Genomic DNA, 144,179 nt, shown 5'->3' on the forward strand with positions numbered 1-144,179 from the left:
AGTTGGGAATCAACAACTAACAAATGTAGTGTCCTGATTCAATCGGGAATGGAAAATGTACCAAGAAGCTGCATACACAAGAGTTTTAGTGCAGCAAGTATTAAGATTCCTGGTTAAAGGATTCGGTAACCAACAACTTTCACTAAAGAAGAATTTCAGTCACCAAAGGCTGCTGAAACTCTGAGTGCTTCCAGATCCCAAACTGAGTCTCTCTGAGAATGAAATTGTGAAAAAGCCTTAGAGAATCTTCTATGGATTCATCATAACATTACACAGAAATTGAAGGAGAGAAGCTCACAGCATACATATCGTACTTCATGCTGCTACAGTGTGGAATCTCTGCACCAAAAGCATAAAAAACCAACAAACAATCAAGCTCTAAAGTAACCTGAAAGATTTTCCTTTCTTAAAAACTCTTCATGTCAAAAGTTGTACACGTGGATTCTAGCTTCTGATTTCTGGTTTGTGAAGGGGAAATAAAAACAAAACCTTGTATAGCGGCAATAAACATGCATGGGCGGGAAATCAATTCTCGTGTTTTTCTTTATGCTTCTTCTATAAACAAAACAAAAGGTTGAGGGAAAAACCAAGGAGAGCATGAGCTGTAGTGTACTTTTAACTTCCGGTATGGGAAATACTTTAATAAGAAGCAAGTAAACACTTATTGATTCAAGCATTCCAGCTGCGTATGAATGGCCTGTTCCATTCATCATCTGCGGAAATCAAGCAAAAAAATTATAGAATCCTAAGACCTCTGCTCTAATACCATGTTAAATCTTAGTATTCCATTATTACGGAATTTAGGGTGCCTTTACATTAGGTAAGTTTGAGGGAAGAAGAGAAAGAAGAGTTGTGAAGGAGAGGAAAGAGGAGCTCAAGGTTGAAAGGAGAAAGCTTTAGAAAGGATTAGGGTCTGTGTTATGGACTCAATATAGCAAATCAAGTCATTCGGAGGCACCATGGCTAAGTCATTGAGTTATTTAGTTAATTGATTTTCTTTCAATGTGCTTTTCCTTCATTTTATTTCAATTGTTGAGTTAGTATAACGTAGGGGCATTATTGTAATTATTCCTTTTAACTCTGGTTGGCGCCAACCCTACTTAAAGGGGAAAGTGGAATAGGAAAGGAAGTCTTGATTTTTGGTTAAACAAGGGCTTTGGAGTTCTCCGCAACGAGCTCTAGGGTGTGTGTTCTCCTCAACGAACCTAAGGGCGTGTGTTCTTCTCAATGAACCTAAGGATGTGCGTTCTCCTCGATGAACCTAGGGTTTCAAGTTCCCCTTCGAGCTTGGTTATCTCCACCTCTTCCTCCTTCTTCCCTAAGATTTGGGACCGTAACAACTTGGTATCAGAGCAGGAACACAATGAGCAATTCTTCAATCGTAGATGAAATACGTGCCATAATTCAGGATCATTTTGCAGTATTATGTGTAGAGTTTACAACAATGCGCAAAGAATTATTTTCAGCAATGTGAGAGGATATACGTCAGTCTTCCATTGAAATTTCTCAGAGATTATTGGAAATCACAAAGCGTCATGATAAGATTTCATAGAGGAAGGTCGTCGTTCTGGAAGATGAATAGTTGTTGTTTTTCGTCATTCAACCTCAAATCTCATTGTAACAGCTTGATTTGGGTTCGACCTCAAATCTCCTCTTTTCACGGCAACCTAAACTTGTCCCAGAATTGGAGACAGAAAATTTCAGAGTGGAGAAGCCCCATGTTGCTATTGTTCGCCATCGGAAACAGGTCAGATTCTACTTCACTATGAAGCATAAATTTTTTCTACCCAACAACTTCACTTTTCCGTTGTCAGCCGTTTATGTGAACAGGAAGGCAAAAAAATCTAGATACTTCAATTTTGAAGTAGAAATTGTTGCCCTGGCAGAAGATGAGAAGTCGGGACCAGTGGGTTTCGATATGAAATTGTTGCAACATGATGAGGCTCCTGATATTGGTGTTGTTGAAATTGCCTTGCATGTAAAATTTTTTGAAGTGCATACTCTGGTTTGGAATGTGATTATTTGGAATACCATCAAAATGTATCGCCAACATGGCGAATTGGGTTATGCTCCTCAAGTGTTTGAGAGGAGTTGTTCAAGGGATCCTATTTCTTTCACAGCTCTAGCCACTAGTTTTGAGACCTGGGGTCATTTGCAGGAAGCCCGACAACTCTTTGATGAAGTACTAGTGAAAGATGTTGTTGAAAGGAATGCAATGAATTCAGGTTATGCTCAATCTAGTTTATTTGTGGACTCCTTAAAGTTTTTCGCTGTAATGCTGAGGGAAATGTAAAACCTAATGAGAACACTATGTGCGGAGTTTTGGCGACTGCTCGTTCCCTATTTAATGGTATCTCTCTTAAAGATCAAATATCCTAGAATGTGATGATTGTTGTAAATATAGTTAAACACAGTGGGATGCTTAGACGCATTGCTCTTCTTTCCTTCTTCTATGAGATAAGGATGTTAGGCATCACTAGCGTCTTGCTGTATTATCTGAAGTCAACATTTGGTTTCAATAAGAATCAATTGTCAGAGCTCCCAAGGAGGGTTGGGATAAAGTCAATTTTCTCACAAATTTCTGTCCTTCCAAGTATCAATCCATTATTGGGTGAGAGGCTGGTACTCTATTTTGCCCTAATTGCTTCCATTGCTTATGGGGCATTCTATGGCTTAGCATGGGCACCCTGGGTTCCATACCTTAGTGCATCACTTGGTGTCATCTATGTCCTTGTAAAACCATCTCAGGAGAATTCCAGCGACATTCCTGCTGCCAAATCAGACCTCAACTATATTGGTCTGCGGATGGAGAACATCTTGGTTCAACAACTTGGAATTGCCAAAAGGGGTACCCTATCTGTTATAATGTGGGACCCACCATGGTGCACAAGTTGGTGGGACCCACCATGAGAACGTGGGATTCCAAGAAAAGTCCTCACCCAAGCTAGCACCAGAAAAATAATTTAGAAGACTTGAAGATCAAGTGGGACCCACAAAGATACCACGAGCTGGTAATCTTATCAATATGAGATGGAAGATCATGTGGGACCCACAAGGATAAGGCCACAAACTGGAAAAGATCATCTTCCCTTTTTTTTTTTTCCCTTCTCTTGCTCCCAATATTGGAAAAGGGATCCTAAATTCAACATGGAATCAGAGCATTAAATTTAGGATCCCTTGTCAAAAGAAATGCTCTAAAGAAGATATGATCAACAGCGCTCAAAGAAGGCTTTTTTTGTGAAGAAAGATCACAAACCGTGAGATAAGTTCATCATTTTTTTATTACTTCATGTTACTGGTTTCGAATTTAGAAGATGATTTAAAGATGAGTATGTGAATGCTTTTCATCTTATGATATTGTGGATATGCATGTCTCTCCATCTAAAAGAAGCTATCAAAACAGTTTTTTCGGTTTGGAAATTCTATTAACCAAGACCAATCCATGATCAGATTCTTGAAAGAAAAAAAAATCATGGGAACAAGACTCCCCTGATATAGAAGATTGTTAATGAGTCTCTCATGAGTGGTATTAATGGAAAAAAATCAGAATAATGATTTAGCATCAATGCTAAAGTTCTCTATACATCGAGTTGTTTGAAGAATACTACTTGGTGTTATTGTTAGAAATTTTTTGAAGAAGGGCCTATCATGGCCAAAGAGAATATGAATATCAAAAGTGATATACTGAGAATTACCACTATACCCTTACGCAGGGTATCAAATTTTATGAGTTGGTTCACATCGGTTCAGAGGTTTCTTATAACAAAGGACCTACTTGGTCACTTATCCACCAAAAGACCACCTATTGATGAAGAAGATATTTTTTATTACAAATGGTTTAAAAATGATACCTTGGTGATTAGTTGGCTAATCAACAACATGGAAGAACATGTCTCCAACAATGTCATTCATGTTGACACTGATAAACAAATTTGGGAGACATGTGCTAAGTTGTATTCTTGCCTGGATACTCTACAAAGACCATATGATATTCTCCAAAGGATGTTGAATACTAAACAAGGAGAAAATATCCATGAGTACTTGGTCCGCTTTAGAGGCTTTCTTCAAGAGTGGAATTTAGCTCAGCCTTCAACCACAGATATTTCTATCCAAGACAAACAGAAGGAAGCCTTAATTACTGCTATTTTCCATGCAAATATTAAATCATATCTTGAGATTGCCAAGAGTCAACTTCTAAGTGCTTCTACAGTCCCCATGTTTGATGATGTTTGTGCAACTCTACTCTGTATTCCAGACACTTCTTCCTCTACTACTGAAGTATCATCCGCTATGTATTCAGATCATAGAGGAACATCATATGACCACGGCCGAGGCCGAGGTAGAGGTTATAGAGGAGGCCGAGGAAGAGGTGGAAGGATTGGCATCGGCAAAGCAGATAGGAAAGAATGTACTCATTGTAAGAAATTTGGTCACATTGTAGATCAATGCTATTACCAAGATTACAAGGCATGTAGTTAATGTGGACAATATGGTTATTATAAAGAAATATGCTATAAAGCCAATGGACAATTGGAATTGACAAAGCCTTTGTAAGTGATACAAAAGAACAATAACCCACAAAATCAGCAGCACAAAAAATTTTTGCTGATGAAGAGTATGAGCTATTTTAGAAAATGAAGACAATGTTGGGTTCTTCTCCTAGTTCCTCCGCAAGTACTACTGCTTTAGTTATGCTATCTACCTCATCTTCATCCTGGATAATTGACTCAAGAGCCTCCGAGCATCTTACAGGTAAATTTTTTTTATTATATTCTCAATCTTCGTGTCTTTCACACAAGTTTGTTCCCATAGCTGACGGTTCTCAAACCAACGTCCAAGTGAAAGGATTCACTTCTGTCACACCATCACTTTCGCTCGTTGATATTCTATTCATTCCTACTTTCCCTTTGAATCTATTATCTTATAGTCAGCTGACAAAATATTTTAATTGCTCTATTACCTTCTCACCCACTTCATGTGTATTTCAGGATCTTATAACGAAGCAGGTGATTAGTAGAGGCCATGACCAAGGGGGGGTTTTATTAACTGGACAAGCCAAAAATGAATATAGTTTCCACCATTGAAAATGAGACAAGGCTATGGCAGAATCGATTGGGACATCCATCTGCACAATCTCTTTATTATATGTTTCCTACTCTTACAATAAGGTCAGAATTTTATTGCGAGGTTTGTCGAATGAGTAAACATCAAAGGAGTACATACTCTCCTCGTCCAGAAGTCAAAAGTGTTATTCCATTTTCTTTAATTCATACTGATGTTTGGGGGCCCTTGAATGTCTCGAACATTTCTCAAGCAAAATATTTTATTACCTTTATTGATGATTTCACTCGCACAACTCGGTTGTTTGTATTTAAGGAGAATTCTGAAATACCATTGATTTTTAACTCATTTCATGCTATGGTACTCACACAGTATGGTCAAAAAATACAAATACTTCGGTCTGATAAGGCCAAAGAATGCGTTTCCAAAGACCTTGACTCTTTTTGTCCAGAAAATGGCATTATCGATCAAACATCATGTGTCTATACCTCACCAAAATGGTGTAGCCAAATGGAAAATCATCATATTCTTGAGGTAGCTCGAGGTTTATTATATGCCATGAAAGTTTCCTACTTTTATTGGCCTCATGCAGTCCTTACGGCTTGCTTTCTTATAAATCGTTTACCATCTTCCATTCTTGGTAATAAATCTCCTTACTCTAGATTATTACCAAATGATGATCCATTTTCACTACCTTTGAGAGTCTTCAGATGTCAAAGCTTTGTTCATAATTCATTTCCTAGACACAGCAAACTTGATCCTAAATCTATCAAGTGTATCTTCTTGGGATACTCTGACACACAAAAGGGTTATGTTTGTTATAGTCCCACTCTTCAATGTTTATTTATGTCCACGGATGTAACATTTTTTGAAGACTCCTCATTTTATTTTGATAGTGCTCCTTCTGGTCTGTCCTCAGTACTAGCTTCCCCTCGATTGGTTGTGCGCCATGATACAGAGATTATTCAACCCCCAAAGCAAGTGACTGACACCACACCTGCCGAGTTAACATATCCCACAGAGGTAAGTCCTTCATACCCAATTTTTTTTGGCCCTCAATATGATACTCATCCTATTGCTATACAAAAAGAACCGAGATCATGTACTAGACCTTCTACTTCTCATCCCATTTCAAATTTTGTGTCTCATCATCGCCTCTCACTTCTATGTTGTCAGTTTCTTTCTTCTATTTCCTCCATATCTATTCCAGAATCCTATTAGGAGGCTCTACAACATCCAAGGTGGAAGGCAACAATGGATGAAGAAATGAAGGCACTTAATGACAATTAGACATCACTGGTCCCTCTTCCAACAGATAAAAAACCCATCGGTTGCAATTGGGTTTATACTATCAAACATAATCCGAAGGGGTGAATAGCACGACTGAAGGCTTGACTGGTTGCTAAAGGTTATACTCAGCATTATGGTATTGATTATGAAGAAACCTTCTCTCCAATGGAAAAATTGTACTCGGTACGTATATTATTATCTTTGGCGGCCAATTCATCATGGCTGATATATCAACTTGATGTGAAAAATGCATTTCTGAAAGGGGATATTAAAGAAGAAATTTATATGCAACAACCACCTGGGTATGTGGTTGAGGGGGAGTTAGTATGTTGACTAAAAAAATTTTTGTATGGTCTCAACCAGTCCCCTTGGGCATGGTTTGAGAAATTTAGTCAAGCCCTCATACGGGCCGGATTTTACAAAGGCTCTGGAGATCACTCCGTAGTTATTGAAAACACACCGAGTGGTAAGGTAATTCTAGCAATATATGTTGATGATATCATTTTAACTGGTAGTGATTCCGAGGACATCCAGAAAACAAAGGAAAAAATATGTGCTGAATTCAAGACAAAGGATCTTGGACAACTCAAATATTTTTTGGGAATAGAAGTATTATAATCCAGACATGGGATTGTGCTATCCCAAAGGAAGTATGACCTTGATCTACTAGAGGAGATAGGAATGATGGGATGCAAACCAGCAGAAACTTCAATGGACTCAAATACAAAGTTATGTGGAGGCATTGGAGAAGATGTAGATATTGGGAAATATCAAAGACTATTGGGAAGACTTATTTACCTGTGTGTAACAAGGCTGGATATATCATATGGAGTAAGTGTGGTGAGTCAATACATGCACTAGCCACAACTTAGTCATTGGCAAGCACTTGAAATGATACTATGATATGTGAAAGGAGTTCCAGAAAGAGGGCTTCTCTATAAAAACCATGGTCACTTCAACAGCGAAGGATTCTCAGATGCAGACTGGGTTGGATCCCTGGATGACGAAAAATCTACTTCGGGATTTTGTACGATGGTTGGAGGGAATTTGGTTACATGGAAAAGCAAGAAGCAAAATGTAGTAGCACGGTGTAGTGCAGAAGAAGAATACAGAGTCATGGCACACACTGTTAGTGAACTCCTATGGATAAGATTTCTTCTCACTAAATTGAGATTCTACAAAGAAGCACCAATGGATCTATATTGTGATAACCAAGCAGCAATACACATTACATCAAATCCAATCTTCCATGAAAGAACAAAGCATAATGAAGTGGACTGCCATTTTATACGAGAAAAGTTCCAAGCAGGCTTTTTATCTCTAAGGCATATAACATGACAAAGTCAAATTGCAGATATTCTCACCAAGCCGATCCCTTACAAGATTATGTCTACCATCTACAACAAGCTGAGCATCTATTATGTTTTCTCGTCCCCAGCTTGAGGGGGAGTGTTATATATATGGGACCCACCATGGTGCTGTTATGGACTCCATAACATCACGAGTTATCCACAGGCATAGGAATTAAATTATGTCAATTTACTTTTAATGTAATTTCATTTGGTTTGGTTTGGTTTAGTTTGGTTTGGCTTGGTTTAGATGTAATGTAGCGTGAACCACTTGACCCATGGGTGTATTTTGTATTTCTGTCCTCAACCCTATTTATGGGGACGTCAAGGTGAAGGAAAAGTAAGTATTGAGAAATTAGAATTAAACAGGTCAGATTCTCCCTTAGAGGTCTAGGTCGGATTCTCCCTCTGTGGTCCAAGTCGACCTTCCTTCAAAGCTCAATCATTCCACCCTATTTCCATCATTCCACGTTCAAGGAACAAGATTTCTCTTCCAGTGTCACGAACTAATATGGAGGGAAGAGAAGAAAGAAGGGTGACTCAATCCATGGCTGGGGAAGTACCTAACATCTTGGTATCAGACAGGTCCACCCTTGGGGATTCCTCTTTCCCTGAGGATTTGAGGCAATTACTTGAAGATAATCGCCAGAGGACAGACCTTCAGGTTCAATCCCCGGAAGAGGTGCGTCAGACAACATCTGACCTGCATGAGGCCATAAAATCCATGGATGCCGCCATCCAAGATCTCCTCCGGTGACAAGATGACAGTGGTACACGAGCTCAACCGCCGACAGCCTACTCTCCACCTGCTGACCACCATCAATACGACCCACCACCACCAATGTGTCATCACAATCCTCATCTGGGGCCTACCGCTCAGGGACCAAATACAGTTCCCAGGTATTTAAAACTAGACTTTCCTACATATGATGGATCTAAGGACCCCTTGATTTGTTTAACCAAGTGTGATCAATTCTTTTATCATCAAAAAACACGTGCGGATGAGAAAGTATATTTGGTCGCCTACGACATGCTCGATGAAGCGCTCTTATGGTACCACCAATTCCGAAATGACCAATTGATTCAGGATTGGGCAACCTTTAGACAATCATGCATGATGAGGTTTGGTCCTCCAGCTAGTAGCAATCCATTAGGTGAATTAATCAATTATAAGCAAACTGGATCACTAGAGGTCTATCAAAAGACCTTCCAGGAACGGTTGGCCCGCGCTAATGAATTTGTCAGTCACACCCAGTATGTTCATATTTTTACTGTTGGTTTGACAGAAGCTCTGCGGCTGGAAGTTGAATTACATGGTCCTACAAATTTGGACCACGCTATGAATTTAGCCAGGTCAATTGAGCATAAGCAGCGTATTCTAAAGGATTCAATTGTCAGAAAACCAGCTTGGACAGGAAGGCACAATGCTACTGTGCCAACCCCTTATTATGGACCTCCACATTCTGGAGCCAGTGCAGCACCACACCCAGACAGCTCTAACTCGACTCCACCTGCTCCTTACTTCAAAAAACTGAACAGACAGAAAATGGATCAGAGAAAGGCCAAGGGCCTTTGTTTTAACTGTGATGAACAGTATGTACAAGGTCACCTATGCAAAAGATTATTCAGTATATGTCTGTGGGAGGATGGTGAAGACATACTACTAGAGGAGGAGATTGTGGAGATAGACCAAGAGGGTCCAGAGATTTTCCTTCATGCCATGACTGGTCTGCACAGTTCTAATACCATGCAGGTTAAAGCCCAGTTACATCATCTATAGTTACTTGCTTTACTTGACTCTGGCAGTACACATAATTTCATCAGTCAGCCAGCGGCAAAACAACTTGGGTTAGTAGTCCAGCAACAGACGGGCCTTTCTGTATCAGTAGCCAATGTGGCTAAAATAACCTATGTGGGCATCTCTCCAGCCACACACTTTGATACTGAAAGACATGCATTTATTGCAGATTTCCTGGTGATTCCACTGTCCAGATTTGATTTGGTACTGGGAATTAAATGGTTACAACTATTGGGGCCAATATTATGGGATTTTCAGGCTCTGTCTATCTCCTTTACAGAGGGCCACATTCAGATTACATTGCACGACACCCCAGGCACCAGTGCCCTGCTCACTTCAGGTTGTTCAGGTCCAGAACACACACAACTGTAAGTTATCTCAATTACTGATAAACTTTGAGGATATCTTTCAAGAACCTATTGCTCTACCGCCAATTAGGCATTGTGATCACCGTATCCGTTTGAAATCGGGCACTGAACCGGTAGTGGTGCATCCTTATCATTACCCCCACTTACAAAAGGATGAGATTGAAAGGCAGTGCCAACAGATGCTAGCCCAGGGGATTATTCAGTCGAGCAGGTCTCCTTTTTCCTCACCGGTATTACTGGTCCGGAAGCATGATAAGTCGTGGAGGTTTTGTGTGGCTTATAGGCCACTCAATGCGCATACCATTAAAGACAAATTTCCCATCCCAGTGGTGGACGAGTTTCCAGATGAGTTACATGGTGCTACTATTTTCACCAAGATCGATTTGAAATCCGGCTATCATCAAATCCAAGTTCATCCATTAGATGTGGAGAAAACAACGTTTCGCACTCACCATGTACATTACAAGTTCGTCGTAATGCCATTTGGTCTCTCAAATGCACCTTCCACATTCCAGGTCCTCGTGAATGAGGTATTTTCCTCTCTTGAGGAAATATATTTTGGTATTTTTTTATGATATTTTGGTATATAGCAACAATTGGGAAGAGCATCTTTAGCACCTTCACGAGCAGTTGAGGTGAAGGTCGACCAGAGTAAGATACAGGCCGTCACAGATTGGCCTCCTCCCACATCCATTACAGAATTAAGGGGATTTTTGGGCCTAGCTGGGTATTACAGGAAATTTATTCGCAACTATGGCCAGATTACAGCACCGCTCAACAACCTACTCAAGAAAAATGGCTTTACCTGGTCCGAGACAACGGCTCATTCCTTTCAACAGTTGAAAGAGGCTTTATCATCCGCCCCAGTTTTGCAGCTATTGGACTTTGATGAGTCATTTGTGGTGGAATGTGATGCTTCGGGGGGCGGTATTGGTGCAGTGTTACACCAACAGGGACACCCGATTTCTTATTTTAGCCGCCAACTTGGCCAGCACCACCACACGAGTTAGCAGCTTATGAGAGGGAACTAATCGGATTAGCGAAAGCCATACAGCATTGGCGGCCTTATCTCTAGGGGCGCCCATTTCTGATTCGTACCGATCATTGCAGCCTCAAGTATCTGCTTGAGCAGTGCCTCACTACCTCACCGCAGCAGCATTGGTTAAGTAAACATATGGGGTTTGACTTTACTGTGGAGTATAAACATGGGAGTTTGAATGTGGGGGCTGATACTTTATCTCGCCAGGACATTCCAGAGCCGCAACTACATGCCATAAGTCAGCCCAGAGCTCTCTTGTTGGATTCTATACGGGAAGAGACACAATAGTACTCGAAAATTATTGCTTTATAGCATGAGATCTAGTAGGGAACAGCGGCAAACCAATGGACGGTTCAGGATAATCTGGTCCTCTTCAAAAACCGGATCTTTCTACACCACACGTCACCACTGATTCACAACATTTTAGCCTCCTTCCATGACAGTACACATGAGGGCCGACAAAAAACATATTTCCGGATAAGTCAGGAATTTTATTGGAGGGGTATGAAGCGCAGTATAGCCGATTATGTGGCGACTTGTCAGATTTGTCAACGGAATAAAGCTGAATCATTAAGTCCAGCTGGGTTGCTCCAACCACTTCAGCTACCGTCACAAGTTTGGTCTGATATTTCCATGGACTTCATAGATGGACTTCCCTCATCTTCTGACAAATTCATTATCTTTGTAGTTGGGTATCGTTTCTCAAAGTATGGCCATTTCATACCTCTGGCTCATCCTTACACTGCAACTCACGTTGCTCAGCTCTTTATGGATAATATTGTCCGCTTACATGGGATGCTTAATTCCATTACAAGTGACAGGGATGCCATCTTTACCAGTACATTCTGGAAAGAACTATTCAAGCTGTAGGGCACAACGTTAGCATTCTCTTCAGCCTACCATCCGCAAACAGATGGTTAGATAGAGGTCATCAACAGGACAATTGAGATGTATCTTTGTTGTTTCGTGGGGGACTCACCTAAATGATGGGTTAAGTGGCTCACCTGGGCTGAATTTTGTTACAACACCTCCTACCATAGCGCACATGGAACAACCCCATTCAAGGTAGTATATGGTAGAGACCCGCCCAACCTTTTATCATATGAACCGGGTGCCTCCAAGGTCACCACTTTGGACCAAGCATTAGTAGAAAGAGACACCTTGCTCATTGAGGTGCGCACTCATCTCCAGGAGGCACAACATACTATGAAGTTGTATTATGACAAGAAGCACCGGGAAGTCTTCTTTTCTCCAAGAGATTATGTTTGGCTGCATCTCCAACACAACAGGCAGTTGTCACTGATAGCCTCCAAATGCCACAAGCTCTCTCCGAAGTATTATGGTCCCTTTTAGGTTATGGACCGTATTGGTACAGCTGCCTACCACTTGCAGCTTCCTCCAGAGGCCAGGATTCACAATGTGTTTCACGTCTCCCAACTAAAGGCCTTCCAAGGTGACTCTCTGTTAGGTTCTTCCCCCTATCACTAGTAATGGAATTAGGCATCCCATGTAAGTGGACAATATTATCCATAAAGTGTTGAGCTACCTGAGCTGCAGTGTAAGGATGCGCCAGAGGGATGAAGTGCCCATACTTTGAGAAACGATCCACCACTACAAAGATAACGGATTTGCCTGACGAAGAGGGAAGTCCATCTATGAAGTCCATAGAAATATTAGACCAGACCTGTAATGGCAGCTAAAGTGGTTTGAGCAACCCAGCTGGACTCAAAGATTCAGCCATATTCCATTGACAAATCTGACAAGCCGCCACATAATCGGCTATACTGCGCTTCATGCCCCTCCAATAAAATTCCCGATTGATCCGAAAATATGTTTTTTGTCGGCCCTCATGTGTACTATCATGGAAGGAGGCTAAAATGTTGTGAATCGGTGGGGATGTGTGGTGTAGAAAGATTCTATTTTTGTAGAGGACCAGATTGTCCTTAACCGTCCAATAGTTTGTCGTTGTCCCCTGCTGGATCTCATGACATAAAGCTATAATTTCTGGGTACTGTTGTGCCTCTTCCCATATAGAATCCAACAAGAGAGCTCTGGGCTGACTTATGGCATGTAATTACGGCTCCAGAATGTCCCGGTGAGATAGAGCAATAGCCCCTACATTCAAACTCCCAAGTTTGTACTCTACAGTAAAGTCAAACCCCATAAGTTTACTTAACCAATGCTATTGTGGTGAGGTAGTGAGGCGCTACTCAAGTAGATACTTGAGGCTGCAATGATCAGTGCGAATCAAAAATGGACATCCCCAGAGATAAGGGCGCCAATGTTGTATAGCTTTTGCTAATCTGATCAATTCCCTCTCATAAGCTGCTAACTTGTGGTGGTGCTGGCCAAGTTGGCGGCTAAAATAATCAATCGGGTGTCCCTGTTGGTGTAACACTGCACCAATACCACCCCCTGAAGCATCACATTCCACAACAAAGGACTCATCAAAGTCGGGTAGCTGCAAAACTGGGGCCCTCTTTCAACTGCTGACAGGAATGAGCCGCTGTCTCTGACTAGGTAAAGGTATTTTTCTTGAGTAGGTTGTTGAGCGGAGCTGCAATCTGGCCATAGCTACGAATAAATTTTCTATAATACCCAACTAAGCCCAAAAACCCCCTTAAGGTTGTAATGGATGTAGGAGGAGGCCAATCCGTTACTGCCTGTATCTTACTCTGGTCTACTTTCACCCCAACTGCTGAAATTACGTGGCCCAAGTATGCCACTTTTGACGTTCCCATAGAACATTTGGACTGATTTAAAACCAAATGATGTGAGCGAATATGAGAAAATACCTGGTGAAGATGTTGAAGATTCTCTTCCCAACTGTTGCTATAGACCAAAATATCGTCAAAAATTACCGATATGTATTTCCTCACGAGAGAGGAAAATACCTCATTCATGAGGGCCTGGAAGGTGGAAGGAGCATTTGAGAGACCAAATGGCATTACGAGGAACTCGAAATGGCAGTGATGCGTGCGGAACGTTGTTTTCTCCACATCTGATGGGTGAACTCGGATTTGATGATAGCCAGATTTCAAATCGAGTTTGGTAAAAATAGTAGCTCCAAGTAGCTCATCTAACAACTCGTCCACCACTGGGATGGGAAATTTATCTTTAATTGTGTGTGCATTGAGCTGTAATCCACAAAACACCTCCATGACTTATCATGCTTGTGGACCAGTACTACCGGTGAGGAAAAAGGAGACCTGTTGGGTTGAATAATACCCTAAGCTAACATCTTCTGGCACAACCTTTCAATCTCATCCTTCTGTAAGTGGGGGTAACGATAAGGACGCACCACTACAAGCTCAGTGCCCGTTTTCAAATGGATATGGTGATCACAATGCCTAATTGGCGGTAAAGCAGTATGGTCTTGAAAGATATCCTCAAATTTTGTAAGTAATTTAGATAACTTATAGTTTACCGCGGTCTGGACCTAAACAACCTGTAGTGCGCAGGGCACTGGTGCTTGGGTGCCATGCAATATTATCTGATGGACGTCCTTTGTAAATGACATGGTCAGAGATTGAAAATCCCATAGTATTGGCCCCAACAGATGTAGCCATTTAATTCCCAGTAATAAATCGAATCCCGAAAGTGGAATCACCAGGAAATCTGTAATAAATGCATGTCCCTCAATATCAAAGTGTGTGGCTAGAGATATGCCCACACTAGTAATTTTAGCCCCATTGGCAATAGATATAGAAAGGCCAGTCTATTGCTGGACTACTAACCCAAGTTGTTCTGCCGCTGGCTAACTGATGAAATTATGTGGACTTCCCGAGTCAACTAAAGCCAGTAACTGTAGATGATGTAACTGGGCTTTAACCTGCATGGTACTAGAACTGTGTCGACCAATCATGGCATGAAGGGAAATCTCTAGACCCTCTTGGTTTGTCTCCACAATCGCCTTCTTAGATAGTATGTCGTCTCCATCCTCTCATAGACATATACTGAATAATTTTTTGCATTGGTGTGTTGTGGACTCAATAGCACACCGAGTCACACAACGAAGAAGACAACAACAACTCACTCAATAGGATTTAATTCTTATATTTCTTTGAGTAGGATTTATTTCTTATATTTTTTTAAGTAGGATTTATTTCTTATATTGTTTTAAGTAGGAGTTATTTCTAATTACTTTATATGTAAGGGCATTATGGGGAATTATTGTAACCCTAACCCTAAAACTCCCTATTTAAGGGATAGGTATGAATGAAATAGGTAAGCTTTGAGATTTTAGAATAACCTAGTCTAAATAGGTTGAGATCACCTCTTGATCTCGAGTTTAGGGTTTACTCCAAAAATCCAACCTATCCTTCACCCTCCATTGCCATCCATCTTCACCCAAATTCATCCACCATCATCCCTACTAAGAAAAGGAGCTTCCTGCCCCTTTTCCAAGCCCAAAGAGGAGGTCTATCCTCCCTCTCGGCAGTAGCAGCAAGAGAGGCCGAATTCCTCCCTTACTAAGCAGCAAAGTGAGGATTTTTATCCTCAAATCTTGAGCAAATCCTTGTGCAACGTGGGAGCTGATCATAGCATCAAAGAAGAGGAATTAATCTATCCCAAACTCGTGTTTCAAGTTATTTAAGAAAGAAGGATTGCATTCTTAGCTAGAGCAGCAACAAAGAGGGCCAAACCCTCTTTGCCGTGACCAAGAAAAGAGAGCACCTTGCTCTAGCAAGGTCAGCATTGCTGTGGGGTCTTCTACCTAGAACAACAACTCGGTAGGACCCACAAAAGAGGATCTTTCCTTCTGGTCAAGCACTGGTTAAGGAGAAATACTCATACACAGACCCTTGACGTGAAGTGAGTAAATTCTGCGTGTTGGATTCACAAATCCCACGCCGTGTTACTCGATCCATGACCCGGGACCGTAACATGGTGACCAATGACATATTGTTCATCACAATTGAAACAAAGGCCCTTGGCCTTTCTCTGATCCATTTCCTATCTGTTGAGTTTTTTGAAGTAAGGAACAGGTGGAGCCGAATTAGAGTTGTCTGGGCGTGGGCTGTACTGGCTCTAGAACGTGGAGGTCCACAATAAGGGGTTGGCACAGTGGCATTGTGCCTTCCTGGCCAAGCTGGTTTTTTGACAAGTGACTCCTTTAGAATGCGCTGCTTCTACTCAATTGACCTGGCTAAATTCATAGAGTGGTCCAAATCTGTAGGACCATGTAATTCAACTTCTAGTCTCAAAGCATCTGGGTGTGACTGACAAACTGGTTTGCTTGGGCTAACCTTTCCTGGAAGGTCTTTTGGTACATCTCTAGTGATCCAGTTTGCTTGTAATTGATTAATTTGCCCAATGGATTGCTACTAGCTGGAGGACCAAATCTCATTATGCAAGACTGCCTAAAGGTTGCCCAATCCTGAACCAATTGGTCATTTCGGAATTGGTGGTACCATAGAAGCGCTTCATCGAGCATGTGGTAGGCGGCCAAATAAACTTTCTCATCCGCAGGTGTTTTTTTATGATAAAAGAACTGATCACACTTGGCTAACCAAATCAAATGGTCCTTAGACCCATCATACATAGGAAAGTCAAGTTTTAAATACCTGGGAACCGTATTTGCTCCCTGAACGGCAGGCCCCAGATGGGGATTGTGTTGACTGATTGGTGGTTGTGGGGGAGGGGGTGGGTGGAATTGATTATGGTCAGGCGGTGGAGAGTAGGCTGCCGGTGGTTGTGCTCGTGTACCATGGTCCTCTTGGCACCGGAGGAGAGCTTGGATGGCAGCATCCATGGATTTTATGGCCTCACGCAAGTCAGAGGTTGTCTGACGCACCTCTTCCAGGGATTGAGCCTGAAGGTCTGTCCTCTGCCAATTATCTTCAACTAATTGCCTCAAGTCCTCAAGGGAAGAGGAATTTCCAAGGGTGGACCTGTCTAATACCAAGATGTTAGGTTCTTCCCGAGCCATGGGTTGAGTCACCCTTCTTTCCTCTCTTCCCTCCATGGATGATCTTGACGCTGGAAGAGAATTCTTGTTTCTAGAACGTGGAATGATGGAAATCAAATAGAACGAAGGAGCTTTTAAGGAAGCTCAACCTTGACTTCAGAGGGAGAATCCGACCTAGACCTCTGAGGGAGAATCTGACCTGTTTACTCTAATTTTCTCAATACTTGCTTTCTCCTTCCCTTGGCATCCCCCTAAATAGGGTTGAGGATGGAATTATAAAAGTGACCCATAGATCAAGTGGTTCACGCCACATTACCTCTAAACCAACCCAAAGTAAACCAAACCAATTGAAATTACATTAAAAGTAAATTGACATAATTTAATTCCTATGCCTGTGGATAACTCGTGATGCTATGAAGTCCATAACACTCTCCCTTGCTGCACACACCTCTGCCCCCACTACATGAGGGACATGTACTTTCTACTCCACCATAGGTATTACAGGCTCGCCACATTCAGGGTGATTGGGAGATCCTAGTGCAATGGGCTGATGTTGATCCTAGTGACACGACATGGGAGCCATTAGCTGTGGGCTGATGTTGATCCAAGTGACACGACATGGGAGCCATTAGTTGTGTTCCGCACCCTCTACCCCTACTTTGAGCTTGAGGACAAGCTCTTTCTCCAGGAGGGGGTGATGTTATGGACTACATAGCATCACGAGTTATCCACAGGCATAGGAATTAAATTATGTCAATTTACTTTTAATGTAATTTCATTTGGTTTGGTTTGGTTTAGATGTAATGTGGCGTGAACCACTTGACCCATGGGTCTATTTTGTATTTCCTTCCTCAACCCTATTTATGGGGAAGTCAAGGTGAAGGAAAAGTAAGTATTGAGAAATTAGAATTAAATAGGTTGGATTCTCCCTCAGAGGTCTAGGTCGGATTCTCCCTCGGAGGTTCAGGTCGAGCTTCCTTCAAAGCTCAATCATTCCATTCTTATTTCCATCATTCCACATTCAAGGAGCAAGAATCCTCTTCCAACGTCAAGAACCAATATGGAGGGAAGAGAGGAAAGAAGGGTGACTCGATCCATGGCTCAGGAAGAACCTCATAGGTGCACGAGCTGGTGGGACCCAGAATGAGGATGTGGGATGCCAAGAAGAGTCCTCACCCAAGCTAGCACAAGTTATGAAGATAAGAAGCACAAGTTAAGAAGATAAGAAGCCCAAGTTGAAATGAGTTAGAAGACTTTAAGATCAAGTGGGACCCACAAAGATATCACGAGCTGGTAATCTTATCAGTATGAGCTGGAAGACCATGTGGGACCCACAAGGATAAGGCCACAAGCTAGCCTCCTCCCTTATGTCCACATTATTGAAAAAGAGTTCTATTTCAACTTATATTAGACCTCTAGTAGATTGTGTTATCTTTTCATGATTGACTTATCTTAGAGAGTTAGAGTTGGAATATAATTAGGAGATTGAAAGGTTAATTGTATAAGGACTCTATCACTTCCTCTATTATAAATAGAGGTGTTTTAATTTGGAATTAATCAAGTTACATAATCCATTCTTGATTAAATCATTCTCTCTTTGTTTGGCTCACATCTCTCTTGTCCTCATCTCTTCTCTCGACCCGAGAGATCTTCTTCTCTTTTCTTCTTTTTATTTCTCCTTTCTCTTGGTCGAAATATTGGAAAAGATATCCTAAATTCAATACTATCCCCATGGAGTCCACAACCATTACTGTTGAGGCTGCTTGTGGATTTCACAAGGATCTACAAATGGGTGCTACTAAGGCCATTGTTCAATATGAAAGCAAATCTGATCCTAAGGTGGAGATCTCAATTGGTACACTAGCTCCTCAACCACAGACTGAGAAGGGAATTTTTGTTGAGTCAATGCCGGTGGATGAGACTTCCCTGCTGAAAAAAGGGGCAGATTGTGATATTAAGGAGTCTTCCATGGTCACACGCCAAACTGTATTTTCAGAAGTTAAGGCCAATGCTTGCAATGAATCAGTTGTTGTAACTTCTCACACTAATGACGTGCCCAGTGATTCTTGTAATGTGCTTCCAAGCCATAACCAAGAACCTTCAATAAACGGTATTGACAGAATTGAAGTGTCACAGGAAAATGAATCTTCGATCCAAGTAGAAGGACCTTCAAATGTCAAGCATGCTGCATTGAACACACAACTGGAATTATCTTCTGTACCATCTGCTGTCAAAATACATAATCTAGGTGTTGCCAGTGGAATATTAGATGTTGTCAACCAGGATAATGAGGCAATGTCGATGGATCTATCAGCCAATTGTGTGAGTGTTATACCATAGGTTGAGCCTTTGGAAGCTTCCGCTGAGATTCAAAAACTAGATGAAGCTCCCCATGTTACTAAAGGACCAAAATCTGATGCTGCTTGTGAGAACATACTCAGGACCCTCTCTTTTGTTGGGTTGGCACAACACAATCCAGAACTTTGTCTGAAGAAGCCTTACGCACTACAGTATCCAATGGACAATATTGATAAGGAAGAGCTTCATGTGGTAACTAAAGGAAGGGGGTCCACTTTTACATTTTTAGAATCTAGTCTGCATCATAGTGGCTTTCGAATGGGACTTTCCATTTCTCCCCACTTAATTGTTGTTCAAGAAAGATTTCGATTAGATGGAGTGGAAATTTCTGAAGAGAAGCTCCTTCCATACTTTTGGTGGTGCTGGATAGACTACAGAAAAACACAAATGAGAATGTGCCCATATCAAACTACTTCGAATTCTTTACATTATTTGATTTCAAGATATTTGCAGCAAAGCAGTTGGATGTTTCCATTTTAGAAGTTGGTTTAGGAGGAAAATTTGATGCAACTAATGTGGGGAAGAGACCAGTTGTCGGTGGACTATCTTACCTAGGATATTACCATATGGAAATCCTAGGACATACACTGGAGGAAATTGCTGGAGAGCAAGCTGGAATATTAAGGGACGGAGTGGATGCATTTACCGTTTCCCAACCAGCAGAAGCAATGACAGTAATTGAGAACAAGACCGCTCAGTTAGGTGTGCCTTTGGACATGGGCTTATTTAATGATCGGCAACTTGGACTTCAAGGGGACCACCAATGTCTAACTGTAGGACTTGCAATTGCCCTTTGTCATACTTGGATTCAAAAACAAGACACATTAAAGACACAGACCTACACCAGAGCTATCTAGCTGATGAGTTTGTCGAAGGACTTGTAATGGCCAAATTACTAGGCATAGGTGATCATTGACCCACATGTTGCTACACAAAGTGAGGGTAGTTGTAAATTTGGAGGTCTCATTTTCTGTTTGGATGGTGCACTTAGTCCAGAAAGCATGGAAGCTGTACAAAATGGTTTTCCCAAGATATGCAAGACAACATCCACCAACTTTCTGCAGCCAAACAACATTATAGTATTCACACCATCAAACAAGATGAGGAACAAAATCTCCCAAATGAATTGATTAAAGAGGCATGCAATGTCAAAACAAAGTTCGACAAGATATTGTTGTCCAATTGTCTATCATTTCAGGCTCCTCACTTGCTTCTTCCCAGGCTACTAGCTGCTTGTGCTAGTCGTGGAATCTATTTCCAGAAAGTTTTTTTAATGGGTGGTCCTCGTCCAGTGGGCTGACACCGATAGCACGGCTGGCACCTAGGAAGATATGCAGACATTTCGGCTAGCCTATCCTGCCTTCGACCTTGAGGACAAGCTCTGTCTCCAGGGAGGAGTGATGTTATGGACCCAATATAGCAGACCGAGTCATTCAAAAGTGTCATGGCTGAGTCATTGAGTTATTAAGTTAATTGATTTTCTTTCAATTGTTGAGTTAGTATGTTATAGGGGCATTATTGTAATTATTCCTTTTGAATTTAGGTTGTCGCCAACCCTATTTAAGGGGGAAAGTGGAATAGGAAAGGAAGTCTTGATTTTAGGTTAAACAAGGAATTTAGAGTTCTCCACAATGAGCTCTAGGGCTTGCGTTCTGCTCAATGAACCTAGGGTTTCAAGTTCCCCATCAAGCTTGGTTATCTCCTCCTCTTCCTCCTTCTCCCCTATGAATTGCTATGTGAGATCTGGGACCGTAACAGTTCAATATGACTCCCTAATCCTCCCCATGAGTCTTTACAAAACATTTAAACCTAAAAAATTATATAAATTCCCTTCAACAAGAGCTGGAAAATAAGACTAAAATATAGCAAAAATTACATATATGCAGTTGAATTTACGAAAAAAATAAATACTTCATTAACTTCATTAACTTATTATAACTAGAGTACATGAACCTCTATTTATAATAGAGGAAGGTAGTAAAGTCCAATTACAATAAAACTACCTTTGTCCCAATCACACCCAAACTCTAACACTTAAAGATAAGTCCTAGCATAATTAAATAACTCAATATAGATAAAAGACAAACATAACTCAAACTAGAACTCTTCTAGGACATGACCATAAGATAAAGATGCCTTTGTGAGTCCTTTTTTATCTTCCAATTTATGTGATAAGGATGCTAACTTGTAGAAATCATGGTGGGTCCTACTTCTTATGTGTTTGGGCCCATCTTGTGGGCCTTCCTTGGTCGTGTGGCCTACCTTATAATACTCTGAGATATGTGGGTCTTCATTGGTCGTGTGGGCTTGGGCCTATCTTCTAACACTCCCCCTCAAGTTGGGGGTGAGAGAACAACATGAACTCCCAGCTTGCTGAAAATGATGTATAGAATATTTTTTTATAAATTGGAAAATTTTCCAACACTCCCCCTCATGATGTTGCCTCCTTTCATGAGGCCTTGTTGGCATATTATAAGTGAGAGTAAAAATCACTCCTAGCCAGTAAGACATTGCTCCACACTCCAGTCCTAATGCAAGATGTAAGGCACACTCCATCTTCTGTAGGTAGTGTGTCTATCGGCATTGTTTTGAAGTGTCCACCACTGTATCCCTCCACAAGACAATGACTCTCAAGTGGTAGGAGTAATAAAAGCCATTACAGGGGTAGTGGGTTTATTTATAATGTTGTCCCAATCCGGGCACCGACTTTCATGGTGTCCCAACCGTGATATTTTTTAGAGTCAAATAAATTATGGTATGATAAAAGGTACTGAGGCCACCTCTTCTTCAATAATAATGACTCACCCAAAGAAATATAATAGCAATAGCTTTAATGTAACACGGCCATCTTCCAACACATATAACAAAAACCAAAATAATAAACCTTGTAGAAGGACCCATGAAATAATCATAATCAGACATAAATATTTTTTTCTTAGATGCATAAGGTTCATCTTTTGTGCTCCCCCTTTCTTGAATATTTTGGTCACATAAAATTTTCCACAGCATATGGAATAAAATACCTCTTTCTTGTACTTGTACTTGTACTTCTTCTACTTCTCCCCCTCAAGCTGGGAGGTAATAGCGGTGATCCCAACTTGAACCAAATATCATATATGTAGAAATAATCCCAAATAATATAGATGTAGTAATAAGCCCTTAAACCAGGGAGAAGTGAGATATTTTCTTGATATAGCAACTCAGACAGTGATGCAAAAGAAAGGGCATAAATTCGGATTTTTCAACACAACTGAATACTAGCATGACCTTTGATTCTTCCAATGCCAATATATCTATAAACATCGATTGAGATTGACATGAAATTTTATCCTTCTGAAAGTAGACTTAAATACCTTTCATCCAAGTATAAATTCGCTTCATAAAATATAATTATCATAAGATAAATAATCTAATAGATTTTGCTCTCTGTCATATGCCCTAACTAAGCATTGTTTCTCCTTTTTTTCAAGAATGATCATTGACTCTTCCAAGATCAATATCTCCTTATACAAAAATTATGAGGAGAATTGGTTTCATAGGTAAGAAAATGGACTTACATATCTTTCTTTTGATATATAATTCTCCATATAAAGTCTCTTTCTTAATAGCATAAAATACCTCAAAAGTTGAATTTTTCTACTACCGCTCCAACCTCTTTTGCAATCTGACCATCACTGCTTCAAATATCGATATCTCTTTGTAGATAACTCAAATAAAAAAATTAGTTGAATAGTTAAAAGAATAGACTTACAGATATTCCTTTTGATATATGTTACTCCATATAAAGTCTAGTTCTTGATAGAATAAAATACTTCGGAATCTGAACCTTTCTGCTACTGTTTGAACCTTTTTACAATCTGATCTTCTCTCATTCAAATATTGATATCTCCCTGTAGATGACTCCGATTTGGAGAAAATATTTTTTCCTTGGAAAGTAGACTCAAATATCTTTCCGCCAATATATAATTTACAATACAAAAATTTCATTATAGAGGTAAAAAATGCAAAATAATCTACGGGTATAAGGACTAAAAAAAATAACTACGAACCTAGACTTAGGGTTTAGTGTTTAGAGAAACATATCTCATTACCTCTGTGACTTGACCAAGTCAACTCATAAAATCTGCTTTGATATCATGTTGAATTTATGAAAAAAAAAATACTTCATTGACTTCATTAACTTATTATAATTAGAGTACATGAACCTCTATTTATAATAGAGGAAGGTAGTAGAGTCCAACTACAATAAAACTACCTTTGTCCCAATTTCACCCAAACTCTAACACTTAAAGATAAGTCCTGGCATAATTAAATCATTCAAAATAGATAAAAGACAAACATAACTCAAACTAAAACTCTTCTAGGACGTGACCATAAGATAAAGATGCCTTTGTGAGTCTTTCTTGATCTTCCAACTTATGTGATAAGGATGCCAACTCGTGGTAATCATGGTGGGTCCTACTTCTTATGTGTTTGGGCCCATCTTATTATACTCTTAGATATGTGGGTCTTCCTTGGTCGTGTGGGTTGGGGCCTATCTTCTAACATATGTCATTCTTCTTCTATCTTCCAATAATATTGTTTCCACTTATGTGCCAAAACAAATTATTTTGAAGTAGCAAAAGCATAAGAAAAACAACATTTTGTTTGCAACAGGGGAGTAAACTTAATAACTTTCTAGAGGTCCAGATCCAAAACCGGATATGTATCTAGGTCTAGTTCAAATTTATATGACTTAGACCAACATAACAAGTTCAGTCCATTTGTTGTCTTGCAAAACTTATCTTAATAAAATTATTACTTTGGTTTTGAAAGGATATTGCACGAGGCAATAGATCGTGTATCTTTTGCGTCATCATCTGTGAAAATTTTAGCCCACACCCGAAAATTCCCAATCGGTCACCCTTGTTTCAACTTGTTTGTTAAGTTTTATGAGTGTTACATTCTCACCTCATTATTTCTAAAGTGTAGTTTCTACTATCTTTACGTTCCTCTAGTATTGTTTTTAATTTATCATCTTTTATTTGTTTCAGAGCAATACTTATAGACCCACAGAACTTGCAAAGTACAAGAGTGTGCCTAACATCCAACGCGAGTCAAATCTTTCTATTCACCTAAGTGGTGATTTTTTCTAAGTATCCTTAGGAAGAGTAGTCTCTTTTCATGTCTAAAATTAGGCCTTTTTTCTGCTTTTGAAATTCAGCGGAATTATTTTTTAGACTTTAACCATTTTGGCTGTGTATGGAGTTTTGTGAGTCGACTAGGAATGATTTTCTTCTCCTATGTATTTTTTCCCAAGTTGAGTCCTTATGTCCCTTTTATCCCTAGCTTAAAGGGGAGAAGTACAAAGAAAGAGATATTTTATTCCACATGTTGTGATAAAGTTTTATGTGACTAGAATGTTCAAGTAAGGGGGAGAAAAAAAGATGAATATCGTGCATCTATGAAGAATTTTTTTAATCAAAGAAGATTGAAGACTAAGATTAAAAATCAAGAATCTTTTTCTTTGTAAGTTGAACCTATAAACTCCAACTTGAGGGGGAGTACTGAAAAACAATTATGGAAGAGTCTTACATGACTTTCATAGGAAAAAGTCTCAAAGAAGGAGAATAAATATGGTGGAGTCTAATAGGAATCTCATGGGAGGAAGTCTCACAAGAGTGTCTCAATTCAAAGGTATTTTAGTTTTCTTTCTTTTTAATATAATTAGGAGTACTATTCTGGGTATAACTGAGACTTGGGTAGTTTAATTTCATTATGATTATATATATTTCCTCTATTATATATAGAGGCCCAGTATACTCAAATTAATGAATTATTTTATTCTTAAAAAATTTTATAGCATACAATAAGCGCCATCCATTAGTTGAAAAATTGCAATTCTATTTGCCTAAAAAACAACACACTGCATTCTTCGATAATGATGACCTTTACAATGTACTATCAAGACCAAAAGGACTATGTTTGTAGAGTGTTTTACAATAAACCACCAAGAAGAATTTGCTAAAACATTAACATATTAAGAATTTCTTATTCATTATATGTGGAGGGAGAAAGGAGCAATACTGTTGGGAAACTATATTATGCACATTCAAATTAAGGAAAGTGATTATATTTGTGCACGCTTTTGAATATGAAACATGGAGTAATAAGCTATGAGGATATTCATGAATGATTATGTTTATCTCTCATTCAAGGAAGTTTACATTGCATTGAGATTATTAGTATATGATAATGAATGGTATGATTGTATTTTAGAAGCATCTATTTAGGCAAGTGCTTATCGTTGAATGTATGAAAAAGAGAAATACTTCATTGAATTGATGTAATCATAGTACATGAACCCCTATTTATAATAGAGGAAAGTAGTAGAGTCCAATTACAATTAAACTACCCTTGTCCCAAATACACCCAAACTCTAATACTTAAAGATAAGTCCAAGCATAATTAAATAACTCAATATAAATAGAAGACTAACATAACTAAAATACTTTTAAATTGAGACTCTACTATGAGACCTCCTTCTATAATAATTATGGCTCTATAAGACTTCTTATTGTGAGAACCATGTAAGACTCTTCCATATTTTCTCTTCAACACTTCCCCTCAAGGTGGAGTTTATAACTTCAACTTGCAAAGAAAAGGATTCTTGGTCTTTAGTTTTCTTTTGCTGAAAAAAATTCTTCACAAATACAATTCTTCATAGATGCAAAAATTGTCTTTTGTTCTCCCCTTTTCTTGAATGTTTTGGTCACATAAAACTTACCTCAACATATGGAATAAAATACTTATTTCTGGTACTTCTTCTACTTATCCCCTTCAAACTAGGAGGTAATGGTTGTGATCCCAGTTTGAACCAAATAACATAGATGTAGTAATAAGTTCTGCCATCATGGTGTCTCAACCCGGGAACCGACTCTCAAAGCTAGAAATGGGTGATAAGTGGATAATGTCTATCATTCACAAGACGACGATAAAAGACTCATGGATACATGTAAAAAGTCTCAATGGACTTAAAACACCCATACATACATATACATATATTATATATATATATAGGTAAACCAACCGTAGCAACACACAAGAGGTTGGCCCAAAGGGGTATGTGAGAGTCAAATAAAGTATGGAAGGAGAAAGGCTTCCAAATAACCAATGGGTAATGGGTAAAGAGGAAGATAAGATGTTGAGGCCACCATGTGTTTATTTTTCTAAAAAAATAAAATTCTGCATCTAACAAACCAATGCTGATAACAGTCAGCAAATAATGAACCCAAGACAAGCAACCGAGGATTTCTTCTTCAGTACCAGCAGCAGAAATGGGTCAATGCCCAAATAACATGTACCAAATTTATAGTAGTATATAGTAGATAACTAGTAAATAATGAAAGTCCACAGCGAGTCCATCAATAAATAAGGAAGTTGCACAAAATAGTATGTTGGAACCGAGTAATAATCCAAGATAATAATCCAGCTGGAGATAGAGAACCGAGTCGAACCGAGTAAGATATCAAACGAATATAGTCGAGTCGTAGTAAAAATAGGTATAAACCTTATGACCCGGATCCATATAATCGAAGCAGAAAAATATGTGGGCCAAGTCGAGTTGACTCGATTCGAGTCGACTCAGTTGAAATAGAACCTAGTGATCCTCAGGTCGGCAGGGTCGCTAGGTTAACTCGGGTGAGTTTGGTCTGAGTTGGGCTCAGTGTTGGATTAAATAAGTTTCCTAACTTAGGAAACATGTAATTTGGCAAAGTCTTCTTCCCACGGTGCCGAACAGAGCAGGATAGAACCAGAGATGGCAAACAAGTTGTTGTCAAAGTTGGCAAAGGAAAGGCCATCATCTTCGTCCTCCCAAAATGGCAACCCATCTAGCATTACCATCACGAAACAAAAACTCAAACGATAGATAATTCAGCGAGCAAAGACTTCAACTTCCAGAAACAAAAACCTCTCGGAAATAGTAGACCATAGAGAGTTTTAGAGAACTTTCTTAATGAAAAAATCAATCCAGTAAAGTTTTCGAAATAAAGTTTCTAACTGGTTTCCGAATGAAGTTGCAAAATTACACAGGAGTAGTGAAGGAAACTTTCCTCTGTTAATGGAGCAACAAAAATGGTAGGAAGACTAGGCATATAGAAGTTTTTTTTTTTTGAAGATAGTTGCATCGTACCAATTCGATCTAGCAAGTTTTGTCAGCGCATAATGGGTTGGAGGACATCCCAACGAAGAGACAAGCAAGATTCAATAATATGCACTGACTCGGAAGCAACTTAGTACAACGAGCTCTTTGGATCTGAGAGTAAATTCCCTTTGGCAAGAAAAAATAGTAGTAATCTTAAGTTTGAGCTTGTGCTCGCACACCGGGTGCGGGAGGTCGGAGACACGGAGAACCAAAAACCTCCTTTGTAGTAGAATAGCGAGCCAACAATAAACAAAATAAAGAAGAAGATGATTCTCAGAATAGAACTCCGTCAATATATAATATGCAATATTAAAAGCTCAGTATAGACGTGAAAAAGTAAAGCAAACAATGGGTATAGGGACTAAAAAGAGGCAAAAAATAGATACGAACCTAAACTACTAGAGATAATAGATCAGAAAAGAATCGCATTATCTCTATGGCTTGATCGAGTCAAATCACAAAACCTGCTCCGATACCATGTTGAATTTATGAAAAAGAGAAATACTTAATTGACTTGATGTAATCAGAGTACATGAACCCCTATTTATAATAGAGGAAAGTAGTAGAGTCCAATTAGAATTAAACTACACTTGTCCCAATTACACTTAAAGATAAGTCCTAGCATAATTAAATAACTCGATATAAATAGAAGACTAACATAACTAAAACACCTTTAAACTAAAAATCTTCTGTGAGACCTCCTTCCATAATAATTGTGGCTATGTAAGATTTTTTATTGTGAGAGTCATGTAAGACTTTTCCATATTTTCTCTTCAACTTTTATCAAATTTGGCATATTTAAAAAATCCCTAAAACTATGAAACATCTTTTGACATGATATGTCAAATGATATACCATGTCATACAGAACAACAACTTTGGGATCTTTCATTTGACATTCTTGATGAGTAGTAGAAGAATGAAGCTAGAAATAGAAAGTGTTTTGAATAGTAATGGTCAATCATTGAAAAACAATTTCTATAATGCCAATGCCAAGTAATAAAGAGTTGTTGACATCAAATATTCTATTATTAGAAGAGTTGAGATCTGATATTCAAGAACTATACAATCAATTTATGCAATTACATGATGGTCTTAACAATCAACAAAAATAATAAATAATTCTATAATTGCAACAGTTGATTGTAGTCGAGGAAGATTTTTCTTTTTATATAAGGAACTAGAAAAACTTATTTGTAGAAGACTCTTATTTCAAAGTGCTTAAAATATGGGATTATAAATCTTATTTATAAATGCAGGTATTAATTATATATTTTATTAGTTACCTTTTATTTGTATATTATATGGTTATACAAATATATAAATACTAACTTGTATCTTTTCTCATAGGTATCATATATACACCAATCACCAATTTGGAACAAAAGATCGATTAAAGTTTGAGAGATAAAGCAGCAAATTTTCTTTTTAGATACACAACAACTAATTTGCATAAGTGTATATAATTAACTAAGTTTAAATTTTTAATTATTATAAATACCATATACAATTATTCGAATGTTATGATTGTGTATATATTTCTTTCCAAAAACATAACCACTATCTTTGAAGATATATTGAGTGTTTGGTACATGTTTAACATGTAAGCAAATATATCTGATGTTGTGGATAATCAAAGTGAAGTTCATGAAGTTGTAAATATCATAAAGTTCAACATAGATAGTTCATTTAATTATGCTAAAAATGTAAAAATAATTTTGAAACTATTCCCAATGAAGATATTAATATCATTGTTAATACGAAAAAAGATATTAGCACAAGTCATGAATTTTTAATTTGTTATTCACATAATGTACGTTTCATTTTTAATTAAATCATTAGGTAAGTTTTTTAAAGTATTATTTTGTTATCATTAGTAATTTAATTTAAATTATATATATATATATATATTAATTATAATTTGATGTATTAGATTTTACTTAAAATGTATATGGTTATTTTACCTATTTACTTCAGTTTTCATATTTATTTTGATTATTTTTTCTACTTTCTTGAAATTATATTTTAGTTTAATTTCGTTTCCTCGACTTCACTCTTCACCTCAAATTGTTTTAAGTTTAAAAATATTGCTTTAAATAAAATGTTATTATTATAAATGTTATTACAATTCCAAAGTTTATGCAGATGAAAAAAATAGCTTCAGTAATACCAACCAAGCGTAAGTATTTATTACTCAATTTTTCTTACTATTTTATTTTTATAATATTTTAATTTAGAAATAGTAATTGTAAATTATTTGAAATATGTTGTTCACATATTTTTACTACATCAGTGTAATAGAACTTGATAATTTACTTGATCTACTCAAGAAAAAAGAAGACGTACAAGCACATATCTCACAATAAGTAAATACAATACAAATTAAATATTTACATAATTAATCTCATATATGTTTTTATACATTTTTAGGGAAATATCATACATCTACAAAAATTCAGGAAAATTAACAAGAAGTCACAAATATCAATGACAATATGATGAAGACCATACGAAAAAAAAAACAACCCAAACAAGTTTAGATGAGTGTGAAAAAGAGATTTTGATAGACATATCTAAGACTTGTGTAAATGTATTGTGTTATAATCCAAGGCCATGAAATTCATTTTTTTATTTTATTTTTTTGTTCCATTTTTTTTAATTATTCTTTCTCTTATATGCTTAAGAGCTTTTTACTTATAATTTTAAATTTTATTATTTAATTTTCTTTTTCTCCTTGTGCATAACACATTTTGTTCACTTGTTTCATTAATTGCAACAAAGCCATTGAACTGACCATTATAAAATATAATAAAAAATTAAATATAAATATCCATGTGAAAATAATAATGGTATTTTAAAATTTTAATAAATTTTTTTAAAATATAAATAAAATACATAACACATTCTTAGAAAATTAAGAAAGCATGAAAGAATTGATAAGGAACTTCAATGCACAAGAACAAGCCTTCAACCACCAAGAGAGGAACAAAAGGAATTGCTTGAATGAATTCGATGTAGAGGTAAGAGTACAAGGGTTTATGTAGATTTTCAAAACCCCAAAAAAAGGAAACAAAAAGATCTAGAATTCCACATGTTGAAGTGTCTTAATGTGACCTAGGTGTCTTTACAAATTTGTAGAAATCAATGGGTTGTTCTTGTTGGCCCAAGTGGCTTCTCAAGAGGGTTGAATTGAGAATTACAAGTTTAAAAACCTTAAGGAAATAATAAATCAAATAAACATGCAAAATAAAAGCATGTAAATTCACGCACCACAATATTGACACCAAGGTTTTGTTATCGATGTTCCCCTATTAGTATTCATTGCCCAAGAATACAAAAGAAAGGTAAAAACTTACACCCTTATCAATTTGAGAGAAATCCTTCTCCATTGAGACATCCAAGATTCCAGCCTTTGTTGCACAAAGTAGAATGTTGGAGCATGACTATGATATATGCAAGGAGATGGTATAAGAAGGAAGAATGGAATTTTGCAAGGTTTCGACTCACTCTTTCTAAAAAAATGCACTTTAGGAACAATTTCAAGAGATTGAGAGTAAATGCTGGTGGATATGCCAATAAAAGCTCAATAACTTCTCAATGGGAGGTTTAGTGGGGTATTTATAAGTTTCCCAAGCCTAACTAGCCTTTTTTACCCATTTACAAAAATTTGAGTTTACATTGATCGATTAGTGTATAGTGGATGATCGATCAAACGTGTGTAACGACTATTTTTTGTTAGAATGTGACTTATTGATCGATGGTATGATCAATTAATATCTTCCCCTTGGGTCTAACATTTTAAGTTGATCGATCAATGTACATGGTATGATTGAACAATTAGAATTCCCACTAGCAACGCATTGAAAGTATGATCCATCAATGACTTTGTTCTGAATGATCATGTTTTATTTCATTTACTGGCAAAATTTTAAATGATTGTTTAGTCTTTGAGGTTGATCAATCAATCAACATGAATTTTCTTTGCCTAGATAGTACTGATCGATCGGTCCAAATGGGTTGATCAATCATACTTTATAGCACAGATTGTTCATGTTCTGGATGATTGATCAAATGACCTTGGTTGGTCGATCATGTTTTATACTTTTGGCTGGTGCACTTCTGGTTGATAGATCATTACCATATGTTGATCAATCATTCCAATGCTAGTTCACTATGCAGACTTTTAAAGTATAGGAATTAAAGACCCAAAGTGGTTCTAACATGTATAAAATGTATGCATGCACTTATAACACCATTTTTTTAATGCAAAATATATCTTAAAGCTCCAAATTTTACATTCTACCTAAAGTTTTGGAAGAAGTAGGTTGCTCTCTTACATAGACTGAGTTTTTGACTTTTCTCAGTGATTCCAAAAACTTGGCCTTCATTGTTTCTACATCTTCTGAGGTTTCAAGAGTTCATTAACATTCCATGAGCTGTCTTTTAAAAGCTTGTATCTATTAAGTTGTGGAACCTAATTAACACCCTTATGCCTCAACCAGATCGTTGTGTCGCGGATCCTTTGGGGATTTCACTCTTGTATTGAGGTTTCCCTAGTTTTCTCTTTATATTTTGGGTGCCGCTATTAGGGTTTATTATCATTGGAGGAGCATCATCAATTGCCGTTGAAAGAGGTTAGAGAAACGATTTCTCTTGGAAACTATTTCATATTCATAGTAATTACTACAACGATAGAAATAAATCTTGTGTCTTTATTCGTGCTTTTTTTTTCTTCTTTTGTGTTTATAATTATTGATCTCCCTAGTTTGGAATTAGGGCATTTAATTCCTAACAAGTGGTACCAAAGATTTGGCTCGTGATTGAGAGCAATGGCTGGTGGAGAAGGATCGGCACTTAGAATCAACAAGTTTGATGGTATGGATTTTGCATTCTGGATGATACAGATGGATGATTATCGATATAGTAAAAAGCTATACTCACCACTTCTGGATATAAAACTAGAAGGCATCAAAAGATGATGAGTGGAATCTCCTTGATAGACAGGTGTTGGGAATAGTCCGGTTACCACTATTGAAGAACGTCGCTCACAACGTGGCATCAGAGAAAACCACAGCGGGATGATGAAGATTTTATTGCTGAATGAGTTTAGCACGATTATCAATCAATTGACTTCCATTCAGATTAAATTTGACAATGAGGTTCATGCCTTAATTCTTTTGGCGTCTCTACCAAATTATGGGAGCCTATGAGGGCTACGGTCTGCAACTCTGTAGGCAACAAGAAGTTGATCTTCAATGATGTTCACGATACTATTCTTGTTGGGGAAGTTCGTTGAAAGGACTCCGGAGAATCGTCGACATCAAATTTTTCCATAAATATCGATACTAGGGACAAGAACATCGAGAGGAATTCCAACAAGGACAACAATAGATGGAAGTCAAGGAATGGAAGAAGCAAGTTTAAATTCGGTAGGAATGTGGAATACTGGAATTGTGGCAAGTCTAGTCATATAAAGAAGAACTGCAAAGCATCGAAGAAGGATGAAAAGAAAAATGATGCTACAAATGCAGTGACTAAAGAAGTACAAGATGTTTAATCTTTTCGGTTGATAGCCCTATTGACTCTTGGGTGTTAGATTTAGGAACTTCTTTTCACACCACTGTGCACCGCGAGATCATGGAGAATTATGTTGTTGGATATCACGGGAAGGTATATCTTGTTGATGGAGACTATTTGGATATTGTCGATATTGGTGATGTTAGTTTTAGTATGTCCGACTGGACAATGTGGGAAATTCTCAAGACATGTGCCAAAACTGATGCGTAATCTGATCTCAATAGGGCAACTTGATAATGAAGGTCATAATATGACTTTTAATGGCGCTACCTCGTAAGACACTAAGGGAGCCATGGTTGGTGCATGAAGAGTTAAAACTAGAACTCTTTACATCACTTCCAATTACAGATACACGGTTGTGAGTTCTGATGCAATTGTTGATTCTAATTTGTGGCACTACAGGCTTGGTCACATGAATGAGAAGGGAATGAAAGTGTTTCAATCCAAAGGAAAGCTATCATGGTTGAAAACTGTAAACAACAATTTGTGTGAAGGCTATATTTTTGGCAAGCAGAAAAGGGTTGGGTTCTCTAATGTTGGAAAGGAGAATAAGGCAACAAAATTGGAGTTGGGCTTTCAATTGTTACTTCCCTTGGTGGTTTTAACTACTTTGTGATATTTATTGATGATGCAATCAGAAAGGTATGAGTTTATTTCTTGAAAAAGAAATCTAATGGTTTTCATACATTCAAGAGATGGAGACCAATGGTTGAGAATGATACAAATTTGAAGGTGAAGTACCTGTAGTAAGATAATGGGAGAGAATACATAGACGATGATTTTAAGAAGTACTGTGCGAATAATGGAATCAAGATGAAGAAGCGCATTCCTAGAAAACCTCAACAGAATGGTATGGTTGAGAGGATGAAAATAACTTTGAACGAGTGTACTAGGAGAATGAGATTACATGCAGGATTGCCAAAAATGTTATGGTCTGAGGTTATTAGCACTATTGCCTATTTGATCAACAGAGGTCCCTCAACACCATTGGATTACAAAATACCAGAAGAGGTTTGGAGCGGTAAAGAGGTAAACCTTTCTTTCTTGAAAGTGTTTGGTTGTGTTTCTTATATTCACATTGATTATGCTGTTAGAAGTAAACTTGATGTTAAATCTAAGATAAGTTTCTTTAATGGCTATGGTGTTACCGAGTTTGGTTATCGTTTCTGGGATGATCAAAGTTGTAAGGTCATCAGAAGCAAGGATGTGATCTTCAATGAAGGTGCTCTGTATAAAGACGGGTTGAGAACGATTTTGAGAGTTCAAGTAATGAAGTTAAGAAGTCTGGAGTAATTCAATTGAGAGATCTTCCAGTTACTGAGATGGAGAATATTTCTCAGGAAGACCAGGAAAATATTTCCCCAAAAGTAAATCAGAACATTCCTATAATTGAACTCAAAAGATTTACCAAAACTAGCATACCACCACAAAGATACTCCCTTGCTTTGAATTATATTCTATTGACTGATAAAGGTGAACAAGAGAGTTATGAGGAAGCCCTACAAGCTGATAAATCAATCAAGTGGGGTTGGCCATGCGGGATGTGAAGGATTCACTATTATCCAATCAGACTTGACAGTTGACTAAGTTACCAAAATGGAAGAAGGCCTTGCAGAATAAATGGGTGTATCGAATAAAAGACAAACATGATGGTAGCAAACGGTACAAGGCAAGACTGTTTGTAAAAGGCTTTCAACAAAAAGAAGGCATTGACTACACTGAGATTTTCTCTCCAGTAGTGAAAATAACTACTATTAGGACAGTGCTTGGACTAGTGGCAAATGAAGACTTGTACTTAGAGAAATTGGATGTAAAGACAACCTTTCTTCATGGTGAATTGGGGGAAGAAATTTACATGATGTAACCACGTGGTTTCAAAGCACAAGGAAAGGTGAAAATGGTGTGCAAACATTAAAAGAGCTTGTATGGTCTAAAATAGGCTCCAAGACAATGATATAAAAAGTTTGACACCTTTATTAGTAGTAATGGTTTCTTAAGGAGCGAGATGGATCATTGTTGTTATGTGAAGAAATTTGATGACTCCTACATCATTTTGTTGCTATATGTTGATGACATGTTGACAACAGGTGCTTGCAAATAGGAAATAGATAAGTTGAAAAGGAAATTGTACAAGAAGTTTACAATGAAGAATTTGAGTGTTGCAAAACAAATCCTTGGGATGAGGATTACTAGGGATATTGATGTCTTGAAACTATCACAAGAAGAATATGTGAAGAAGGTGTTGAGAAGATGAATGATGCAAAACAAGTGAGTACTCCTTTCAGTAGTCACTTTAGGTCATCTAAGGAGCAGTCACCTTCTACAGAGCATGAGTGAGCCTACATGGCCAATGTGCCTTATGCTTTTGTTATTGGCAATCTCATGTATGTTATGGTGTGCACTAGCTCATGTAGTGGGAGTTGTAAGCAGATCTATGAGTAATCTAGGTAAACAACATTGGGAAGCAGTGAAGTGGATTCTCAGGTACTTGAGAGGCACTGTAAACTCAGCCTCATGTTTCAGAAAGTCAGACTTGGGATTACAAGTTTATGTAGATACTAACATGAATGTAGACATTGATGGCAAGAAGAGTACCACATGATATGTATACACATTGGGTGGTATAACATTTAGTTGGGTCTCTAACTTGCGGAAGATAGTTTCTCTTGCCACTACTGAGGTAGAATATGTCATCGTGACCGAAGCCAACAAAGAGATGGTATGGTTGCAATCTTTATTGGAAGAATTAGGTCTCAAGCATGGGAAGAATGTGTTGTATTGTGATAGTCAGAGTGTTATTCATTTAGCAAAGAACCCTGATTATCATGCCAGAACAAAGCTCATACAAGTGTGTTACCACTTCATTAGATTGGATCTTGAAGATGGAGTATTAGCACTTGAGAAGATTCAAGGGATTCAGAATCCGGTTGATATGTTGACAAAGACTGTTACTATTGAGAAAGTGAAGTTGTGTGCAACTTCATTAGGACTTCTCTCTCGGGATTGGGAAGTTGTTGCCGCTACAGAGAAGATATTGATGATGGATTAGTCTCCAAGTGGGAGACTGTTAAGTTGTGGAGCCTAATTAACACCATTACACCTCATTCAGATCGCCGTGTCGCAAATCATTTGGGGATTTCACTCTTGTATTATGGTTGCCCTTGTTTTCTCTTTATATTTGGGGCACTGCTATTAGGCTTTATTATCATCGAAGGAGCCTCATCAGTTGCGATTGAGAGAGGTTAGAGAAGTGATTTCTAATGTAAACTATTTCATCTTCATTGTGATTGTTGCAACGATAGAAGACAGGACATAGTCTCACCTTGAGGTGAACCTGTATAAATCTTGTTTCTTTCTTCGTGCTTGTTTTTTCTTCTTCTGCGTTTATTATTATTGCTCTTGCTAGTTTGGAATTAGGGCGTTTAATTCCTAACAGTATCAACTCAATGCCTAAGACCTTGAAATTGATGTGTCTTGAATGAAAAATATCAGAAATACTACATTTATAATTATCGACTCAATTAAGTTTTTTTATCATCAAAATCAATAAAGGAATCAGCACTTGTTCAACAGTTCATTTCATCCTTCCTCTATGATTCTTAGATCTTGATCCTCTTCTCTTTAGCCATTGATTTTTCCTTGCTTATCTCCCTTTGATTGGGTGATTTGTAAGGATAATCGTCATTGATTGATTTGGATTGATTGAGTATGATTTGTAAGAGAATCTTGAATAGCTAAGGAAGTGTGTGGTGGATCCCTCATGTGAGTGATTGTAGGAGAACTAGTTCTAAAAGATCTTAAGGTGGCTGAGATTCATCCATGCATGGGGGAGATCCCCTTGCATGGGTTAGACGTGTCCTTTACATGACTTTGCATGGGTGTGGATGTCTCTTCTTGATTTTTTTCCTTGGGCATGACTTCTATGCTTCTTTGGGTAGGTTTAGGTTGTGTAACACATTCACTATATGCTCCAACAACTTTTCTTTTCATCATCGATAAAAATCTTGGCAAAAAGAGATGACTCTATATATACAAGTAGAACACGTCAATAGAGAATTAAGATGAAGACTTGAAGCATAAAGACTAAAAGAAGTTGAACACATACAAAAGAGTTGACACCTTCAGTTGAAAAAAAAAAAAATTAAAGTAAAAAAGAGTTGACCACTATAAACATTGAGTTCTGAATTTAAAAAGAGTCAATCCCTTTAATAGGAGAATTGAAGAATTCAAGCACAAAATTCTAGAGTCTAACTCCATGAAAAAATTGACTAGTAGAAATAGTGACAAAAGGAATCAACCTCTGAAAAAAGTAACTCAAAAAATATAAGATATAGCTACATACCCACATATTGATCTATATTAAGTGTAGATTAATACTTTTGACCCAAATATAATTTAATCTGTTTATTTACAAATTGCATCGGATGGGATTAGAGGCAGTTTGGATTGCAGATAAGTTCATTTCCAGCCCCTAAAATAAGTTCATTCGCATGGCTTTGCTCAAGTCACTTGCAACAATTAAAAACAAAAACGGAGGGTAATAAATTAGAATGACCGTAACTGATTAGATGCCAAAGATTGATTTGCAAAAGTAAGAAATAGAATAAAATGAAATAAGATCTTCTCTACGACATAGACTCACTCGGACGTGGGTGAAATCTCGCGGTGAAATTTTAGAGTGAAATGATGTTGCGTATCCGGCCATGAGTACAGATCGGCATCTTCAAAACTGGCCTAATTCTCGCAGCAGATCTCGTCCTCTCCGACCCCTTCTTCTTCCTCTTCCACGCTCCTCTTTATCACCCTCCGTCGCAGCCGACTGCTGCTTCTTCAGCTTTAGAAGCTCTTTCCACAATACCGTGCACTTGAGAGGCCTAGGGGACGGATCCTCGTCCACGAACAACCTTACTCACCCTTCGGCTTCTCTTCTTCTTCCTCTTGAGCCGTCCGCTTCAGAGTAATATTAATATTACTAAGCTTATTGGTACAATTTGCCCGCCAAAACGGGACAAGCCTTCCTTCGAAGAATAAATTTACCTGTGTTGACCACAAGTACACTTTGGAATCATTTCCTTGTTGACCCAATTTCTTCCTTGCAAGTTTGAGCTGGTTTACATGGTCCATGCAATTGTTCAATAAGATAAAACTCATGCAGCAATTTACCTGAAAGAAAACGGAAGCAAGCCCTTTTTACATTTATGAAATTGTTATAGACAACAGAAAAACAGATAAAAGAGGTTTTTACTCTCATAAATAGAAAAGAAATTTTCAGCTAGTAAAAACAAACCATTAGATTTGGTTTGCCAAGAGTTAGACTGTGAACTTCTACTTCGATCGACCGCTCGTCCAGCCGGATGGGTGCTACTGGTATAGTAGGTCATACTCTGAGAAAAAAGGACAATTTGGGATCTTCAGAATGTCCCAGAATTGGTACAATCTCTATTCTTGATCACATTAAAACAAGTAAACTTCATGAAAATTGAGCGAGAGAGAGAGAGAGACTTTACATCTCAAAGAAATTGCTAGGGGAATCAAATTTGCCAGAATAAATTACTTTACATCTCAAAGAATGCTAGGTGCATCAAATTTTACTCCCTCAACAATCTTTTGATACGATTACTGTCTAGATGGATCCATTTAGCTTTATAAGACAACTGATTCAAGCACCACAACTATACTGCAGCTATCATACTTTGACATTCCATAGAATTACAATCAACTTTCCTAACTAGATCATATTCCAATATTCACTGCACCCAGAGATAGTTATTATACTGAGGGTAGTGCCACATAGCTTTAAGAATTACTAGAGGCTCAAAACTTGAAACTTTATGGATCACGGGGACCATCAAAAGACTGGGTCTTTCTCAAGTTCCAATGTAGGCCTTCATGAATGCTGCGTAAGAAGTCACTGGTTGAATCCACTTGGCAAGCCATCGGCACTGGCCAAGGTGCCATACTACAGATCAGCGCATCCCCAGCTGCCAACTGTTTCCTATCCTTACCATCAAATGATGCCCATGCATGTCCCCTGCTATTGAAAGGTACTTGTACCCGGAGTGTTACATATTCTGGCAGGATCAGAGGCCGGAATGATAAGGAATGAGGGCAGATTGGCGTGAAAAGAATACCAGGAACCTGCATATACAAAATGGAGGGTAAAGGATTAGGGTTCAGGAAGGGACTTTATAGCTAGTTAGAGGTTTTTATTTTTATTTTTATTTATTATTTTTTATCCAGTCACTTTAACTGCTTAGTCATGAAACCAATGTTAGATAGCCAAAATAGAACCTAACATGCATTCATCAAATGCAGATGATATTCCGTGCCTAAAATTCCAGTTATGCCTATATACTTGCTTGCATTTGTTTTCTTATCTTGGAAACTAGCAACTAATGGATCCACAGACAATTGATGCTGTTAGCAGCTTTTCATTGAAAGAAGGTAAAAGTATTTTCTATTTCAACAAAACTACATAACAAGCATATGAACGTGCCTGTGGGTGGACCATCGATCCTCCAGCTGCAAGAGAATAAGCAGTACTTCCAGATGTTGTAGATAAGATCAATCCATCCCCTTGTACACAAGTGACAAAAGAACTGTCACAGTAGCACTCAAGGAATGTGAGGTAGGATGAAATCCCACGATCTATTGTAACCTCATTCAGAACTAGAATAGGCTCTTCAATCTCCAACTCATCTTTTGCAGTATCTCGAATAAGATGACATTGAAGCCTATGACGCAATGTGATACTGATGGGGCCCCTAAGTATTGCACTGAGGTAGTCTCTGTACTGTTCACTTTCTAAAGGCTGTTAAATATGACACTGCTGAATAGAGTATGGTCCAAGTATCAAAAAAGTTAAAGCAAACATAATATAAAAGCGACCATAGGCAAATTAAAAATTCATGACATAGCCTGCATAAGGAACATGTATAGTCATATTGTAATACCAAGGCAAGGTTGCAATTTCAAGCAGCTAAACTACTGGCCTTTCGTCAAATCATTAGAAGAAACTCTCAAGCACTCAGAGCAGTTTCCAGAAAAAGGTAAAATCCAAGATAAACCAAGTACAAAAGTTTAAAAACATATAGCACACCTCCATGATAAAACTCAAAATGTTTGCCATAATATTTGCACTACTTAATCAATAGAAAAGGTTATGAATTATTTCATAGTAGTCAATCTTTTGCAATCCAACATAATAAACATGAGAACAAGCATAAAGGATACGAAATGGAGTCATGAAGCCAAGTGAGCCTAAGGAAAATGGGACAACAGGAGGAACAGGTCCCTTGAACATTGACGCAGCCTGTATGAGGAAATTGGTCAGTCGTGTCTCATGTTTTGAATATAATTGCAGTTTGACATTAACACGTCTCTCCTTCATAATCTTAAAAGTAAACTTTTAGAAACTTCTACACGTCATGCACTAAACTAGTGAGAAACAAAATCCACGTACCCAAAGAACTGTTCCATCACCACCAAGGGTGACAACAAGATCAACTTTTGTGTGCAAAAGAGGTATTTCCTCATCTATACAAGCATGAACGCTGTCAGTATCAATGTGAGGATAGAAGCAATACTCAAGCACCAAAAGTTTAGATACCAAATAGTAATCAGTGAGTAGTTTAGTTAAACACTAGTCAAAAGGATTCAACTGCACAAGATTGTACTACAAAAAACAGAACTTTCAATTTGAACTGGCACAAATACACTGAATCGAAGTTGGAAGTCAAGGGTATTTCAGTAATTTCATATGTGAGTAGTTTTAGTAATATTGCAGTTTAGGTTGTCCAGATATTGGTCTATAGTTGGTGTGGTTATCAATTCAAAAAATCCTCCTAATTTTCAAAGATGCAACTTCCTTTCAAACAGGCAATGGAAGGACCCCTCCTTTGGTCAGATAAATGGTGCAGTCCTCGCCCCTCTCCGAGGATTTCCCAGGGGCTCTCTAGGGTTGCGAGGGACTCTCTTGCTTAGTGGCCGATTCTTGGAGAGATCAATCAAAAAGTCTCACGTTTCGCCGGGGATTAAATGATGAGGAAACTTCTGTTTTTTGCTCTCTCCTCTCCGGACTCAGTAGCATTACTATTCGTGAGCATTCAATTGATAAACTGACATGGAAGCCCAACATTAATGGCCGATTCACAATTGCGTCTGCCTACTCATTCTAGAAAGCAAAATTACAGTATACATGAGCACAAGGCAAACTTGGCATGGAGGCTCTCAACGCCTAGTAAAATCAAATTCTTCGTGTGGAGGGCCATCAGGGAACAAACCCTCACCTCTGACAACCTCCATAAAAGAGGCTACACGGAACCTGATCTTACTTGTCCCCTTTGTGGTGTGTGCGACGAAACAGTCCAGCATGTTCTCTTACATTGATTTTTTTTGGCAAGTCTGGATGAATATATTTCAGAAGATTAAACTCCAAATGGAGCTTCATCGGGACCTTTTTGACACCTATGAGATGGTTATGGGGATCCTCCTGCCTAGGTTGGGGCAAGATAATTCTCTTGGCATGCCTTGCGCATGTTCCATGGTGCCTATGGCTCGAGCGAAATAACCGGAGATTCAACTCCAAGGCTAGCACCCCGGATAATACAGCTTCTCAGGCAGTAGGCCTTATCTTGAGTTGGTTACATACTAGGAAGGAGTTTGCCTCTCTATCGGGTGTTTCCCTTTGGGAAAACTGGGGTTTGATAGCGCAAATGGCGGACCCCTACAGGAATCCAATTATGGTCACCTAGGATCCTCCCCCTTGCGACTGCATCAAACTCAATTTTGATGGCAGTGCTTTGGGCTGGGCTGGCCTGGTTAGAGCTAGTGGTGTTTTCAAAGACAGTAGTGGAGACCCTATTCTATCCCATGCTAGGCCGGTGGGTATTGCTGCCTCAAATACTGCTAAAGTGAGTGCTCTTCTATTCGGCCTCCAAATCTTCAAAGAGCGTCTCCATGGCAAGCTACTTATCGAAGGAGACTCAAAGACTGTCATTAGCTGGTGTTCAACAAATAGCTCCCTCCCCCCCCCCCTCTCTCTTGGCGCTACTAGCCAACCACTGATTGTATTGCTGACGTTGTGTCATCCATTCATTGTAATTGGAACCTCGTTCCTAGATCAGCCAATTCTTTGGCTGATAAATTGGCAAAATTTGAAACCTCCCAGCAATCTCTCATTGTTTGGGAAGGCTTCTCCCATTGTAATATGCTCGTTTGAGCTCTCTTTTAATAAAATTCAGCATCATTTCAAAACAAAAAAAAATAGTTGGTGTGGTTTAAATTATAATTATCTATTTGCTTCAACCCTTTTTATTCAATGGTGAATAAGTCCACTTATGAGGGGCATTTCTGATCCAGTTGTAATTTATTACTTAACTGAGATTAGTAAAGAGATTCGGGGGTCATCTTCCGACCCCAATCGAGTAGGTTGCACATTGCAGACCTCTTCTTCAATCTTCCAATTATTTCTTCAATCTACCTACAGTACATGGTATCAAAGCAATCCAGTCCATACTATCAAATGAACGATCCGACGATGGTTGAACGAGTGATCTAACGGAACTCAATGGCTGGCGGCACAGCGAGCTCACGGTGGTGGATAAAACCACCACTACCTCACGGGACTGACGGAACAGTCCAAATCACCAACAAGAGAGAGCGTTGAGCTCTCTGGTTTCTCGGCGAACACGAACACAAACACGAAAGACGAAGATGAAAATAAATCCGTTTCGAGTTTCCCCCTTTCATTATGTATTTAAGCTTAGGTTTTCCTATTAAAAATTGGCCCATGGGCCCAATACAATACCACTCATCCCATTAAGCCTAATCTAATAACCCAAATTATATATCAATTATGAACATAAATTATATCTAATATATATTTTAACATATCGCAACATCCCCCCTCAAATTGATGCTGGTGAGTCAACCAACAACAATTTGCTAACCAAAAAATTATGTCAGGATTGAGACAAAATTTTGGTGAAGACATCGGCCACTTGAAGATTCGAAGAAATGTACGCAAGAGATATTACCTGGCGCTCCAAGGTGTCGCGGATGGAGTGACAGTCAACCTCAATATGCTTGGTGCGCTCATGAAAAACCGGATTGGCCGCAATCTGGATAGCACTTGTATTACATAGCGGTGTAGATGAGTGCTGAGGAAACTGGAGCTCAGCAAGAAGACCACGGAGCCAAATAACTTCAGAACACGCAGTAGACATAGCGCGATACTCGGCCTCGGTAGATGACTTGGACACCCGGTCTTGTTTCTTACATTTCCAAGAAATTAGGGCATCGCCAAAAAACATACTAGCCTGTACTAGAACGGCGGGTATCAGGGCACCCTGCCCAATCAGCATCACTATAGGCAACCAAACGTAGCACGGAGCCGATAGAAAAGAATAAGCCACGAGTAAGGGAGCCATGCAGATAGCGGATGATGCGCCGAACTGCCACAAGATGAAGGTGTCAAGGAGATGACATAAACTGACTAACCTTATGAACAGCATAAGAGATGTCCAGGGGAGTAGTAGTCAAGTATATGAGACTCCCGACCAGTCGTCGATAGATAGTCAAATCATCAAGGAGAGTCCCTTCATCTTTCCTATATTTGACATTGACTTCCATAGGGGTAACCACCGAAGATGTGTCCTCCAACCCAACAAGAGTAATAAGATCTTGAATATACTTATGCTGGTTTAAGAAAATACTTTTGGGTGTGTGATGTACCTCTAGCCCTAAGAAGTATGTGAGGCGTCCAAGATCCTTCATATGAAAAGTGGCATGCAACACCTTCTGAAGCTTGGTAATTAGTCCAGAGTCAGTGCCAGTAATGATGATGTCATCCACATAAACCAAGAGAATGACCATGCTCGCGACAAACTTATGATAAAAGAGAGATGAATCATACTGACTCTGGGTAAACCGATGGAGGATAAGTGTTGGAAGATGGGCTCAAGCCTACGAGCGCAAGACAAGAAGCCCACACATCAAAGGAGTGGCATATGTGTAAAATATGGTACTTTCCATAAAGATGGCATAGAAGTGTAAATATGTGTTCCTTTTATGTCTTTTGTTTTATCAAGTTGTAGCCCTAAGGGCATTGTAAAACTATAAATAAAGGCATTGGCTAAGAGGTAGGGCATTGAAGCACTCTCCTCTCTTTCCACAAATTCGTCCAGCCCTCATTTTTCTTTTTGACGCAACCCTCTTCTCCCTTAATCCAAACTCTCTCCATCCTCGTTCTTGTTCTTCTCTTCTCCTTCTTTCTTCTTCTTCTTCTTCTTTCTTGTTGATCTAAAGTTCCTTTCATAAAATCCTAAATTCTACAATAAGTGTGCCGCGAAACTTCTCAAACTAAACCCGGGGGGCTTGTTTAAGCCCATACAAAGTACGACGGAACTTCCATCCTCGTTTTTTGTCTATTGCTCGTTTGTGTTGGAGTTTGGATTAAGGCCTAATCGGTTGCATCTACTTTCTTCTCTTTGTTCTTATGAATACAAGAGAAGTTGAGTGATGGCTGGATGTTATTATCACTTTCTAAAGGCACAAATTTGTTGATAATTTGGTGTTTGCCCTCGTGAAAGAAATTGGTTCTTGTTCTCTTTTGTTGGTGACTGATGTGGTCTACGGGTTCTTCAAATTACATTGAGTAATTTTTCTTTGAAGAAGGCCTTTTCCCTTGACCTCTATATTTTACTTACCTCATCATGGAGATTGGATACAATAGTAATAAGAGTGATATACTCCGTATTACTACAATTCCACTTAGTGGTCTCTCCAATTACATGAGCTGGTCACAATCGGTTTGGAGGATTCTTATTACTCGTGATCTTTTGAGCCACGTTGTTAACTTTCCTCCTCCGATTGATGAAGAAGATGCGTCCTACCACAAGTGGGTTAAGGATGATAACATGGTGATAAGTTGGCTTAGTAATAGCATGGAAGAGCAGGTGGCCAACAATGTGGTCCACTTGGAAACTGCCAAAAACATATGGGACACTTGTGCCAAGCTTTACTCAAGCACTGCTTCGTTACAAAAAATATATGATGTCTTACAAAACATGCTGCATACGAAACATGGAGATAATATTCACGAATTTTTGGCACGGTTTCGAGGTCTTTTTCAAGAATGGAAACTAGCTCAGCCATATTCCACTGATATTGCCGTTCAAGAACGACAAAGAGAAGTTTTGGCAACAGCCATTTGCTTATCGAATATTAAACCATACCCTGAGGTGGCCAAAACTCAGCTTCTAAGTTCTTCTGCTCTTCCATCCTTCGATGATATTAGTACTACATTACTTCGGATATCGGATCCATCCCCTCCTCCTATTGATGCTCCATCGGCGATGTTCTCTGGCAATCGGGGAACATCTTCCTCATCCTGAAGACGGGGTAGAAATATGAGAGGCGGTCGAACTATGAGAAGGGCTGAAAATAGAGGTGGTAGAACGGGTCAGGATTCTTTCCATACTGAGCCTCAACTTTGCACTTATTGTGGCAGTCAGAACCACCTTGTGGCATCATGTTGGAAACTTCATGGCAAGCCTGATTGGGCCACAGCTAACCTAGTCTTGTTAACGTTGAGAAAAATGAAGATAAGGCTGAATCATCATCCGGAAATGTGACTCTTACGGCTGAGGACTATGTTGCATTTCAGAAAATGAAGTCCTTCATGGAATCATCTATTCCCTCATCATCTACTGCTGCCACTACTATTGCCTCAGGTATGCTTTCTTCCTCTTCTTCCTCTTCCTCTTGGATCATCGACTCCGGGGCCTCCGAACATCTATCGAGTAACAAACACTTGTTGCAGTCCTTATCTCCTTGTTATCCTCATAAATTTGTTACTATTGCTGATGGTACCCAAACCAAGGTCTTGGCAAAGGTTCCTCCTTTCTTACTTCATCTATTCCCCTTCAAGATATTTTGTTTGTTCCTCAATTTCCTTTAAATTTGCTTTCGGTTAGTCAATTGACCAAACAATTAAATTGCTCTATTACCTTCTTACCGTCTTCTTGTGTCTTCCAGGATCTCACTACGAAGCGGGTGATTGATGGCGGCCATGAAAAGGGGGGTTTGTACTACTTCACTCTTCCACCATTAATTGCATTATCGTCCACTACATCTGAGGCCCAACTTTGGCACAACCGACTTGGTCATCCGTCTACCCCTTCACTTCTTTCTTTGATTCTATCTTTAAAAGGACTTTCTAATTTCAGTTGTGAGGTTTGTCAATTAAGTAAACATGTCAGAAGTACATATTCTCCTCGTCTGACAACTACAAGTACTGCTCCGTTTGAGCTAATACATTCTGATGTATGGGGCCCTTTATGTGTCTCAAATATTTCCCAAGTTAAATATTTTGTCATTTTTGTTGATGATTTTACTCGAGTGACTTGGTTATATCTATTTAAAGAGCGTTCTGAAATTCTTCCTTTGTTTAAAAATTTTCATGCTATGGTCTTGACACAATTTGGGAAGAAAATTCAAACCCTTAGATCTGATAATGCTAAGGAATACATGTCTCATGACTTCAAATCATTTTGTGAGAGTAATGGGCTTATTCATCAAACATCATGTGCCTATATTCCTCAACAAAATGGTGTTGCTGAAAGGAAGAATCGTCATCTTCTTGAAGTTGCTCGGGGCCTCCTCTACTCCATGAAGGTACCCTATTTCTAATGGCCTCATGCTATACTTACAACATGCTTTCTCATTAATAGGTTACCTTCATCAGTCCTTCATCATAAAACTCCTTACTCTGTGTTATGTAATGGTGCAGATCCTTTTTCTCTTCCTTTGAAAGTGTTTGGATGAACGTGTTTTGTTCATGTTACATCCTCACATAAAAATAAACTTGATCTTCGGTCTATGAGGTTCATTTTTTTGGGGTACTCTTGCACCCAAAAAGGTTAAGTCTATTACAATCCTACCCTTCGGAGGATGTTTATCTCTAGGGATATGACTTTCTTTGAGGACACCCCCTTCTACTCCTCCCATGATGCTCCTCCAGGATGGAATTGTCCTTCTACTACTCCTTGTCCGCTTGTGCCGTTCAATCTTGAAGTGGATCCATCCCCTGATGCACCGGCCGTACCTTCACTTGTGGAGTTGTCGGGTCCACCCGAGGTAAGTCCTCCTCCTATGTATGGGCCTGAATTTGATACTCGGCCAATTGCTTTAAGAAAAGAACGTCACTCCTGGTTGCTAAAGGCTATACGCAGTGCTATGGGATAGATTATGAAGAGACCTTCTCTCCTATTGCAAAATTGAATTCGGTACGCATCATCTTATCTATTGCTACTAACTCCACATGGCCCGTCTAACAGTTGGCTGTTAAAAATGCTTTTTTAAATGGTGATATCAGTGAAAAAATTTATATGGTTCAGCAACCTGGTTATGTGGTTGAGGTGGAGTTAGTATGCCGGTTAAAAAAATCTTTATATGGGCTTAAGCAGTCCCCTCGGGCTTGGTTTGATAAATTTGGTCAAACACTTCTACGGTTTGGTTTTCATCGGTGCTCAGTTGATCATTCCGTATATTATAAAGATACAATCAAAGGGAAAATATTATTGGTCGTATACGTGGATGATATTATCTTAACCGGTGATGATGCTTTGAGCATACAAGAGGTGAAGCAGATGATATGTCAAGAATTCAAGACTAATGACCTTGGTATACTTAAATATTTTTTGGGTATAGAAGTTCTTCAATCCAAACATGGGATAATATAGTCTCAAAGGAAATATGTCTTGGATCTCCTTGAAGAAACAGGAATGAAGGGTTGTAGACCAGTTGACACACCTATGGATACAAATGTAAAATTATGTGCCACAAATGAAGAAGATATTGATATTGCCAAATATCAAAGACTCGTGGGAAAACTGATTTATCTCACGGTAACTAAGCCAAACATATCATATGTTGTAAGTGTGGTGAGTCAATTCATGCACAAACCACAAATTACCCACTGGCAGGCTTTAGAAAGAATATCACGTTATCTAAAAGGAGCTCCAGGAAGAGGATTGCTGTATAAAAAACATGGGCACTTCAACATAGAAGCTTCTCAGATGCAAATTGTACTCTGGTTGGGGGAAACTTGGTTACATGGAAAAGTAAGAAGCAAAATGTGGTTACAAGATCTAGCGCCGAAGCAGAATACAGAGCTATGGCCCATACCGTTAGTGAACTTTTATGGGTCAGGACCCTTCTTACCGAACTAGGTTTTTATAAAAAGGGGTCCATGAATCTGCATTGTGATAATCAAGCAGCCATTCATATCACTTCAAATCTAGTTTTTCATGAGAAAACTAAACATATTGAGGTGGATTGTCATTTTATACGGGAGAAATTTCAAGCAGGAATAATCTCTCTCAAACATGTGTCATCTCAAGAGCAAGTAGCTAATATTCTCACTAAACCCATTCCATCTAAAATCCTATCGTTTATATGTGGCAAGCTGGGTATTTATGATGTCTTTTCTCCTCCAGCTTGGGGGAGTGTTGGAAGATGGGCTCAAGCCCACGAGCTCAAGACAAGAAGCCCACACTTCAAAGGAGTGGCATATGTGTAAAATATGGTACTTTCCATAAAGATGGCATAGAAGTGTACATATGTGTTTCTTTTATGTCTATTGTTTTATCAAATTGTAGCCCTAAGGGTATTGTAAAACTATAAATAAAGGCATTGGCTAAGAGGTAGGGCATTGAAGCACTCTCCTCTCTTTCCACAAATTCGTCCAGCCCTCATTTTTCTTTTTGACGCAACCCTCTTCTCCCTTAATCCAAACTCTCTCCATCCTCGTTCTTGTTCTTCTCTTCTCCTTCTTTCTTCTTCTTCTTCTTCTTTCTTGTTGATCTAAAGTTCTTTTCATGAGATCCTAAATTCTACAATAAGTGTGCCGCGAAACTTCTCAAACTAAACCCGGGGGGCTTGTTTAAGCACATACAAAGTACGACGGAACTTGCAGACATGATCAGGAGAGTATGTAGACATACTCGAGGGAAGTTTTATATAGACATCTTCCTGCAGATAACCGTGGAGAAAGGCATTCTTCATATCCATTTGATGCAGTGGCCAAGATTGAGATGCTGCAATGGCTAAGATAGTACGGACTATGGTCATCTTGGCAACTGGTACAAAAGTTTCCTCATAATCAATCCCATATTCCTGCTTGTTCCCCAAGGCGACAAGGCGGGCTTTGTACCGATCCAATGATCCATCTGAACGCAGCTTGACAGAGAAGACCCACTTACTTCCAAGAGGCCGAATAGTAGGAGGGCAAGCCACAATGTCCCAGGTGTGATTCTCCTCTAGCGCTTGTAATTCAGTTTGCATTCCCTTTTGCCAACACGCATGTGTCATAGCCTATTTATAGCCAGAAGGAATGGAAATAAAAGACAAAGTAGCTACTAGAGATACAGGGGAGGGAAAACCATACCAGGCAGGAGGGTGAGAACGACGCGTGGATCTGCGAAGATTGAGGGGAGTAGGAGCAGAGGGAGGATCAGGGGCAAGCGCCAAGTCAGGATGAGGAGACGGCAACGATCTGCTATTACAGAATATTACAGAACGCCTACAATGAGCTCAAGTTCGCATGAAAGATGTCTGCGACAAAGGCCACCATGAGGTCTCTTTCGAGGTAGGGGATTATGTATGGTTACGGCTCCAACCATACCGCCAGCAGTCACTTGCGGGACCACCACGTCATAAGCTCTCACCCAAGTTTTTTGGGCCTTTTGCCATTCTTCGGCGCGTGGGGCCAGTCGCCTATCAACTCCAACTGCTAGCCACGGCCAAGCTTCATGATGTATTTCATGTCTCCTTCTTGAAACCACATTCCGGGTCACCGCCTACATCTACTCCATTCCTCCCTTAGGTTGACAATGGAGACGTTATTCTTACACCAACCGCGGTGTTACGCACACGGTTGCTCAATGACCATTGGGAAATTCTCGTTCAGTGGACGGACACTGAACCGGAGGCTGCGACATGGGAATGTGTGGACATCTTCAAATAGGTTTACCCAGCTTTTGAGCTTGAGGACAAGCTCTTTCTCCAAGGGGAGGCAGATGTTGTGGACTCAATAGCACACCGAGTCACACAACGAAGGAAGCAATAACTCACTGAGTCCATTAGTTATATTTATATTGCTTTAAGTAGGATTTATTTCTAATTTTTTAATAAGTATGGTCGTAGGGGCAATATTGTGATTCTTGTAGCCCTAAAACACCTAGGACGTCAACTATTTAAAGGATAATGTAATAGAGAAAAGGCAAGCATTGAATTTAGGTAATGTTAGGATAAACAGGCTAGGGATCTCCTTCATGATCTCGAGGTTAGGGTTTTCCTCAAAACCCACGTATCCCTTCATCCTCCATTGATCATTACTATTCTCCATCCTCCATCAAACCATACCGAGAGAGAGAGAGAGAGAGCTTCCTACTCCTTTTTCGAGTTCAAGGAGAGGCTTCAGCCTTCTCCCCATCTACACAACGAAGAGAGGGTCTCATACCTCTCTTAACGAGCCAGAGTTGGAGGATTGCCTACCCTACACCCGAGCAGCATCAAGCAGGACTCTTTCTAGCTTGGTGTCCAACAAGAAGCTGGAAAGGAGCCTCCCCAACGCAGGCCAAGGGCTATCCCAAGCTAGGACCACCATCCTAGCACGAGCAACAGCAAGAAGAGGGTTGAAACCCTAATTACCGTGACCAAGAAAAGGTAACCCTTTTCCTATATCATTCACGTTAATAGTAATTGGGTTCTTAAGCTATACCTAGCACTATATTGCATTCATAAAGAGAGAGCTTGATCACGTGAGAAAGATCACTCAAAGAAGGGGGTTTTATACCCCCATATCGAGTCCAGCAACACACCATCAGTGCTGGAGTCTCAAATTCCACGCCGTGTTACTCGATCCATGACCCGGGACCGTAACACATTGTTATTATATGAAGAAACTTGATAACTCCTACATCATTCTACTACTATATGTTGATGACATGTTGATAGCAGGTACTTGCCAATAGGAAATAGATAAGTTGAAAACGAAGTTGTCCAAGAAGTTTGCAATAAATGATTTGGGTGCTACTAAACAAATCCTTGGAATGAGGATTACTAGGAACATTGATGACTTGAAATTGTCACAAGAAGAATATGTGAAGAAGGTGCTAAGCAAATTTAACATGATGATGCAAAACCAATGAGTACTCCTTTAGCTAGGCACTTTAGGCTATCTAAGGAGTAGTCACCTTCTACAGAGCAGGACTGAGCCAACATGGCCAATGTGCCTTATGCTTCTGCTATTAACAATCTCATGTACACCATGGTGTGCACTAGACCAGACATAGCTCATACAATGGGAGTTGTGAGCAGATATATGAGTAATCCGGGTAAACAACATTGAGAAACCGTGAAGTGGATTCTTAGGTATTTGAGAGGTACTGTAGACTCAGCCTTATGTTTCAAAAAGTCAAACTTGGGATTACAAGGTTATGTAGATGTTGACATGGCTTGAGACATTGATGGTAGGAAGAGTACCACTGGATATGTATACACATTGAGTGGTACAGTAGTTAGTTAGGTCTCTAGGTTGCAGAAGATAGTTGCTCTTTCCACCATTGAGGCAGAATATGTCACCCTGACCGAAGCTAACAAAGAAACGGTATGGTTGCAGTCTTTCTAGAAAGAATTAGGTCGCAAGCATGGGAAGAATGTGTTGCATTGTGACAGTCAGAGTGCTATTCATTTAGCAAAGAATCCTGATCATCATGCTAGAACAAAGCACATACAGGTGCGTTATTACTTCATCAGATCGGCTCTGGAGGATGGAGTCTTAGCACTTGAGAAGATTCAAGGGAGTCAGAATCCGGATAATATGTTGACGAAGACTATTACGATCAATAAACTGAAGTTGTGTGCAACTTCAGTTGGACTTCTCTCTGAGGATTGAAAAGTTGTTGTCATTGCAGAGGAGATATTGATGATGAATTAGTCTCCAAATGGGAGATTGTTAAGTTGTGGAGCCTAATTAACGTCATACGCTGAGTTGGTCGTGAATCGACCTTTATGGTAAGGTCTCCGTGGGGGTTGGAAGGTGGGCGGGAAGTCCCCCCTCTCGGAGGTGTGAGGGCAGAGCCCCCGTCCGATCCACGATATATTGATTGTTGTTTCATTAAGGGCAGTTTGGGAATTTCACTCTCGTAATGTGGTTGTCCTAGCTATCTCATTAAATTGGGGGGCACCGCTATTAGTGTTTTATGATCTTAATTCGAGGATCATCTCAAGTAGCAGCCCGAAAGGTTAGAGAGAAACACCTGTAAGTGTGTAATTTCTCTTGTAAATTATTTCATCTTCATAGTGGATTACTGCAGCGGTAGAAGACAGAACGTAGTCTCACCTTGAGGCGAACCTATATAAATCTTGTTGTGCTTTTTCGTGTTTGCTTTTTCCTTCTTCCGCATTTATTATTATTGCTCTCGTTAGTTTGGAATTAAGGCGTCTAATTCCTAACATTTTTGTCCAGTTATAATTTATCACTTAAATGAGCAGCCCATCATGATTAAATATTTAAAAGTACTACCACACATGAAATTTGAGTAGGCAATGTCAAACAGAATAAAAATCATATTTTGGCGAGTGGAATATGAAATAGAAATCAACAACTAATTTAAAATTGGTGAATTTATGGAAAGAGAAAAACCTCATTGACTTAATGTAATCAAAGTACATAAACCCCTATTTATAATAGAGGAAAGTAGTAAAGTCCAATTACAATTAAACTATCTTTGTCCCAATTACACCCAAACTCTAACACTTAAAGATAAATCCTAGCATAATTAAATAACTCAACATAAATAGAAGACTAACATAACTAAAACACCTTTAAACTCAAACTCTTCTGTGAGACCCATAATAATTTTGGCTCTATAAGACTTCTTATTGTGAGAGTCATGTAAGACTCTTCCATATTTTCTCTTCAACAAAAATCAAATAGGAAAATCAACAAAATGAATTGCAATCATTTGAAAATGCCCAAATTGAAGCTGTTTGGCAAACACTAACATGGGTGAAGATAAAACACCATTATAAGACAACAATGGTGAGAGGACAAAAAATGAGCAAGATACTAAATAATAGAGTACAACAGAAATATTTTAATGAAGCAAGTAAAGAACCAGTAAGTGAAAGCAAAGTTAGGATACCAACAGCCAAATCAAATAAAAAATTTATTTCTCACCGTCTTGCCAAGTTTGCATAAAATCGAAGTCAGAACTTTCCCTCAGAAGTTCATTTCTAACTCGTGGCTCCACAAAAACGTTTATTTTCATGTCATGTTTCAACCATCTGGATGATAGGAGCAGAGAGGAACAAGAACAATAAAACATTAGAAACACGTTGGTGATATGAAGTAAAAGATAAGGCAAAAGGAAAAATTGAGATTCAAGTTAAAAGAACTGGTTTGTTCATCCTATAAGCTCAGCTTGTTCAATGGATTTTGAAAGAGGTACTAAAAATTTCTAGATATAATATGCCAGTTTCTTTAAGTGAAGCAAACCATAATCTTGTAAGAAACACCAGCATTCATCATAATCAAAGCCCTACTCCTACCATGTTATGACGAAGCAAAAAGCTGTCTTCAAAGGGCCTAGAGATACTCAGCAGCCTCATAAAAAAGGCAGATAGTGAAGGAAGTAGACAATATATATGAGAGTGCCTCAGCAGCAAATCTATAAATATTAACCAAAAAGTAGATTAAGCCCTTCAACCTAAGACATCATGATTATCAATGTGGAATCAAAACACACCCGAAAGATCAAGTTTGCACTTCATATCTATAAGGAAACAAAAGTCCAACAACTGTTCACTTCAACTAGACTCTGACTTAAAAAGAGTTGTTGTAATTTTGTCCTATGATTTGTTAAACCAACCTAAACTCAACAGGAATTGAGATTGGAAAGAAAAAGATAGCAACTTTCTTTTAAAATTCGTGATGCAAGTGATGGAGAGGTTTACGATTAGGGTATTACACCCAACAACTATCTATTCCCTTAGGAAATATTACTTTCACCCAGCACTTAAGTATCCCCCTAAAATTATAAAGATGCCCCTGTTTGAATCCCGGCGGAAGCGGTAGGGAACGGGAACGGGAACGGTGGGTGTCAGAGTTAGGTGGTTCTGTCCACTTGGGTGTTTCCGTCCACCATTGATAGGTTAGGTACTTGGCTTTCCGCTCCCTAACAGGTCGGCCTTTTCGGGAGTATTGGCTAGGTATTTGACACTGTTAACTTATAACCAATGCATCTGTAAGCTAAGAACTTAAAAACAGAAATAAAGACATAAACAACTCTGCCAACTAAAGACAAATAACAAAAATACCCTGTTGAGCAGGAAATTAACTCCTTGCACTTATTGGCCTGATATAAAGTCTAGAAGATCTAAATTACTTGAGAAACTGCCATCTCAGCAATATGACAGGATTTTCTTGGCTTTTTGAAAAATTCAACTTCTCAAATTCTTCAAGTTCTTCAAATTGTTCATGTTCCACCTCTTTTTCTTTTGACATCTCATGCTCCATCTCTTAATCCTCAATTAAATTTGGAATTACATCCGAATTCCCTGGTTGAGTACTCATACTTGAGTTCGGAATATCAATAATACCATTTTCCATCACAGGGATATAAGTGCTTGACATTAAAGATATCTGATGTCTTTACATCAATACGCAAGTACACATGGCATGCATTATCTTTAGTTTTTTAGAGAATCTCACATAGTCCAACTTCCAATTCAATAGCTATCAAGGACCATCAGCTGGGGACCAGTCAGGAACAAGACCACCCAAACAAAGTTTCTTACTTGAAACAATGCTTGTTTCCTCTACTCATTCGCTATCCTCTCATAATCTTATTGGCAGACTCCAACATAAAGTTGACCTCTTCAGAAAAGACCTTCATTCTACTCACCATATTGTCCACCGAATGTACCCAACTTGCTGAAATTGGAAGCTCGGTTAATTCAAAAGGACAAACTAGCTAGTTTATACCAATAGACAACCTAACAAGGGCTTAACTTTAAACTGCGACTTTTTCTTTTGTTGTGAACCTTTGCAAGTGGCAATCAAGTGTCTCAATCATCTGTCCATTTTAATAATTTCCTCCACAAGAGTTTACCCACTCCTCAGTACACTGCTTCAGTCTGCCCATCTGTCTGTGGCTGGTAGGCACTACTAAATTGCAACTCTGTTTTCAATTTTGCCTAAATGTATTTCCAAATGTCCAACAAACTTTCTACATCCGTCACTAACAACTGATTGTAGAGCAGCAAAAAAACATAATATTTCTCTCAACACCAATTGTGCAACATCTGAAACATCATGAGTGTTGTTACATGGTACCAAATGAGCCATTTTGGAAAACTTGTCAACTACTACTAGAATACTATCATGTTCACGAGCGGCTTTGATAGCCCCAAGATGATATCCATACTCAAATCCGTTCAAGGCTAGAATGTACTAGCAGTGGCGTATAGACGCCAGCGTTAGAAGCTCCACTGATATGATTCCCTTTTAGTAGAAAAGAGAAAGGGGAAAAAATTGTGGAGGCAGAAATGATGAACATGTGATAGATATGCTAGTTCAAGAAGGCACTGGTCTCCCTACTTCTGAAAACAGAACCAATCTCGGTTGTAGTTGTCTGCCCCTCTCTGGTAGCTCGTGGGCCTTTTAGTTTGATCCCTGGTAGCGTATTCTCTGAAACATTCATGGCAGTTCTTGCTCTCATTGTTCGAAACAGATAGAAAAGTGGAATCGTAGAGGTAACCTAAGTTAACGTTTCAGATTGGAATTATGGGTTCTCTTTAGTTTCCTAGCTGTTGCTGTCTCTGGTTGATTGTCGTGTTTGAGTTCCTCTTAAACTCTATAGTTGTTTTGTTTGGAACGAGTCTGGTTACTGCCGCTTACCTTTTCTAAACAAAGTCTTGTCTTCTGTACGTGCATGCGGAGAATTTGAAATAGCTTTCTACGGCAGTGGCTATTCGTCTCTATTTTTTCTTCTGCTAGGTGCTGTCATGTGCTGTACCAAACACAAGGCTTCCTGTTTTCTGGTCTTAGTTTCTGATAACTGGAAGATAGTTGAAACTTGAGAGATTCAGGTTATAGAGAATCGACATTGGGAGTCCTCATTCCAGTCACGCAGTCGCTGAAAGCTGTCTTTCTAATAAGAATAAGTTCGAGTTTCCAAAAAAGGAATCTCCCTTCCATTGCCCAAGTGAATGGCTCACTTTGATGCTGCTTTAGGACTTAAGTTTCCTAATCCAAGTGCTGTCTTGTTCATTGTCTTTTCCGCCAAGATCATACTTTACCAGCAGCACACCTTTAATTTGCCTTATTTCAGACATTGATTTTGTAAGGCCAAAGTAGTTGCAAAAGTGTTCTTTGTTTCAAACGACATGATGTGTTTCCAATTCAGATTCTTCAATTGCAAGGTGTCACTATCTCATTGTAATAGCTTATGCAGTACACACTTTAGTGAAAAAATCTGTTATTTACTTATAGAGATCAATATTTGGCAAGTATCAATATTTACATTGTCAGAATCTACAAGTTCTACTCTGTTTCCAGCAAGTATGTTCTTCTGACTCAGATTGCTAGACAAATATGAGCAGAGCTGGCAAGCTTTTGTACTAGCAGAGTTTGATTGAGATCAAGAAAAAAACACCACAGATTCTGGAATGTAATCTCAGATGTTCCGCACCATGACAGGGAGGTAGTATACCAATTCTGGTGCCGATGCTCCACGTGCATCACCCATTTTAGTGCAGCCAATTGCTGGTTTTTATTTAGCTAGAAGAGGAGAGTGATCATGGCATATGAACAACTAAGTATTTCTAACAGCTAAATATTTATGCCCCTATTTACACCTGTCATGTGAAGCAGCTACCTGTTTGACGTGTCTGAAATCCTGAAGGATGAGAAGTGACTTTGGTGTGGCTGCTGTGATTGAAGTTTGCATGAAAAGTTCGTTGTATTAAATTCTGCAGCAGATGGTGCTACCGATGCAACAACTGTCACTCGTACTAGCAGCAGAAGCAGGTTACATGTATGTTAAGAAGTTGGTTCATGTTGCTGCTGGCTGGTTTTGCTGCACGGGTCCTGTATATCAGCTCCTGGTTTTAATTGTTGTTCTAATTGCTGGTTGAAAAGAGCCAACCCACAGTTGCCTTGCTTAATTTTTTCGAAATGAACCTTTGTGCGCCCGAGCGCACAGGAGAGAACCCGAGAGAGAGAGAGAGAGCGACCCTCCCGCCGGCCATCAAACCGATGGCCGGTGACTGGAACCACCCCGCCGGACATCGTAGCTCCGGCAGGACAGCCGTCGTCATCTCCGATGCCGGCCGCCTTCGTGACAAAACTGCGTCACGCAGAAACAGAAGAGACCTCTCTTCCAGGAGAGGAAGAAACTCTCCCAGGAGATCGAAAACTGCAGTTTATCACTCTGGCAAGCTTCCAAAGTTTCTGACGGAAGACCACGACACCAACTGGAAGACTGTCTCTTGGCGAAAGAAGCAGAATAACCTCTTCCGTTTCAGCTACAGAAAGTGCAGAGTCAAGATCGAGCAGGTTAACCAGAACTCTGGTCTGGCCATCCACATCTCTTCTGCAAATGGATCGAAACACTCCTTCATTTGCATGCCAACAGTGGCGATTTCAAGTTTCATCCAGCAGCTTCTCTGTTCAACCAATGCGACGGAGAAATCTCGTGAGCTCTGGTTGCTTGGTCACCGGGAATGCCGAATCACCCATCGCAGGGGATCCTCTGTGCTGGCAAAAAATATAATCCTCGAGGCCACGAACTCGGGTTTCACCTGGCAGGAGCTGGTCATAGCCCTCCGGCTCCGATGAGAGAACCAATCCCCCCCTCCCAAACCCACCAGCACCCCCTCTCCCCCGAAATATCCTGAACCGCCCCCCATTCCCATATCACCACCCACCCCCCCTTTCATATCGAAACCTCTAAAAACATCCGAACCTCCTCAGCGATGTACGGGAAATCTTAGCGCGTTCCATCGTAATCTGTACAACCCCTGACATCATCAAATCTAGCATTCAATGGCTGATTGACAACTCCACCTCCCTTACACACCCAGAATCTCCTCCCTCAGCACACAAACATGGCTTGTTCAGTTCGGAACCCAGCAAGAGTCTTATGTGGCTCATGCTCTCACACCCCGCACCCCTTGGGCATCACGGTGATCTCGAAGTGGCTCCCCTTGACACCTTCCAGCCAGTACGGTCAATGGACTACCATCATTGGCCTTCCTGCAAAGCTCTGGCAGAATGCAGTGTTCTCAAGAACCATCTCTGAGTTTGGATCCACCATTGCCCTGGACCCACTCACCGACCACTAGCACCGTCTTGATGAGGCCCAGATTCTCATCAATCCACTTCGCCCTTGTGAAGGTCAGCATTTCAAATGCATTATGGTTGATAATGCCTGATTATGGATCCGTATTGATATTAACGCCATGGAGGATTATAGACCCCAAATTAGGCTACTTACTTTAGACGGAGTGAACAGAAGGATAATTAGAGGGTAATTAATGGGTCAGGGGCATTTTGGAAATTTAACAATGTTAAGTGGTTTCGTGAAGGAATTTAGAGAGGGAGCTAAGGGAGAGGAAGGGGCGCGTCGTTTTGTCTTCAAAGCGTGGCTCAGGGAGAGTACTGGTCTCTCGAATACCAATGGTTATCGGCGACTATTTCCGGCGAGTTCTACAACGAGTTCGACAGAGGAGTTTCCATTTTTGTCTCTATTATCATTGTGTCGGGTGATTACGGCTATCGGGGGTTCATCAGCACTGTCGAGGATTCATCGTCGACTCGAGGAGGTTCATTTATTTCGATTTCCGAATTAGAGGTTTGTTGACTCTTTCTCTTTAGCTCAAAAATCTTTATTCTGGTTATCGGGGTGTATCATTTGGTATCAGAGCATTGGTTGGGTTCGCATCTGGAGCTCGGTAGTGAAAATAAATTTCCGTTTTTCGATTGCGGTGGCATTCAAGGCTCTGGCTTACTGAATCGGAAGATATCAGAGGTTTCGGGAGCGTCGTCTGCTAGAAGATGGGTTATGTTACGATTTCGGCAGTAAGGATACCGGAAGCGTCGTTTGCCAGGAGTCGAGGGGAGTTTCAACTTCGACGATTGGTAGAGAAGAAGAAGAGTAAAAAAAATCCTCATGGCTACTACCAGAATGGAGTCGAGGGTGGATTTAGTGGAAGGAATTGTTAGCGCAATAAGGGAGGAGGTGAGCTCGATGAAGGAAGAAGTCTGGAAGGTTCCGGCATGGAACAAGGGTTGACGGCGCTGATAGGGCGTGTTGAGCAACTCCTGCGTACCCAAGAGGAGCTCAACCGAAATCTGAATGCGTAGAGTAGGACGGCGAGACAGGGGCTGGACTCGGCAATGCGCGATAACTCGATCCAGAGAGGTATCGGACATGAAAGAGACGGTGGCGAGGTTGATCGGAATAGGCAGAACCGATATGAAGTGCGACCCAAAAAGTTAAGAGTTGCCAATTTTTTAGGGAGAAGACCCCGATGACTGGATCTATAGAGCTGAACACTATTTCTCACTTAACCGGGTATCTCACGGTGAAAACTAGAAGCCGTAGTTGTATGTCTTGAAGGGGAGGCATTAAAATGGTTCAAGTATGAAAATAACAGGAGGGAGATCATGAACTAGGAAGAATTTCAGTCCTTATTGCTAAAACGATTCCGAAGTTCCGAGGACGGCTCTCCTTATAAGAAATTTCTGGTGTTGCAGCAAGAGACCACCGTGAGAGATTACAGAAAGCGATTTGAGGATTTGGCTTCCACGTTGGAAGATATTCCAGAAAAGGTGTTGGAGTCCAACTTTGTTAATGGGCTCAAACCCGAAATTCGGGCCTAGGTGAGGGTGTTGGAGCCCAAAGGGTTGGGAAGGACCATGGAGTTGGCCCAAAAGTTGGAAGAAAAAAATAAAGTTATTAAGCAGACTCGATTTGGGCTGGGTACTCCAAACCCAGCAGGGACCATAGTTAGGAGTAATGGCAGCACTATGGCCATGGCAGAAACGACGAAACATGGGATGGAGAAGAGGACGCCATTCAGGAAACTCACGAAAGCCGAAATCCAATACCGGAGAGAGTGGGGTTTGTGCTACCGTTGTGATGAAAAATTCTCAACTGGGCATAGATGTAAAAACAAGGACCTACAAGTGCTGATTTTAAAGGAGCTGGAAGATGAAGTTCTGGAGGATAGCGACGACGGCAAGTGTGAACAGCAGGAGGAAGAGGTTAGAGCAACTACTCAACTAGTGGAGTTGTCGTTGAATTCGGTAGTTGGATTAACACTTCCGAAGACTATCAAGATTGCGGGCAGCATCGGAGAACAGTCAATCGTCGTACTTATTGATGGAGGAGCAACTCATAATTTCATTTCCACCACAGTGGTCACGAAATTGCACTTACCTTTATCTCCAACAGCAAAGTATGGCGTTCAATTGGGTACAGGTGCGGCACTTCCCCGAGAAGGAATTTGCAAGGGGGTTCGCTTAACTCTTCAAGGAATAGAAATCGTGGACGATTTTTTGCCTTTGGAATTGGGAAGCACCGATGTGATTTTAGGTGTACAGTGGTTGGCGACCTTAGGGGGAACCTATACGAATTGGAAAACACAGGTTATGAAGTTTTGATTGGGTAATGAGACGGTGGTGTTACAGGGAGATCCCTCCTTGCACAAAACTTTGGTTTCACTCAAAGAGATGATGCGAACTATCAAGCATGAGGAACATGGGGTTCTTGTGGAGTTGGGTCGTACCACAGTGGCAACGTCCCAACTTGCTACTATTCTGAATATCCGAAGAGTGAAAAAAAAAAAAAATGGGAGCCGCGGTAGTTGGAGGTTTTGGTGCAATGGAAAGACCTCCCGAGTTTGAAGCCACTTGGGAGGATTTTGAGGCACTGCGGTACCAGTTTCCTGCTTTTCACCTTGAGGACAAGGTGAAAGTTTGGGTGGGGGGTAATGATAGACCCCAAATTAGGCTACTTACTTTAGACGGAGTGAACAGAAGGATAATTAGAGGGTAATTAATAGGTCAGGGGCATTTTTGGAATTTAAAAATTTTAAGTGGTTTCGGGAGGGAATTTAGAGAGGGAGCCGAGGGAGAGGAAGGGGTGCGTTGTTTTGTCTTCAAAGCGTGGCTCAAGGAGAGTACTAATCTCTCGAATACCAGTGGTTATCGGCAACTATTTCCGGCGAGTTCTACAGCGAGTTTGACAAAGGAGTTTCCGTTTTTGTCTCTATTATCATTGTGCCGGATGATAACGGCTATCGGGGGTTCATCAGCACTGTCGAGGATTCATCGTCGACTCGAGGAGGTTCATTTATTTCGATTTCTGTAGTAGAGGTTTGTCGATTCTTTCTCTTTAGCTCAAAAATCTTTATTCTAGTTATCGGGATGTATCAGAGGACTTCAGATGCATGGTCTCTACCACCACAGTTGAGCCTCGAGATGCTCCTCCACAGCCTATCAGCACGTTGGGAGTAGCATCTCCGGTCTCAACCCTTCTCTAGGAGATTTGATCCCCTCCAGACAGCTTTGTAGGTGGCCTTGATGCATTCTCAACGCCCCCTAGTGCACCTTCCCACCTGTCTGCCATGCCACCCCCCACCCCACCCCCCAGAATTTATTCCCGCTGAATCATATGTCAGCCCACAGCTACCTCCAACTACCATCCACCCCACCTTAACTCTGGCATAAACTCAACCACCCCACATACCAACTCCATAACGCCACCCAGTGCTCAGACACGCTTCTCCCGCAATCCCGAAACAAGGGGCTTCGTGTTTTCGGAACCGGGTGAAAGATCACAACGATTTGAAGAAGCTCTTCAATCTGAGCAACATAAATTTGACCCAGAAACACGGCACAGATTGTGGAAGTAGCCAAGGTGATGGGCACCCATCTAAGAAGTCAAAGAAAAAAAAGAATGATCAATGATTGTTCTCTCTTGATATGTTCGTGGAATTGGGTCGATGCGGTGCCGCGCATCCATCTGAGGTCTCTTTGCCTCAACTAAAGCAAACATTGTTGTGCTTCAAGAGACAAAGGCGGCTTCTATCCCCTCCTGGCTTTATTCATGAGTTGTGGCCCCTCAAGGAGCCCAATTGGGCTTCTGTGGATGTTGTGGGCTTGGCAGGTGGCATTCTCCTTGTGTGGGACACTAGTACTATCGAGGTGCTGGACAGATACAGTGGCACATACTCCCCAGGAGTCAAGCTGAGGGATAAAGGCTCAGGAAATATTTGGTGTCTCGTGGGAGTCTATGGGCCAACCAAGCACAACAAGAGACATCTCTTCTGGGATGACCTCCTTCTGGTATGCCAGAAGTGGCCTATTCCCTTGATGCTGGCGGGGGACTTCAATGTTACTTGCTTCTACCATGAGAAGTCTCCACCTTCTCAGAGGATCACTACCTCCATGAGGCTATTTGCGGACTTCATAGGCTGTTGGGACCTGGATGAGATCGCGCTATCCGGAAAAACCTTCACATGGTCTAACGGAAAGCAACCCCCCGTCATGTCAAAGCTCGATCAGTTCTTAGTTAATGAGGACTGGCTCCGGCTCTACAGCAATGCTACCAGTAAAGTTCTCAATCGTATAATATCAGATCACTGGCCAATCATGGTAGATATGCACTTCGGCAGCTAGGGCCCCCCATCATTCAGATTCAACAATGCATGGATGGTGGATCCTTCTTTTGACTCTTCTATCCAGTCCTTCTAGTAGAGAATTTTTGTTGTTGGCCCGAGCAGCTGGTCCCTCCCGATGAAGCTCAAGATGTTGAAACCCCTATTGCGCTCCTAGGCCTCTAAGAGAGTCCTCCCTCTCGACAGCGAGAGTCTCAGCCCTAGCCTAGATTGATTCCTTAGACTCATAGGAGGAGTCTAGAAGCCTCTCATCATCTGAAGCGGCTCAGAGATATGTCCTCTAAGGGCAGCTGCAAACCTTCGCCCACAGGGATCTCGTGCATTGGAAGCAGTGTGCTCGCTTCAAGTGGTTCTCAAAAGGGGATACAAATTCCAAATTCTTCCATGCTATCGCTTTAGCTCGGAGAAGAGCCAACCACATTACGTCACTCAGTGTTAATGGTGAGACCACCTCAGAAAGATCTCTTATCTTTGACTCATTGGTGAGGTTTTTTTTGCAGATCTATAGTCTGAATGCCAGGAAGTTCGACCCTTTTTTTCAGAGGGTCAATATTCAGGTTATTCCTTCGGCGGTAGCCAGCCTCATTGAGCTCCCCTTTCCAATCGCAAAATTGAAAAAGCTATTTTGGGCCTCCCTCTAGATCATGCTCCCAGCCCGGATGGTTTTGATGGTGAATTCTACCATCACTGCTGGCCCCTCATTAGTGAAGACATTGCCCACATGGTCCACTCCTTCTATCATCGTGGCATTGCATACAGGAGTATCGGAGCTTCCTTCATTGCCCTTATCCCTAAAAAAGAGGGGGCAGAGCTCCCTTCAGATTTCCGACCTATTAGTCTCACTACCAGTACATACAGGGTGATAGCGCGTCTCCTCACTAACCACCTCCGTGCGGTTCTTTCGGTACCTATTCATCAGGGTCAGACTGCCTTCCTCAAGGGAAGGAATATTTTGGATTCGGCAATGGTGTGTCACGAGCTCATCCACCACTTCAAGGCGTTGAAGCTCCCCATATTCATTCTCAAGTTAGACTTTGAGAAACTTTTCAACAGAGTTAATTGGAAGCTTTTGGACACTCTCCTGGGGAAGATGGGTGAAAAGTGGTGGTTCTGGATTTACAGTTGTATTTCCTCTGTCAGTTACTAGTTCTTCATAACGGGGGACTGTATGCGGCTATTTTAGGGGATCCCGGGGAATCAGACAGGGTAACCCCGAATGCCCTTTGCTCTTCAATGTGGTGGCAGAATACCTTTGTTCCCTGATTTACTCGGCCAAGGATTTAGGATGGCTTCTCCCCATGACTGATTGCGTGGTCTTCGATATTCGTATCCTCCAGTTTTTTTTTTTTTTTGGAAGAGTGTGTATATTGATATAAAAAAAAAAAAAAAAAAAACTAGGTATGGGGGTTTACCTCCACAATAAGGCGTTGGAGTGAAATGCCCGCTTTGACCTGGGCCTCTGCCAAGTGATTAGCAGAGCGGGGAATGTGTTTCCAGTTACAGTTTAAAAGAGAAAATAAATTACATAGTTCCAGTGATTAGCCAAGTGACACCATTTACCATTTGCTTTGGTGTAGGCACCATGGATCAGATTAAAAATTGCATGCAATCCTGGGCTTATTCAAGTTGGCTTCTGGGAAAAATATCAATTGGAAGAAAACCACCCTTCTTGGTTATCACATTGACACCACATTGCTCCTTGGTATGGCAGATTACTTGGGGTGTGCGTTTGAGAACATGCCAGCTACATATCTTGGTCTCCCCCTTTTTGACTCTTGGCCTTTGGTGGCACACTGGTCCCCCCTTATTGAGAAGTTTGAGAAGAGATTGGCCACTCGGAAGGGCAAACTTCTATCCTCAGTGGGTCGACTTGCCTTTCTTAAGTCATGCTTGGTGGGGCTGCACAACTACCTCTTATCATTTATGCAGTGCCCGACTTTGATTTGCTCCAACATTGATGCCATTCGTCGACGCTTTCTCTGGAGAGGCTCCGAAGACACCTTCAGATACCATCTAGTTAGTTGGAAGTATTAGGAATTGGACGCCCTAATTTAATACTAACAAGAGCAATAATATCGCAAAAGAATAAATAATCAAGCACGAAAAACACAAGATTTATACAGATTCGTCTCAAAGTGAGACTACGTCCTGTCTTCCGCCGCTGTAATAATTCACTATGATGATAAAATAGTTTACAAGAGAAATCACACACACTCAAGTGTTTTTCTCTAACCTCTCTCTATAGCAACTGATGATCCTCGATGATAACCCTAATAGCGGTGCCCCAAAAATATCAAGAGAAAACTAGGGCAACCGCAATACAAGTGTAAAATCCCTAAATGGTTATCTCAACCATCCGATCAACGGCTATCTCAGCCTTCCGATCATGATTGGACGGCTGAGATAGTTGTTTCGCATGTTTCGCACCAAACGGCTTTTCGTATTGGAACAGTCGTGTATATATATATATATATATATATATGTATGTATATACACAAATATGTAGAGAGAGTGTGAGAGAGAAAGTTATTTACGCGAAATAGTTCTGTAACATCAAAGCCAACTAGGAAGTGGAAGGATGATAAGCACATATTAAGCCTGACCATTACCATAAGTAAAATTGTTTCAACAGTAAAAATACACAGTTTGTACCAAATAAACCCAGATCTGCCTACCTAGCAATACATTAAGAGGCATTGCCTAAAGATTCTCTTTTGCAGACACAATTAGCAGCTATCGCTTGCAGTACAAATCTATCAAAACAAATGATACAAAAGATATGTTATCAGAAAGCTGTAGGAAATCAGTATGGCCACTTAAAGGACACACCTGACCATGTCCGCACATAAGATGCGGACAGAAACTGAATTTGGTTTAGTCAAAATGAGCACAGTCTGTGGAGGTGATTCCCATTTCAAAGATATCTGAAGATTAGAGAAAAATATTTGCTTGAACATGCTATGAAACAATTTAGTAAATAAATATCATCACAGTTCAAAAGAAAGATAGTAAAGCATTAGAATCTTTCACAGGCTGTAAAACAGCTTTGGAGGTAATAGCATGACATGTTGATTATAACAATCATCAATAAGTATCATGACATTTTTTATTAATATTACCTGTTTACTGCTGCGCTCTGCCGTAGTAATATTTCCTCTTTCAAAAGAAACAATATCATGCTTGTGCTGTCCACTTTTTTCACCATTGCATCCCCATGAAAGCCTAAAAGATGCCTGGCAACAAGATAAGTAGATAAAAATCGAAAAATAGGTGGAAACAATACAAAACAAACAGTCCAGGATGTGCATCACAGCCATTTATGCCATAAAACTGTCAGTAGCTAATGTGTGGATAGATGTGTCAGTGTGTGTTAGAGCATCTGTGATCGGCTAATATTTTGTAAGTCCATCTATGTGCACTCTGAATGAGTGTAGGCGTGTTGATACCTTTCCTGTCACTGTGCTCTGAGCTACTCTGGAATCAGAATCTGTTTCCCCATTCTGAAGAACCTCGTGTGAGCAGATTCCTTCCTTCCCACAACACCTTTCACTCTGCTCACTAATATGATTGTTAACATATTGATTGGACAAGAACTTCAAACTGTCATCTTGACCGCCTTCAGCCAACAGTTCTGCAGATCCATTCCATTTAGTTTCTTTGTAAATGAGATTCCTTTTACAACAACAACAACAAGATCCCAAAGTTTTCCGTTACAAAAGTCAAATAACCTGTTATTATGGATATATGGTTATCCAGATGACAAGAACTACACATATGTGAATTTGGATGAAATCATTTACAGTAAGTTACAATATCAAATAGTTACTGTTTTTGCATGTTTCGCATCCTAACTCAATCAACCAGAAACTCCAAAAGTTCAATCGAAGGGAAAAACAAAACATGAAATCACTTCCTAAACACAAGAAGGTTAATATCCTGAGTGATAAGACGGTTATCAATTATGGAAACCTGTAAACCCATCCTGGGAGGCCCGATTCACATTTAGGTCTTCTTTCCATCCTAGTTAACCTCTGAGGTTCTTTGAAGAAGTCATGGAGAACAGTGCCTCTTGCACTCTCTTTTTAGCCAATTCCAGTATTGGCTACTTGGCTCAGGATGATTCCCATTGTAAAAAATTTCATTGTAATCCAAAACCCCAGTGGAGTGCCAATGCACCTTTTCTACTTTTTGGATCATGCTAGCATGAGGTACCTCTGTACATCTCTAACAACCCTAGTTAGGCCAATTTTTGGCAGTAGACATTGCAACTATATTTCATACACCATGCAGATTCCTTTACACTAGCTTTCATATCATGGAATCTCATAGTTGGCAGTAACAAAATCTTCTTCCTATACCATTTCATTATGTACTTAACATTTTTTTTAGAATTCATATCAGAGTATTTGGCCATTTCACCCTCCTAGTATACCCCTCTTAAGGCAGCAGTAAGTCTGGCATTACATTAGTTATGAGAGTGTATTTTTGTAACTTTATTGACTTTCACTCAAGTGGTAAATGAATAGAAAGGAGGTCCCCCATAGAGTGCTGAAGAACCGCACACTTCTCTCTTCTCTCTATTTTTCTTCTTTTCCTCTCCTTTTCTCCTACAAGTTTATATTTTTACATGATATTAGAATGGCGAGATCCTATTGCTGAGCTTTTTTCAGGCCTTTTTTGTCTTCTAAGTGTACTTGTACTCTATAAAAAGGGAAATTGCAAGATTCTCTTCTGATTCAAGCTAAAGGTCAAGTTTTTCCTTTTCTTTTGTGCCAGGGCCTTAGGGTTGATGGTTTGTGCCAATTGAGCAATTTTATGTGAGATTTGTGCCTCTCGAGAGTTACATTTCTTGGGATTGTCCCAATTACTACCTACGCAGGTCACTAGACCTAGCACCTGTTGCCTGTGTCACCTTACTGGATGCAAACATCATCCTTATTTTTTACAATTTCTGGTATATTGAACTCAATTGTCTCTGCTGATCATTTAATTGGATAGTTGTGATTGAATTGGAGTTGTTAGTTGCCCTAGTTGTTCTGGTGTGGGGCCCACATAAACCTACACAGGCTTTTTATAGAGATTTTGGGGGTTACTGGATCTGATTATGTTAGAAAATCAGCTGAAGGGTAGTTCATCATTTTACATCAGTTGAAATCTCTAGAGTAGACATTATATTGTTCAGCATGTTTAGATCTACCTATAGTTCAAATGTGGTGTAATTTGAGTATGTTTTGGGAGATACAAGAATTTAAATGAAATGTATGTAAATAGGAGCATAATTGTAATTGTCACTTACTTAAGTAAATAAAAGAAGATGGGGGAGAGTTATTACGAGACTCTCTTCTCTCATTCTTTTTCCCTTTCTTCTCTCTCAATTTCTCTCTGCGATCTTCATATTTCTCCTTTTTTAATGGTATTAGAGCAGTAAATCTTGGGTATGCTTCATATTCCATCTTCTTTCTTCTTCAAAGTCTACCAGGAAAGGGGGTTGAGGTTTGTGCATGACTAGTTTCCAAAAACGAGTCTTTTTTCTCCTTCTTTTCTGCCAAAACTCTAGAGTTGTCTGCTTCTATTGCAAGTGCACTCTAATGCTGAGATAGAGTCCACAGGGATTCTCTAACTTGGGATAGCCCTATTCTGCTGGTGCGCAGCCCAATACTGGGCTTTCTGGCTGCATCATCCACTGGTAAGGTGACATCAGCCCTACTTTTGGTTGATTTGTGATATTCATTGATTGAAATCATAAATTCTGGTTGAGATTGGATTGAATTTGTTTTATTGCGCAAGTGTGCATAAAAACCCTATTTTTCTAGAGTGAAGCCCACATACAGTGTGCACCCATCTTGAGATTGAAGCTTTATTGGTTTAATTATAATTGTTGGGTGATACTTAAGGCTGATTCAAGTGAGGTATATACTCCATCAAGGGAAGTAGGGAATTCTGATAGAAAAGATACCATTGTGATAACTTTGAAAAAATTGAACAGGTAGAACTACCTAAGCTGGTCTAAATCAATACGGATCTATTTAAAGGTCAATCGAAAGCCAAAATATATCAAAGATGATCCCCCTATGCCTATGAATGATGACTCGGAGGCAGAAGACTGTCAGGTTATGACCTGGATCATAAATAGTGTTAATTGCAAATTGAGGAATCAAATTATGAATTGTGAGACCGCAAAAGAGAGGTTGTTGTCCCTAAAATCCTTGTATGCACAAGAGAGCAATCTATCTTGAATGTATAAGTTATATACCAATTTTTTCAATCTCAAGAGAGGTAACAGACCTTAGTATTACAGTGAATTTCTAGGGGTGTGGTAGGAGATAAATGTAAATCATCCATTTGATGAACAGGAATTAAGAAAGCAGCAAAGCCAATTGTTGGTTGCTAAATTTCTCGATGGTCTGGGTTCAGAATTTGATGGAGTGAAAGCACAATTACTTGCTTCAGATATTTACCTACCTTATCTACTACATTCAACAGAATCATGCATGCTGAAACTACTGTTGTTCCCAGAGGTGGGAAAGAGTTAAGATGGTTGATGCTTTTGCACTTAATACTTCTGGTTTTACAAAGATTGTTGTCCCTATTTTTGTGAAGGATACTCATATTTCTTCATTTGTTGCCACTACTGAGAAAACATTTTAAGTATATCATAGACAGCGTATGACTCAACATCAGACTCTTAAGTCCTTCTCTCAGATTGGATAATGAAACCTCCTTGCTTGCTGATCCTAAGGTAAGTGACTTGCACCTTCTTATTGCACTTCAGAAAGGTGTACTTAAAGTTACACAGTATCCACTATTTCATTTTGCTTCTTTTGATTCAGTGTCAGACCGTTGCAAATAATTTGTTTTGTCACTGTCTTCTTGCACTATTCTTTCTTCTGTGTAGGATCCTTTCTTATCTCCCCATTGGAAGCAGGCCATGGATGTTGAGATGGAGGCCCTTCTAGATAGAGGCACCTGGGTGTTATGTAACTACCTCCTGGTGCTACAATGGTTGGATGTTTCTAGGTGTATACTGTGAAGTATAAGGCAGATAACTCCATACAAGGCAAGGTTAGTTACCAAAGGGTACACTCAAACATATGGTGTTGACGTATTTGAGACCTTTTTCAAGTTTCTAGATTTTCCTCTGTACAAATTTTGATCTCTATAGTTATGAATCAAGGGTGGTCATTATCTCAATTGGACATAAAAAAAATGCTTTCTTACATGAAGACCTGAATGAAAAATTTTATATGGAGCTATGTCTTGGGTATGTTGCTCAGGGAGAGATGAGCAAGGTATGTAGACTCAAGAAGGCTATATATGGTCTCAAACAAAACCCTTGTGTCCAGTTTGAGAAATTCAGTCAAATAGTTATGTCTATTGGCTTCTCTAAAAGTCATTGCGACCATCCCCTTTTCATAAAATACTAGTCTAGTATTGTGATTATGCTTGTATATGTAGATGACATTATCTTATCTAGTAGTGATAGGAAAGGCATTGAAGAGGTTAAAGCACATTTGGCAAGACATTTTCAAACCAAAGATCTGGGACCCCTGAAATGTTTTCTAGCTATTGAAGTGATTAAAAGCAAGGCTGATCAGGTATTAATTCAAAGAAAGTATGTCACATACATGTTTTTTTTTTTTATGAAATGTGATTTTATTAAGAGAACAAAAAAGAAGCTAACTCCTAACAACAAGAGATTGCAAGAAGGCTCCTTGCTTGGCTAAAGCATCAACCACATAATTTGCTGATCTCAAAATGAGAGACCAAAAACAATCAAAAAGATTGACAATATCAAAAAATTAAAAAAAAAGGCATCCCAATGGCACCACGGCGGTGAGGAGGCATTTCCGCACCAGCCGATCACCACCTTGAGTCTCCCTCGATCAGGATCGGCCCGGAGCAATGATCACAAAAAATACGAAGCCCATTAAGAAGACTTTGAAGCTCAGCCGTTTTGGAGTTCGCAATACCGAAAGGCCCAGAGAAGGAGAGGATCTAGTTCCCAAGAGAATCACGAATCACGCCACCGAAATCGGCTACGCCAGGGTTACCGAGAGAGGATCCGTCAAAATTCAACTAGACTCCAGCAGGAGGCGGGGTCCACTCGCAGATGACGGGGGGGCTTCGAAGAAATGTGGAGTTGGGCAAGACACCTCCAATTATTTCTAATGGATGATCCCGAGAAGGGGGAGAAGGCTTTTCGAGAGTAAAGCCAAGTAACAATATTGCCTGAGATGGTTTCAATGACTCGATCTTGAGTGCTAAATATGGCATTGAATCTTCTTTGATTGCGTTCAAGCCAAAGACCCCAGGGTATGAATGCAGATAAAGCAAAGATCATTAATTTCCCAAGACCGGGGATAGGAATTCCTGCAAGCATTCTGCAGGTGGCAGCCAAATCCTCAGGGAAGCAGAGATGGAGCCCAATTCTGCTAAGTATCGACGTCCACATCCCCCAAGAGAAAGGGCACAATAGAAGCAGGTGGCTGATAGTTTCTTCATTTGCATGACAGAAATGGCAGATGGGGTCAACTTCGAGTTGGCCACGAATTCTGAGATTGTCAGCAGAGAGAATCTTGTTGCGGCAATCACTCCACATGAAGAATTTAATTTTTGGAGAGGAGCTGAGACGCCATGTGAATTCCCACTGCATGCTTGGGACCACGAGTGATCCCAACTCGAATAACAAAATAAGCGGAGGAGACTGAGAAGGAGCCGCTTTTATCTGGCCACCAAATTAATTTATCTGTTTTGTTAGCTTGAATTCTGGCTGGCTGCAAAGCATCCAAACTAGCTTCAAGACCTTCTAGCTCAAATAGACCACGACGAGGCTGAATGTTCCATCCCCCATTATCAGCGACTTCAGCAATGGTACTATTCCTCAATCTTGAAATTTTGAAGAGGCTAGGAAAGGTGTTTTGAAGTGGCATATCACCCAACCACCAGTCTTCCCATAATCTGATATGATGGCCATCACCCACATAGAATCGAACTGCCGATGAGAAAGTTGGGGTAAGGAGATAGAGAGACCTCCATATAGGAGATAAATTCCTTCTGTTTCCCTCTTCAATCCACCAATTTGAGGAAATGCCGAGCTTTGAAAGCACCATATTTTTCCAGAGATTTGGAGCAAATGAGTTGAGTCTCCAAATTCATTTAAGGAGTAAGGCCTGGTTCATATCTTGGGAGAGCCGGATTTCGAGACCTCTGAAGCTCTTTGGGAGGCAAACTTCCACCCAATTGACCAAATGGTATTTGAAATCAGGGTTGTTTCCTCTCAAAAGAACGCTCTTCTTCATTTTATCCAGTTGCTGACAAACAGAGGTTGGGAAAGGCATGAAAGATAAATAATGGTTTGGAATGCTAACGATACATGATTTCAAAAGAGTCAACCTTCCTGCCTTGCTAAGCAACCGACCCTTCCATGAAGCAAGTTGCAATTCCATCTTCTCAATAATTAGAGTCCAAAGATCTTTGCAAATACACCCAGTGAACAGAGGAAGGTCGATATAGGTACAGGGGGTGGAAGAGATTATGCAACCAAGCACTTCCACCATTTCTGAGAGGGAGGGAGTTTGGGTTGATATTGAACCCAATCAAGGAAGTTTTTCTCCAATTGACTTTTTGACCTGAGCAAATTTCGAAGAGCCCCAAAACTGCCTTTACTTTTTTATGTTGTCCATTGTTCCTGCTCTGAAGATCAAAGTGTCATCCGCATATTGAAGGACAAGAATATTGAAAGCCGAGGAGTTGTTGGTTGGATGAAGCCATCCACATTCTTTGGCCGAAAATAGCATAGCAGAGAGGAATTCCGCCACAATCTTGAAGAGAAGAGGGGAAAGAGGATCTCCTTGTCTTAAACCTCTAGATCCATTGAAACATCCATAAACTGTACCATTCAAGACTAGAGAGTACGTAGCGGAGGACAGGCAGCTTCTAATCCAATATCTCCAACGATCTCCGAAGCCCATCCGGATCATGATGTCATCCAAAAGAACCCAATTTACCCGATCGAAGGCTTTTTTCTAAATACAGCTTAAGTGTACAAAAAGGATCATTCAAGCGGGAAAATTTATCAAACAACTCATGTGCTGCCATAGCTGAATCCAAGATGTTTCTACCCTTCAAGAAAGCACTGTGGTCATGACTGATGACAAGCGGGAGAACAATTTTGAGCATGTTTGCAAGGAGTCTAGCAATAACCTTGTACGAACTTGATATCAGGCTAATAGGACGAAAGTCACCGGGGGTCTCAACATTTCTCTTATTGGGGATCAGCGAGATAAAGGAAGCTCCCATGTTGCGGAAGGAGATGTCAGTCATGAAAAAACCTTCAACCATCTTATAAATACCTCCCTTGATAGTAGGCCAAGCACGGTGGTAGAATTCACCGTTAAATCCATCAGGGCCCGGGGCCCAATCACATGCCATGCCCAAGACTGCCTTTTCAATTTCCTTCTAGGAGAAAGGAGCTTCAAGAATAGAGGAAGCAGAGATGGGAAGATGCCCGAATTGAAGTTGCTGAACTTTGGGCCAGTTAATAAAATCATCAATGTATAAATCTGTGAAAAAACTGAGTAGCTTTTTAGTAATATGGATCCTATCCGACGTTACCTCATTATTGATGCATAAGGAGGTAATTCGGTTGGATCTCTTCCTCGTCGATGCGAGGGAGTGGAAAAATTTTGTATTGGCATCTCCTTCAGTTAGCCATTTAAAACGGGCTCTTTGTTTCCAGCTGACTCTTTCCTGAACTAGGAGAGCTTGCAACTCCACTTGAAGTGAAAGGCGAGTGGAAAATTCAGATTGAGTTAGGTACCTTTGTTCTTCTGAAGAATCCAGCTCAGCAATGCGGGTGAGGAGAGAGGATTTCTTTTCTTTGGCAGATTAGCGATGCCGGAAGGACCATTCCTTAAGAATCATTTTAGAGCTTTATCGGAAGAAACCACTCTGGCCAACCCCAAGCCAGTAAGTTGGACCACCAGTTTTTCAAAAGCACATCAAAATCATCATCCGAGAGCCAGGTGTTTTCAAATCTGAAAGGGGGAGGAGGGGGACCCCATCTTCCACACGAGGTGGATAAAAGGATGGGCCAATGGTCGGATCCTACCCGATTTAGGATTTTTCCGAAAATATCATCATAAAGATGAAGCCAATTTGAGTCGGTCAGGAAATGATCCAATTTCGAGAGGATAGGGTGCTACTACCCATTAGATCAAGTGAATGTTTTTTTTCCAGAGAGAGTGATCTCTTCCAATTCTCCACAACCAATGAAGTCAGCAAAACCCCTCATAGAATATCAGATGTGAGTAGCTAGAGGTTGCTTTTCATCGCAGAAACGAATCGCATTGAAATCTCCCACAAAAATCCACGGAAGAGACCACTGAAGATGGAGGTTAGAGCTCTTCCCAGAAATTTCTCCTCTCGCGATAACGGTTGGGACCGTAAACTCCAGCGAGGCACCACTAAGAATCAGAGCAGCGATCACAGAAATGAATCCCCATAAGTTCCGTGTTTGATGTTGATTGCATCGAAGAGAGAGGTATCCCATAGAACCATGATTCCACCAGAAAGGTCGATCGAATTTACAGCCAACCATTGCAACGAGGGGCAGTTCCAGAGGTCTCGAGCGAGGCTGTCGGTCGGATTTTGGCATTTTGTTTCTTGGAGCACCACAATAGAAGGTTTGACTTGTGAAAAGAGGCGACAAATTATTGCTCGATTCCGTGAAGATCCTACTCCTCGGACATTCCAAGAGATTAAGATCATTTAAAACTGATTTGTTGAACTCCCATATCTGGTTTCCGTCCTGGTTTCCATCTTGGAGTCTGTCCATGGAAAACCACTCCCAAGAGACAAGCCAGATTCATCATGTTTTGCCAAGTTGCCTCATCCTACTGACTTCGTTGGGATTGTAGTTCTGCTGCCATCCTTTCAGTTGGAGGGAGGGGTAGTTTGAGATGGTCAGGGGGGGAGTTCTGGTGGCCAAAGCAGTCCCTGATTGGCATCGGGTGAGGCCACTCTTTTCCCTTCTATGGTAGGTAGCCAGAATTGGAAGAGTAGGAAGCTCCAGGTTGAACACGGTGTTAGGATTGGACTCAGGTTCTGATGTGGTTTTTGGGCGATGATCAGTGAGTGAGGAAGGTAGTTCAGGTAGTTTTTGCGTCCTAGAGATGAGATTGGACGCAAAAAATTCAATGGTGTTTGGAGGCGTTGGGGAAGCCATCGCCATATCTGGAGGGGTTGGTTTTGCCACGATTCGAAGTAAATTGTGTCTGGGCAAGGGCTGAACCCATCGGAATTGTTATCCTCTTGATAGCTGAAAAGGGGGTTATGGAAGGTAGGGGTGAAGAAAAAAATTTTATGATTATCTAGTGGTGGTGATAGGTGTATGTCACAGACCTTTTACAAGAATATGGTTTGTTGGGTGTTAAACCAGTGAAAACACTATGGAGTTTGGCATGATCTTCATAATGAATAGAGTGAGGAACCTAAAGACAAGACAATGTATCGTTGTTTAGTTAGCAAACTCATATATGCCACAGTTACTCGTCCTGACATCTCCCTTGTAGTTAGTGTTGTTAGCCAATTCACGAAAGGTTCACCTAGAGGCTACATACAGAATATTGAGGTACTTGAAAGGATCATCTAGAAAGGGAGTGTTCTTTAAATCTCAGGATCAGTTGACAATAGAAACCTTTTTAGATGCTGACTACATAGGGTCAAAACTTGAAAGAAAGTCTACCACAGGTTATTGTGTGTTCTTGGGGGGTCTGGTTAGCTAGAAGAGTAAGAAGCAAAATGTTATAGCCAAATCAAGTGCTTAAGTTGTGGTCAAGGAGTTGAAGTGGGTAAGATTTGTGGTCAAAAAATTTAACCTACAAAAGGATGAACCTATGACTATGTACTATGACAACCAGGCAACCATATTCATTGCAAGAAATTTGGAGTTCCATAAGAGAACTAAATATATTGAAGTGGATTGTCATTTCGTCTGAGATGCAGTAATGAAGAAGGAAGTCGTCACTCCCTATGTTAGGTCTAGTGACCAGGTGGCAGACATGTTTACTAAATCATCAGGTAAACGTGAGTTTGAATCTTTCTGTGGCAAGTTGGGACTCATGGATGCAATCCAAGCACAGTTGCTTGCATCTGATGATGTGCCTTTGTCCTAGTGCTTTCAATACGGTAATGCATGTAGAATCGATTGTGGCACCAGAAGGCAATAAAGAAACTAAAAATATTGAGATTGTTGCCCTCAACATAAAACATGGGCCAAGTGGACCAGAGGCTATCTGTGGGCGTGGAGGAGGTAGCAAAGGACAAGACTGAAATAGCTTAGGTTGTGGTAGAGGTCAAGGTGATTGTACAGGTAACAAATGGTTTTGTATTAAAGAACAAGTATTGAAGAGTCTTACAAGACTCTCACAGTAAGAAGTCGCATAGAGTCAGATTTAATATGGTGGAGTCTTACAGGAGTCTAACAGAAAGAGGTCTCACAGAAGAGTCTCAGTTCAAGGCGTTTTAGTTATATTAGTTTTCTATTTATGTTCAATTGTTCTAAAATTTATCTTTTAGTGTTTAACTTTGGGTGTAACTAGGACAAGGGTAGTCTAATCGTAATTAAATTCTACTATTTTCCTCTAAAATAAATAGAGTTTCATTGTACTCAAATTAAAACAATTAGAGAAGTTTTTCTCTTTTCCATAAATTAACATGGTATCAGAGCGGATTCTGTGAGTTGACTCGGTCAACCCATAAAGATAATGTGATCATTTTTTGGTTTATCATCTCCAATAGTTTAGGTTCGTATTCTACCTTGTCTTTCTTTCCTGCCCTAAAACCCATTGTTTCTTTGGCATTCGCATACACACAAAACTTTTCATATTTCAAATTATATATTAGCGGAAAGATCATTGAGTCTACTTTCCAACGCAAAATAATTTTGGCAATCAAAGTTTTCTGCATAGAGAAATCAATATTTGAAAAAGCAAAGGTCAAGCAACAAGACAGGTTTGAGCACCGACAGAAAGCTTCAATTTTCGAGCCATTTTATGTCATCCAAAACGAGACTTTATATAAAGAATTATATGTCAAAAGAAAGATCTGTAAATCTATTTTCTTACCTATCAAACAAATTCTCAATCTAAATTTTCTAAAGGGAGATATTAATATCGGAAGAGTCAATGATCATGATGGCAAAAGAAGAAAGAGTAGTCAATTCGGCTAGATTACAGAGTCCGAGATGTATTAGATTCTTTCTCTCAAAAGAAGTATATTTTATGAAGAGATATTACACATGAATGAAAGGTATCGAAATCTAGTTTCAAGGAGCAAATTTCGTGTCTATCTGATCTATATGTAAGAAGATATTCTCATTGGAGTCGGCAAGCGTTAAACTACTTAATGAAGTAAATCAAGAGGTCATAAAAGATTCAAGAACTAATTTATGTCAAATTAGGTATCAATTTAAAGCTACTTAAGTCAATTTTCATGAGAATCAAACCTTTTGTTATTTTGAGCTATATTTTTGGAGATATTGATATCAGAAGCACCAAAGGTCAGTTTTACCAAAAATCTCTCATTTTCTTATTTTCTCTCTTATTATCTCTCCATGCATTGACGTGAATTAAGTTTTCTTTTCTCCTAGAATCCTTGTTTATTAGACAAATTTCTCTTCTAATCAGAGAGTTTTGGTCAGACTTAATCACTCCATGATGTGCTTGTTCATGGTATGCATATCCTACTTCAATGTTGTTTTCAAGTTTTACGTTTTTGTTACTTAGTTGTGTATCTTCTACATTATCATTTCTGAAAAATTGTGGTCACCCCAAGAAAGTTATACTTGGTCAAATTTATTAAGTTCTACCATTATAGTCTCCCCTAGTTTTTCAAAAAAAAAAAAAAAGGTCACATTCTAGATTCGTTTGAAAGTATGAGTGTTGCATAGTCGCCTCCTTCCGGTTAAAGTTGTTTTCCTCTAGTATTTTTTCAGTTTATCATACTGTGTTTTCACCACTTCAGAGCAATGCCTAGACCCACTACATAAAAAGTATAAGAGTGTGCCCAGCATCCAACTCGAGTCAAGTCTTTTATTCTTCACCCAAGAGGTGATTTGTGTTTGAACTACCCTTAAAAAGTGAGTAGTCTCTTTGTTGTGCCCTAAAGTTAAATAATTTTTCCGCCTTCAAAATTTAGCGGAGTGTGTTTAAGACTGACTATTTTAACTGGTATATGGAGCTTTGTCGTACAGCTAAAAGTGGTGTGTTTTGTCCAAGTTGGATCTCTCTGTCTTTTTTATCCCCAACTTGAGGGGAAGTAGTAGAAGAAGTATAGGAAAGAGGTATGTTATTCCACAGGTTGTGGTAATTTTTATATGACCAAAATATTCAAGAAAAGAGGAGAACAAAAGGTAAAGTTTTTGCGTCTATAAAGAATTTTTTTTTTAGCAAAAGAAAATTGAAAACCATGAATCCTTTTCATTGCAAGTTGAAGTTATAAATTCTAGCTTGAGGAGGGGTATTGAAAAGCAAGTATGGAAAAATCTTACATGACTCTCACAATAAGAGGTCTCGTAGAGCCAAAATTAATATGGTGGAGTCTTATAGGAGTCTCATAGAATGAGATCTCATAGAAGAGTCTCAGTTAAACGTGTTTTAGTTATATTAGCCTTCTATTTATGTTCAATTGTTCAATTGTTCTAGGACTTATCTTTTAATGTTTAACTTTGGGTGTAATTGGGACAACGGTAGTTTAATTATAATTGGATTCTACTAATTTCCTCTATTATAAATAGAAGTTCATTGTACTCAAATTAAAACAAGCCTGTGAAATTTTTCTCTTTTCGAGAAATTCAACATGTTGGGACAAGTTTGTTTGTTTTTTTAAATGATGCTGAATTTATTAAGACAAAATCTCAAGAGAGCAATTTACAAAGGAAGGAAGCCTTCCCAAACAATGAGAGATTACTTGGAAGTTCCGAATTTAGCCAATTTATCAACCAAAGAGTTGGCTGATCTAGGAATGAGATTCCAATTACAATGAATAGATGACACAATGTCAGCAATAAAATAGTGTTGGCCAATTCATGTTGTAGACAATAGTGAGACGCATGCAACTCGTGTAGTTGACATTGGCAAGGTGCCCCAAATGAACTTAAGCAATTGGTCTAGCAAATGGCCCAATTGACTTCTTCCTTCGCATCCATAGTTCAACCTACTCCTTCAACTAAAGCCACTCTAGCCAGTTCAGCTTTGCATGTGAGTCTAATTTCTACATGGGTTATTGATTCAAGTGCATCTTGACATATGTCATGTATACCTTCATTGTTTTTGTTCCTTAATCAATCCTCGCAATTAAACAAGTTACTCTTGTTGATGGTTCATCCTCTCCAGTTAGCCAAGTAGGCTTAGTTCAACCTACTTCGTCTTTACTCTTAGATTTTGTTTTATTTGTTCTCAAATTTACAATTAATGCTCTTTTTGTTAGTCAAATCATTAAATCCTTGAATTGTTCAGTAACCTTCAACCCTACTTTATGTTTTTTAGGAGCCAAACGAGGAGGATGATTGGTTTAGGGCGTGACAAAGATGGGTTGTATCACATGGAAGGTCTATCATAGCAAACATCTTCAGCCCTTCATGAAGATGGTGCACCTTCCAATGGCATCTTCGGCTAGGCTATCCTTCTTTGGCAAGTTGTCTCAGTTATTTTTCTCCTTGCCATCTAATCTCGTGTTTCAGTGTAAGTCTTGTCAATTAGGGAAGCACCAACAAGTGTCATTTTCATCCAGTAAAACTCACAGTAGTGGTCTATTCGAAATAATTCATCCAGATGTATGTGGACCATGTCCAATTACTAGTGTATATGATTACAATTCATTTATTGATGATTTTAGTTGGTCTACTTGAGTGTATCTCCAACTGGAGAAATCTGAAGTTTTCACTATATTCTTGAATTTTTACAATGAAATAAAAATACAGTTTGGTGCTTCTCTTAGTATCTTGCATACAAATGATGGGCTAAAGTTCATGAACCATATATTTGATTCATTTTATCAACTATTGGTATCATTCATCAATCTTCCAATGTGAACACTCCACAGAAGAATGGAGTTATGGAGAGGAAGAACTATCATTTGTTTGAAGTTCCATCAACTATTTTATTCCATATGCATCTTCCCAAATCTTACTAGGGTGCTTTCTGAATAGGATGCCTTCCTCAAAGTTGGAGGGAAAACTCCTTTCCAAGTCCTTAAGCCTGATAGTGAGTTATTTCCTTTTTGTCCTCGAGTCTGATAGTGAGTTATTTCCTTTTTGTCCTCGAGTCTGATAGTCAGTAATATCCTTTTTGTCCTCGAGTTTTTAACTGTGTGTTTTGTGCATGTGTTTGGCCATATGTTCATAAACTGTTTCCCAAAGCCATTAAGCATGCTTTTTTGGGTTACACACACAAAAAAGGCAGAACTTGTTGTCCTTCATCAAGGAAGACATTGGTGTCAATTGATATTACATTCTTTGAATATGTTTCATATTTTCTCATGTCCATCAGTTCACCCATTAGCCTTCTTCTGACACGACGGATCTTGTTGCTCCTAGTCTTTTGGAGGAGTTTTCTAACCCCAGCTGCTGAATCAAAGCCATTACAGGTTTATCAATGCAAAAAACCTCCCAAGACATTGTCTAAGAGTCTCTCTACTACATGTGCTAGCACCTTCTTAATCTATAATTCCTGGAGGTATGTGATCTGAATCTTCCTATTGTTGTTTGTAAAGGCGTTCTTACTTCTACTAGATATCCTATTTCTAGTTTGTTTCCTTTGATTTCCTATTGGTTTCCTTCAAGATGTTTGTGCTATCTTTGTCTTTGTGTGATATTCCTTCTTCGGTACAAGAAGCTATGTTGTCTCTTTCATGGAAGCAGGCTATGTACATAGAGCTTGAAGATTTACTTGACTGAGGCACATGGACATTATATGATCCGCTTCTAGAGCTACAAGAATGTTGTTGGGTATATACAGTAAATTATAAAGATTTGAAATTTTCTCTCTTGTAGCCAGATTTTGTTCTGTTTGGATTATTATTTTAGTGGCAGTGACCAAGGGCAAGCGTTTATTTTAGTTGGACATAAAAAATGGAAACTTGGATGAAGATGTATACATAGATCAACCTCCTAGATATGTTATTAAGAAGGAAACTGGAAACATATGCAAGAAAAAGACAATTTACAATCTCAAGCAAAGTCTTAGAGGTTGGTTTGACAAGTTCAACAAGGTTTTTATGCCATTGGATTTTTGTAGAAGCCACTATGATCATTCCTATTTGTCATGAAGAGACCTATTGGAATTGTCGGATTGATTGTATATATAGATGATATAGTATTATCAGTAAGTGAAAAGCAAGGGATTGAAGTTTCCAAATAAAGAATTAGGGTCACTTAAATATTTTCTTGGGATTGAGGTAGACAAAAGCAAAGCAAGAATTGTATCGATACAATGGAAACATTACGTAGATATGTTGTAGGAGTATGGGTAAACCTGCAGAAACACCTATGGAGGTGAGTCTTAATCTTAATGAAGATAGTAGTGTCGAACTTAAGAATAAGATCATTTACAAAAGACTTATAGGTAAACTTATTTATGCTAAATTACACGCCTAAATATATCCTTGTAAATTTCATCTGGAAACAACTCCCAGAATATTGTGATACCTGAAGGGGGCTCTGAAGTTGAGTCCTAGGCCCATCCCAAAATGACTAACCAACTTAGGAAACCTTTTTCCCAACTAATAAACTCAAGATCTTTGTACTCACTAATCCATGTGGGACTATTTCTTAACACTCCCCCTCACGTGTAGGCCCTCTTTTGTGGCTCTACAAGTGGATAATTTAGGTGTATGCCATCTTTTGTGGCTCTACAAGTGGATAATTTAGGTGTAGGCCCTCTTTTGTGGCTCTACAAGTGGATAATTTAGGTATATGCCCTCTTTTGTGGCTCTACAAGTGGATAATTTAGGTGTAGGCCCTCTTTTGTGGCTCTACAAGTGGATAATTTCGATGTAGGCCCTCTTTTGTGGCTTTACAAGTGGAAAATTTTAGTTGTAGACCCTCATATGAGTACCTGCTCCAATACCATGTTAAATTGGGTCCAAGGCCCATCCCAAAATGACTAGCCAACTTAGGAAACCTTTTTCTCAACCAATAAACTCAAAATCTTTGTACTCAGTAATCCATGTGGGGCTATTCCTTAAGAGGGGCACTAGGAAAATGTTGTTGTACGAGCTACATGGTCACTTAAAGCTTGAGGCATATTCAAATGCAGACTATGTGGCATTCAAATTGCATCAGAAATCTACTATAGACTATTGTGTATCTGATGGAGGAAAATTAATTAACAGGAAAAATATGAAAAAAAATATCGTGGGCCGCTCTAATGCAGAAGCCATATACAGAGAATGGTGCATATAGTTAATGAGCTCATGTGGTTTAGGTTTGTACTATAAGAGTTTAACTTGCCCACTATAGAAGTTGTTAAGTTGGGAAGAGGTTTCTTGAGTTGAATAGTTATTTTGGGATGGGCTTTGGACCCAACTTCACAGAAGTCATGATTATGCATAGTGTGATAATCAAACTGCAATTTTTATTGCTAGTAATCCTATATTTCACGAATAAACTAAGCATGTCGAAGTTGATTGTTACTTCATCCGTAACACAATAATGAGTTAGAGGGATGATCACTTCACATTTACAATCTGCTGATCAACTTGGTGAAATATTTATCAAGGCCTAGGGCAAGACAAAATTTGAGATTTTTTGTAACAAACTGGGGCTTCTCAATATATACACTCTAGCCTGAAGAGAAGTGTTAGAATTTATTTAAGGGTGTTCTGGTCATTTTACCCTCTAGTATACTCCTCTCGAGGGTAATATGTCCGGTACTATGTTAGAAGCATAAGTTCAATTTTCACAGCATTCTAAGTAGTATTTAGAAAGTTATGAAAGATTAAGGGATAAGAGATATTTTGTCACTTTATTGACTTTCACTTAAGAGGTAAATAAATAGAAAGGGGGTCAATTTTCTCCCTCATCAAGTGCAAAGAGACACACTCTTCTCCTCTCTCTTCTCTCTATTCTTCTTCTTTTCCTCTCCTTTTCTCCCCAAGTTACATTTTTACAATTCAAAAAAATACTAGCCACGTTTAACACAAAATGTCAAGTAATTACACCAAGCACCACAGAAATCATACAGTACTTAATAGAAAGAAGAGCAAGTTAGTAGACATGCGCAGAGTGATCAACTGACCCTTCTGCCTAAGCTTCAGATTGTATGCCCTCTCAAGTTCATATTTGCGCTTCCATTCAGCTGCCTCGACTTGAGCAGCAGCTTTTCCTTCAGCTACTCGCCTTAATGCCTTTGCAACCGCTAACAGTAAACCAGAGTAAGCAATTCGTCAATGTGAAGCAAGAGTTTGGGACAACAGAGATTTCAAAGGTAAAGCGGGATATTTGGCTGGAAACCCAGGAAAATACTTGATACAGATTCACACCATAAAATAAACTCCAGGGAGTCTCAACCAAAACCCAATTATGCAAAATATAAAAATGAGAAATAAAAGAAAATTTTGTCTGTTCAAGGAAAGAGAAATAGTGAAAGGCTTGGAGAATGCGTCTTTCAGATTACTTCCTGAAATAGAAAAAGAATAAATTATAAAAATTAATGTCAAGGATGAGTTAGAATCTAATTTACTTCTCAAAGCCTCAGAGAACTCCACAAGGTGATCATCAATTGCTTTGAAAGGTCGCTGTTGAAATATTTCCTGCATCACTATTTCAGAGTCCAAGGGAGAAAGTGCATCCATAAGCCCATTTCCCTCCAACTGTGAGGAATTTAAATTTGAATTTCCTTCTCCAGAAAAATCCTGTTTTCAGTGAAAATCAGTGAGACAAGCAGGGCCTGGATGAAAAGTAAAATTAACAATTTAAGTCCAGAAACAATCTTCAATTTCACTTTTTTCTTTAACTTGATGGTGAATTTCATTAACAAATAAATAATACATTAATTTACAATGAAGAGGACAAGCCTCAATTGTGATCTTGGAGAGGGAGAAACTTGCAAGTACTGACAATTTCACAATTTGTCAACATTGCCAGAGCACAAAAGAAGAGGAAAGAGAAATGACGAGGAAAAAAACTCATCCGAAAAAAAAATAGCATATCATGTCTTCATAAAAAAAAATAGCATATCATGTCAGCCAATAGTGTGGTACAACATGAGCATGGCATCCCATGATATACTAATAAGTTATAAGCAGAATTTCCTATTGAACCATAATAGCCTATTACAGATATCCTAGTTTTACAATTTCCGTTTCTATTAGAAATCAGCTGCGTGTTTTATAACTCCTTTGCATCATACATAGTAGGAATACCAATACTACCATATCACAAGGTATAGAAAAGAGTTGTAAAAAAACTTCCTATTTAATCAGAAAACTAAATAGTTTTATAATTTCATGTTCTAGTAGAAATCTAAGTGCAAATTTTGACATAAATGTTTTTAGAAACATCTAATGCCTCTAACTAGTGCCAGAGTACTACCACTTTGAGACTGGTATATTTGAAAGTCTAGTTTTATGTGCCCCAAACAGAACCTCGATTGATAGAAACATGTATTAGGTACTTAGAGCATAAAACAGGAGCCAGAGTCTTGAAGTTTCAAGAGTATCAGAAGTAGCGTTGGGAAGAACTGAGTGAAATAAACACAACAACAGATTAAATTACTTTTGCTTTTGTGAAGTTGGGTCCAAGGCCCATCCCAAAATGACTAGATATCTTAGGAAACCTCTTTCCCAACTAATAAACTAAACATATTTGTTCTCACTAATCCATGTGGGATTATTCCTTAATATTCTCCCTCACATGTAGGCCCTCTAGGCTCTTACATGTGGATGATTTGGGTGGATGGCCACATATGAGTACCTACTCTGATAGCATATGAAGTTGGGTCCAAGGCCCTTCCCAAAATGACTAACCAACTTAGGAAACCTTTTTCCCAACTAATAAATTCAAAATCTTTCTACTCACTAATCCATGTGGGACTATTCCCTAACACTCCCCATCACGTGTAGGCCCTCTTTTGTAGCTATATATGGATAATTTAGGTGGAGGCCCACATATGAGTACCTACGCTAATACCATGTGAAGTTGGGTCCAAGGCCCATCCCAAAATTACTAGCTATCTTCAGAAACCTCTTTCCCAACTAATAAACCCAACATATTTGCTCTCACTAATCCATGTGGGACTATTCCTTAATAGCTTTTTTGTCTGTTTCATTTCTTGAGTGAGCAGAGTTTTTAAAAAAAAAAAAAATTAAATGTTGACTACTCATGCATACTCCTTTCCCTTTGGTGAGACTTGGCCATTGAGTCAAAGGCCTCAATCCACCTGAGTAGATTAACTATATCCTACAAAACTAGCACTATCACCTTCTTTTACCCTTTACCTTCTTTTACCCTTTAATGGTGACTTGAATTTATAAGCTTGTTATATTGAATTTCAATTTTTTGAGAAGAATAATTATAGCTCCACAGAACTAGTATTTGGACCTTAATCCCTTTATGGCGACTGGAATTCGTAAGGTCGTTATATTGCATAAGCACAGAAGGCACTATTTAGGCAGCTCCAGAAATAGAAGACACACACATGTCTCTGAAGAGGAATTTGTTGATGTCATTTAGTACGGCTGATTGATCTAATGAATTTTATGCCAATTTATCAAAATAAACTTACCTAATTAAATGCCATAGAGGTTGAAATTTATGCAAACGTCCTGTGTTAGATTTGTTTTCAAATTGGTCACAGAAATTTGTTGAGGACCATAGAGGGAGAGTTTGTTATATCTTTTGACAAATTTGAACACAAAATTACCATGTGGACAACTAAATTAAACAAATATAAGATGTTCTAGTATGTAAATTAACACGACAGTTGTCTAAAAGAATTTTGAGTCAAAACTCTTAAAAGTTTTCAACTAATCGTATTTCTCCACTGCTTTGGCATGCAACTAAGTAGAGCAATCCAAAAGGAATGAATTCAGCCCTAAGCACGAAAAAATTTGACCTTGAAAAGCTACATATTAGAAGCCAGCGGTTGAAGGATCCAAATTAAGATCTTCAATCAGGAAGATTAACCGAATAAAGATGATGTGAAACAAGTGATTCCAAAGAAATGGGGATCCAATAAGCTTTGAAAGATTGTTGATCGAATCGCATCCATTCTCAGACAAGCAAGTAGTTAAAGCACTCAAAAACGGCAATAACTGCAATGAACTGAAACAACTCTACCCTTTCCTTCCCCCTTAAAGTAGTAGATATGTAGTATGACTGTAAGAGTAGCGTAATAACTACCCATCCCCCTCACTTGATTCTCCATGCAAGGCCCTTTGAATTTCCCACAATCAAGAGCCAAGCTTGAACAAGAAAGTAATGCTAAGTTCCACTAAAATCCAAAATTATTTCAGTTATATATCCAATGATAAGGTAAAAATATGAACTTGGTTATATTTACAATTCTGCAGAGACAAAGACCCTTTTTCCAGCCTCATTTCCCAGATAGTGTTGCAATCATTCTATTAAAATCAGTTTTCCAAACTGACTGAAAATTTCTGGCGTTGCTCAAAAGCGCCACTACTCCAAAAACACAAGACTGTCCAAGACAGAACGGCGCCAACATCACAGTCTAATTCTACCTCAAGAGCCAATACGCCAGACAAATTGCAATCCCATAATTTATAATCCCTAATTTGCAGCACAGTAGGCACCAAGCCCATACAAACATAACAGAAGAAAAGCGGAATCAAAAGGAAATTCGTATGAAGGTTGAAAACAAGAATCGTAGATGCAAGGAAAAAAAACAGAAACGAAAAAAGAGGCTTAGAGCGTACATTGGAAGTCAGCTCCCGAGGAGACATGGAGAATTGTTTTAGAGAGAGAAAGAGAGAAAGAGAGAGAGAGAGAGAAGAAAGAATGAATACGAAGTCAAATGAAGCTAGAATTTGGTCGAGCCGTTTTATGCCTTTCTTTAAATGGAGAAAAGAAGAGAGCAGATTGGCGTGGCCCACACGCCGGCGCGTGGCGGTGGGTGGAGTCGTCGTGGAGATGTTATTCTTTACCGAATTACGTCACATGGGGTGCTGGTCAACTCACGTTGGAAAGTCTACTCTCCCACCACATCGCCTCTCTGTTCTCGCCTCCACAGCCAGACGTCTGTTCACGCTGTTGACCGGCGAGGAGCACTGTTCCACCGCTTTCTCGGAGAAGCGCACCTAAATTTTTGTGAATGAGGAATCCTCTCAGTACAGCGTCGCATTTGTTTGGTAAAGCTGCCCGCGAACTTTTATTTCATCTTAAATGAAATTGATTTCCTCATGAAAAATTCCTCGATCAACAGTCGAAATATCCGAGACCTTTCTATAATCATAGTTCTTCACCCAGATTCGGATTTTCTATTTGCAGAAGTAGGAGACTGGCCACCAGAAAAATACTTCACTTCCGTGAACTACTGTAACCTTTTAGGCGTGGCTCAAAAAGCCGTTAGTGCACCCTGATGTGAAGTGAAAGTGAATTGGAATTCACTTTCATGTGGGGTTAATGGCTGTCAGGGGTTAGTCACAATGAACATGAATTGAAGTGAAAAATTGAATTAAACTGAAATGAATTGATTCAACTTCAACTCATATTTGGGTGTTAGTGTAGACGAGTTCAAGTGGCTGAAAAACAGATTTCAGTATTAGTGCCCCCAAATAAAAAATATGATATAAAGAAGAGAATGAGTAACTTTTGATAATATACTTAAACAGAACATATACCTAAACATATAATTAACCAAAATAAATGCGGTTAATACACTTATAAATGATTTAATGTGTAGTATTAGAATATATTAATATCTTAATTAATGAAAAACTATATTATATTACTTAATGATTATAATTTATTATAAATTAAAATAATAATTACATGTGACTAGAATAAATTATACAAAATTAATAAAAAAATTAAAAATAACATAAGAGAATATAATAAATAAACCTAATGGTTTAATTAATTATAGCAATTGGATAATTAAACCAATTAATGATTACAGTTTATTATAAATTAATATACTAATTACGTGTGACTAGAATAAATTATTTAAAATAAATAAAATTTTAAAAATAACATAAACGAATATAATAAATAAATAAATTATTTTTAATGACATAAGATATATTTTAACATTAAAACTCACTATTTTAATACAAAATAAAAAATACATAATAAATAAATAAATATATTAATTTATCAATAACATAATATATTTATTTACGTATTATTAATTAATAATATATTAACACAAAATGTAAATCTAGTGGTTTAAAGTTTATTATAATTAAACTAATTCATGATTAAAGTTTATTATAAATTAATATACTAATGACGTGCTATTACAATAATTTTTTTAAAAAATGAAAAAAATAAAAAATAACAAGCCGTCGTCGTCGTCAAAGAGCCCTACCGCAAAAGAGACCTTCGATTTCGGATTTCCCAGGCGGCTCCAAGACCTTTGAAACCACCGCAAAATTCTATTACGGCGTGAAGATCGACCTCACAACAACAAATGTTCCTCCATTGCTCTGTGCTGGCGAGGTTCATGTCCCAATCCATTCTCTGAAGCATCATAGACTTGGTAAGAACCCTAAAATCCCACAAATCGATGATGCCGATGGCAGAAACCTTAGGCATTGCACAGTGAGAGAGATGAGATGAATAAAGCTAGGGCGAACAGAGAACGCAGAGAGCAAAAACAAGATAAAGCAGAGAGAGCGAAGACGAGAGGAAGAAATGGGGCGAAAAAATTCATCGGGAGATGAAGGCTGAGGGAGAGGGAGAGGAGAATAGCGAATGTGAATAATTTTTTCCTTTCGGGTGGGGGGAAGAAGCAACGCGCGTCGCGCAAGGAAAGTGGATGATTCGCAAAATAGGTAGGAATCAGCTTTCCCCCATTTTTGCCTGAGCAAATGAAATGGTGTAATCTCACTTCAATTCAATTCTTTCTACACTAAGGGGGGGTTAGTCAACAAAATGAAAATTTGATCTTCATCTTCATCTTCATCTTCATCTTCATCTTCATCTTATGTATCTACATGATCTTCATATTCGAAATGGGTGTTAGTCAAGACAACTTCATCTTCGAAATCTTTGAAATAGGGTGTTAGTCAAGATAACTTCATCTTCTTCTTCATCTTATAGAAATTTAAAATTATTGATTTTAATAATTATAAAAATGAACTAATTAAACCAAAGTGTCTGAGTTAACAATATTTTAATTACCACTATTAAATCACTAATACAATAGAGTGAATAAAAAAATTCTGATTAATGAATAAAAAATATTATATTAATAACATAAGATAGATTTGTATTGTATTAATTAATAATATATTTTGACATAATTAATGATGATATATTAATCAAATGCATACTTTAATTATATTTTATTTACCTGGGAGGATTGAATTTTGTGTATTCTTCAGTCAACTAGCCTAACCAAATATGATGAATTAATCTGAACTAAACACTAATTATATCCTAAATTATCAAGCAATAATTTAATTAACTACTTCCTAAATTGTCAAAGAATAATTTAATTAACTACTTGCACAACAGGAAACGTCAACTCTGGATTTTATCGTGATTCATGCCTCTCTCGAGCGCCACATAACCACGAATCCGGATTCTCAATCCTTGCGTCTAGCCCCTCTCGGGCGCCTAGAGTTAATGACAAAGATCGGATTACAATAGAATGCAGAGAATCAATTTCCTATTGTGATGATGCTAAAATTATCAACTTTGGATTTTACCTTGATTTGTACCTCTCTCGAGCGCCACGTAACCACGAATCCGGATTCTCGATCCTTGCGTCTAGCCCCTCTCGGGCGCCTAGAGTTAAAGACAAAAATCGGATTAAAATACCAAAATCCAACCTCAATTATAATCTTACCCTAATTAGCTAATTTAATCAAATATCAAGAAAACAAATCTTAAATAAACCTTAATTATCAAATCAGATTCAATTAACATTCAAAACCTAAGTTCAAACTATATGAAAAATTAAATTCAATAATGACGAATTACTCCCCTTCTTCCTCCTCTCGCTCGGGCAGCAACTTGTTCTCACGGGTGCTGCAATTTTCGGAAATTGGTGGCGTCGGGTAGCAATAGTGAGTGGCCGGAGGTAGAGACGACGCCGGCGACGACGGTTAGAAGCCGACGGACGGAGGTAACGTCCAGCGAAGAGCGAAACAGAGCTGACGTTCTCCAACCAGCTCTCTTGAGTCTCGATTGGAGTTGGAATAGCTTCGGGACTGGTCGGAAATACGTAACCGACGCCGGAGGATGGTCGGAAAGCGGAAGTTGCACCGGAGAAGCCCTCTCGGATCTCTTCTCGGCCTGGCGAGCGACTACTATCGAACTCACCTCGACGGAGACTCTCTTGAGCTCTCCTCGGGTTTGTTCTCGGTTGCTGGACGGCGGTGGACGACGGTGGCGCGGCGAAAGCTATTGGTCCGGCGAAAGGCGGTGGGGAAGGGAGTGCGGGAGAGAGGAAGAAAAAAGAAAAAACGACGCGCGATGGGGGGGGGGGGTGCGAGGAGAGAGAGCGAGACCGAGGGCGTCGCCCATCCTTCAATTCGAAGAAGATAAAAAAGGGCCTTCTTCCACATGATTGAAATTAAACCGTGGAGATGAAGGGCCCCTTCATCCCCTGCATCGAGATGATGCTTCATCTGCGCTCCACTAACGACTTCAAGTGGAGAAGGGCGTTATGTGGTTGAAGATCATCTTGTCCTTCAAGTTGACTATAGTCAACAAAACAAAAATTTCATCTTCATCTTCATCTTCATCTTCATCTCATGCATCTACATGATCTTCATCTTTGAAATGGGTGTTAGTGTGGACAAGTTCATCTTCAAAATCTTCGAAATAGGGTGTTAGTGTGGACAAGTTCATCTTCATCTTCAAAATTTAAAACAATTGATTTTATTAATTATAAAAATAAGTTAATTAAACCAAGTGTTTGAGTTAACAATATTTTACTTTCCACTATTAAATCATTAATACAATAGAGTAAATAAAAAATAAATATGATTAATGAATAAAAAAGTATTATATTAATAACATAAGATAGATTTTTTACATGGTATTAATTAATAATATATTTTGACAAAATTAAAAGTAATTAATTAATCAAATGGATACTTTAATTATATTTTATTTACTAGAGACTTAAATATGAAGTTTAATATAGTAATAAAATTGAGCAAAAATAATAAATAAATACATATACAAATTTATTAATAACCTAAAAGAAAGATTATTCTAATAACGAGTTCGTGCCTTTAATATTAAAATCATCAAGTTACAAGTTTAGTACATATAAACGACGCATGTTCAAAAGTAATAAGATACAACCATCATTTATCGTTCCATATGGAAGTCTATATGGCATCTCGAAATTGTGCGGCTCTTGTGGATTCTAATGCACTCTGCCTCCGAAAGCATATTACTTGGCTACCCACATCCTCAAGACCATTACAATCGTCGATGTTTGTCTCATCCATTGCACCTAATTGGACCGCATCATCTCCTCCACCGAGCTCGCCACCCGAATCATCATCTTAATCTCCAAATATATCATCATAATCCTCTCCACGTATATAATTGTGCAATATGCAACAAGTATGTACAATTTTCACCTGGATCTTGAAAGAAAATGAAGGAGTGCCTTTTAACATTTGAAATCGAGCTTTTAAAGCACAAAAGTTCGCTCAATAATATTCCGTAAAGATGAGTGTCTACGGTTGAATAATTCTTTTTCATTTCTAGGAATATTATCTCCAAATTCTTGCAGATGATGTCGGGTTCCTCGATATGGAGCCAAAAATCCCAGAAGATTTACATAACCAGCATCGACCAGATAATATTTTCCTATAATAGAAATTATATACCACATAAAATAATTGAAGATAAAATAGATAAAAAATGACTGCATAAAAATATATTACTTAACTTTAGGTACAAAGATTTTATCCCGGCGAGTCAATCCATCCTTCAGTACAAGGGAATCAACTGTTGATCCCTCCCATCCAGCAAGTACATAAGTGAATTGCATGTCAAATGAACATGTTGCCATCACATTTTGTGAGAGATAGCCTTTTCTATTCCAGAACCTTGGTTGATCTTCAAGTGGAATATTTGCTTTGATATGAGTTCCATCAATAGCTCCAATACAACCCTAATTATACATTTTCAATTAATATTGACTAAATTTGTATATTAATCTAAAATTATTTAGTTATAGGAAGTGATGTGACCTTGAAATACGGATAAAACATTGAACTGGTTAAAATCTTCGAGTGTGTGCGTTGTAAAGGTCATTTGACGTAATCAGAGTGAAGTTTGAGGATTGCATCCAACACCTTGTTGAAATACTTACTTATGGTCCAGTTTGATCTATCAAACATCTCTGTTGTGACACTATAAGATTGTTGTTGACCAACAGTTAGGAGGAAATATGCAAGTTGTTCTTCAACTAAGATGGTCTTTGTGGCTGATAAAAACCCTTTACTAGTAAGTATATCTGCCAATTTGTGAAATGCCAGTTGATTCATCCTATAAACTTTTTGAAATTTAACTGGTGATTTGTCTAGTGCCTTTTGCAACTACAATGGACCATTCATTCCACAAGAACGTGGTACAAGTCTGTTGCAATGGTACATATAGTATCTTCCCATGGCGATAAACAAAGTTGTAATGCAACCATAGTTGCAACCTGTTCTTCGTCTGTCATAGTATCCATGGAAATCTACAAGTTCAATCGCCTAAATGTCATAAACACAAGTAAACATCAATCTTCAATTATAACCTATTTGCAATCACACCTATACACAACCATATTCATCCACATTCCCACATCCTACATTCAATCACATCCCTATGCAACCATATTCATTTAACTGTCCACATCCATACTCATCTACCATATTCATCCATGCAATATATAAATACAACAACATATCAAATTTAAATACTAACCATACTAATATATCTTGCAACGTCATAATTCAAACATCATACCTAATACATAACAATATTCCAAAAGAATAGTGTATTTATAACGCATTACAATTAGTTTTCAAAACAAAATTTAAGCCACTCGACCCGCTCTTCCACTGTCATCTCCGCAAACATGACCTTCTTACTTGGTGTATCCAATCATAAAGGAGCGTGAAACTTCAATTTTGCATACAGGTCTAGGATTTCTTTGAGGGCTTTGACCCAATCTCTTTGTAAACTCTCATTCAAATGCCTTGGCGTGATTAACCTTTAAGGGGCTCATGGGGTAGAGGAAAAGCAAGCATAATTTACCCTAATTCAGGATCGGTGTTCTCCTTCGATGAACCCAAGATCGACGTTCTCCTTGATGAACCCAAGGGTACTGGTCTCCCCTTGATGAGCCTGATCAGTTCATTCCCCTCCATTTCATTTTCCATCACAAATTTGCCATCATAGGTCACCCATGTAAATCAAGATGCCCTGGTTTTGCCTCTAATCCTCTAAACGACCTCTCCCTCCGTCGAATCACACAATCCATGGTTAGAGACCACAACAGGCACACTCTGTCTTCTGTAGATAGTGTGTCTTTCGGCATTGCTAGGAGAAGGAGGGGATGGATCAGGTATCCGAAGTAATGTAGCACTAATGTCATCGAAGGATGGAAGGGCGGAAGAACTTACAAGCTGAGTTTTTGCAACCTCAAGGTAAGGTTTAATATTCGATAAGCAAATAGCTGCTGCCAAGGCTTCTCGTTGTCATTCATGAATGGCAATATTAGTGGAGTATGGCTGAGCTATTTTCCATTCTGGAGAAGGCCCCAAAACTGGGACAAAAATTCGTGAATATTATCTCCATGTTTAGTATGTAGCATATTTTGTAAGACATCATATACTTTTTGTAATGATGCAGTACTTGAGTAAAGCTTAGCACAAGTGTTCTTATATGTCCTTGGCGGTTTCCAAGTGGACCACATTGTTGGCCACATGCTCTTCCATCCTATTGATGAGCCAACTTATCACCATGTTATCATTTTTAACCCACTTGTGGTAGGTCTCATCTTCTTCATCAATCGGAGGAGAAAATTTAATAACGTGGCTTCAGAGGTCATTAGTAATAAGAATCCTCCGGACCGATTGTGACCAACTCATGTAATTGGAGAGACCTCTTAGTGGAATCGTAATAATACGGAGTATATCACTCTTATTACTGTTGTGTCCACTCTCCACGATGAGGCAAATCAAATGTGGAGGTCAAGGGAAGGGGCCTTCTTCAAATAACAATTACTCAATGTAATTTGAAAACCCGTGGACCAAATCAGTCACCAAAAAAGAGAACAAGAAACCAATTTCCTTAATGAGAGCGAACACCAAATTATCAATAAATTTGTGCCTTTAATAAAATCCAGCCATCACTCTATTCCTCTTGTATTCTTAAAATCAAAGAGGAGAAGATAGATGCAACCGATTAGGACTTAATCCAAAGTCCAACACAAACCGAGAGAAAAAAAATATTTAGAGACGATTTAAAGGCAAATCAAGATACTTGGAAGAAATTTATCTTCAACTCATGGGATACTTCAACGTAAAAAAAATTCAATTGTTGAAGTTCAAAAGACACCACAAAGGGTAAATGACTGCTGGAATTTCACCAAACATATAATGGGCATCCAACAACATAACACAAACCCATGAGCAACATTAAGTAGGAGAAGTTATAGTAACATGTGTTGAATTCTACCTCAAATGAGATTGATCCAAGTTATATAAACGTAATTGAATCTCAACCATCAATCTTAATAATGCAAAAACAGTAAATGATCTTGATCACGCTTGTAATATATTTACAAGAAGATCAAGATTATATCATCAATTTAGTCATAAAAATAAATCTTCACAACATATAAAGATTTATCTTGACTTGATGTGATTCAAAGTTCAAGAAGTAGAAAAACAGTAAAGAGGAGTATGTAAATAACGAAAGGAAACAAAATGTAAATAATAAGAGAATGAACTTATCTCTTCATGACTGAACTCCTTTTACAACTTCTTGAATAAATTAATTCCATAATAACTTCATCAATAGGGATCCTGAACTCCTTGCTTTGATACCATGTAAAATTTATGATCTCATGAAAGGAACTTTAGATCAACGAGGAAGAAGAAGAAGAGGAAGAGAGAAAGAAAGGAGAAGAAGGACGTGGAAGGAGAGAGTTTGGATTAAGGGAGAAGAGGTTTGCGTCAAAGAGAAAATGAGGGCTGGACGAATTTGTGGAAAGAGAGGAGAGTGCTTCAATGCTCTCCTCTTAGCCAATGCCTTTATTTATAGTTTTTACAATGCCCTTAGGGCTACAACTTGATGAAATAAAAGACATAAAAAGAACACATATTTACACCTCTATGCCATCTTCTTCTTTTCCTCTCCTTCTCTTTTCTTCTTCTTCTTTTTCTTCTTCTTCTTCTTCCTCGTTGATCTAAAGTTCCTTTCATGAGATCCTAAATTCTACATGGTATTAGAGCAAGGAGTTTAGGATCTCTATTGATGAAGTTATTATGGAATCTGTTCAAGAAGTTGTAAAAGGAGTTCAGTCATGTAGAGATAAGTTCATTCTCTTCTTATTTACATTTTGTTTCCTTTCCTTATTTTCATAATCCTCTTTACTGTTTTTCTACTTCTTGAACTTTGAATCACATCAAGTCAAGATAAATCTTTATATGTTGTGAAGATTTATTTTTATGACTAAATTGATGTTATAATCTTGATCTTCTTGTAAATCAATTATAAGCGTGATCAAGATCATTTGCTGTTTGTGTCTTATTAAAATAATGGTTGAGATTCAATTACCTTTATGTAACTTGGATCAATCTCATTTGAGGTAGAATTCAGCACATGTTGCTGTAACTTCTCCTACTTAATGTTGCTCATGGGTTTGTGTTATGTTGTTGGATGCCCATTTTATGTTTGGTGAAATTCCAACAGTCATTTACCCTTTGTAGTGTCTTTTGAACTTCAACAATTGAATTTTTTTTACGTTGAAGTATCCCATGAGTTGAAGATAAAATTTCTTCCAAGTATCTTGATTTGCCTTTAAATCGTCTCTAAATATTTTTTTTCTCTCTCGGTTTGTGTTGGAGTTTGGATTAAGTCCTAATCGGTTGCATCTATCTTCTCTTCTTTGATTTTAAGAATAAAAGAGGAATTGAGTGATGGCTGAATTTTATTCTCACTTGCTAAAGACACAAATTTGTTGATAATTTGGTGCTTGCTCTCGTGAAGGAAATTGGTTTCTTGTTCTCTTTTTTGGTGACTGATTTGGTCCACGAGTTCTTCAAATTACATTGAGTAATTGTTATTTGATGAAGGCCCCTTCCTTTGACCTCCACATTTGACTTGCCTCATCATGGAGAGTGGACACAACAGTAATAAGAGTGATATACTCCGTATTACTATGATTCCACTAAGAGGTCTCTCCAATTACATGAGTTGGTCACAATCGGTCCGGAGGGTTCTTATCACTCTTGACCTATTAAGCCTTGTTATTAAATTTCCTCCTCCGATTGATGAAGAAGATGAGACCTACCACAAGTGGGTTAGAAATGATAACATGGTGATAAGTTGGCTCATCAATAGCATGGAAGAGCATGTGGCCAACAATGTGGTCCACTTGGAAACCGCCAAGGACATATGGGACACTTTTTTTTTTGAGAAGAGTTGTAACTGTATTCAAAAGAAAAAATACAAACCTAGAGACTAAAAAGACATTTCCTCCACAACAAGATGTTGGAGGGTAACGCCTTTTTTAGCTTGAACATCGGCTAAATGATTAGCGGGTCTTGGAACATGTTTCCAAGTACATAATAAAACAGAAGTTAAATTACAAATTTCATAAAAAATCTTCCAATGACGCCAAGGAGGTTTTGATGGCTTGGAGCACCAGTTTATAATGACTTGAGAATCCCCTTCAATCAAGAGAGCACCGTCCTTTTTTTGTTTGAAGAGCTTCAACCCGTTGAGCAAGCCATGTAATTCCGCACAAGTAGAGTTTGACACTCCAATTGAACCCGCATAAGTGAAGAGAAGATTCGCTTGATCATCATGAATTACTTCACCAAATCCAGCTGGGCCCGGACACCCGAAAGCACTTCCATCAAAATTTAATTTAAAGTGTCCAGGAGGAGGTCTAGTCCATTCTAACATAATAGGAACCTTCGAAGTAAGAGACATTTTCACAACATTTCTCCAATTTTCCCTCATATTTTTTGCTCTTAGATCACAAAATTCTTTGCGAAGGAGAACCCAAGAGCTAACTTGACCGACTATCTGATCACAAAGAATATTCCGAGGAATAGCTTTCTGATTGAATTTGCGATTGTTTCTTTCTTTCCATAAATTCCACGCAATGTGTCCAACACAACAAGATATTAAGATTTTCCCTAATTTCGGAAGACGAGAGCTAACCAAAGTAAAAATAGTGTTTTGCAAATCTTGCGAAGGGAAATATAATAAACCGATTTTGTCCATTAATTCGGTCCAAATCTTATGAGCATATTCGCAATGTAGAAGCGTGTGATCTGCTATTTCAGGAGATGTGTTGCAAAATGGGCATTCTGGATTGGAAATATTAATGCCTCGTCTTTGCAAAGCGTCAGAAGTTAAGATTTTCTTATGACATACCGTCCAGATGAAAAATTTGATGCGAGGAGGAATCGGGAGAGACCATGCAAAAGCAGCAGGATGTTCTACGTGGAGAGGCGGGTATGAAATCATATGATGGTACGTTGAGGCTGTAGAGAACATACCTTGTTTGTTGGGCGTCCAGATGAGTGTATCGGCAGAATTTTTTAAGGCTACACCAGAAAGTAAATTGATCAGACCAGTAGCTTCAACAGCTTCAGAGTCATTTAATGCCCGCCTGAGATGAAGATTCCAACCACCCGAAGACTGCCAATGGTCTGAAATCATTGAGCTACGAGATCTTGACAGTTGGAATAAAAGAGGATAACTTTCCTCTAAACAACTAGCTCCGATCCACCAATCCGACCAGAATAGAGTATTTGTACCACTCCCAATATAGCATTTGATGGCAGATTTGAAGGTAGGTAAGAGTTTGGCAATTTTCTTCCAAACAGGGGATAACTTGTAAAATCTTTCCCCATCTGTCCACCAGCCATTCTTTTTTCCGGATTTAATTGCAACCATTCGGCGCCACAGTAGATTGGGTTGCATGTTGAACTTCCAAAACCACTTTAATAGCAAAGACTTGTTGGTGGTAGCAACGTCGCGAATCCCGAGGCCCCCCATTACAATTGATTTACAAACATCTACCCATTTTACAAGATTAAACTTTTTTTCCCCATTTGCCCATCCCATAAAAATCTTCTTTTCAAGAATTCAATTCTATCCCGAATAGAAGCTGAACAATGGTACAAAGATAAGAAATAGGATGGAATTCCATGAAGGCATGATTTAATTAGAACCAGTTTACCAGCTTTGGATAAAAAAATTCTTTTCCAAGAAGCCAGACGCTTCTCAAGCCTCTCAACAACCGGAAACCAAGAATTTTCGAAGGCAGGAAAGGAGTCAAAGGTAAGCCCAGATATGTACTCGGAACTGATGCTACCTTACAACCCAAATAGTTCGCCATTGAGTTGAGAATAGATGCATCAATATTAAATCCAAAGATTGTTGTTTTTTCCCAGCTTATCTTTTGACCAGACGTCATTTCAAAGATGTTCAAGATTGCTTTCATGTGTTTTATTTGTCTCATGGACCCTTCTCCAAAAAAAATAGAATCATTTGCAAATTGAAGAATGGGAACGTCTTGGATTGGATCAGAAAAAATAGGACTGAGCCAACCCGAACGTTTAGCAAACCGGATCATAGAGGTAAGGTATTCTCCAATGAAAGTAAAAATAAATGGAGAAAGGGGGTCTCCTTGTCTGATCCCCCTAGAGGCTTTGAAATATCCTCGGGGTTTCCCATTTACCAAAACAGAATAAGAAGGAGAGGAAATACAGCTCCTCATCCAAAATTTCCATCTTGTACCAAAACCCATACGGTCAAAAAGATAATCCACCAGTTTCCAATCAACCCGGTCAAAGGCTTTCTCAAAATCAATTTTCAAAACAAACCTAGGAAGGGAAGATTTTTTGAACGAATCAAGAAGTTCATGAGCAGTTAGTGAAGAGTCCAGGATGTTTCTGTCTCGGATAAAAGCACTTTGACAAGGATTAATTACCTTGTAAAGGACAACTTTTAGCCGATTAGCCAACAGACGTCCAATAATTTTATATGAACTTGAAGTGAGACTAATGGCCAAAAATCTTTAGGCTCCTCCGAATTTGTTTTTTTAGGAATAAGTGCAATAAAAGATGCGCCGATTCCAGAGTGATTAATTCCCACTTGGTGAAAATTGTGAACGAAGGCACATACATCATTTTTTAACAGATCCCAAAAACAGTGATAAAACTCACCATTAAAGCTATCTGGTCCGGGGGCTTTATCTTTAGGAAGGCCAAGCATAGCCCGTTCAATTTCTTCTGAGGAGAATGGTTTTTCAAGATCAACAGCGTCTTCAGTTGAGATGCGCTCAAAGTTGAGCTGATGGATTTTTGGTCTTCTGAAACAGACTTCTGAATATAGCTCTGAGAAATACTTCACCAAAAGGTTAGAAATGGAGGCACTATCCGTTACCACTTGGTCTCCGTTACAGAGAGCAGTGATACGGTTAGTCCTCCTCCTGGCCGAGGCGATGGAATGGAAAAACTTTGTATTTCCATCACCCTTTGCCATCCAACGAAATCTTGAACGTTGTTTCCAATGGACAGATTCAGAATGAAGAAACGTACAGTATTCAGCATTTAAATTATTTCTAATAAAAAAATCAGTAGGAGAGATTAACCTTTGTTCCTCTAGTAGATCCAGCTCAGAAATGCGGCGGCGAATTGAATCTTTTTGGGAAGCAGCAGAAACTTGGTGATTTTTATCCCACATTCTGATCTTTGTCTTGAGGGCTTTGAGTTTCCGAGGGAGGGCCCAGCCCGGGTTAGGATGATTTTCCAATTCGAGCCACCACGGCTTTCATCCCTTCTTTGAAATCATGGTGGCTCGAATTGGAAAATCATCCGAACCCGGGCTGGGCCCTCCCTCGGAAACTGAAAGCCCTTAAGACAAAGATCAGAATGTGGGATAAAAATCACCGAGTTTCTGCTGCTTCCTAGAAAGATTCGATTCGTCGCCGCATTTCTGAGCTGGATCTACTGGAGGAACAAAGATTAATCTCTCCTACTGATTTTTTGATTAGAAATAATTTAAATGCTGAATACCGTACGTTTCTTCATTCTGATTCTGTCCGTTGGAAACAACGTTCAAGATTTCGTTGGATGGCTGAGGGTGATGGAAACACAAAGTTTTTTCATTCCATTGCGTCGGCCAGGAGGAGGACTAACCGTATCACTGCTCTCTATAACGAAGACCAAGTGGTAACGGATAGTGCCTCCATTTCTAACCTTTTGGTGAAGCATTTCTCAGAGCTATATTCAGAAGTCTGTTTCAGAAGACCAAAAATCCATCAGCTCGATTTCGAGCGCATCTCAACTGAAGACGCTGTTGATCTTGAAAAACCATTCTCCTCAGAAGAAATTGAACGGGCTGTGCTGGGCCTTCCTAAAGATAAAGCCCCCGGACCAGATGGCTTTAATGGTGACTTTTATCACTATTTTTGGAATCTGTTAAAAAATGATGTATGTTCCTTCGTTCACAATTTTCACCAAGTGGGAATTACTCACTCTGGAATCGGCGCATCTTTTATTGCTCATATTCCTAAAAAAAAAAATTCGTAGGAGCCTAAAGATTTTCGGCCTATCAGTCTCACTTCCAGTTCATATAAAATTATTGGTCGTCTGTTGGCTAATCGGCTAAAAGCTGTCCTTTACAAGGTAATTAATCCTTGTCAAAGTGCTTTTATCAGAGACAGAAACATCCTGGACTCTTCTCTAACTTCTCATGAACTTCTTGATTCGTTCAAAAAATCTTCCCTTCTTAGGTTTGTTCTGAAAATTGATTTTGTGAAAGCCTTTGACCGGGTTGATTGGAAACTGGTGGATTATCTTTTTGACCGTATGGGTTTTGGTACGAGATGGAAATTTTGGATGAGGAGTTGTATTTCCTCTCCTTCATATTCTGTTTTGGTAAATGGGAAACCCCCAGGATATTTCAAAACCTCTAGGGGGATCAGACAAGGAGACCCCCTTTCTCCATTTATTTTTACTCTCATTGGAGAATACCTTACCTCTATGATCCGGTTTGCTAAACGTTCGGGTTGGCTCAGTCCTATTTTTTCTGATCCAATCCAAGACGTTCCCATTCTTCAGTTTGCAGATGATTCTATTTTTTTTGGAGAAGGGTCCATGAGACAAATAAAATGCTTGAAAGCAATCTTGAACATCTTTGAAATGACGTCTGGTCAAAAGATAAGCTGGGAGAAAACCACAATCTTTGGATTTAATATTGATGCATCTATTCTCAACTCAATGGCGAACTATCTGGGTTGTAAGGTAGCATCAGTTCCGAGTACATATCTGGGCTTACCTTTGACTCCTTTCCTGCCTTCGAAAAATTCTTGGTTTCCGGTTGTTGAGAGGCTTGAGAAGCGTCTGGCTTCTTGGAAAGGAAATTTTTTATCCAAAGCTGGTAAACTGGTTCTAATTAAATCATGGCTTCATGGAATACCTTCCTATTTCTTATCTTTGTACCATTGTCCAGCTTCTATTCGGGATAGAATTGAATTTTTGAAAAGAAGATTTTTATGGGATGGGCCAAATGGGGAAAAAAAGTTTAATCTTGTAAAATGGGTTGATGTTTGTAAACCAATTGTAATGGGGGGCCTCGGGATTCGTGACGTTGCTACCACCAACAAGTCTCTGCTATTAAAGTGGTTTTGGAAGTTCAACATGCAACCCAATCTACTGTGGCGCCGAATGGTTGCAATTAAATCCGAAAAAGAGAATGGCTGGTGGACGGATGGGGGAAGATTTTACAATTTATCCCCTGTTTGGAAGAAAATTGCCAAACTCTTACCTACCTTCAAATCTGCCGTCAAATGCTATATTGGGAGTGGTACAAATACTCTTTTCTGGTCGGATTGGTAGATCGGGGCTAGTTGTTTAGAGGAAAGTTATCCTCGTTTATTCCAACTGTCAAGATCTCGTAGTTCAATGATTTTTGACCATTGGCAGTCTTCGGGTGGTTGGAATCTTCATATCTGGCGGGCATTAAATGACTCTGAAGCTGTTGAAGCAACTGGCCTGATCAATTTACTTTCTGGTGTGGCCTTAAAAAATTCTGCCGATATACTCATCTGGACGCCCAACAAACAAGGTATGTTTTCTACAGCCTCAACGTACCATCATATGATTTCATACCCTCCTCTTCATGTAGAACATTCTGTTGCTTTTGCATGGTCGCTCCCGATTCCTCCTCGCATCAAATTTTTCATCTGGACGGTATGTCGTAAGACAATCTTAACTTCTGACGCTTTGCAAAGACGAGGCATTAATATTTCCAATCCAGAATGCCCATTTTGCAACACATCTCCTGAAACAGCAGATCACACACTTCTACATTGTGAATATGCTCATAAGATTTGGACCGAATTAATGGACAAGATCGGTTTATTATATTGCCCTTCGCAAGATTTGCTAAACACTATTTTAACTTTGGTTAACTCTTGTCTTCCGAAGTTAGGGAAAATCTTAATATCTTGTTGTGTTGGACACATTGTGTGGAATTTATGGAAAGAAAGAAACAATCGCAAATTCAATCAGAAAGCTATTCCTCGGAATATTCTTTGTGATCAGATAGTCGCTCAAGTTAGCTCTTGGGTTCTCCTTCGCAAAGAATTCTGTGATCTAAGAGCAACAAATATGAGGGAAAATTGGAGAAATGTTGCGAAAATGTCTCTTAGTTCGAAGGTTCCTATTATGATAGAATGGACTAGACCTCCTCCTGGACACTTTAAACTAAATTTTGATGGAAGTGCTTTCGGTTGTCTGGGCCCAGCTGGATTTGGTGGAGTAATTCACGATGATCAAGTGAATCTTCTCTTCACTTATGCGGGTCCAATTGGAGTATCAGACTCTACTTGTGCGGAATTACATGGCTTGCTCAACGGGCTGAAGCTCTTCAAACAAAAAAAGGACGGTGCTCTCTTGATTGAAGGGGATTCTCAAGTTATTATAAACTGGTGCTCCAAGCCATCAAAACCTCCTTGGCGTCATTGGAAGATTTATGATGAAATTTGTAATTTAACTTCTGTTTTATTATGTACTTGGAAACATGTTCCAAGATCCGCTAATCATTTAGCCGATGCTCAAGCTAAAAAAGGTGTTACCCTCTAACATCTTGTTGTGGAGGAAATGTCTTTTTAGTCTTTAGGTTTGTATTTTTCTTTTTTGAATACATTTACAACTCTTCTAAAAAAAAGATATGAAAAAACTGTAAACCACTTATCGGTGATTTTGGCCGGATGAAAAATTTTTCTTTGTGAAGCTGCGTTGGCTGGCTTTCGGCCCAAATAATCCCTCCGAATTCTTTTGTGAGGCATTCCAGAGTATGCCGGCATCGGATTTCCACCAGAAGACCTTTGACGATCACCCATTGCCCCGAGATGGGGGCTGTGAGTTCTGGGCTCCAATTGGTCATGTGGAGGATCATTGAAATAGTCTCTGTCTTCAGTGAATGTAGTCTCTTGCGGTCCTCCTCTGAATGGCAGTTGATGATCCAGCTCCTCTCATGAGCTTTGATGATGGCTGTGGACATGATATTTCGTTTTTGCAGCCATTCTTGGAGTTGTCTTTTGGTGAAAAAATTTTCCGGGTCTTCCAAAAGCACTGCCAGGGACATTTTGCGCTTGCCCTCAATTTCAATGTGGGCTAGCAGGGATATAGAGAATTGGTTTTTCTGGGGTGAGAATTGGGGGAGTGGTATTGGTGGTGGTGTTGGATAATTGGTTTCGTAGACCTGAGTCTTCTCTGGTGGAGGATCCGGTGGGAGCGACAAAATTGTCTGGTGTGAAGCGCTGGGTTGTGAGTGGATTTTTGGTGGGTGGTTAGCTGCTGGAAAATTTGATCAAAGCGTTTCCAACCCATTCCAGAAGTGGAGGGCTGTGGGAGAAAAATCATACCCATGATCATTTGGCCACGTCTTTGGTGGATGACGCATTGAAGAAGTCCTCCATGATACTGGCTGTGTACTTGGAATTCCAGATCGCCGGTGAGGAGTGATCTGCTGTATTTTCTTCCCATGCTTCCTACTTGGACTTTCCTGAAAATGTCTAGGAAAAAACTGACTGCGGAGATTGGGAGGGAGATGTATGATTTTTTTCGCCCTCTTGTGCATGAATCTGGATGGCCTCCCCACTCTTCTCCTTCCTCTTTTGAAAAGTCAGCTTTGCTTTTCCATTCCGGAATTCGTATCTGGTCGGATCCTCCACAAGGATCCTTCGGCGAGAGGATTTCGAGATTACAGTTTGCCATCTCTCGCCTAAACTATCTTCAGAGTCAATAACTTCCTTTTCCCTCTTTTCTTCTTCCTCCGGTTGTTTACCTTTTCGTTGCTGTTGCTGCCGGTGCTGCTTCCCTAGACTGGTTCGATCTTCGCCTCTTCCTGGGTGCTATCCTACTAGAGGTGCTGGATCAGAGGGAGTGGTCGTTGAGTGGGAGTTACTTCGTTCCCCAGATGGTTGGTGGGAGGAAATTACTCCTTGACCGACCCCTCGTCCAGCCATCTTACATATGGGACACTTGTGCTAAGCTTTACTCAAGTACTGCATCATTACAAAAAGTATATGATGTCTTACAAAATATGCTGCATACTAAACATGGAGATAATATTCACGAATTTTTGGCCCGGTTTCGGGGCTTTCTCCAAGAATGGAAAATAGTTCAGCCATACTCCACTGATATTGCCGTTCAAGAATGACAACGAGAAGCCTTGGCAGCAACTATTTGCTTATCGAATATTAAATCTTACCTTGAGGTTGCAAAAACTCAGTTTCTAAGTTCTTTCGCTCTTCCATCCTTCGATGACATTAATGCTACATTACTTCGGGTACCTGATCCATCCCTCCTATTGATGCCCCATCGGCGATGTTCTCTGACAATCGGGGTACATCTTCATCATACCTCGGACGGGGCAAATATATGAAAGGGGGTAGAACTATGAGAGGGGTTGAAAATAGAGGTGGTCGAACGGGTCCGAATAATTCCCGTACTGAGCCTTGACTTTGCACTTACTATGGTGGTCAGAACCACCTTGTGGCAACATGCTGGAAACTTCATGGCAAGCCTGATTGGGCCATGGCTAACCCAATCTCTGTTTGCGCTGAGAAACATGAAGATAAGGCTGAATCATCCTTCAGAAATGTGACTCTTACTGCTGAACACTATGTTGCGTTTCAAAAAATGAAGTCCTTCATGGAATCCTCTATTCCCCTATCATCTACTGCTGCTACTACTATTGCCTTAGGTATGCTTTCTTCTTCTTCTTCCTCTTCCTCTTGGATCATCGACTCTGGGGCCTCCGGACATCTATCAGGTAACAAACACTTGTTGCAATCCATATCTCCTTGTCGTCCTCAGATATTCGTTACTATTGCTAATGGTACCCGAACCAAGGTCCTTGGCAAAGGTCCCTTCTCTCTTACCTCATCTATTCCCCTTCAAGATGTTTTGTTTGTCCCTCAATTTCCTCTAAATTTGCTCTCGGTTAGTCAATTAACCAAACAATTAAATTGCTCTATCACCTTCTCACTGTCTTCTTGTGTATTTTAGGATCTCACTATGAAGCAGGTGATTGGTGGCGGCCATGAAAAGGGGGGCTTTACTACTTCACTCTTCCACCATTAGCTGCATTATCATCCACTACATTCGAGGCCCAACTTTGGCACAACCGGCTTAGTCATCCGTCTACCCCTTCACTTCGTTCTTTGCTTCCGTCCTTAAAAGAACTTTCTAATTTCAGTTGTGAGGTTTGTCAATTAAGTAAACATATTAGGAGTACGTATTCTCCTTGTCTTACAACTACAAGTACTGCTTCTTTTGAGCTAATACATTCTGATGTATGGGGACCTTTATGTGTCTCAAATATTTCCCTAGTTAAATATTTTGTCATTTTTGTTGCTGATTTTACCCGAGTGACTTGGTTATATTTATTTAAAGAGCGTTCAGAAATTCTTCATTTGTTTAAAAGTTTTCATGCTATGGTCTTGACACAATTTGCGAAGAAAATTCAAATCTTTAGATCTGATAATGCTAAGGAATACATGTCTAATGAATTCAAATCATTTTGTGAGAGTAATGGGCTTATTCATCAAACATCATGTGCCTATACCCCTCAACAAAATGGTGTTGCTGAAAAGAAGAATCATCATCTTCTTGAAGTTGCTCGGGGCCTCCTCTACTCCATGAAGGTACCCTATTTCTATTGGCCTCATGCTATACTTATGACATGCTTTCTTATTAATTGGTTACCTTCATCAGTTCTTCATTATAAAACTCCTTACCCTGTGTTATTTAATGGTGAAGATCCTTTTTTTCTTCCTTTGAAAGTGTTTGGATATACTTGTTTTGTTCATGTTACATCCCCGCATTAAATTAAACTTTATCGTCGGTCTATGAGGTGCATTTCTTTGGGGTACTCTTGCACCCAGAAAGGTTATGTCTGTTACAATCCTACCCTTCGGAGCATGCTTATCTCTAGGGATGTGACTTTCTTTGAGGACACCTCCTTCTACTCCCATGATGCTCCTCCAGGATGGACTTTTCCTTCTACAACTCCTTATCTGCTTGTGCCTTTCAATCTTGAAGTTAACCTAACCCTGATGCACCGGCCGTACCTTTACTTGTGGAGTTGTCGGATCCACCAGAGGTAAGTCCTTCTCCTCCTATGTATGGACCTGAATTTGATACTTGGCCTATTGCTTTAAGAAAGGAACGTCGTGCTTGTACTACTTCACATCCTATCTCAAATTTTATGTTTTACCATCGCTTGTCTTCCGAGTGTTTTCAGTTCCTTGCGTCTCTTTCTTCTACTTCCATTCCACAGTCGTATCAGGAGGCTCTGAGGCATCCAGGATGGAAGGCCGCTATGGATGAAGAAATGCACGCCTTATACGCAAATCAAACCTGGTCCTTAACATCACTCCCAAAAGGTAAAAGACCGGTTGGTTCTAGATGGGTTTTTTCGGTAAAACATAATCTGGATGGATAGGTTGCTCTTCTTAAAGCTCGACTCGTTGCTAAGGGCTATACTCAGTGCTATGGGATAGATTATGAGGAGACCTTCTCTCCTGTTGCAAAATTGAATTCGGTACGCTTCATCTTATCTATTGCTGCTAACTCATCATGGCCCGTCTATCAATTGGATGTTAAAAATGCCTTTTTAAATGGTGATATAAGTGAGGAAATTTATATGGTTCAACCACCTGGTTATGTGGTTGAGGGGGAGTTAGTATGGCGGTTAAAAAAATCTTTATATGGGCTTAAGCAGTCCCCTCGTGCTTGGTTTGATAAATTTAGTCAAACACTTCTACGGTTTGGTTTTCATCGGTGCTCGGTTGATCATTCCGTATATTATAAAGATACGGTCAAAGGGAAAATATTATTGGCCATATATGTTGATGATATTATCTTAACCGGTGATGATGCTTTGTGCATACAAGATGTGAAGAAGATGATATGTCAGAAATTCAAGACTAAAAATCTTGGTATGCTTAAATATTTTTTGGGTATAGAAGTGCTTCAATCCAAACATGGGATAATATTCTCTGAGGAAATATGTCTTGGATCTCCTTGAAGAAACTAGAATGAAGGGTTGTCGACCAATCGACACACCTATGGATACAAATGTAAAATTATGTGCCACAAATGAAGAAGATATTGATATTAGCAATATCAAAGACTTGTGGGAAAACTGATTTATCTCACGGTAACTAGGCCAAATATATCATATGCTATAAGTATGGTGAGTCAATTCATGCACAAACCACAAATTACCCACTGACATTCTTTAGAGAGAATATTACGATACCTAAAAGGAGCTCCAGGAAGAGGATTGATGTATTAAAAAGATGGGCACTTCAACATAGAAGGCTTCTCAGATGCAGATTGGGCTGGATCACATGATGATAGAAAATCTACATCAGTATATTGTACTCTGGTTGGAGGAAACTTGGTTACATGGAAAATTAAGAAGCAAAATGTGGTTGCAAGATTTAGCGCCGAGGCAGAATACAGAGCTAGGGCCCATACGGCTAGTGAACTCTTATGGGTTAGGACCCTTCTTACTGAATTAGGTTTTTATAAAGAAGGGTCCATGGATCTCCAGCTGGTTGCATACCAGAAAGGAATTTGCCTCTCTATTGGGTGTTTCCCTTCAAGAAAATTGGAACTCGATCGCTCATATTGCAGGCCCTCGCAAGACTCCTATTATGGCTACCTGGGATCTTCCCCCAAACGACTGCATCAAACTCAATTTTGATGGCAGTGCGTTAGGCTGTCCTGGGCCGGCTGGAGTGGTGTTTTTAGAGATAGCTGTGGAGTTTCTATTCTCTCTTATGCTGGGCCGGTGAGCATCGCTGACTCAAACATTGCTGAAGTGAGTGCTCTCCTTTTTGGCCTTCAAATCTTCAAGGACTGTCTTCTTGGTAAGTTGCTTAATGAAGGAGACTCTAAGGTTGTCATCAGTTAGTGTTCAAAAGAAAGCTCCCCCCCTTGACACCATTGGCTTATCACTGATTGTATTGCAGATATTGTGTCCTCAATTCATTGTAATTGGAATCTCATTCCTAGATCAGCCAATTCATTGGCTGATAAATTGGCTAAATTCGGAACCTTCCAACAATCTCTCATTGTTTGGGAAGGCTTCCCCCCTTGTAATCTTGCTCGTTTGAGCTTTGTTTTAATAAAATTCAGCATAATTTAAAAAAAAAAACTCCTCTAAGGCTGAGTTATAGGAGCCTTCTAGGGATTCAACCTATTCCACGGATCCTACCCTAAATTGGCAGAATAAGAAAACTTCACAGTTGTCACCGCTAGAGAACTAGAAGATTTGCCTCATCTTCGCATTTTAACAAGTTCTTTGATGGCTTAGAATTCATCAACTCTCAACTGACGGTATCATCAAAACTCCTTTAGTAGGGATGGCAACCAGTTGGGTTAGGGTCAGGTTTCGCTAAATCCGACCATGCCCCACTACTTCTAGCCATCACCCCATCCCCACCCTGCGCTGAGATGGGGTTGATGGAGAAAAACCCATCCACGCTCCATCCTTGATGGAGATGAACCCATCCTTGCTGTTTTTTCAGATTACCCCATCCCAGCCTTGATTGGATGTGGGTTTTTAGAGTTAACTGTCTCCCTGACCCACGGGTGAAGGGAGAAATCCATCCTAGTCTGAAGTGGGTTGGTTCGGGCAGGTTCTCCATCTAACTAGACCCATTGTCATCCCTATCTTTTAGGAGGCCATCCTTTTGGCAGATTTCCTTGCTAGGAGCGAACCTGCCTGACTACTTTGTTATTGAGGACTTCATCCTGCTAGATCCTCCTTGGGCTATGTTGGCAGCCAAGTAGGTCCTTGCATTTTTCCTCCCTTTGAGGTCTCTCCTCTTTCTTCTTTTCTTAATGAAATTTGCCATTTTCTGGAAAAAAAAAGAATGTGGCCTATGTTGAAACATCTGAATTATGCTGACGGTTGCACCTAAATTGGACCCATTAGGACTTGTGCATAAAATCATCGTTTTTACTTAGAAAGCTAAAATTTCTACTGGCTGCATAAGTTGAGGGGGTGTCTCCTCTGCCCTAGTCTCCCCTCCTTGAATGCTGGTGGAACTCCAGTGTGTAGATAAAGAGAACAATCCTTTTCTTTATTTATTCATTTGATGTCCAATTATTACACTTTTTTTTTTATTTTGTTTTGTGGTAATTCTAGTTGAGACGGGCCATTTGGGCATGTCTTCTTTTGTTTTTTTTCCTTGTCTCTTTTATGAGTGTTGCATAATTTTCAATTAAAAAAACATCTTTGGCGATTTGTGGACATTTGTCTTATAAAAAAATGGTTTTGTATGAGTTTAAGCCTTGTTCAACAGGCAAGATAAGTGCTATTATACTGTTCCAGTGCCAATCCCAGTAATGAATTGTTCTCAGATTCAGTGAAATTTTCTAACTTCAGGATTAAGTGAAAAGCTAAATAGCTAAAAAGTGGTGTACAATTGGCCCTTTATTGTCCTGGAAATACTAATTTTCAAGATCTGAAACCTATTCTTAGTGGCAATTTTTTGGTCCAGGTCTTTGCTCGCTGGTATAGAGCACCTGAGCTGTTGTTTGGCACTAAACAGTATGGCTCTGGGGTGGATGTGTGGGCTGCAGCTTGTATCCTTGCTGAGCTTCTTCTCCGTCGGCCATTTTTGCAGGTAAATTGGATCTTTTAAGTCAAATTTTGCTTGCTCATGTTACTGAAAATGGTTGATTTTTTTGTTCTCTCCCTACTATCTTTGGTCAAGAAAATTAAAAATCTTGCTGAAGAGTAATTATGTTTTGGATGAATGTTATCTTTTACTTTTTGTTACGAAGTCTTGAATCAGTTTGATATTGTTTCACTTTTTCCTCAGACCTGAAACTTTTTATGTTTTTTTTTTTAACATTATTTTTATTTGGCTCAATGGTTTTAATGTTAAACTGACAGGGTTCAAGTGATATTGATCAGTTAGGAAAAATCTTTGCTGCATTTGGGACGCCAAAGCCCTCTCAATGGCCTGATATGGTTTATCTCCCTGATTATGTTGAATATCAGTTTGTCCCTGCACCTCCACTTAGATCACTTTTTCCCATGGCTAGTGATGACGCTTTAGATCTATTATTGAAGATGTTCACATACGACCCAAAAGCAAGGATTTCGGTTCAACAGGCATTAGAACACAGGTATCTGCCTGTTTTCTGTTTTTGATGTTTTATATCAAACTTCTATCTTTCAAAGAATTACTGATGATCAATGTATAGGTATTTTTCATCTGTTCCTCCACCAACCAAGCCGGCATTACTTCCAAGACCTTCTAAGAAGGGGGAATCTCTGAGCACTACCATGGATGTCAATCCACAGGAAGGACCAGTGGTATTGTCGCCACCAAATAAGTTGAGGAGAGTGATGGTAAATCGTGATGGATTGGATGGCCAGGTGGATAAGCAAGTTGCGGGTGGGTTTAGACAGAAGGGTGAGGATACAAGTCAGAGCAAAAATATGCCTATGTCAGTAGATGTTGCTGCTGCTTTTGGCTCAAAACCTCCAACTAGACCAACACTAAACAGGTAATAATATTCTTTAGAGGTTTTGCATATGAAAAAACACCCGAATGCATGCATCCATGTAGAGAAGGGAGAGATTATGTAGTTTGTTACTTTTGTTGTGGGGCTTTTGGAGTATGGCCTTCTCTACCCTGTGTAGCCTGGCATTTATTTTGAGAAAGCCAGCAAAGCGAACTAAAAATAAAAAGGGGCAATATCTTCTTGCCAAATCATTAGGAAACTGCTGATTTAAGTTTTTTTTTTTTTTTTTTCGGCTTCCTTATTATGGCTTTTTAAGATTTCAGATTACGTTACATTGATAGAGTGCTTCTTATTTGTTTCATATTGTTGAGCATAAGGAGTTAGATGTATTTGATTGGCAATTCTTAGTAATTAGTTGCTAATCCTTTTATAAAACGCTAGTCAATCTGGTAGATTTGGACCTTTGGCTTAATGGCCAGTCTCACAGGGAAATTGGGGTGTAATGCACACGTGTAATCAATTTTTGAAGAATAAAGAAGCTGGCCAATCCGTTTCAGACATTACTAATAACTTTCATTAGTGGATTTGAGTCTTTGGCTCGAGGATCACGTTCAGTGTATCTCATTGTGATGTCTTCCACAAGTTTTTAGAAGTATCTTGGAGGTGTCTAGTGTTTGATCATATTGTGTCTTTTGTGTATAAAGCATCCATTGATTGTTGTAATTAAGCAGACAATAGGATTAGGCACAGGCACTTCTGTGGATTATATTTGTGTTGGATTGTGTGATGCAGCCTCTGATTTGTTTTTTTCTTTTGATTTCAGTGCTGACAGGTCTCATTTGAAGCGAAAACTTGAATGGGATTTTGTACCAGAATAGGCAAATTCAACAGAAGCATACTTTAATACATAAATGTAGTGGTACCAAAGTGCCAGCCTCTGATTCGAGTGCCAGATATACGTGTGTTCCCTATGTTCCCTAAATCTATTTTGAAGATTGGTGGCGTGGAATGTCTCTTGGCAGTGTACACAAATTGTATTTTGTTGCACTAAAGACTATTCCTATCAGAGGAATGCGGGATGCTAAATTTTTTCTTCTTGGAGAGAATTGTACACTAAGCGTGAGGTGAAGCCATCCAAGTTGTGTCCATAACTTTATCAGCTATTGATATAGAAGGTTTTTTAGTTTTCAGCTCTTTTGGTTAGGCTTGTTTTCAGCTCCAATTTTTAGTTCCTCATCAACCCAGCCTGTAGCCCTTCCTTCCTACTTGGTTAGGCTAAGAATCTATGTTACAACTGTGATGAACCATATCGGGTTGGGCATCAGTGCAAAACATTATTTTTGATCGATAAGGTTGAAGATGAGGATATCGAGGTGATAGAGGATATGATTGAGGAAGAACTACCGGATATCTTCCTGCATGCCATTACTGGGCAGCAATCGGCCACAACTACGCAAAATGGGAGCGGCTCGACAATTTCCACCAGGTCTACCCAGCTTCCGAGCTTGAGGACAAGCTCGATCTCCAAGGGGGGGCAGATGTTATGGACTCAATAAGACTGAGTCATCTACTTACTTTTATTATTTATGTTGCTTTTTACTTCGAATTTTATTGATTTGTAATAAGACTTAAAGGTAGGGGTAGAATTGGGTTTTATAACCCTAACCTATGTTGATGTTAATTACCCTATTTAAAGGGTAAGGATAGAGAAATAAAGGAAGTTCGGAATTAGCATAAACTAGGGTAATTTAGGTTCTTTCTAGGCTCCCTATTCTAGGGTTCTTGGCTTGAACTCTCTTGGGGGTTTGCTGCATCCCCCATCTTTGAGGAGATCTTGGAAAGAAAAGGAAGAGGAATTACCTTTTTCTTCTGAGCTGCAAGAGAAGATCATCTCTTTCACGAAAATTCCAGAAAAGGAGAGGTCTTAACGTGAGTCTACCCAGGAAGGAGGACAGGTTCTTGTTGCTGGTTGGGTGTTGACGTCCAGAGGTATTTGCTAATTTTATTCCAAGCATTGAGATTAGATTTATGTTTCTCTTTTACGTAAGGAACAAGTGCTGCATGAAATTGGAAACCCTACCTTGACGTGAGCTATAAAAAAGGGGATTCCACATTGGGGCCTCAAGGAGTTTCCTTGATTTGCTGGGTTCGTTCATAATTAAGAAAATGAAACTCCTTTTCAAGGGGAATGAATTCAGTAAAGGGAAAGAGGTTGTCTTGAGTCATTACAGCAAGTAAAACCCTCTTGTCTTGAATCATAAAAGAGGGGTTTCATATCTGAGTGCTTAAACAGTCTTTTAACTTGCTGGTTGCATCTATAATTGAGAAAAGCAAAATCCTTTTCAATCCTAATGTGAAAGGAGAAGTATAAGAGAGTTCTTTTCACAAAAACGTGATAAGAAACCCTCAAACAGTGTTGGATTTATATTCAATTCTCCGAGTTACTAGATCCATGGCTAGGGACCATAACAACTTGGTATCAGAGCAGGGTAACCCGGTAGAGAGAAGCACCAATGAATACTTTGAATTGCTTGAAAGAAAATTTGATACTGTCCTAGAGAGGTTCTCAAAAATTGATATCGATATGGAGACCTTGAAGGGAATGATGGATAGCATGGAGAATGGTCTAACTACTGGCAAGAAATTTACTGCATTGGAGGAAAAGTTCACTCTTAGTTTGGAAACCTTGAAAGGAAGGATGGATAACATGGAGACTGGTCTGAGCACTGGCAAAAACCCAATTCTGGGAGACCATTCGCAGATCAGAGGGGGAGATGAGTTTACTAGACACGAGTTTCTTGGGTCAGCAAAGACCCTTCATTCTGGAGGGACACCTCAACCAGGGGGGAGGCACTGTACCCCTCATTCTAGATCAGAGAGGAGGGGACCATTCGTATAACAGAGGGGGAGATGAATTTCTGAGGTGCACGAGTTTCTCGGGACAACAAAGATCCCTCATTCCGGGGGGACACTTCTACCAGGGGGGAGGCACTGTTCTGAGGTGTACTAAAATGGAATTCCCTACTTATAATGGGTCAGAAGACCCTTTGATATGGTTGTATCGATGCGAAATTTTTTTTAGCCATCAGCGAGTCCCAATCTATGACCGAGTCAACATAGCTGTTTTCCACTTACTAGGGGAAGCACAATTTTGGTACCAGCTAATTGAGGTTGATAGCGAGGTGGTAGATTGGGATGAATTTAAGCGACTGCGTTCTCTCCGTTTTGGTCCTTCAGCTTACAGTAACCGTTTGGGAGATTTGGTTTTACTACGCCAAACTGGGGCCGTGGAGCAATATAAAAAATTGTTCCAGGAAAAATTAGCACGAGCCAGCAGTATGGTACAACTGGATCAACAAGTTGCGCTATTTACAATAGGACTGACGAAAGCCTTAAAGCTTGAGGTGGAGCTCTATGCACCTGTTGACTTATCCAGAGCTATGAATATAGCTCGGGCTTTAGAACTGTGACAGCAGGCACAGCACAGACGACCTCCATGATCAGGGGAGCACATTCCTCCGAGAAACAACCCGGGTGTTACTTTGACAGGGGATCCGAGATCTAGTCATCCTATAACTCCTTATATAAAAAAATAGACAAGTGCTGAGTTGGCAGAACGGCGGGCTAAGAATCTATGTTACAACTGTGATGAACCATATCGGGTTGGGCATCAGTGCTAAAGATTGTTTTTGATCGATAAGGTTGAAGATGAGGATATCGAGGTGACAGAGGATATGATTGAGGAAGAACCATCGGACATCTTCTTGCATGCCATTACTGGGCAGCAATCGGCCACAATTACACAAAATGGAAGCGGCTCGACAACTTCCACCAGGTCTACCCAGCTTCCGAGCTTGAGGACAAGCTCGATTTCCAAGGGGGGGGGGCAGATGTTATGGACTCAATAAGACTGAGTCATCTACTTTACTTTTATTATTTATGTTGCTTTTAATTTCGAATTTTATTGATTTGTAATAAGACTTAAAGGTAGGGGTAGAATTGGGTTTTATAACTGTTAAGCACCTAGCCAATACTACCCAAAAGACCGGCCTGTTAGGAGCGGAAGACATAGGTACTTAACCCAGGACCATAACATCACACCCCGCCCGCCCGAGCCGATGACCACGGCGGCATTAACACAGCAACGCGACCGGGTCAGGGGTCACGCCAGGGGCTTGCGGTCCACCTGCGCACGCGGCCGCTGGGACTCGAAGTCGGGACGTAGCGCCTGCTCTGATACCAAATGTTAAGCACCTAGCCAATACTACCCAAAAGACCGGCCTGTTAGGAGCGGAAGACATAGGTACTTAACCCAGGACCATAACAATAACCCTAACCTATGTTGATGTTAATTACCCTATTTAAGGGGTAAGGATAGAGAAATAAAGGAAGTTTGGAATTAGCATAAACTAGGGTAATTTAGGTTCTTTCTAGGCTCCCTATTCTAGGGTTCTTGGCTTGAACTCTCTTGGGGGTTTGCTGCATCCTTTGAGGAGATCTTGGAAGGGAAAGGAAGAGGAATTACCTTTCTCTTCTGAGCTGTAAGAGAAGATCATCTCTTTCACGAAAATTCCAAAAAAGGAGAGGTCTTGACGTGAGTCTACCCAGGAAGGAGGACAGGTTCTTGTTGCTGGTTGGGTGTTGACGTCCAGAGGTATTTGCTAATCTTATTCCAAGCATTGAGATTAGATTTATGTTTCTCTTTTACGTAAGGAACCAGTGTTGCATGAAATTGGAAACCCTACCTTGACGTGAGCCATAAGAAAGGGGATTCCACATTGGGGCCTCAAGAAGCTTCCTTGATTAGCTGGGTTCGTTCATATTTAAGAAAAGGAAACTCCTTTTCAAGGGGAATGAATTCATTAAAGGGAAAGAGGTTGTCTTGAGTCATTACAGCAAGTAAAACCCTCTTGGCTTGAATCATAAAAGAGGGGTTTCATATCTGAGTGCTTAAACAGTCTTTTAACTTGCTGGTTGCATCTATAATTGAGAAAAGCAAAATCCTTTTTAATCCTAACGTGAAAGGAGAAGTATAAGAGAGTTCTTTTCACAAAAAAACGTGATAAGAAACCCTCAAACAATGCTGGATTCATATTCAACTCGCCGAGTTACTAAATCCATGGCTAGGGACCATAACACCAAAACTGTGGGTTCTCAGCTTTATCGTGGTTTACTCCAGAAATTGATTGTTTCTTCGATGATGTCAGAAAGCAATCAGCGTTATTGTGCTGCATTTTACGTAGTCATTTACCATACCAGTGCAGATCATTGGTTCTTTATAAATAATTTATTTTGATTCTTTGGTATTGGTGAAGCGTAGGTATACTACTTTGACTAGGGTTGGCATCGAGCTGGTCCAATTTTGAACCTGTTCGAGTTTAATTTGATTTGAATACTTTGAATTTGAGTTTCAGTTGGGTTTGAGTTCTAAAAATAAATAAAGTAAATATTATAAAGAACTTAGTATTATTGAACAAACACTTCTATTATTAGTGTTTATTCTATTGGTAAACAACAATATTAAATGTCATGGACCAAAAGGGCTGAACGAATGATTATCTTTGAATGATCGTCTTTGAGGTCAGAGGTAAATAAGAATAATTATTAATCAATTAAAGAGAGAATTGATGAGATCAATTAGAGTAAAGAGTATTTATGTAAAAAAAATTATGCTAACGAATTGGCTCATGAATTAACAAACAGTGCTTGGATTTTTATACTTAACAAGCCTTATTTCAAGTTTGAGTTTGGTTTGGTTTGGTGTTACCCCTACTAGTCTCCCTCCCTGAGTGCAAGTTTTAAAAGAGAATTTCTGTCCGCCATGGTTTGTACTGTCGCTACGTTTGAAATTGCTTTGTAGAGCCAGTAAGGATAATTTTGGAGGTTACTTGTCCGAGAAAAAACAAAAGTTTTGCTTCTGTGTATTTGCTTAGTAAAATTTCCTTTCAGTCATTTCTTGCCATGGGATTAGTGGAGCTTATCAACGTATCCGTTGCATAGGAATAAAAAAAACTCTCAATAGCCTTTGGCGGGTCAAAATTCTTGCAATACTTTTCCTAATAAATAGGCAATCGGATAACTGGGTAGGGATTCTCTTTCACCCATATCCGCCTCGTTTAACAAAAGGTATGCAAATTAATAGATAGTTTCGCATGAAAATTATACAAGTTTAATTAAAAAAGTTGTTTTCATATCTGTTTAAAATCAAATAAGATAAAATAGTAAGTAATTAAAGTAAAATTACAACACTTGTGATTCTAATCTAAATAGGAAATTAGTCTCACATTGTCACACCACCAAAATAAAAAAAACCCTGAAACTTATGTAAGTCATCCGAAATCAGAATTAGTACATAATGCGGGACAGAAGACTTACGACAAAGCCCACAACATTCACTGTTGAGCCCAGTGATTCCAACCAGCATGAAGAAGCTTGTTGGTAGTATGGGTGGCACTGATCTAAACTGACCCGCAAACTACTCGAGCTCGACTCAATTTAATTTTTATTTCAGTTCAGTTCTTATTCAAACTTGGAATAAGACTCTTTAAGTGTAACAGACTGAGTTCGAGATTTTCCAAACTTGGTTTGTTAGTTCGTGACCCAACTCGTTAACATATATTTTCTTATGAAAATACCTTTATCCTAATTGCTTTCGTCAATTATGAAAATTCCTACATAAAGACAATTCCATATTATGTTATCTATTCTCGATCTATTCCATCCAAACATTGTTCACTAAAACCATGCATGTCAATGGTCATAGAGTCTTCTACATTGAAAATATACTACTTCCAAACCTTTCTTGTCAGACCTCTAGATCCTTGTACATCCCTTGTATTTTCCCAAATGATTAAAATGTTCCTATATGATAATGTACCCTACAATATCGCATTCCTAACTATGTTCCAAGTATGGGCTGTTCATAATCTGCATTAGCCAATGTTTATAAAATTTATGTGTAACCTTTGTATTTCCTTCTTTAGCTATTTTCATTCTTACTAGTTCATCTGCTAGTAACTTGTTCTCATGTAGGTGCTAGGTTAAGATTGTTATTGTTTTCAATCAAATTTGTTAAATCCAATATTTGCTTTGGTGCAATTGGTGGTAGCATGTAGCAAACCTATCTAGCTACGAACAACAAGATGATCATGAGTTTTTCATTTCAAAGCTCTATGACATCCATGAAAATGTGGAACAGGAAAAGGAAATTATTTGCTTTGGTTACTCACATCGGTAGGCTAGATGCAGGGCCATTATGTGACCTACCTACAACTAAATCATCAGTGGTATAAATGTGATTACGTGCAAAAGGTATTTCACATAAAAAGTGAAAATTAGTGCTATCTGGATCATTAATGAATGTTGAACCATTTGAGTTCCTTAACACATCTTGTTTGTTGATAACTACCGGTGTTCATGGTCATTCTTTATGGCTAAAAAGCTCCTCCTATCACCAAAAGAAAGCATATCAACCAAAGATAGGTGTTTTTATGCAATGCCTTTAACTTTGCCGCAATGCCTTTTCATGAACACAAGGAAATGAAGAGAAAAGCAATAAAAATTGAAAGATAAATATCTACATTAAAAGATAAGTCTCTTGACCTTATTAAAGGTTACTGAAGAGTTGACACAAAGATCTTTGTGAAGCCATGCTTTACAAGGTCGTGTTCCCCCTAGAGGGCAATAAAAGCACTACAAGGCTTAGTGCATGACAACATAGAATTTGAAACACCATTTGTGCTTCAAAGTAAATATGCCCAAAGAATAAATGGATGATGATTTTTCTAGGACCGACCATTTCAAGGTAGGAAATGATACTAATGACTCAAGTCTCAAACTGGCAACAAATTGGGGGTAGTGGACATGGATATTGTTATCCCATGTAACACATAACGAGGTGGTGAACTAAGTTGTAGTACAAATAATATTGTTCTAAGTTTTAACAATTAAGGCAAACTGAGCAAACATTGATAAATGGTACAAAGTGAACATGCTTAATTGTAATAGTATGGAATGTATATGTAAAAAAGTGTAAAAGAGATCGTTGCACCTCATACCAATAGGGTTTTTCAAAGAGATGCCAATTGCAGGTACTCTTTACTCAAGAACTCTCAGTAGAGAATTTATCTTAGATTACTTGGTTCGAGGGAATTTTCTCACATATTGAATAAGATGTTTTAAATTTTCAAGAAGGTATGATAATATTAACATTTTTTATAATTATTTTAATGTTCGGTACACATTATTATTTGGTTGTATCATATAAGAAGAAAAGTAGCATTATGAATTTTTTCTTTTTTATTTTATGATATTGCAATCTTGCTCCCAATGCTAATGAGCATTAGGTTCTAAATTTGACTTCTAAGATTCAAACGCTCTCCAAGCACAAAGACGGCTCCTGCTATGATAAAAGAGAAATGGCACCTCCTACCCTGTTATGGTCCCTAGTCATGGATTGAGTAACTCGGCGTGGGATTTGTGAATCCAGCACTGTAATAGAGTTGCTGCTCTCGGTAAGGCTGAAAAGGGGTCTCCTTTTCTTTGGCTATTCTCGGATAGGAGGAAAGCGACCTCCTTTGTGAACCTAGGCTGCCGAGAGTCCTTGTTGCTACTGCTTGGATAGGAGGGGAAAGGTCCCCTTTGCTGCTCATGGTTGAGAGGATTTAGAACTCTCTCTGCTACTACTCGGGTTAGGGGCTGGAAGCCTCTAACTTGGACTGTCCTCGGATCAGAAATTAGAGGGTTCCTAACCTTGGAGTTTGCTGGCTTTGAGGCTGAAGCACCTCTCTAAAGGTTGCTCTTAGTTTGGGATTGGGAAACCCCTACCCTTGCTCGGAATGAAGGAGAGAAGCTCCCTCTTGCTGTTGTGGATGTAGGAGAGCCTACAACCTCTAATTGAACTCTGAAATAGTAAATCAATCCTTCCCCCTTGGCTTCGGTAAGATCAATATAAGCCATGGATCTAGTAACTCGGCGAGTTGAATATGAATCCAGCACTGTTAGAGGGTTTCTTAACACGTTTTTGTGAAAAGAAACTATCTTTTTCTTCCCTCACACGTTATAATTGAAAAGGAGTTTCCTTTTCTCAATTATAGATGCAACCAGCAAGTTAAAGGACTGTTTAAGCACTCAGATATGAAACCCCTCTTTTATGATTCATGTGAAGAGGGTTTTACTTGCTGTAATTACTCAAGAACAACCCCTTTCCCTTTACTGAATTCATTCCCCTTGAAAAGGAGTTTCCTTTTCTTAATTATGAATGCACCAATTCAAGCAAGAGACTGTTTTAAGGATCCAATTATGAAACCCTTTATACCTCACATCAATGAGTAGGGTTTCTGAATTCATGCAACTACCAATGCTGAATGTAAAGAGGGCAGTCTCTAGCTCTTGTAAACTCGGAAAAGATAGATAAAAATACCTCTTGAAGACCTCCTTCAATTCAGCAACTCGAAAATCCCTTTCTTGATGCTAAGACTCAACCAAATCCTCCTTCCCTCACTACTGGTTCGTGGAAGAGATGGATGACTATTGCAGCATGGAAGAGAAGGCTAATTCCTCCTCCTTTTCCTTCCAAGATCTCCTCAAAGACTCCCCAATGGATGCAGCAAACCCCCAAGAGAGTTCACACCAGGAACCCTAGAATAGAGAGCCTAGAAGGAACCTAAATTACCCTAGTTTATGCTAATTCCGAACTTGCTTTATTTCTCCATCCTTACCCCTTAAATAGGGTAATTAACATCAACATAGGTTAGGGTTATTAAACCCAATTCTACCCCTACCTTTAAGTCTTATTACAAATCAATAAAATTCGAAATTAAAAGCAACATAAATAATAAAAGTAAAGTAGATGACTTAGTCTTATTGAGTCCACAACAGTGTGACTCGATGAGCTATTGATTCCTCAACATTTTGCGCCCCCCCTATGGATTTTTTCTTTTTTATTTTATGATATTGCAATCTTGCTCCTAATGCTAATGACCATTAGGTTCTAAATTTGACTTCTAAGATGCAAATGCTCTCCAAGCACAAAGACGGCTCCTGCTATGATAAAAGAGAAATGGCACCTCCTACCCTGTTATGGTCCCTAGTCATGAATCGAGTAACTTGGCATGGGATTTGTGAATCCAGCACTGTAATAGAGTTGCTGCTCTCGGTAAGGCTGAAAAGGAGTCTCCTTTTCTTTGGCTATTCTAGGATAGGAGGAAAGCAACCTCCTTCGTGAACCTAGGCTGCAGAGAGTCCTTGTTGCTGCTGCTTGTACAGGAGGGGAAAGGTCCCCTTTGCTGCTCACGGTTGAGAGGATTTAGAACTCTCTCTGCTACTACTCGGGTTAGGGGCTGGAAGCCTCTAACTTGGACAGTCCTCGGATCAGAGGTTAGGGGGTTCCTAACCTTGGAGTTTGCTGGCTTTGAGGCTGAAGCACCTTTCTAAAGGTTGCTCTCAGTTTGGGATTGGGAAACCCCTACCCTTGCTCGGAATGAAGGAGAGAAGCTCCCTCTTGCTGTTGTGGACGTAGGAGAGCCTACAACCTCTAATTGAACTCAGAAATAGTAAATCAATCCTTCCCCCTTGGCTTCGGTAAGATCAATATAAACCAGAATTCAAAAGAGAAATAATAAACCCAAAATCAACAGAGAACTATACCTGGAGCTCATCAAGGAGACCTCCCGAACCCTAGAGCTCGTCAAGGAGAACTCCAAACCTTGTTTAACCTAATTCAATGTTTGTCTTTCTTCTATTTCTCTACCCTCTAAATAGGGTTTGACGTCATTAGAGCTTTAAAGCTTAAATTGACAATTTTTTTCCCTACGACCTGGATCCTTACATACTTAATGAAAACATATAAAGCAATATAAAATATGAAATTTAAAAGTAATTAACTCAGTGAGTCATTGCTGCCTCCTTTGTGTGACTCGATGAGTTATTGATTCCTCAACATTTTGCGCGCCCCCCTCCCCTCCCCCCCCCCCCCCCCCCCCCCCCCATCCCTTGGAGAAAAAGGTTGCTTTTAAGTTGGGTAGATCTATTTGAAGTTGACCAGCTGTTCCCATTAGCAGCCTCTTGTTTGGTGTCCTTCCATTGTACTAGAATCTCCAACTGGTCGTTAATTCGACGGACACACAATACCGTAGCTGGAGTAAGAATAACCCCTCCATTGTTCACCGAAGGAAGGGACGGGATTGACGAAGGAGGTGGACCCTTAAAAGGGTTTAAGTGTTACAATGTGGGACCCACCATGGTGCACGAGTTGGTGGAACCCACCATGATGATGTGGGACACCAAGAATAGTCCTCACCCAAGCCAGCACGACTTAAGAAGATAAGAAGCACAAGCTCAAATGAGTTGGAAGACTTGAAGATCAAGTGGGAACCACAAAGATACCACGAGTTGACAACCTTATCATTATGAGCTGGAAGATTATGTGGGACCCACATGGATAAGGTCACGAGCTGGCCTCCTCCTTTATACTCACGTTATTGAAGAAGAGTTCTAGTTCAACTCATATTAGACTTCTAGTAGATTGTGTTGATAGACTTATCTTAGAGAGTTAGAGTTGGAATGTAATTAGGAGATTGAAAGGCTAATTGTATAAGGACTCTATCTCTTCCTCTACTATAAATAGAGGTGTTGTAATTCGGAATTAATCAAGTTACACATCTCCTTCTTGAGTAAATCTCTCTCTCTTTGCTTGGCACACATCTCTCTTTTCTTTTTTTCTTCTCTCTACCCGAGAGCTCTTCTTCTCTTTTCTTATTTTTCTTTTTCCTTTCTCTTGCTCAGAATATTGGAAAAGGGATCCTAAATTCAACATGGTATTAGAGAATTAAATTTAGGATCCCTCATCAAAAGGAATGCTCTAAAGAAGTGATGATCAACACCACTCAAAGAAGGTTCTTTTGTGAAGGAAGATCACAAACAGTGAGATAAGTGCTTAATTTTTTTTCCTTCATATTACTGGTTTCGAATTTAGAAGATGAGTATGTGAATGTTTTTAATCATATTATATTGTGGATATGCATGCCTCTCCATCTAGAAGAAGCTATCAAAACAGTTTTGTCGGTTTGGAAATTCTATTAATTGAGACTAGTCCATGATCAGATTGTTGGAATTTTTTTTTTTCATAGGAACAAGAGTCCCTTGATATATAAGATTGTTGTTGAGTCTCTTATGAGTGGTATTAGAGAAAAAAATCAGACTAATAATTTAGCATCAATGCTAAAGTTCCCCATACATCAAGTTGTCTAAAGAATACTACTTGGTGTTATTGTTAGAATTTTTTTGAAGAAGGGCCTATCATGGCCGAAGATAATATGAATATCAAAAGGGATATACTAAGAATTAACACTATACCCTTACGTGGGGTATCAAATTTTATCAGTTGGTCCACATTGATTTAGAGGTTTCTTATAACAAAAGACCTACTTGGTCACCTCACCACCCGAGGACCACCTATTGATGAAGATGATATTTTTTATAACAAATGGTTGAAAAATGATACCTTGGTGATTAGTTGGCTAATCAACAACATGAAAGAACATGTCGCCAACAATGTCATTCATCTTGACACTGCTCAACAAATTTGGGAGACATGTGCTAAACTGTACTCTTGCTCGGATACTTTACATAGACCATATGATATTCTCCAAATGATGTTGAATGCTAAATAAGGAGAAAATATTTGTGAGTATTTGGATCGCTTTAGAGGTTTTCTTCAAGAGTGAAAATTTGCTTAGCCTTCAACTACAAATTTTTTTATCCAAGACAAGCAGAAGGAAGCCTTAATTACTGCTATTTGCCTTGCAAATATTAAACCCCATCTTGAGATTGCCAAGAGTCAACTTCTGCTATCCCAAAGTTTGATGATGTCTATGCAACACTACTCCGTATTCTAGATACTTCTTCCTCCACTACTGAAGTATCATTCGCTATGTATTCCGATCATAGAGGACCATCATCTGACCGCGGTTGAGGCCAAGACAGAGGTTATAGAGGAGGTAGAGGAAGAGGTGGAAGGACTGGTGCTAGCAGAGCAGATGGGAAAGAATGTACTCATTGTAAGAAATTTGGCCACACTATAGATCAATGCTATTATAAGGATTACAAGGCATGCAGTTACTGTGGAAAATATGGTCATTATAAAGAAATATGATATAAAGCTAATGGACAGTTATAATTGATAAAAGCTAATCAAGCCTTTGTAAGTGATACAAAAGAAGAACAACCCACAAAATCAGCAGCACAGAAATTTTTTACTGATGAAGAGTATGTGCTATTTCAAAAAATGAAGACAATGCTGAGTTCTTCTCCTAGTTCCTACGCAACTACTACTGCCACTATTGCTTTAGGTATGGAATTTGCCTCATTTTCATCCTGGAGCCTCCAAGCATCCTAATGGTAACCAAAATTTATTGCATTCTCTATCTCCGAGTCTTTCACACAAGTTTGTTACCATAACTGACGGTTCTCAAACCAAAGTCCAAGGGAAATGATCCACTTCTGTCACACCATCACTTCGGCTCACTAATATTATTTTCTTTCCTACTTTCCCTTTGAATCTATTATCTTTTAGTCGGTTGACAAAATATTTTAATTGCTTTGTTACCTTCTCACCCACTTCATGCGTATTTCAGGATCTTATAACGAAGCAGGTGATCGGTGGAGGCCATGAACAAGGGGAGCTTTACTACCTGGACGTTCCAAAAATGAATATGGTTTCCACTACTAAAAATGAGACAAGGTTATGGCACAATCGGTTGGGACATCCATCTGCATAGTCTCTTCATTATATGTTTCTTTCTCTTAAAGTAAGGTCAGAATTTCATTGTGAGATTAGTCAATTGAGTAAACATTAAAGGAGTACATACTCTCCTCGTTCAGATGTCAAAAGTGTTACTCCATTTTCTTTAATTCATACTGATTTTTGGGGCCCTTGAGTGTCTCCAACATTTCTCAAGCAAAATATTTTATTACATTTATTGATGATTTTACTCGCACAACTTGGTTGTTTATATTTAAGGAGCGTTCTGATATACCATTTATTTTTAAGTCATTTCATGCTATGGGACTCACACAATTGGGTCAAAAAATAAAAATTCTCTAATTTGATAATTCCAAAGAATATGTTTCCAAAGACCTTGACTTTTTTTTTGTCAAGAAAATGACATTATCCATCAAACATCATGTGTCTACACTCCTCAAAAAAAAGGTGTAGCTGAACAAAAAAATTGTCATATTCTTGAGGTAGCTCGAGGTTTATTTTATGCCATGAAAGTTCCATACTTTCATTGGCCTCATGCAGTCCTTACAACTTGCTTGTTTATAAATCGTCTACATCTTCCGTTCTTAGTAATAAATCTCCTTATTCTAGATTATTACCAAACGATGATCCATTTTAACTACCTTTGAAAGTATTCGGATTTCAATGCTTTGTTCATAATTCATTTCCTGGACACAAAAAACTTGATCCTAAATCTCTCAAGTGTATCTTCTTGGGATACTCTCGCACAAAAAAGGGTTATGTTTGTTATAATCCCACTCTTCAACGTTTATTTGTGTTAAGGGATGTAACATTTTTTGAAGTCTCCTCATTTTATTCTGATAGTGCTCCTCTTGGTCTATCCTTAGTACCAGGTTCCCCTCGACCGGTTGTGTTGTGTCCCGTGATATAGATATTATTCAACCCCAGAGCAAGTGGCCAACACCACACCTGCCGAGTTAACAGATCCAACAGAGGTAAGTCCTTCATCCCTAGTTATTTTTGGCCCTCAATATGATACTTGTCCTTTTGCTGTAAGGAAAGAACCTAGATCATGCACTAGACCTTCTACTTCTCATCCCATTTCAAATTTTGTGTCTCATCATCGCCTCTCACCTTTATGTTGTCAGTTTCTTTCTTCTATTTCCACCATATTTGTTCCATAGTCCTATTAGAAGGATCTACAACATCCAGGGTGGAAGGCAGCAATGGATGAAGAAATGAAGGCACTTAATGACAATAAGACATGGGCACTGGTTCCTCTTCCAATAGTTAAAAAACTCGTTGGTTGCAAGTAGATTTATACTGTCAAACATAATTCGGATGGGTCATTTGCACGACTGAAGGTTTGACTGGTTGCCAAAGGTTATACTCAGTGTTATGGAATTGATTATGAAGAAACCTTCTCTCCAGTGGAAAAAATGAACTTGGTACGTATATTATTATCTCTGGTGGCCATTTCATCATTGCCTATATATCAACTTGATGCGAAAAAATACATTTCTGAATGGGGAGATTAAAGAAGAAATTTATATGCAACAACCACCTGGGTATGTGGTTGAGGGGGAGTCAGTATGCCGCCTCAAAAATTTTTTGTATGGTCTAAAGCAGTCCCTCAGGCATGGTTTGAGAAATTTAGTCAAGCCCTCATACGGGCCGACTTTTACAGATGCTCTGGAGATCACTCAGTATTTATTGAAAAAACAACGAGAGGTAAGGTAATTCTAGCTGTATATATTGATGATATCATTTTAACTGGTAGTGATTCCGAGGGCATCCAGAAAACAAAGGAAAAAATATGTGCTATCCCAAAGAAAGTATGCCCTTGATATACTAGAGGATACATGAATGATGGGATGCAAACTAGCAGACACTCCTATGGACACAAATAAAAAATTATGTGGAGGTACTGGAGAAGATGCAGATATTGGGAAATATCAAAGACTAGTGGAAAGACTTATTTACCTGTGCGTAACAAGGACGAATATATCATATGCAGTAAGTGTGGTAAGCCAGTACATGCACATGCCACAGCTTAGTCATTGGCATGCACTTGAAGGATACTGCGATATCTGGAAGGAGCTCCAGGAAGATGGATTCTCTATAAAAACCATGGTCACTTCAACATCGAAGGATTCTCATATGCAGACTGGGCCAGATCCCTGGATGACAGAAAATCTACTTCGGGATTTTGTATGATGGTTGGAGGGAATTTGGTTACATGGAAAAATAAGAAGCAAAATGTAGTAGCACGGTCTAGTGCAGAAGGAAAATATAAAGCCATGGCACACACTGTTAGTGAACTCCTATGGATAAGATCACTTCTCACTGAATTGGAATTTTACAAAGAAGCTCCGATGGATCTATATTGTGATAATCAAACAACATTACACATTACATCAAATCCAGTGTTCCATGAAAGAACAAAGCATATTGAAGTGGACTGCCATTTTATACGAGAAAAGTTCCAAGAAGGTCTTTTATCTCTAAGACATATATCATCACAAAGTCAAGTTGTAGATATTCTCACCATGCCAATCACTCACAAGATTATTTCTACCATCTATAGCAAGTTGGGCATTTAAGATATTTTCTCACCCCCAACTTGAGGGGGAGTGTTATAATGTGGGACCCACCATGGTGCACGAGATGGTGGGACCCACCATGAGGATGTGGGACACCAAGAAGAGTCCTCATCCAAGATAGCACGAGTTAAGAAGATAAGAAGCACAAACTAAAATGAGGTAGAAGACTTGAAGATCAAGTGGGACCCACAAAAATATCACGAGTTGGTAACCTCATCAATATGAGCTAGAAGATCATGTGGGACCCACATGGATAAGGCCATGAGCTGGCCTCCTCCATTATATTCACGTTATTGAAAAAGAGTTCTAGTTCAACTCATATTAGACTTCTAATAGATTGTGTTGATAAACTTATCTTAGAGAGTTAGAGTTGGAATGCCATTAGGAGATTGAAAGGCTAATTGTATAAGGACTCTATCTCTTCCTCTACTATAAATAGAGGTGTTGTAATTCAGAATTAATCAAGTTACACATCTCCTTCTTGAGCAAATCTCTCTCTCTTTGCTTGGCACACATCTCTCTTTTCTTTTTTTCTTCTCTCTACCGAAGAGCTCTTCTTCCCTTTTCTTCTTTTTTCTTCTTCTTTCTCTTTCCCAGAATATTGGAAAAGGGATCCTAAGTTCAACATCATGGAACACATCATGAAGTTTAGCAATTGTGGGAAGTTGCAATTGATTGACGACTGCCCAATGCGTGAAATAATAGAGAAAGGCCCAAAGTAATTTGGAGAAAGTTTATGATGGTGTTGGCCCGCTAGTGAGTGTTGGAGGTAAGGTTGGAGTCATAACCAGACATAGTCACAGTCCTTGTATGTGATATCCTGGTGTCCCTTGTTTTAGAAGTCCTTCATATGAACTTGTGCTTTGTGGAGGCTATCCGAAATATTTTGTAGCAACTGGTCCCGTTCAATGAGTGCTTGATCAATAGTGTCCACGTGAGTGGAGCCCGGAGTATACGAGAGAAGCCGAGGAGGATCTCTTCCAGATAGAACGCTGAAGGGAGTATACTATAAAGCGGTGTGGAAGGAAGTGTTGTAACAATATTCTATCCACGGTAGCCATGGAATTCAGTTTTTAGGATGATCGCCCACAAGATATCGGAGATACATTTCCACAGTGTGGTTAACTACCTCTGTTTGGCCGTCTGTTTGAGGATGATATGATGATGAGAACTTCAACTTGGTGCCGCATAGACGAAATAGTGCACACCAAAAAGTGTTGGTAAATACCCCATCACGATCACTAACAATTGATTCAGGAATACCATGTAAATGAACAATATGCTCGAGAAATATCTGCACCACTCTAGTTGCTGTATATGAGTGTGCCATGGGGATAAAGTGAGCATACTTGGAGAACCGATCCACCACCACAAATAATATCAACTTGTCGAAAGATTGTGGAAGACCTTCGATGGAGTCCATAGAAATATCAGCCCACACCTGTGTAGGAAGTGCCAAAGGCTACAGAAGACCCGCGGGACTTAAGTGTTCGGCCTTGTTGCGTTGATACACCGGACAAGATGTTACATATGCTGCAATGGAGGTCTTCATAGCCTGCCAATAGAAATCCGATCGAATGCGATGCAATATTTTCTGGATGCCTTCTTGAGTGCTATCATGGTATGCATAGATGATGGCTGAAACCAGATCTGAAGTGTGTATGATATATAATCACAATTTTAATAAATAAGAGAATCCTAAATGGTCCATGTAGAGTCCAAGGCCTCCTCTATAATTTTCTTGTGTATATCGAGAAGAACCGGATTGCTGGAATTTTCCTCCTTGACCAAGTCTAAAAGGATAAAATGAGGCCGTCTGATAGCATATAGAAGCGGCAGAGTCTCCAAACGTCGTGACAAGGCATCGACCGCCTTGTTTAACCTGCCTACATGGTATTCCACTGTAAAGTTGAATCCCATCAATTTACTTATCCAGTGTTGTTGAGGAGGAGTCGTGAGTGCTCTAGTAAATATTTAAGGCTATAATGATTAGTACGAATAAGAAATGCACGACCCCATAAGTTCGGGCGCCAATGTTGGCTAGCTTTGGCCAACCCGATTAACTCACGTTCATATGTTGGTAATTTTTAATGTCGTACTACCAACTGTCGGCTGAAATATGCAATAGGGTGAAAGTGCTGTTGTAGAACGGCCCTATTGCCCCCACCTGATGTGTCACACTCGACCTCAAATAAATCTTAAAAATTGGGAAGTTACAAAACTGGTGAAGATTCAAGTGCTAATTTGAGATCTGAGAAGGACTGTGTGGCCTGATCATTCCAAATAAAGGACTTTTTCTTGAGGAGATTTGTCAATGGTGCTGCTATCAGTCCATAGTTCTTGATTAATATCTGTAATATCCTGCCAATCCCCAAAACCCTCTCAAAGCAGAGGTATTCATAGGTTGCAGCCAATCGGTAATAGCTTGAATTTTCTCTGAATCAACTGTGACCCCATCATGGGAAATAATATGGCCTAGATAAGCCACATGTGATATTGCAAATGAGCATTTCAATTTATTTATATATAACTGATGGGCACATAACAGTTGAAATACCAATCTTGAATGCTCTAAATGTTGATGTCCAGACTGGCTGTATATGAGTATGTCATCAAAGAAAACAAGTACACATTTGTGAAGATTATTTGGGAATACCTCATTCATTAACGTCTGGAATGTGGATGGGGCGTTGGATAACCCAAATGGCATGACCACAAATTCAAAGTGGCTGTGATGAGTTGGAAGGCTGTTTTCTCGATGTCGTCTGGATGCATACGAACCTAATGATATCCGAAGTGCAAGTCCAATTTGGTGAATATATATGACCCGTGCAATTCATCTAAAAGCTCCTCCACCATAGGAATAGGGAACTTATCTTTCACAGTTTGAGAATTCAAATCCCGATAATCGACACAAAATCACCATGTACCATCATGTTTCTTAATGAGGAGGACTGGTGATGAAAATGGTGAGCGACTGTTGTGAATAAGGTCTTGCTGTAGCATGGCTTGGTACTGTCTTTCAGTTTCATCTTTTTGAAGGTGTGGGTACCGATAAGGTCGAATGACCACCACTTCAGTGCCCTCTTTTAAATATATCCGATGGTCACAGTGCCTCAAGGGAGGCAGCTCGGAGGGCTCTTGGAACAAGTCTGAGAATTCATCCAGGTGATGTTCTATATTGCTGTCCGGATTGTCCTGTGTGTGAATCGTACGAATGTGATGTGGCTTGTCCACATGACTGCCCTGTAATAGTACTTATTATCCACCCGTTTCAAAACTCATAGTTAAAGCAGTAAAATCCCATAAAATAGGCATAATGTTTGTAGCCATTTAATATCCAATACCATATCAAACCCAGCTAGAGGTATGACAAAAAATTATGAATGAAAGAAAGTTGTATCGATTGAGAATTTTACTTTTTTGTTGATGCCGTAGATATGAACTTTTTCTCCATTGGCAACCGAAACTGTTGTTATTGAGTGTGGAAGTATCTGTAGTTGAGGTGTTGAGTAGTGGTCCAACTGAGAAAATTATGTGTACGTCCCGAATCCACAAGGCTAACAAGGTCCTGGTCCATCACCCGAGTGCGGAATTGCATAGTGTTGGCAGATTTCTATCCTGTAATGGCATGCAGAGAGATTTCTGGTGGATCCTCAGTAGGATCATTAAGCTCTTGTGTTTATGTGATTTCATCAACCTCTAACTAGAACAACCTTTTACACTGATGGCCTGCCCTGTATGTTTCATCACAGTTGTAACATAAGTTCTCCTCCCTGTGCTCAACCATTTCCCCACTAGTTAATTTTTGAATAAACTGGGCAGGCGGGTTGCTGGGTTGTGTATCTGCTGCAGGAGTAATATTGGTATGATTTCTGACCTGCTGCCCTACTTAAGAAGCTATGTGAGGGTTAGTGTTGCATCTCCCTTGCCAGCTATTGGCAGTGTTCTGATCCCCTTGCCAAACTGGTCTCTTGTTTTGAACTTTTTGTCAAAGTTCCAGTGCGTGAGCTAGATTCATTGCTTGAGCTAAGTCAGCAGGTGCGTGGAGCACCACCTCTAACCTTAATGATTCAGTAAGGCCTATCTTAAATAAATTGACTTGCTAGTCTATGCGAACCATCTGACTGGCTTGTGCCAATTTTCTTGGAACTATTTTTGATATAGTTCCACTGGGCCAGTTTGTCGTAATAGCACCAAATCCACCAAGGGGTTACTGTGGGCTCGAGGAACAAACCTGATAGTGCATAACTCCTTCAACTCTTCCCAATTCAGCACCAATCTAACCAAATCTACTTGATGAAACCAGAGTTGTGCTTCATGGAGCATGTGGAAGGCGGCCAATCCCTACTTATCAATTTATGATGTTCTCTGATGGGTAAAAATTTTTTCGCACCTATGTAACCACATTAAGGGGTCATCTGACCCATTAAAAGTAGGGAAGTCAAGTTTTGTATACCTTGGTACGGTGCCTCCTCCTTGGTTGAAATTTCCCGTCATGCTAGGAAAGGCAATGCGCTGATCTCTCCCTCTGTTGTGCGAGTTGTCCTCTCCTCTTTGCTCCAGGGTTGAATTTCTTCCAACCGTAAAATTTCCCATCATTCCAAAAATTCTATCAATTTGGAGATTAAGATTTGGAATTTTTTCCAACTTCTCCATGATTATGGCAAACTTTCTTTCATTCTCTGCTTATTTTTCTTCCTGTGCCTCCTGCCCTCTAGTCATCAACTCTTTTAACTTACCATTGCAGGGCACCCCCGTGTTACCCTGCTCTGATACCAAGTTGTTATGGTCCCAAGCCATGGATCAAATAGCTTAGGGTGGGATTTGTGAATCTAACACCATAATAGAGCTGTTGCTCTCGGTAAGGCTGAAAAGGACTCTCCTTTTCTTTGGCTGTTATCGGACAAGAGGAAAGCAGCCTCCTTTGTGAACCTAGGCTGCTGTTCTCGGTAAGGGCAGAGAGCCCTTGTTGCTATTGCTCGGACAGGAGAGGAAAGGTCCCCCTTTGTTGCTCACGGTTGAGAGGATTTAGAACCCTCTCTGCTGCTGCTCGGGTTAGGGGCTGAAAGCCTCTAACTTGGACAGTCCTCAGATCAGAGGTTAGGGGTTCCTAACCATGAAGATTGCTGGCTTTGAGGTTGAAGCACCTCTCTAGAGGTTGCTCTCAGTTTGGGGTTGGGAAACCCCTACCCTTGCTCGGAATGAAGAAGAGAAGCTCCCTCTTGCTGCTGTGGACGTAGGAGAGGCTACAACCTCTAATTGAACTCAGAAACAGTAAATCAATCCTTCCCCCTTGGCTTTGGTAAGATCAATGCTCGGGTTGGGGGCTGAAAGCCTCTAACTTGGACTGTCCTCAGATCAGAGGTTAGGGGTTCCTAACCATGAAGATTACTGGCTTTGAGGTTAAAGCACCTCTTTAGAGGTTTCTCTCAGTTTGGGGTTGGGAAACCCCTACCCTTGCTCGAAACGAAGGAGAGAAGCTCCCTCTTGCTGCTGTGGACGTAGGAGAGGCTACAACCTCTACTTGAACTCAGAAATAGTAAATCAATCCTTCCCCCTTGGCTTTGGTAAGATTAATGCAAACCAGAATTCAAAAGAGAAAGAATAAACCCAAAATCAAGAGAGAACTATACCTAGAGCTCGTAAAGGAGACCTCCCAAACCCTAGAGCTCATCAAGGAGAACTCCAAACCTTATTTAATCTAATTCAATGCTTGTCTTTCTTCTATTTCTCTACCCTCTAAATAGGGTTTTACATCATTAGAGATTTAGGGCTTAAATTAAAAATTTTTCCCCTGCGACCTGGATCCTTACATACTTAATGAAAAAATATACTTAAAGCCATATAAAATATGAAATTTAAAAGTAATTAACTCAGTGAGTCATTGCCGCCTCCTTTGGGTGACTCGGTGAGCTATTGAGTCCTCAACATCTGCCCCAACTAGCCTCGCCCACCCCCCTATGGAGAAAGAGGTTGTCCTCAAGCTCGTAAGTTGGATAGACCTGTTTGAAGTTGGCCAGCTGTTCCCATGTAGTAGCCTCTTGTTCAGTGTTCTTCCATTGTACTAGAATCTCCCACTGGTCATTAATACGATGGGCATGCGATATCGTAGCTTGAGTAAGAATAACCCGTCCATTTTCCACCGAAGGAAATAGCAGAGAGAAATTGACAACATACAAGAGATAGATGATGATGAGACATAAAAATTTTTATGAGATGAGAAGTAGAGGGCATGGTGCCTGATCTGGGTTGTTTTCTACTCGCAATAGGACGAGTATCATCTTGTGGGCCAAAAATAACCAGAGAAGATGGACTTACCTCAGTGAGATCCATAAACTCAGTAGGTGTGGTGTCAACTTGTGTTTCTGGGGGTTAAGTAGTTTCTATAGCACTGGGCACAACCGGTCGAGGAGAACCTGGTACTCAAGATAAACCTGGAGGAGCATTTTCAGAATAATATGGAGAGTCTTCAAAAAATGTGACATCCCTAGACACACGTAAACACTGAAGAGTGGGATTATAACAAACATAACCCTTTTGTGTGGAAGAGTATCCTAAAAGGATACACTTGATAAATTTGGGATCAAGTTTATTGTATTTTAGGGAGGAAATATGAATAAAACATTAACACCGAAGACTTTCAAGGGCAGTGAAAAAGGATCATCATTGGGTAATAATAGAGCGTCAGGGGATTTATTACAAAGAACGAAAGAGGGTAACCGGTTTATAAGGAAACATGCGGCTAATAAAAGTATGGAACTTTCATGGCATATAGTAAACAACGAGCTACCTTAAGAATATGACGGTTCTTCCATTCGGCTGCACCATTTTGTTGAGGGGTGTAGGCACATGATGTTTGATGAATAATGCCATTTTCTTGACAAAAAGAGTCAATGTCTTTGGAGGTGTATTCTTTGTCATTATCAGACCGCAATATTTTAATTTTCTAACCAAACTGAGTGAGTACCATAGCATGAAATGATTTAAAAATCAATGGTATTTTAGAACGCTCGTTAAAAAAAATAACCAAGTGGTACGAGTGAAGTCATCAATAAATGTGATAAAATATTTGACTTGAGAAATGTTTGAGACGCTCAAGGGTCCCCATACATCAATATGAATTAATGAAAAAGGAGTGACACTTTTAACTTCTGGACGAGGTGAGTATGTAGACCTCCGATGTTTACTCATTTGACAAACTAGGAAAAATATGATGAAGAGATTGTGTGCACGGATTTCCCAACCGGTTGTGCCATAACCAGGTCTCAGTTTCACTGGTGGAAACAATATTTATTTTGGGCACATCCAAGTAGTAGAACCCCCCATGTTCACGGCCTCCACCAATCACCTGCTTCGTTGTAAGATCTTGAAACACACATGAAGTGGGTGAGAAGGTGATAGAGCAATTAAAATATTTGGTGAGCTGATTAACCGATAAAAGATTTAAAGGGAAGGTAGGAATAAAAAGGATATCAGTGAGCGGAAGTGATGTTGTAACAAAAGTGGATCATTTCCCTCGAACTTTGGTTTGTGTACCATCAACTATGGTATCAAATTTATGTCAAAGACACGAAGAAACTTAGTGTAATAAATTTCTGTTACCTGTAAGATGCTAGGAGGCTCCTGAGTCAATTATCCAGGTTGAAGATGAGGCAGATAGCATACCTGAAGCAGTGGTGGCAACGACAGTTGAAGAAGTACTTGGGGAGGACCCCATCATGGTTTTTATTTTCTGGAACAACTGATAGTCCTCATCAGTAAGTGTTTTCTTTGCTATTGATGTGGTAGACTAATCCTCTTTCGTATCACTCTCTAAGGCTTGGATAGCCTTATTTTCATATGGTTTGCCATTGGCTTTATAACATCTTTCTCTACAGTGGACATATCTTCCACACTAGGAGCATTCTTTCAAATGGAAGCATGTGTTTCTAGTGTGGCCATATCGCTTACAATAAGTGTATTCCTTCCCATCTATTCTCTCAAACCCATTCCTTCCACCTCTTCCTCATCCTCCTTTATAATTTCTGCCACGACCTCAGCCTTGGTCAGATGATGTTCACCTATGTCAAAAGTACATAGCAGATGATATTTCAGTATTAGAGGAAGAAACGTCTGGAATACGGAGAAGTGTGGCACATACATCATCAAAATTTGGAACCACAGAAGAGCTAAGAAGTTGACTCTTAGCAACTTCAAGATACAGTTTAATGTTAGCAAGACATATGTCAGTGACTAAGGCTTCTTTCTATTTGTCTTGGACAGAGATGTCCGTGGAGTAGGCTGGGCTATCTTCTATTCTTGAAGAAGACCTCTAAAGCGTGCCAAATATTCATGGATAATGTCTCCTTGTTTGGTGGTAATCATCCGTTGGAGAATATCATATGGCCTATGTAAGTTGTTAGAGCTAGAATACAACTTAGCACATGTCTCCCAAATTTGTTTAGCCGTATCAAGATTAATAACATTGTTGGAGACATGTTCTTCTATACTATTGATAAGCCAATTGATAACCAACGTATCATTCTTTAACCACTTAATATAAAAACTATCCTCTTCATCAATATACGGTCCACGGTTGGTGAGGTGACCAAGGAGGTCTTTTGTGATAAGAAACCGACGAACCAATGTAGACCAGCTCATAAAATTTGATACCCCCTGCATGGGTATAGTAGTAATTTTGGGTATGCCACTCTTTTGACTCATGCTTTCTTCAGCCTAATAGGAAATTCAATTGAAAGAGAATTCTCCAATCAATTAATCAAAAAACAAAACCAAGTAGAAGTCTTTAACCAACTCGGTTAATGGAGAGGCTTAGCATAAAAGCTAAGTAATCATATTTAATGAATAATCACATATAAAAAAGGCTCAATACCATTCTTCTTTATCCGGGAATCTTTTTCCCATAGAGTTATAAAAAATATCTCAACATGAACTGGTCTCTGTCAAATTTTTTTCCAAACCGACAAAACTACCTTGATATATGCTTCTAATCCAAGTTGCATATATTTTTATAATCTCTTAAGATGAAGACATGCATAAAAAAATCTCTAAATAATATTCTTATAATGAAAACCAGTAACATTAAATCAATAATATTAGAAACAAACACTTATCTCATGAGCTTCAATCTTGCTTCATAAGGAGCCTTCTATGAGCAGCTTTAATCATATCTTCAAAGAGCATTCCTTTGACGTGGGGATCCTAAATTGGTTGCTCAGATACCATATTGAATTTAGGACCCCATTAATAATATCTCGAGCAAGGGGGGAGAGAAAGAAAAAAGAGAAAGAAAGAAGAGCTCTCAGGTAGAGAGAAGGGAAGAAGGAAAAATAAATAAAATTCAAGAGGGAGAGCTTTACGTGAGAATGAGAGAAGAGGAGAGCTTTACGTGAGAATGAGAGAAGAGGAGAGCTTGATTGAATGCTTCAAACAAGACCCCCTATTTATACTATTTCCAATACATAATTATGGAAACTCCTCAATCAATTAGGATTCCTACTTTCTCTTATAATACATCAATCTAAGGAAGATAAATCAATCATATAAATCAAGGAAGATCTTCAAATCTTTCCAACTCAGGTTGGGAAAGATACCAGCTCGTGGTATATTGGTGGGTCCTACTTGATCCTCAAATCTTCCAATGTATTCAAGCTCATTCCAGCTCATGAGATAACTCCTCTTGGATGACGTCCTCATGGTGGGTCCCACCAACTCATGCAACCATGGTGGGTCCCGTATTGTAACATGAACCAAGCCGGGTCTGATCCAAGCTTGAGCTATTCATGACCTGGCTCGGGTCAGTGCCACCCCTAGTTTGAACATATATATTAGAAGATTTAAGGGTGTTAGTGTCTTTAATTGAGTGGGGGTATTTTTGTACGTTGAATCAGTCTCACTTAATAAAAAAGGAGGTGTTCATGCAAGATATCTAAGGAGACTCTATTCCAAAAGTTTCTTCATTCATCTCTCTCTTCTCTCTCAATTTATTTCTCTTCTTGATTTTTACCTTTTTTCATGGTATCAGAGCATGCTATTCTGGTTTGACAACCTTTATTTCTTATGTTCCTACTGAAGACTGCGACATCAAATAGGAAGAGGTTCTTGGAATTCATGCCCTATTGGTTGGTAAAAAATCAATCTTTTTCCTCTTATTTTTGCCATAACCCTAAGGTTGTTGGTTTATTGCATTTAGTGCAGTTTAACTATGATATGGAGTCCTAGAAGGACTCATTGGTGAGGATTCCTCTCTCTTTGCTTGGTGTGCAACCCAATACTAGGTTTTTTTTATTGCATCACCCTCTGAAGAAAGTGATGTCATCCATGGATTGCTACTTTTGTGTGATTTTTGAATGTGAAGTCATTCTATTTTGGTGAAATTGGGTCAACCTTGGTTTGTGCGAGCATTGCATAGAAACCTTATTTTTTGTGAAGTGGGGTCCACCTATCCTAAGCACCTAGACTATTAAGCAAAGTCTTTATTTGCTAAATTGTGATTGATTTGTGATTCTCATGGCTGAATCTACTGAGATATATACCTCCTCAAGAGAGGTAGAGAATTTTGATGGAAAATATTCCATTGTGATATCTTCGGAGAAGTTGAATGGGTAGAACTATTTTAGTTTGTCTAAATCAATATGAATGTATTTACATGCCAATCAAAAGTCAAAATATACCAGAGATGATCCCTCTATGCCTATGAATGATGATTGAGAGACAAAAGATTGTCAGGTTTTGACTTGGATGGTCAACAATGTAGATTCAAAATTGAGGAATCAAATTATGAATTGTGAGACCTTGAAAGAAAGGTGGATGCCCCTAGAATACTTGTATGCACAAGACAACAATTTGCCTCGAGTGTGTGAGTTATATACAACCTTTTTCAATCTCAAAAGAGGTAACAAACCAATTACCAAGTATTACTATGAATTTCTAGGGGTGTGGCAGGAGATAAAATGTGCATCATCCATTACTATTGTTAAAATATTAGTTTTGGGGTATTTTAGTCATTTTAAGTATTATATTTTTGTCTTATATTGTCTATTAGATAGACAATGTCTTAATATGCCAATTGTTCAGTTTTCATTCAATTCAGAGTTGTATTTTAGGAGATATGTAAGTTTGAGTATTGAGGGGCATTTGTCTCATTTTATAAAGTTTCACTTCAAACCCTAATTAAAAGGAGGACATGATTTTTCAGCACTCACTCTAATGTATCCTTGCTACTCTTCTCCAAAATCTTCCCCTTCCTTATTTCTCCTATTTCCTCCCCCAAATCTCACATTTTTCATGGTACAGGAGCAGTAACACACATCTTGGGCTATTTTCTTCGAATTTTGTGAATCTTCTCTCAATCTTCAGCAATTGTTTTGAAGGATCTTCCCAAATTTCTTGACTGGTAGGGTAAAAATTTCAATTTTCCCTTTTTTGGCCTACCATAACCTCTTGGTTAGTGGTAACTACTAATTGAATGATTATTGGGATTAGAGTCATTTGATGATCCCAATTTGAAGAATTTCTTCAATCCTATCTGCATCATACCCAACCATGCCTACATCATCATCCTGATTTCTTGCAATTGGACTACTCTTTCTTCAATTTATTGTCTTAATGGCTGAATTTGAGTGTTATGCATTGAAAATTGACTACATTGGCTGCTGAGTTGCCCTAATTGACTCAATTTGTTTGGCGCACTTGCCTACCCAAGCATAGATATTTTGGGAAAGTGTTCCTAATTGATTGCTAATGCATTATCACATCAAATTTTGATTGTTTTATGTTATGTTGTGGAGCCTAATCAATGCCCTATGCTAAGTCAGTACGCATATCCACAATATATTGATTGTTGTCTCATTAAGGGTAGTTTGGGGATTTCACACTTGTAATCCGGTTGACCTAGTTTTTCTCTTTATAGTTGGGGGGTGCCATTCTTAGGGTTTTATCATCATCATTCGAAGGATCTTGAGTTGTGTCTCGAGCTTGTAAACTATTTCATCTTAATAGTGGATTACTGCAATGGCAGAAGACAGGACGTAGTCTCACCTTGAGGCAAATCTCTATAAATGTTTTTTTGTTCTCGTACTTGATTTTTCTTTATTTTGATTTTATTATTATTGCTATCTTTAGTTGAAATTACGGCATCTAATTCCTAACAAGTGGTATGTTATGGTCGTGGACCATGGACCTCGTCACTCGACGAAGGGAGAGATCGTCAAGAGGAGCAGGGGGTGAACCTGGGTGGCCTGTCTTGCCTAGGCACCCTATGTTGGTGAGAATGAATGGAAGAAGGGGTGGACGGAGGGAATGAGATCAGGCTTGTCAAGGGGAGAGCTGTACCCTTGGGTTCTTCAAGGAGAATGTTGATCCTAGGGTTCGTTGGAGGAGAACGTCGATCCTTGTTTGAATGAAATTCTACTTGCCTTCATTCAATTCCGTGAGCCCACTTAAAGGCTAATCACGCCAAAGAAATCTGACTTATAGTTTTACAAGAATGCCATCGCGGGCTCTACATTTTACCACATAATTAAATAAAGTAACTTTATAAATGCTAAGGTACTTGAATGTCCTTCTGAGTTACCAACTCACCCGCGTCACCTCTGGATGACTCGTCCCGCTCTGGAGTCCACAACATCACTCCCCCTTGGAGAAAGAGCTTGTCTTCAAGCTTGAAGGTAGGGTAGACTTGATGAAATACGTCAAAATCCTCCCAAGTGGCCTCCATGACATGTGTGTGGGTCCATTGAAATAGTACTTCTCTCCTATTCTGATTTGGACGAGCACCCAAAATTTTTGTCGGAGTGAGAGAAAATTGGCCGTCCTCAATCGGAGGTAAAGAGGGAATGGAAGGTGGTTCTGGTCCTTTGAATGGCTTGAGGAGAGAGACATAAAAAACATTGTGAAGCTTGGACTCTAAAGGAAGCTGCAGCTTATAGGCGACCTGGCCAACTCTCTGATTAATGTTGAAGGGCCCAAAATATTTTGGAGAAAGCTTGTGCCGATTGCCCGCAGTTGAATTTTGACGGTAAGACTGTAGACGAAGCCACTCTATATCACCCGGATTGTATTGAACATTGCAGTGGACCTGATCATAATAGACTTTCATGCATTCTTGAGTTTTCCTAATCCGTTGGACAACATATTCTAGCAATTGATCCCAATCCATAAGAGCTTGGTCAACTACATCCACTCTTGTTGAACCATGAACTTAAGAAAGCAAATGAGGGGGATCCTGACCATATAATATTCAGAATGGTGTCTCCTGTATGGCCGTGTGGAAGGAGGTATTGTAGTAATACTTCACCCAAGGAATGCATTCCAACCACCATTTAGGGCTGTCTCCCACAAAACACCTTAAATACATTTCAATGGTGTAGTTCACCACCTCTGTCTAGCCATCTGATTGAGGGTGATAGGCGGAGGAATAGTTTAGTTTGGTACCACATAACCTGAAAAGGTCTCTCCAGAAGTGGCTTGTAAAGACTACATCCCGATCACTTACAATGGATTCCGGAATGCAGTGAAGGCGAACAATATTTGAGAAGAACACTTGTGCTATGGTCGCCGCTGTGTAAGGGTGCTCCAATGGAATGAAGTGTGCATATTTTGAAACTCTTTCGACTACCCCAAAGAATAGACATCCTCGAAGACTTAGGGAGACCCCTCAATGAAATCCATAGAAATGTCCGACCAAACCTGTGTGGGAAGTTCGAGTGGTTGCAGCACCCCCACTGGGCTTAAATGATTTGCCTTGTTCCTCTGACACACTTGACAAGAGAACTAGGTTAATTATAATAGAATAACCTTTATAATTGTGTTATAGGTGGTTACTTATCGGTTTTCAAATGAAATGAGCATTTATTGAATTTGGCATTAATCACTGTCGATATTGCATATTTCTCTCTCCTGAATTATATTTCATTATTTTTTAGTCTTATTTCTTCCTGAAATGCTTTTTATAGATTCAATTACGGAATTTCAGGAGAATTTGGGTGGAGAAGAAGATATTTACCAAAATGCCCTTAGTGAAATGGAGGTAATTTCTCGGGCAAATCGTTTTAAAATAAGAAAAATCATATTTAAAGAGAGGAGGAGCGTGAAGAGAAGAGGAGCGTGAAGAGAAGAGAAACAGAGACCAAAAGAGAGGACTTTGACCGGAAACAGAGGAGGATCCGAGAGGAGTTCCCCACCGCTGTTCGCCGGCCAATACCTTTCGCTGCGCCACCGCCGTCCACCGCCATCCAGAAACTGAGAACAAACCCGAGGAGAGCTCGAGAGAGTCTCCGTCGAGGTGAGTTCGACAGTCGCTCGCCAGGCCGAGAAGTGATCCGAGAGGGCTTCTCCGGTGCCACTTCCGCTTTCCGACCATCCTCCGGCGTCGTTTACATATTCCGACCAGTCCCAGAGCCATTCCGACTCCAACCGAGACTCGAGAGAGCCGGTTAGAGAACGTCAGCTCTGTTTTGTTCTTCGTTGGACGTTACCTCCGTCCGTCGGCTTCTAACCGTCGTCGCCGGCGTCGTCTCTACCTCCGGCCACTCACTATTGCTACCCGACGCCACCAATTTCCGGAAATCGCAGCACCCGTGAGAACGAGTTGCTGCCCGAGCGAGAGGAGGAAGAAGGGGAGTAATTCATCATTATTGAATTTAATTTTTCATATGGTTTGAACTTAGGTTTTGAATGTTAATTGAATCTGATTTGATAATTAAGGTTTATTTAAGATTTGTTTTCTTGATATTTGATTAAATTAGCTAATTAGGGTAAGATTATAATTGAGGTTGGATTTTGGTATTTTAATTCGATTTCTGTCTTTAACTCTAGGCGCCCGAGAGGGGCTAGACGCAAGGATTGAGAATCCGGATTCGTGGTTACGTGGCGCTCGAGAGAGGCACGAATCACGGTAAAATCCAAAGTTGATAATTTTAGCATCATCACAATAGGAAATTGATTCTCTGCATTCTATTGTAATCCGATCTTTGTCATTAACTCTAGGCACCCGAGAGGGGCTAGACGCAAGGATTGAGAATCCGGATTCGTGGTTACGTGGCGCTCGAGAGAGGCACGAATCACGATAAAATCCAGAGTTGACGTTTCCTGTTGTGCAAGTAGTTAATTAAATTATTGCTTGATAATTTAGGATATAATTAGTGTTTAGTTCAGATTAATTCATCATATGTGGTTAGGCTAGTTGACTGAAGAATACACGAAATTCAATCCTCCCTGTGGATATGACCCTCGCTTACTGCTAGATTACATGAACGATTCGTACGCTTGCGAGGTATAAAAGTCGATGTAACTAAAATTCTACATCAAGTTATTGGCGCCACTGCCGGGGAGGCACGTATTAAGCGTATTTCTTTGTTCTCCATAGTCTTAGGTTAGATTTCTTTTATTTTTATTTTTATTTTATTTTTATTTTTATTTTTATTTTATTTTTATTTTTATTTTTTTGGAATTAATTTTATTTCTTCTAGTTAGTTCATATTTTTAGTAGCGAGTTTGTTAGCTTAATTTGATAGTTCATTTTGTTTCTTTTTGTGTTTTTATGCATGGGCGCCGCTCCCTAGGTGGACCATTAGCTCCCTTTGTTGAAGAGGTAGAACATATTTGTAGGAAAACACCCGAAGTCAAGTTAGGAGCTACCATGGCCAATCAGGGCGAACCATTACAGTTACCTGCAATAGGTGACCGTAGAGCCCTGAGGGATTATTCTATCCCATCCCACTTCACATCACCTTCTTGCATTATATTGCCACCCACTACTGCTGCCAGTTATGAGTTGAAACCGGGTGTGATCCAACTCCTCCCTACATTCTATGGGTTGGAGAAGGAGGACCCATATTACCACATCAAGGAATTCTTAGATATTTGTGCAACTTTTAAATTCCAGAATTTCTCAGATGACTCTATCCGGTTAAGACTTTTTCCATTTTCACTTAAGGATAAGGCCAAGTCTTGGCTTAATTCCTTAGAGGTGGGCAACATTACTTCATGGGACACATTAGTCACGAAATTTTTGTCCAAGTACTTTCCCATTCAGAGAACTACATCCCTCAGGAGAGAAATCTCCAACTTTATGCAGCAGGAGGGTGAACACTTTTATGAGGCTTGGGAGAAATGGAAGGATTTGATTCGTAGGTGTCCGCATCATGGCTTTGAGAAATGGCATTTAGTGCAATACTTTTATCAAGGTCTTACACCCCAGGTTTGATCCATGGTAGATGCAACGAGTGGTGGGAGTTTGATGGGTAAGAGTGCTAGTGAGGCGTGGGACTTCTTTGAAACGTTGAGTGATCAATCTCAGCAATGGGGTTCGTCATTTAATGTTGATAGGAGATCCCACGAAACCAAAAGAGGGGGTCTCTACGAGTTTAGTGAAACACCTATGCTCATGGCCAAGATTGAAAGGTTGACTAGAAAAATTGATGCCCTTATGGTGTCCAAGAGTTCACCTGCTCCTAACCCATCTACTGTCTGTGCCATATGCTTTGGTTCATCTCATCCCACACAAATGTGTCCATCTAGTTCATCCTACCCAGAGCTCATTGAGGACTTGAATGCAGTCCAGAATTTTCATAGACCAAACCGGAATGATCCTTTTTTAGAAACATATAATCCGGGTTGGGCTAGGCACCCAAATTTCTCATGGTCCAAGGGCCCACAGGTTGGGGGTCCTCCAGGG

General features: G+C 39.4%; 1 protein-coding gene and 1 non-coding gene across 3 annotated transcripts; both read right to left on the reverse strand.

Annotated features, from left to right (window-relative positions):
• Window positions 1–38,445: 38,445 nt before the first annotated feature.
• On the reverse strand, window positions 38,446–87,132 carry LOC137958688 (probable NAD kinase 1). Of its 2 annotated transcripts, none has more exons than XM_068805779.1 (11): window positions 86,892–87,132; window positions 83,434–83,605; window positions 82,990–83,109; window positions 66,139–66,323; window positions 65,812–65,925; window positions 65,522–65,616; window positions 53,184–53,290; window positions 40,398–40,471; window positions 40,169–40,247; window positions 39,432–39,739; window positions 38,446–39,073 (listed from the first exon to the last, which is right to left on the reverse strand). In XM_068805779.1, the coding sequence occupies exons 1-11, from the start codon at window positions 86,916–86,918 to the stop codon at window positions 38,765–38,767; spliced, it is 1,590 nt and encodes a 529-aa protein (XP_068661880.1). In that variant the 5' UTR covers window positions 86,919–87,132; the 3' UTR covers window positions 38,446–38,764. The 2 variants fall into 2 exon arrangements, with proteins under 2 accessions (XP_068661880.1, XP_068661879.1); XM_068805778.1 differs by having other exon boundaries at window positions 86,630–87,132.
• A 56,413-nt stretch (window positions 87,133–143,545) lies between these two features.
• LOC137960708 (small nucleolar RNA R71) lies at window positions 143,546–143,653 on the reverse strand. The gene has a single exon (XR_011114258.1). It is a non-coding gene; the product is annotated as a small nucleolar RNA R71 (small nucleolar RNA).
• Between the last annotated feature and the right edge of the window lie 526 nt (window positions 143,654–144,179).

Source organism: Aristolochia californica, unplaced genomic scaffold (genome assembly GCF_029961685.1).
Source record: "Aristolochia californica isolate CCGP_79_NKW_82.1479 unplaced genomic scaffold, dmAriCali1.0.hap1 SCAF_3, whole genome shotgun sequence".
Lineage (NCBI taxonomy): Eukaryota > Viridiplantae > Streptophyta > Magnoliopsida > Piperales > Aristolochiaceae > Aristolochia > Aristolochia californica.

Bases quoted from the DNA above. Each gene is read 5' to 3' on its own strand.
- LOC137958688 (XM_068805779.1), bottom strand. From the start codon at position 86,918: ATGTGGTGGGAGAGTAGACTTTCCAAC. The intron at 65,926-66,138 runs GTATCAACACGC...TCTTGTTGCCAG, and splicing joins AGAGCACAGTGACAGGAAAG to GCATCTTTTAGGCTTTCATG. The intron at 40,472-53,183 runs GTGAGAAATAAA...ATGCTTGTATAG, and splicing joins TATGCAAACTTGGCAAGACG to ATGAGGAAATACCTCTTTTG.